Source organism: Pygocentrus nattereri, chromosome 22 (assembly GCF_015220715.1).
Source record: "Pygocentrus nattereri isolate fPygNat1 chromosome 22, fPygNat1.pri, whole genome shotgun sequence".
Lineage (NCBI taxonomy): Eukaryota > Metazoa > Chordata > Actinopteri > Characiformes > Serrasalmidae > Pygocentrus > Pygocentrus nattereri.
The window spans coordinates 13,513,581-13,644,749 of record NC_051232.1 but is presented as its reverse complement, the minus strand read 5'-3'; the positions used below and the strand labels follow the sequence as shown (position 1 = coordinate 13,644,749).

At 38.1% G+C, this 131,169-nt stretch overlaps 4 protein-coding genes and 1 pseudogene across 7 annotated transcripts; 2 read left to right on the top strand and 3 right to left on the bottom strand.

Annotated features, from left to right (window-relative positions):
- The first annotated feature begins 35,940 nt into the window (after positions 1-35,940).
- Positions 35,941-47,178, top strand: si:cabz01076231.1 (calcium-binding protein 2). The gene is made up of 8 exons (XM_017713541.2): positions 35,941-36,086; positions 38,204-38,242; positions 39,084-39,225; positions 43,643-43,673; positions 44,974-45,117; positions 45,823-45,932; positions 46,133-46,280; positions 47,091-47,178. Exons 2-8 carry the CDS (start codon positions 38,205-38,207, stop codon positions 47,117-47,119), a joined length of 642 nt encoding a protein of 213 aa, XP_017569030.1. The 5' UTR covers positions 35,941-36,086; position 38,204; the 3' UTR covers positions 47,120-47,178.
- Positions 47,179-49,543: 2,365 nt separating this feature from the next.
- On the bottom strand, positions 49,544-59,172 carry LOC108436822 (macrophage mannose receptor 1-like). 2 transcript variants are annotated; one of them, XM_017713526.2, is made up of 6 exons: positions 57,706-59,172; positions 57,361-57,442; positions 56,893-57,282; positions 52,483-52,821; positions 52,267-52,352; positions 49,544-49,956 (listed from the first exon to the last, which is right to left on the bottom strand). In XM_017713526.2, exons 2-6 carry the CDS (start codon positions 57,395-57,397, stop codon positions 49,831-49,833), a joined length of 978 nt encoding a protein of 325 aa, XP_017569015.1. In that variant the 5' UTR covers positions 57,398-57,442; positions 57,706-59,172; the 3' UTR covers positions 49,544-49,830. The 2 variants fall into 2 exon arrangements, with proteins under 2 accessions (XP_017569015.1, XP_037388482.1); XM_037532585.1 differs by having other exon boundaries at positions 56,893-57,279.
- Positions 59,173-59,796: 624 nt separating this feature from the next.
- On the top strand, positions 59,797-68,416 carry LOC108436835 (butyrophilin subfamily 1 member A1-like). Of its 3 annotated transcripts, XM_037533065.1 has the most exons (13): positions 59,862-59,877; positions 60,065-60,236; positions 60,344-60,400; positions 60,778-61,143; positions 61,265-61,555; positions 63,330-63,440; positions 63,549-63,569; positions 63,667-63,687; positions 63,793-63,813; positions 63,921-63,941; positions 64,047-64,067; positions 64,223-64,264; positions 64,887-68,416. In XM_037533065.1, exons 3-13 carry the CDS (start codon positions 60,346-60,348, stop codon positions 65,468-65,470), a joined length of 1,554 nt encoding a protein of 517 aa, XP_037388962.1. In that variant the 5' UTR covers positions 59,862-59,877; positions 60,065-60,236; positions 60,344-60,345; the 3' UTR covers positions 65,471-68,416. The 3 variants fall into 3 exon arrangements, with proteins under 3 accessions (XP_017569031.1, XP_017569032.1, XP_037388962.1); XM_017713542.2 differs by having other exon boundaries at positions 59,797-60,236; XM_017713543.2 differs by lacking the exons at positions 63,793-63,813; positions 63,921-63,941 and having other exon boundaries at positions 59,797-60,236.
- A 4,805-nt stretch (positions 68,417-73,221) lies between these two features.
- On the bottom strand, positions 73,222-90,328 carry LOC108436836. Its single transcript, XM_017713544.2, has 9 exons — positions 90,212-90,328; positions 88,695-88,801; positions 85,970-86,054; positions 84,403-84,598; positions 83,462-83,530; positions 80,122-81,176; positions 77,263-78,086; positions 75,774-75,977; positions 73,222-74,950 (listed from the first exon to the last, which is right to left on the bottom strand). Exons 1-9 carry the CDS (start codon positions 90,301-90,303, stop codon positions 74,703-74,705), a joined length of 2,880 nt encoding a protein of 959 aa, XP_017569033.1. The 5' UTR covers positions 90,304-90,328; the 3' UTR covers positions 73,222-74,702.
- A 25,499-nt stretch (positions 90,329-115,827) lies between these two features.
- LOC108436813 lies at positions 115,828-127,697 on the bottom strand (annotated as a pseudogene).
- Positions 127,698-131,169: the final 3,472 nt, after the last annotated feature.

The following is a 131,169-nucleotide window of genomic DNA, read 5'->3' as shown; positions in this document are numbered from 1 at the left end:
GCCTGACTGCCATTAGGTACCGAGATGAAATCCTCAGACCCCTTGTGAGACCATATGCTGGTACGGTTGGCCCTGGGTTCCTCCTAATACAGGACAATGCTAGACCTCATGTGGCTGGAGTGTGTCAGCAGTTCCTGCAAGATGAAGGCATTGAAGCTATGGACTGGCCCGCCCGTTCCCCAGACCTGAATCTGATTGAGCACATCTGGGACATCATGTCTTGCTCCATCCACCAACGCCACGTTGCACCACAGACTGTCCAGGAGTTGGCCTATGCTTTAGTCCAGGTCTGGGAGGAGATCCCTCAGGAGACCACCTCAGGAGACCACGCAGGAGCATGCCCAGGCATTGTAGGGAGGTCATACAGGCACGTGGAGGCCACACACAATACTGAGCATCATTTTAACTTGTTTTCAGGACATTACATCAAAGTTGGATCAGCCTGTCGTGTGTTTTTCCACTTTAATTTTGTGTGTGACTCCAAATCCAGGCCTCCATTGGTTAATAAATTTGATTTCCATTGATGATTTTTGTGTGATTTTTGTTGTCAGCACATTCAACTTTATACAGAACAAAGTATTCAATGAGAATATTTCATTCATTCAGATCTAGGATGTTATTTGAGTGTTCCCTTTATTTTTTTGAGCAGTGTATGTATATATAAATGTATATATATACATTAATGATACAGCTTTTGGACTAGGAGAATCCCTGGATCAATCTTATCCTGAAAATCTGAGAAAAGGTCATTATTTTAAGGGGGATACATGATTCTGACCACTGAAGTGGTGTGCTTATGTTAGCGAGTTTCCCCAAATAAAGTTTAAAATATGGCCAGACAGGGGTCTTACAACATACATTACCCGTTTACATCAATTATTTCTATTTATAGATTGGAACAAGGATCTTAACAGGATACTGTTTTAGTGAATCATTTAGACATGTAAACCCACAAGCTTTAGACATAGGGCCCCTTAAAATCATTCGGTAAACTGTTGAATCAGGTACTTGACCCAAAATTATTTCTAGACTTAGTCTTTATATAGAATTTTTAGGAAATTCACTGCACTTTGAAGAAAAGTGGAGGAAAGAGAGGAAAACATCACTCTCGGAGCACAATTGGAAAAATTGTTCAGGATCCAACTGGTGGAGAATGCGTGGCTCAACCCATGCAAACCATTTTCATTTCTTTTGGGAATGTTCTGTTCTGTCTGGTTATTGGAAGCATATCCATCAGACTTTTGTACTTTATTTCAGATGAATGCACCCTCATTTCCTTTCCTGGGGAGCATCTCCTTTGATTTGAGTCAAAATTATGAAGGCCATGCTAACTGCAAATAAGAAAGCAATCACTAAAAGATGTCTGTCTACAGAGCCCCCAAGTTGCACAATTGGTATGACAATGTACATGAAATGTTTATTACGGAAAAGCCAGCTTATTCATTAAGAATGTAGATTGACAAATTCAGGTTTGGTCTAAATGGCTAAAGACCCCAGTGACAAAATTCTGTTTTGGTTTATTATGACCTCCCTTTTCTTCTTTCTATGTAAGAGCTTCCCCATAAATAAAGGAATATTCATTCAGATTTGTATTTAGTTTATAATGGGATTTCCAACACCTCCAACAACTCATCTCATCATCTAAGCTGCTTATTCTCCTGAGTTGTCGGGAGAGCTGGAGCCTATCCCAGCAGTCATTGGGCAGAAAGTTGGAAACACCCTGGACAGGCCACTAGGTCATCACAGGGCAGACAGACAAACATACACATTTGCAACTAGGGGCAATCTAGCATCTCCATTTGGCAGAAGGCTTTCAATGGGCAAAGGCCAAGGAAGACCCCAGTGCTGAAAGAAAGATATAAGAAGGCACGACTTATCTTTACCAATGTGTACCTAGACAAAGTGGACTGACGAAACAAAAATAGGGCTCTTCGGCAATGCAGACCAGACACCCTACCTACAGTTAAATATGGTGGTGGATCCATAATGTTAAAGGAATAATGAAATTAGAAGACTACCAAGGCATTTTAGAGCAAAATATGTTACTTAGTGTAAGCTAAGAAAGCTAGGTTTGGGCCCATAGCATCACAAAGAGCATGCATCAAAAAGCACAATGGTTTCAAAGGAAGAAATAGACTTTTAGAGTTTTAAACAGGCCAGCAGTGAGTCTTAATCTCAACCCCAGGGAAACTCTGAAATGTCTTATTGGGAACAGACACCCTGCAAACATCTAAGAGCTTTAAGAGTTGCCATGACAGGTGCAAGAAGCTTATACATAGCTACCAAAAATATTTGGAGAGGCTGCTAAAAGGTGTGCAAGAAAATATTAGGAAAGGGTATCATTATATATATTATATATATCATTATAATAATGTTGTTTATTCTTGCTACAAGTTGAAAAGACATGATTTTTTGTTCAATAACTTTAGATATTCATTAAAATATTCCAAGGACAAAAAGTGGGTATGTTTCCTTCAACTTGTGAAGATATTGTAAACTTATTGTAAACGTATAAAAAAGAAATGGGTGCACTGCACATAAAATCACAAGTATCTAAAATGAAGCCACAGCATATAGAGCATAATAGGTTTAGGATTTAATACCAAAGCAGTCATATTGTCATAGTTGGTGTGCTAATTAATGTACTGACACAATCAACTCTGATACAATGGGAATTCTGTAACCCTTTTGTCTTTTCAAAAGACTTCCCAATAAAAAGAAAATCACAAATATTCCCCTAAAATTCTGAATCTTATGTAAAAAATGAATTCTAGCATTTTAAGATTTAGCAGCTAAGAATTATTTTATTGAATAAGCCTGTATATATAGACCTCTGAAGTCATGCGTCTTCTGTAGTCAGCATCATGCCCATATTAGACACCCTGAACAGATTTCTCTATGGGAAAAATGAAACAGAACGGTCGTGTTGTTCTCCATAAATCCTTAAAAGCCTCATAATTCAGAGGATCAGAGGAAACCAGTTTAGACTCAAAGTTCCTAACGTGGGTATTACGACTACAGAATGACGCACAACTTCAGAGGTCTATATCTTTGCTTTGTATGCACATGATACAAATGTATATCACATGACTGCACAGTTTAAAGTCATTGTAGTTTAGCTTTTTTTGTGAATAACATACCAACAGAATAATAGTTCACTGCATTGCGCAGAAGCTTAAACATTACAGGCAGAATAAAACTTTTTGTACAAAATGTAATTTTTTAGGTGTCGCACACTTCTGTGGTTGTGTTGTCCACAGTTTCTATAATTTTTTCCTTTGCCTTGTGAAAGATTTTTCCATCTCGCTGCAGCCTCCAGGTCAGTGTGGTGTTGTCTGCCATCCCATTAATTTTCAGCTCCTGCTGGATCTGAAGAACAAACAGAATTATTACTGAATTCAGCAGATTTTGAAACATGAGATGTATGAGAACAGAATGAGGAAATCTTTGTCTTATAGTCACCTTATTGTATGTATAGTTAAATATCCAGCCCTGCTTTATCTTTTTTCACAATGTGCACAGCACAAATGAAGCCATTTTGTTTCCTATCCAAAATGTTGATGTTGGTAAAAAAGCGGCAAAACCTAGAAATAAGTTTTCTATGGTGCTGTTTTGTTTCATCACTCTGCATGTACCCCTCCACCACAAATATATTTTTAGATCAAAATCTTCTCAAAACTGTTGTAAAACAGTTGAAAAACTAAGTCTTAGCTTTCAGGCAGTTTATTAATAACCATTACATGTAATAACTTTGTGTGAGGGAGCTTTTAGAGGTGGACGTCTTGTTCCTGTCACTACCACTGTGAACAATTATGACTGTTTTTTAATGATTGTTTTCCGATTCCTTGGGTCAAGACAAACTAATTCACCATTTGGATCTTTTTGCTCCACCAACTTAGATTTTTTAAAAATTTGCTTTTGCAAACTAGTCCTAGGGTTTTCGCTCACTCCTCATGTAACTGGGAAAAAAAATTCACAAGAGCCTGAAATGCAATAATTATTGAAAACGTGTTGACTTTTGTAAGCAGTATGACTGCTATATGCTAATCAACCCTTTTGGAATAATTCACAATTATTTAAAATTCGAGGATGCTTCACCAAAAAAAAATAAATGAAAATTAAGATCTGAGACATAATAAACTATGAGGTAACTGGTCAATTTTTAGGCATGTATATTATTAGGAGTCACTATAATTGGTAAATAACTGTTTCTCAGCATCCATACATCTGATCAAGCTGCAATCTTGCAAACAGCATGTTACACAGACTACAAGAGAATTTTTAAGTACAACTTGATTCATTGAAACAATCGAGTAGTTCCCCTTCAAATGTGCTATATTGCTTTTTGTTTGCTTGTAAACCTTGTTATATGGGCATTTCTACTAACCTTGACTGTAAAGGCTATTTGTGTTATTTGGAAGGGTTTATGACAGTATTAATTTGTATATTTAAATGTAAGATGTTAGTGTGACTTTTAACCAGGGACAATAGATGAAAATTAGCCTTTGAAACCAAAACATTTTGTAAGCGTATGCCAAAATAAGCATACAAAAATGTATTACTAGTTTGCTAGTATTCATAGTGTCATGATTGGCTCCTCCCAGTCCTGTCCATGTGCTTGTGTTTACCTTCTAGTCTTGTCTATGTGCTTTTGTTTTGTTTCTTCCTGGTCCTGCCCCCTTGTTTCCAGACCCTGCCCCTGATTGTAACCACCTGTGTTTACCACCTGTGTCTTGTTAACCCTTGTTATACCTGTTTTTAAGCCCTGTGTTATGTGATTATGGATGTGCCCTGCGATGGATTGGTGACCTGTCCAGGGTGTATCCTGCCTTTCTGCCTGAAGACTGCTGGGATAGGCTCCAGCACCCCCCCATCCCCCCCCGCTCCCCCTCCCCCTCGACCCTGACGGAGAAGCGGCTTAGAAAATGGATGGATGGATGGATTTGCCCTTAATAAATCTGTTTTTGTAGCATGCAAAACATTGTCCAGCTCACCAAGTCTAAAATGGATGATTCCACTGCAGGATCAGCCACATTCCGATCAGACTTCACATACAGTTGTACTATCTGTTTTTCCCTCACAGGGGGAACTTTAGAAGGCAAAGCACACATGAGAGGTTACATATTGTCATGAGAAGACAGAAATCCATATTAAAATTGTTGTCACCATGTAGTAAGAACATTTCAGTAAAACCTGATGAAGAAAAAAAGGAAATTATTGATACAAACTCATTATATACATCTGAATTTTGGACAGAGTTCAAAGGGTGACAACATGAAAAGTAATTTGAAAAGCCCAAACTCTTAAAAATAAATGTTCCTAAATGTATACTCTCTTGGCTTGGATTTCTACAGTTCCAAAGCACAACTAAACATGGCACTATGAGTGAAGGGGGGGAGAAATGAGTGAAATGGCTCACAATGGCATACAAAGACATTGTTGTAGACCCTGCTTGTCCACTCATTAAAAACACTATCTAGCTTTTAAATGGATGCGCCTTAAAGAAGGTGGTGGTTATCGTTCGCTCTGAAACACTTTTGTTAACGCTGTGTGGGCAGGACAACCCACATTGCACTCTGCTTTTATTTATGTTTAGATTTTACACAGCATCCTAACTATTTTAGAATTGGGGTTGTACTTTCTGTATGTGCACCGTGTGACCACAAATTATAATGCATTTAGGTTGCCTAGAACTTTAAGTTGAATGCCTTGGATCAGGTTACAAACCACTGCAAACACTACCAAGAGTTTAATATAGATCATGTAAAAGTAATCATGACATGCTAATTTGTTTTTCCCCTTTTTCTTTCAAATCCTCATCCTTTTCACTTGTCAACTAGCCTAGAAAACAATAATATAACAAGTGACCAGCAACAGAGCAATGATTACTGAACACAAAGCAAAATAAAGAGCATTCATTCATTTTTGGGTTACTGAAATTGTTATTTTAGAAAACTGAATTATGAATTTGTAAAAAATACATACTATTAACTACATACCATACTATTTATAAATGACTTGATTTAAATAATGAAAAAATAATGATGAAACAAAATTCGTAGTGTATCAGACTCTGTGTACTGGATATGTTTACTGGATATTTATACATATAATAATAATAATAATAATAATAATAATAATAAAGTTAATACTTTGTTTGTCAGTAAGAAGTTTAATTCAACATTATCAAAGCAATTTAGACCCTAATGCAAACTTTAAAAATCATTACTAAAAGACAAATTGGAAAAGAGCTGTGATAATATTGCATGGCTGCATGAATAAAGTAGTATTTTCATGGAAATTTATGACAGGATCCACCAGGCTCCACATACAAAGTTGGCACGTAAGAGCATCTTTTGGTTATTTAAAAGATGTCTGAGTGTGAAGAACCTTTTTAACATTTGAAAAACCTCCATGTAATGTGAAGGTTTTAAACATGTTACACTCCAGTTCTGGTGGGCCACAGCTCTGCAGAGTTTAGTGAAAGAACATTAGATGAAGGAAACCGCTGGACGCTGCAGAGCTGCAGCCTGGAAAGAAGTCTCCTGTTTAATAGCAATAAAAGATTTTCATGTGATAAACCATTAATGACTCTCTTTGAGAGTACAGTGAAGGAAGAGCTGCTGAACTTACTGGTGTGACAGAAGAAAGGAAGAAGGTTGGAGCAGGGGGCATCATCAATATAGTCACCATTAACCAGCCCACAGTTCTTGTTGCCACCATAATTATTAGGTGATCCAAAAAGCCAGTTGATGGAGGAAGCGTTGCTCTGGTCCGACCATTTCCATGTGTCTCTAAACAGGCCGAACCAGGCACTCCACTGGCCGATAACCATCGACTTCAGTTGTTGGTTATCCGTTTCATTGTCTACAGTGGCCAGGTCTGTGTGATATTGTCGGCAGTAGGCCTGAGCGTCATGCCAGGTCTTCATAGTGCTGTACATGCTGATGAATCTGTTGCTGTAGCTTGCTGTCAAATAAACAATTTGACCAAAAAAGATTATTGCTACTATAAATCCGTTTTGAGAAAGCTTGACTGTAGCATCAAATAAACACCAGCGTTTCAGCTTAAACATCATATAATTATTTTTTTAAATGTGTCCTTCCTTAACACTGAGGTTTAATTAAATATTTTGTCTTGTTGATATCTTCTCAGAGAATAGCTCAAGAAACTATTCTGTGTTCAAAATGTGTTTAAAAACTAATAAAAAATATTTTTCTGCAATGGGTTAGCAGCCACTTGAGATAGCATAGCATTGGCCTAGCTGCAGCTTAGCAACCACCTGGGATTTCATAGCAACAGACTGAAATTATCTTCACAAACTATCCTCTTCTAGTTAAGAGTGCAGGGGAAAAAATTGTAAACAGTGGTAAAATATCAAGCTTCAATCAGGATGTTTGGACAAGACTAAATGTTACTAACCGTTGTAACACAGGAAGGGCTTTATCATGAGGCAGTTTAAATCCCACCAGTAACCATATGTGTCCAGAGCGCCACATGACTCATATCCAATCTGGTTGTTAGGCTCTCCAGAAGACCACTTATTTAACATTAAGGTGGTGTTTTTGAAGGACCAGCGCCAGCTATTATAGTCATTGTACAATCCAACCCAAGCAAGAGCAGAGAAACCATAGGTTTGCTTCTCTTTCTGTAGTTTTGTCCAGTCATCAGTGCTTACGACTGTCGCCAGGTCTTCATATTTATCCCTGCAGTATGTCTGTGCATCTGACCATGTTTTTGTAGTTGTGATCAGATGATACATGTGAGGAACAGACTGCAGGGCAGATAGGGCCACTGGGAGAACACCTGTTGGAAATGTTGAACTGTGTTAACTCTTTATTTGCTAATTCAAGAGCAGGCTTTCTCTTCTTTAATGACATGGTGGCCAAAATAAAACAAATGCTGTAATTCTTATGTAGTCCACATTTTTGTTCTCGTTTGACTTTCAACACACCTGAGGCAGGAAATTAACTTTGGGACAAGAACATGATCTGCCTGGAGGACCATGAGTACTGAAACATCATTAATTAATAACATTAGTTAATACCACCATGAGTTTTTTTTATTTTTTAGAGAAAACCATAGACTTGTTTACCCAACTGTATAGACAGCAAGCAATGTAAAATAGATATATTGCTGCTTTCAGATCAAAATCTTGTATCTCAAAAATCATAACTTTACAGGAGAAAGAAAAACATACTTTACATTTAATGTAATTCAATGGAACCCGACTTTTTTCTGAGTCATTTTGGGTCATTTCTTTTGGTCCATTCATCATGAAATTTACATACAATGTAATGGACAACAGGCATTTTCAAATTACGTCAAAAACTGAAAAATGACAAACATTAATTTCTCAGGAAATAGTTAAACAATCATCTTTACATAAAATCAGAATATATTAGCTGTTTATACTGTTTATATATTAGAGTGTCATTTGGATTTGTAATAATATTAGTGTTTTTCTGAACAAATAAACAGCTGTTTGAATCTAATTTTGTCAGGTGCCATTTGCACCTGTTCATATTGCTGCTTTTGGAACGTTGGATCTCCAAAAAATTCTACTTCATAGGAGGAGGAAGAAACATTCTGAAATAATTTCTTTTGGTCTGTTTGTCAAGAAATTTTATGGATTTTATTTTAAGGACAGCTGGCATTTTCAAATTATAGAAAAATATTATGAAAAGACAACAACTGAGATACATGGATGGTCAGTTGGGTAAGCAAGTTCAAAATAATGAAAAATAAATAAATTAAATAATAATTGTTTGTTGGTTTTATAAGTGAAAACAGTTAACACATCCTTTACAGAGAACACATTTAAATATGATATTTTTCTGTCAATTTTAGTGCACAATCTCTACTTATTTGAGGTTAACTAGAAAAAAGCCATAAAATATTAAATGTGCCATAACTTTTGGACAAGCCACTTCTTATGCTCAGTTTTTTCCAGTCTGCAACATTCAGCAAATAAAAAGTAATTGTGCATTAAAATGTGCAGAAGCATGTTCTCTGTAAGTTTTCACTTAGAAAATAACACAACACATAATTTGATCAGGAGTGCCAGAACTTTTGCATACAAATGCATCAAGTGGCTCTAGAAGACTGGTCAGGTCTTCACCCTTCCCAAATATGCTAGAGAAGATTCAGCATTTCTAAAACAGAGCTTGAAGAAATGTAATTTCTCTAAATTTGAAGCAGTCCCACAATGTGAAGTCCAATTATAGACTGTCTGTCTATATGAACGTCCATAAATGATTGCTGAAATGGCCAGTTTACCAGACAAATGCAATTATTAAGTTTTTTGTATTAATTCCAGTTACAGTTATTTTTTTGGATATAGGTATAGTCAATTAAATAAAATAACATATAAACACAAAAGTGGTTTATAAAAATCCTCACCTGTCAGACAGAGAAGATGAAATAGATTGTGCTCCATAATGAAGAATCAGATGGAGAGTTCAGGCACTTCAGCTCTTCATAAACATCTGGTGTTAAAACAGCAGTTCAAAGCCAGACTGGTTATAAAATCAGCTTTCAGAATTCTGGAGTTACTACTGTCATTTTGCTGCACATTTAGTTAACATTACATCACTGCATAAAACATATTTATGTAATTGCACAAATAATGACCTAATGAGTTCCATTCACATTTCATTTGCATTCTTGAGGCTGCGCTTCTGTCTGTTGGTTTCAATGCCAAAAAACGATGCTTCTCTAACTTCTAAGAGTCTAAGACTAAGACTAAGACTAAGAGTCTGCAAGCCATAAAATAGAAATGAAAATAAATTTTGTACTATTTGCTATTATAGTATATACTATATAATATATAAATACTATTTTTGTTGATAAAAAAAATGCTTTCATGTTATTCTATGTGTGTCACAATTTGTGTAACTTTCCCTTTTGCCATCCCCATAATCTACCTGCTTAAAACCATGGTTCCCTGTGTAGAACAATTTTCATCAGTAAAGAAAATGATTCTACACAGGACCATGAACACTCAAAGAACCCTTGAGCATGATTACACAATTAAAAATGATGCTTCTTCAATGGTTCTTTAGTAAAGAAAATGGTTCTATATAGAGCCATGAACACTCAAAGAACCCGTTGTGTGATTAAAGGGTTCTTTGCATTAAGAAAATGTCTTTGAAAAAAGTTGTATATAGCACCAAAAAGGGTTCTTCTACTGAGACAATGTCAAGGTTGTAACATATGATGCTTAGTAGAACACTTTTATAAAGATTCTATTTAGAAACATTTAAAAGACATTTTCCACCAATCTGAAGAATGCTTTTACAATGCAAAGAACCCTTTAATCATGCAAAGGGTTCTTTGAGAGTTCATGGTTCTAGACAGAACCAAAAAGGGCTCTTTTATTGTTACAAGCTTGATATTGTAAAGACAGAAGAACCCTCTTCTGCTATATAGAACCATTTTCTTTACTAAAGAACCCTGGAAGAACCATCATCATCAAAGAGTGTAGCATTTATTACATTTGGTCGATGTGAATTCGGTTAATTATCATTTGATTGTACTCCCTGATTAAGATGTCACAAAGACAAGACAAGAGTGCTTGTAACTGAAAGATTACAATTAATTCTATGCATTCTAAGCTTGCTAATAGATAGTATATATATATATATATATATATATATATATATATATATATATATATATGTGTATATATAGATAGATAGATATTTACCAGAGTATAATTAATTGCTTTTAGTCATTGTTAAGAAGCCGACCTTAAAACTAAGCATTGCCTCCTTATTTAAAACAATAAAAAGAAACATATACTTAATTTGAAATTAAAATGTGAAAAATTTACTTCACATATGTCGATGATGAGCAACACACAAGTAAAATAACATCTGACCTAAAGATAAAGGGACAAACCATTACAACGCAAGCAGGGCATAGAAAAAGAACAAGCACATACATGTAATCTGAGGGATGTTGAAGATCAGGCTGGTGTTTCCCCAACATCTGTGCACGTCTCACTGCTAGTGTCTCACCTTCTAACAAGCTGTACTGACCACTGAGCTCTTATCATACCAAATCTGTTATGCAAAACATTCAATCTTTCTCGGGAACGAAACGGATGAATGCATGGCAAGGATTTACAACGACATGAATGGTGGAGGCTGATTTCCATTCTGATTCTCCCTAAGACACGTCTCCCTTTATTTAAATAGAACCAAAGAGCATGGAAATGGTCACTGATCATCCTCACTCACGTGGTGGGATATCTAAACAGCATGAAAGAATTCATTCAGTGTAGAATTCAAATGGAAAGGAGAGAAATTAATCAGTCATAATAAGCAGCTTTCTACTAAGGGATCCGAAGGAACACACCTTTGAATTAGTCGTTATTTCATGGCTAGGTTAAAGTATTATCTTCAAATTATTTTTTTTGTAATAAAAATAACAAGCACAAAAATGCCATACAAGTACTACAAGTTCCTAAAAGGTTGTTGGCCTGATTTTCTTATTTTGTGTAGAGACTCTTTTAAGTTTCTTCATACTTGCATGTCTCATTATTTTAACTTTTCTCAGTACCAGTAAAAGGCCATTTCTGTTTAGTTGAATTATGTATTATCCATTTTTGTGGAGAGGAGTGAGCTGATATTCCAGCAGAGCTCCCCTTTCACTCCTCATTTGTCACTAGCAGCTCAACACAGAGACACAAAATTTCACACAGAGAGAGACAACAGTGTCTAGATCATCTGATTACAGATTACAGTTACAGAGAAAATAATGAAAAAATGTGAGTTATTTTCCGTTCTGCTGTTAGAATGTCCACAATGGGGCCTAAAGAAAAAGGCTACAGAACACACCTTGGGCAGTGGTACTCAGTTCTGGTCCTGATGTACCATTGCCCTGCATATTTTAGAGTTCCCCCTGTTCTCAACACACTTTGTCCAACTAATGAACTAATTAACAATCCCTTCCTCAGACACTGGGACCCCTAACAACTGTACAAGATGTGGTAGGCCACCAAAACTATCCCATTTGAATAAACAGAGAGGAGAAAATCAAGCTCCACTCTTGATTCAGGTGTTTCTTTCCATCCTTCCACTGTAATATCCTTCAGCACTAAGAGTCTGAAAGGATGTGAAGCTCTCACTGAGAAAAGGAAGCAGAGAAATCAAACAAATATGCTGCTGGTGTTCTCAGAATGATGAACTGACCACTCCAGAGTCCAGACCTCATCATCAGGTGTGGAGAATGTTGCTGCAAAAATAACCTGAAAAAATAGAAGCTGTAATAGGTTGGACATACTAAACATGAAAAATCCATCCATCCATCCATCCATCCATCTTCTAAGCCGCTTCTCCATCAGGGTCGCGGGGGGGAGCTGGAGCCTATCCCAGCAATCTTCGGGCGGAAGGCAGGATACACCCCGGACAGGTCGCCAGTCCATCGCAGGGCAACATGAAAAATGTGATAGTTAATATATAATGTCATAAATGTATCACATCTCTGCTATAAATAAACTATGTGTTGTGATTAAGTATATATTGTCAATGTATGTTTTACATCCTTTTTTTGGCAAGAAGCGGTCATGCTAAGGATGCCCAACTACAGACATACCCTACAAAAACCAGCAAGTATTCAATAGATGTTTTAGAATCTTGTTAGAGGCATCTCTGCAATGGTAAGTGGTAACCAAACGTGTGAGATGGAATTGCTATTTGAATAAATTTTCTTAACAAATAAAAAGTAGCACTGTTCTCTGATGTTGGTTTAAGGAGTAGGACAAATTTTCACAGTAGCCTCTACAACTTTGCACATACATACACAAATAGTGTTTTACATAGCAAAGGAAACACTGCCTCAGACCAGAGTGCAATGTGAAAAATGTAGATATCACAATGCAGTGCAGTGTGATACGGCAGCCTACAAGACTGTATGATTGGTACCAGGGTAACAAAGCGCATAAGAAGAGACTAAAATGTATTAAAATTCAAAAATGTATAGATAATGCAACAGGAAGTGAATTATGCTGCAGCTATTTCAATAGCTTATCTTACATTAAAACAGCACATTGCTCTTTCTTTATGGTTGCACTTCTATACCATCATGAATACTAGTGTTTCAACTGTATGCTAGTTGCCATGGCTGCTTAGATGGTTAGAAGGCAGTTGCTATGGTATCCAAAGTGGTTTCTAGGGTGTTATGAGGTGGCTGCTGTAGTGTTTCAGGTGGAGGCTAGTAAGCTCTTTTAAAGAAACCTTAAATCAAATGTTGAAACTGAGAGATTTTATTGATTTTTGACAAATATATGTCCTATTTGAATTTGATGCAAACAACATGTTCCAACTTTACCACTGTGTTTTATCAACACTTCCTTTAACAACACTGATGTGCCAAATGGTGGTGACAAGTGTAGGCAGTCCTGGACTCTTTTAATACGGAGCAATGCTGTTGTAATACTTGAAGAATGTCGTTTTTTTACATTGTCTGGCTGAAATGAGCAAGACCTTCCCTGAAAAAGACGCCATCAGGTGTTGCTAAAAAATGTATATATCATTCAGCATTAATGGTGCCTTCACAGATGTGCATGTGCATGCTTTATCCCAGATGACACAGCATCGATGATTTCCAAAAAGAATTTCAAATGTTGATTCATCGACCCACATGACACTCATGACAGCAGTCATTGGGTGGAAGTTAGAAAATATCCTAGACAGGTCACCAGTCAATTAGCAATCAGTCTGTTCTAATTTGGAAAAACACTCATTTAGACTGACTACTTAATTTAAATTGATTACTCTATTTAAAACATAATTGATTAATATTTATGTTTTCAATTAATCAGAGTAATGATGTTTCCAATTTGAATGATGAATGGTATTCACAGGTGTGAGCATCACTGAAAGAGAGGAAACTCACACCAGAAGAATCACTCTATTGTATCTCTACTTTTTACAAATTTCATGTACATGAACGAGAAGTTCACATGAAGTAAAGGGTGTATCCTGCCTTCCGCCCGATGACCGCTGGGATAGGCTCCAGCACCCTCCCGCGACCCTGAGGGAGGAAGCAGCTTAGAAAATGGATGGATGGATGGATAGGTCTAGGCTGAATTTTGTGAATGAAGTTTGTGAAATAACTGGCTAAAGACAGCATTTAAGATTTCTCCATATTTAAGAAATTTTGACATTACAAATGACATAAAACACATTAAACTGAATTTAAGGATACCTGCAGATACTCTTGTAATGCAAATTTTAAATTCTACTTCTGGTTTGTCATAGTGAGAAACAGCCTCATGGACACACAAGATCTACATTGTGCTCCAGGACCAGAACTGGGATCCCTGCATAAGAGTTTTAAGGTTTGTGATCCCACAATGCAGTGAGCAGTACGATAGGCTCCAGCCCCTCCCTGCACCATCTATGTAAAGGGCTTTGAGTGGCATTTTAATGTAGGTAAATACATTCTGAACAACCATCCAAGACTTGGCAGTCCATTAAAACTACCCGCATCACATAAACAGCACTTAAAGAGTCGTCTTCAAGAGAGAGGATAAAATCAAACCCCCACTCCACTCGAGAAACATCCATATCAAGTTATTTACTAAAACCAGGCTTCACCCCTTAGATGGTTAGCGCACAATTTTTTTAATCCAAGAAAAGCTCCGCCAGTTTCTATTGAAATTCATGTAGTTACTGAATAATAAGCCTGTTTAGAATCAACTAAGCTAGCATTTTAAAAATGTAAACATCTCTAGATAATCTGTAGGGGACTGCATTTTAAAGTGAGATCAACCACTGTGGCGGTAAGCAATGACTGGACACAACAGAAATGAAAGAACATTTGAATGAATTTTATTATCAAATAAAACGTAGCACCTTCTCTGGTATTGGATTAAAGCAGAATCACAGTGTTTACAACCAAACAACACATACTCAGTTATTCAACAACACAGTAAAAACACAACTAACTGCACTAGAAATACAAATAAATGCACATATCTAAAATACGGTATAATGAATTATACTGAGTAAATTAACCAACATTCCCATACCACTACATAGCAAATAAATATATAAATAGCATTATTGTATTGGAAACTAATTTATTGTTACAGCTCCTTATTCTTTTTCTTCTGAAAGACATTTCCATCTGGCTGCAGCCTCCAGGTCAGCGTGGTGTTCTCTGCCATCCCATGTTGCTTCAGTTCCTGCAGAATCTGAGGAACAGGGATTATTACAGAACACTGCATGTAGCTTCACCCTAACTGTATTACAGTGTTTCCATTATTAATCTGTTTTTGCAAAGGGTGTAGAGCAGTGATCACCACCGCTGGTCCTGGGCATCTACCTTCCTGCAGACACTAATTCCAATCAGCCATACCTGCTGTAGCTTCTTCAGAAGTCCATGATTGGCTGGATCAGGTGAATAACTGATAGGTAAAGGCAGCGGCAGCCTGTGAAACACTGATTGAAACTAAATCTCCAGGAGCAGGACTGGTGACCACTGATGTCTGTAGGTTTCCAAGCATTAGGCTGTGATTTGTTTGACTGTGGCAGCAAGCAGCGGGGAGTTGGTAACTGTGGAAGCCACTGTTTTATTTTTATTATTAATCCACTTAGTTGTAACGTGGAGCGAGGAGGCGGACGCATGCACTGAGATAAGAAACTTTTAGTATAGGCAAATCCAGGGTCATGGTCAAAACGGTCCAGGTTCAAACAGCCGATACGGAGAGCAGGAGGGACAGACATGACAAAATTAACACAAAACCTCAAACAAGAACCAAACACTGCGAGAATACAATACAATACAGCCAACACATCAAACACGATCAAACAAAGACCAGCACTAGACTAAGGAAAACACAGGGCTTACATGCAAGAGGGCTAACGAGGGTCAGGTGGGAAACAGGTGGTTACAATCAGGGGTGGAGTCAGACAACAAGGGGGCTGGACTGAACCAAAACAAACCCACATGGATGAAAAAGTAAACAAAAAGCACATGGACAGGACTGGGAGGGGCCAATCATGACATTAGTATTACTATAATAGTATTTTTCATTTAAGGGGGAATTCCAACCTCCAGTTCATTTTTCATATAATATTTTGTTATGCAATATTGCATCCTACAGCCTCATCAGTTTGACAGAATTCATATTATTTTGGCATTTTCTTCCATCAGTGCTCTTTGACCCCAAAAGCCAGCATGCATTATGCAAATACGTCATATAACCAACCACCCTTATTTAAAAAGTTCCTCCCACTTATACATCATTCTACTGAACTGGTTCAAAGTCAGTGTTGAAAACATTTCAACTTTAGCCTAAAATCCCTTTGCTTTGAGTAAACCTACACCGTAATTGTGTTGACTTTATTACAACAAATGACTGAACATTGCATTTATTCACTACCAAAACAATCATAACACTACTGAAATCTTACCAAATGTTTCAGTAGTGACTGTTTCAGTAGTGACAAATTTAGCTAATTTTGGGCAAAAAATATAGCAAGTAGATGATTAGTAAACACAGCTTTAAACACTTGCCTGCTAATCAAATCCTAATATTTTTCATTAAAACACAAAAATTTTACTTAATACAGAAAATTAGTTTTGGCTACTCTTAATGTTACAAACTGATTTACAGTCTTTGGGACACAATTACATTAAACAGTAGGATCTGACTGCTCACCATGTGGCCATGAGGGACAGGGATGCAGCCTCACTTTCTGCAGTAAAATGCAGGGGTGTGGCTAACATAAGACTCTGAATCAATCTCTTTGACAAGATTCATAAAACACAGAGATTACAGTGCTACACAATGTCACAGACTGCAAAATGATGACATATCCTCAGCACAGTCTCACCCTTCACTGCGTGCAGAAATAAGGGACTCACCATCTCTAAAATGGACTCCTTCAACTCAGGGTCATTCACGTTGTGATCTGACCGCACCTCTACACTCAGGATCTGTCTCTTACCAGTTATGCTCCCTGCGCAATAGCCAAAGCAAACACATGAGAAAGCAAGTTACTTAGTGCCTTATACTGAATGTTAATCAGTAGAACATGTTAGCTTTTCGCTAATCAACGCTCACAAAACAAATGGTGTTTTTTTGTCTGTTAGCTTTATGTTCAAGTAAACAGTGATAAACTTTGTAAATTATATGATGATAATGTGTCTAAACTCAGAAATATCTTGTAATATCATAAGGCAATCGTATAAAACATTGAAGTTGACTGAATGACAATAAAAGCAAACTTGAGATTTAAACATTTGAATTTTGGAAAACTATTTTCACATTTAACTTAACTGTCTAACTTCACAAAGAATGAATTTAGGATTATATTTTATATTCCACATATATGACTTGTCACTAATATCTTATGTTGTTGTTCTTATAAAAATGAATTAAAAATGAGCTACTTTCACAAACTTTACCAAAACAGTTATTAATGTCAGTGCTATTTGTTGAGCCCACCAGTTGTTTTATCCGCCTACTGCTAATGCTCCTTCCTTATAATTCAGCATAATTGGTTTGATGTCAGTACTATTAGTTGAACCCACCTGCAGTCTGTTCATCATCTGTATAACAGAGGAAGGGCAGTGTCTCACTGCAGCTCTCCTCCACCCATCTGGATTGTAGGTCTGTGTCTATTAGAGCACAGTTCTTGTCCAGCTTCATCGGCTCTCCATTCTGCCAGTTTCTGAAGGTGGATTGGTTCTTGTCTGACCACGTCCAGGTGGTTCTGCTCAGGCCAATCCATGCTGTAATCGCTGCTGGTAGAAAAGCCTGAGCGCCGCTGTTGTCTGCGCTGCTGCTTATGCTGGCCAGGTCTGTAAAGTCTCTTCTGCAGTAACTCTGAGCACCGTACCATGTTAGTTTGTCCCATATGAGTAAAAAAGACTTTAAGGTGTGCCCTGCTTAAACAAAAACAAACAAAAACAAAAAACAAACAAAAAACACTTCTTTAAAACATCAAGAACTCTACACTTTTCCATCTGTTTATTGTTGATGTTTTTCAAACAATTTTTTACTTGTTTTCTTATGATTTTACTGCTGGTTGATTTATTGCCCCCCCCCCCCCTCTATTGTTCTAACAATTTGTCCTACCCATCAAGTGGTCCTACTGAGTATGCAGACATCATTGCTATAGCATAGTGACCTAATATTTCAAATGTTTTATTGTGTTTTCAATGTTAAATCAGTACAGACTCAGAATATATTATTACTTGATAACCTGATAGGTTGATTATCCTAATTATTCTTTTAATGCTGGTAACATTTTCTGATTAGGAGACTTAGACTATCAAATTAACCTAGCCACAGCTTTATGTAGAGTTCTACCTAAAAACACGCAGTACAGTAGGACACTTGGAAAAGGTAACACAATTCATCAAAACAGGGCTATGATGAGGCAGCAACCCTGCAAGTATGTGTGTGTGTGTTTACCTTTCAACCAAATAGAAAAGTTTAAGTTGCAACTTAAAAAGTTCCAGCTAACATGGCTAATTTTGACATACCCATCATTTTATGAGTCTGTAGTTGTTTGCTGACATTATCATACTCTGGTAGCCATGAAGGAAGAATGTACATCATTTATTTAGCTTGGACTCCTACATTGTTGTGTACAATTCCAGACACATCCTCAAATTTCAATCTTGATGACAAAGTAACATATCTTTCCATGGTAAACTGCAGTAATATGAATGTCAGTTTTTCTGAGATGAATAATAGTCCGTAGCAGTATAGGCAATAGTGTAATTTGTTTTACGAGCCATTTGTGTACTTTCTTTTCTTGGGAAAAGGGCCTATTTGCCTTTTTCACCTGGTTAGTTCATGTCTTTGGTCATATTGCGCACAATAAGTTGTATGTTAAGCACCAGAAATGTTAAGTGTCTTAACATTTAAAAGATTTTACAAACATTACTGGGTACGCACTCAGCCAGGGGGCAAAACTCCTTTGGTAGCTTAGTATATTTCACATTGTTTTGAAATTCTTATTGAGTATGAAAGGCCATTGCTGAGTTGAATCTGTTTGTTTGTCATTAATTTGCATATTAATATAACATTGTGTGAAACATAAGCTAATAATAGTTGATTGTCAGTATAGCCAAGTCATCAGGTCTCCATGAACACCCCACTAAGTTAGCTATTTACTAAATGTTTAGCTGATAGGAGCTATCCAAATCACAAAAACCTTCATAGCAAACAGAAACATACTGGTGTCGAATTGTGCTACTTTGTTAAAAATGTCTACTGTAGTGCTTATTTATAAGTGGAGCTTCTTGTTTGAATTTTCCCATTCCACCTTAAATGGTGCATTAGTTACTTTCCAACGCCTCAGGCTGCTGCCTACTCAAACATTATTTAAGGTGGAATGGGAATTCAAACAACAAGTTGGCAAATGGGAAGCTGACTTCAGCCTTGTCTAAGTTAGTGTGTCAGAAAATGCTGCATTCATGTAACATCGAGACCCAAATCCGCCCTTATTATGGCCTCGATCCATAATCTCCTATGGTGCTTGGCTAGGGGATGTGATTCCCTTGGTATATTAAACATTCTCCAGCCACCTTCTCTGTGGTTATTGCAGTTTACAACATAATAACTCTTTGTCACTGTAGCTTTATGCTGCATAGAGAGCTGCTTTGGTTGCTTTCTGCCCCCTAGTTGTGCATGCATTTCTGTGATGACGTTACACATTAACCTGCCTATTTGCCCTGTTTTCTGCCGCACTGAGAGGCTGAGAAGCAGGTCAGATGATGTGATTTGTTAATGGGTGGGCCAATTGTACTGCTGCCACTTGCTTTTGCTCTCAATTTATTAACTACTCAGGCTTTGGAAGCTGTTTGTTTAGCTTTGGGAACATACAAGAGAACATTTGATGCTGAAGAGCTTCATTAATACAATAGTTGTGAGATCCAATGTTATGGAGAAAGCTTACACTGAGCTATGATTTTTGCCCCTGCTGGATCCAACACTATCCTGATTCTTTACACATTAAACCCTGACCTCTCAGCCATGCTTAACTTAAAACCAATGTGCTAACGACAGACTTGCTGTCCAACTGACGAGCACACCCTCGCCCCTTAATCCAAGCTCGGCCTTCACAAGGCTTTGGCTTGGTTTAGAAATTTCACACTCAGTTTGTTTCTACTCTCATAGATCTACATTCTCTATACATTTAGCCCAAAAGTTCTCATGGTTGTCTCCAGATGTTCACTTTTTACGAGATCACATCTGGCTGACCCAGCTTTTAAAGACAATGTGAATGAGAAATCATAATGTATTTTCCTTCATTTCATATGAATAATGAAGGTACACTTACCGAATACACGTGTTACTGAGTAGCAGATAAATGGCTGTATCTGATTGCAGTCGTTGCTGATCCACTTCCCATTTGTTTTCATCGCAGTACACACTTTTGTCGCATTACTACTGTCCGGTTCATTAGAATCCCAGTTTTTGTATATAAGACTATCCTGACCGCTTGAAGATGACCACCCCCAGTTTTTGTACAGCCCGATCCACACTCGCACTTGGCCTGATCCGATAGCTTCAGTGGCGTGCTGAATGTCGTCACTGGTGTAAATGGTGGCCAGGTCAGTGTACTTGTCTCTGCAGTAACTCTGCGCTTCAGCCCAGGATTTCCCCTCAGATACGTAGAGATACTGAACAGCTGACGAAGCTGGCAGGACACATAAACCTGTAAAGTTTCAGCCATTACAAAGGGATGCTATTACAGGAAAGCAATGTTATTTTGAGGGTTTGAATAATATGAGCATTTTCTCAATGGTTAAATCTATTCACCTCAAATAAATTGTAAAAAAACAGTAAAAATTCCAAAAGAGTTGATTCTTTGACTCTTAAGGGTCCAGGAGTTGGGCTCTTGGCCAATGTCTCTGAGTGTTAAAATGCTTGGAGTCAACTCGACTCCATGTTATTTCAAACATAATGTTGTGACTGGCTCAAAGAATTGAAATGGTATTCTCCATGCTTGTTATTTGCCAGCTGCCTGGCCGTTTCGATGCGTAATGCAGTAAACAGCTTGGGTTTGCATGTCATTTCTTTGTTTGATTTTCAGGCTCAGGGCAGGTGTGCCAAAGCACTAACATTACCTTGCTAGCCTAATCATGTCTTTCTATCTATTCCACAGCAACGCTGCTCACCAGCCACTGTAAATGCAAACTGATGAAAAACGTTAGCCTGTCAACCAGCCTCTTTAACTCACATTGATCCTTTTTTTTACTATGATCTGTAACTGCTCTAAAGAGTTAGTGAACTACAGTCAGGGTGGTACATCCTTGGTTCTGGGGCAGTGTTTTTAAAAAGTAAGCCTAGAAATGAGCATAGATTCAGATACAGCATGCACTACTAATTCTGTAAATTTCTATGTATTTACTTAGATTATTATATTAGAAAACTGTGAAACATAAAATGTAACATGTGACATCATTTTTGGCCACATTTTATGTTTTTTTTCAATGTTAATATCAACAAATACAGTAAGACAGTAAGAGCTGAAGTGTGTTCTCTGTAGAGGATGTGTTAACTTATTTTGCATAGAAAAAACATGGGATTTGACCAGGGGCACCCAAACTTTTGCACAGGATTACAATATGCTAACTTTTAAAAAGGCAGAAATAAGTTTGTAACTTTTAATGTAAGCTAATATAAAAATGATGCCTGTCCAAGTTAATGTGATAATAATGCATTAATGCAGTCTCACAATAAAAAACAAACACACCTGAATGTGCACCACTCTAGTCTTCAAGTGAATCAGGCTGCAATATATTCTTTCAGTTAGTGAATGATGCAGAAAGGCCTCGGGCTGTGTGTAGTTACAGTCAGGATGAGTTTAATTACCGCTGGAGTACATCCAGCCTGTCACATGCAGGCCAAGCACGCATCTAACACCACTAGTGTTAGTCCTGATATGTGACAGAGCACATTTGACAGTGGAGGAAAACAATGGACACATCAACCTCCAGCATATTAATAATAGTAGTAACTAAATGGATGGCCACAGCATGCAGGCCAATGTGCATAGTGGATGAAGAATTATGAACATAATTTTGATTGCGTCCATCAACTCAATTTATGAGCTGCCCTTGAGACACACAATTGTCACTGGGATACAAACTGAATTCAACAGTGAGGGCAAAATTTGCCAAGGAGTTGGAGGTAAGAGTGACAACTGTGCTTACTGGTGAGTGAATAACTGAAGTTTTTTCGACTTTCTTTTGCTACAGTCATATTTGCATGAAACATCTTTTATATAACGTTAATGCACTTAAAACCTTTAAATGGGGTCAAATTTTAACAGATGACAAAGTAAATGTATATTAAATAATCATGATTAACTACACAAAGTCATGGGATTAATTGTTCATTGTTCAATAATCAAATTTTTAATCACTTAGTATTAATCGCTTTAGTAAAAACATGGTATTCCAAGTAATTTCTATTGCTGCATTCATCATGATAATTTGTCAAATTGTCCAAAAAAGGTCAAATAATAAAAACAAAAACAAAAAGGGAGATACAAAGACACACACACACACACACACACACACACACACACACACACACACACACACACACACACACACACTCACACACACACTAACCAAAACATAACAGAAGATGAAGTTTTCCTTGCTGCATGATGGCCAGCTGTGCTGAGACACGAAAGAAGCTCCAAAAGATGAAAAGATGTGTACCTAAAGAGAAGGTTCAGTAATTATTTGGTTTTTATATTTTTACCTTCTGTTTATTATGAACATCTGCCAAACGTAAGAAATATTTTACGTCAGGAACATGAGAAATATTTTTTATATTTTTGTAAATGTACAACAACAACAATTATAACAATAACAACAACAACATCAGCACTCATTATAATAATAATGTGAGTGAATTATTATTTTTGATGTTTTTCTGCTCCACCCTTGTTCCTTTCTTGGTCAGCAGAGTATTCTTTCTCTTTCTCTTTCTCTTTATGTCCATACATGATATATGGTTGCATGCAAAGTGAAACTATCATTTTCTTTTTGTCTATTTCCAGCTTCATTATTCAAACAGAGGCAAATGCCATGGAAATGGACAAAGACGGCACTGATTGTAAGACCAAATCCTTGTTGTGAAGTACTATTAAAATGAGTGCTTTAGGTCATGCAGACTGAACTCCTTCAGTTGAGTATTAGATGATTAGACACCACCTCTTTGGCACCCTTTATTGGTGGAGCTGAGTACTGCAGGTATGAGCAATGACCTGCTAAATTGCTGAAGTTTCATTTTTATTATATATACAGTTAAGAAATAAAACCCTAATTCACTGAGCCGAACCTCTTTAGCAGTATAGTTTTCATTAGAAACATATACAGGGGTTGTGCAAGTTTATACATTTTCCAAAGCACTTCATAATCATAAGCACCGAACATGCATGAATGTTTGAAATTTCATCCGAAAACATCATCAACCTGTAGCAGGATGTGCCTGAACCTTGCTATTTACTCTTCCACAGAGGTTAGAATGAGCCCCAATCTAACACATTTGTCTAATACTCACTCCTTAACACCATAATTACATGAATCAGATTCATGTGTTGGGGGTAACGCAATACAAAATAACAAAGTTAGGATGCTGGATTATGAGCAAAAATATCAGCATATATATTTATGTAGTACTTTTTCCTGTAATTATTTATGCATTACAGCTTAAATTATTGTGATCACATTATTACTGGATTATAATAATAATAATAATAATAATAATAATAATAATAATAATAATAATAATGATAATAATAGGGAGAAGAATAAGATTTTCATTACTTGAGTTACTTATCTCAAACATATTGATCACTATCTTTGAGACAGATGAACAATGAAACATTTAAAACATACATTTCCTCTTTATAGATGATTTATGTCTGCTATATGATTGCCAAAACCACGGTGTAAATCGCTGTAAAGCCAGTGAACAATCATTCTAAGCATCGAATCATGCTAATATGAAACTGAGGGATAAAGATCGTTGTAGAAGAACACCTTACCTAACCCACTCCGTTTGCATTGGCTTTGGCTTTTGAGATTCTGTGCAATATCAGATACTGTCTGATCATGCTCTGTGGTCATCGCTGATTGACAATAGTATCTTGGCGGGTTGGTGGCAGGCAAACGTTGCTTTCCTGTGCCACCAGCAGAGTTTAGGTATAAAGAGTCGTAAATATTGAGATTACAGACTGAGGTATTATACTAACACTACAGAGAGGCCTCATTACAGCAACTGTTCAAAAGAAAAGGCTTCTTCTTAAAGCTCACTTAGGCAGTTTTCATGAAGATTCTGCTATTCAACAATGTTTTCTTGTGTGTGATTTGTTCTTAGGTAAGAACAGAAGCTACACACACTCAAGAGCACAAAAGTACAAACAGCTCTGTGGTTTAAGAACACGTCATGAATCTGACATAAACTTTTTCTTAGGTTCTTTCTCAAGAACCAATTTAAGAAAAACTTCAAGAGTGATCTGACTATGGTTTATTCAAAGCAAGGATAGTAAAATACCTAATATGTTTACTGTGATTGCCTATTCCTTTGTAAATAAAGTACTGAAAGGACGACTGGGTTTCCAGCTGATATAGATATGTCTGGAATTTTAGAGCAGGTGTGCACAACTCCGGTCCTAGATGGCCAGCGTCCCACAACAGTTTGGTAGTTTCTCCACTCAAATATACTCACTACACCTGACAATTAACACATGAGTTGAATCAAGTGTGTTTGAGCAGGTAAATCAACAAACTGTGCCCTCCAGAACTGGAGTCATGCACCCCTGATTAAGAGAGTATCGTAGAAGTAAAGCAAAGAGTGGTATAATTACTACTTTCCAATGAGTTAAGATTAAATTACTAAGTGCTCCAAACACAGTTTGAGAAAAGTAATTGGCAATGTGTAATAGGTCACATGTTTGAGAAACTACCCTGACAGTTGCAGGAGATCCCCAGAAAGGCTGGTTTTCATATACAGTGGCACCAAAGCACGGAAACAGTGTTGAATAAGCCCAGTTTTCTTGACTGCCCACATCCCAAAAATGGACTAATGTGACTTTCACAGTGCATAAACATGAAATTCCTACAATCAGATTGCCTAAAAGCTCCTGAATGGTTCTTGAATTTGATGTACAGTTCTCTAAAAAATATAATTGGTATAGAACATTTGGAGGTTTGCAAAAGAGAAATGTTAATACTAGAAAAAATGAATAAATAACAAAGCTATGAATATAAAACTGAGCCTACCTGGAGTCTTGAATAGGCCACGTTAGGCCACACTGTTCACCTTCCACGCTCTGTTTCTTCTCAACTGATTTTTCTGCCTCATCTCAGTGCACCTGGAGATCTTTTACAGCCTGTTAGGTCACATCTGACATGCAAAAGATGTCTATGTTTGATGTCTGTTTCCACAGGCAATTAGCAAGAATGAACCATTAGCAAAGAAACTGCTTTCCATCATGGCTTCTTCATGGAAATTCTCCCTAAACACAACTAAACTAACCCTGCTTATGAAAACAATGCTCATGTCAAGCTCAGCAACTCAATTTTCCATGATTCCCTGGGCTTCTAAAGACCAAAACAACTTGGCCTGCACTGGCTAAGTTCTGTGTACATCTGTATTACCAATTTCTATTCACCTAGCATGAATATGAGCTATAGGCTCTTTGGCATGTTTAGACTTGTGATATTACGACTTCTATATGAGAGAATAAGAAACTTTTTTAACAGATGTGAGTAGTAACTAGTTACGTGTAGTTCAACGTACTTGCGAGGGATTTATACTTCCTTTTTTCCTTTTTTGGTTTAATTTCATTCCATTGTGTTGCATTAGCCCCTGGACTACTTTACCATTGCTCACATCTCTCACTTTGAATCTTTAACATTTTATTTTTAGCCTTCAGTTCCTATGTTGATAGATGCTGGATGGACTAAGATGTTATATTACATTATAAATCTAGAAGTTAAGGAGGTTTTTTGAACTTCTTGTTTTTGGATTTGATCATTATGTCACAGTTTACTTAAGTTTGGGATACTTTACTGATCTCTGCTCTTTGACCAGGCTAGAGCCCAACAGGAGCCTGTCTAGCTTTATCTGACTCATCAGAAAGTGAATCTGCATTGTAGTTTTCTTTCCTCTGCCCACCCATAATAACTGGATAGAGAAGTTGTTAATACGTCTAGCTCTTCATATTTCTCTCCCGAGATCTTTGAGCCACCACATCCAGAAACACAGCAGTTACTTGGCCCCCTATTTCGCACTCAAGCAAGCGTTTCCCAGGCAGTCCATGTTGCAACAACCAAATTTACCACATTTCTGCTCAGTTCAGATCTGTTATCGAAGTAAATGTTTGTTATGTTAATGATATGTTTATGTTGATAATTAACTTTATTGTATTAAACACAGATAACCTGTGTGGACCGTTTAGCCTAAAACTCAGGTGCAGCAACCTCATGGGACAGAGAACATTTATGTCTGCTCTTTGTCTTTTTGACCACCAGGTGTCACAATTGACCAACTATGTTACAAGCTTTCTCAATTATAATTAAAAGGAGAGATTCGCTGCTTATGAAAGCTTTCTTTTCCCATCACTACACTCGTGTATTCCCTTCCCTCTTCTTACAGTGTAAACAGGTTTTACTGTCTGTATTTTTGAGCTTATGCTGATATTTTTATATATTTCATTTAGATATTTGCCACTTAGACTGAGAACATTTGTCCTCATATCACAGTTCTTTGAATCCACATTCACTGTTGAATCATCTAGACAGGCTGGGCCTTGACTGCACATCTAGCCACAACGCCTTTGTTGGATTCGTAATTGTATAAAGCCTGTGCTTCACTTTGCATCAACAGACAACCTCCTGATCTGAAACATCAGGGACAAACCGTTTCTCTCCGGGGGCCGTATGTATTTGCAAATAAATCACATTTCCATCAGTCCAAGAGTTGTCCACATTTACTACAGAGTTCCTGAGATACTTCCATCTAAAACAGAGAAGCCCTTATGCCTAAAATACCTTTAGTTCCATATAATGGTAGATTACATGTCAGTAATGAGTAGTCTTCCTCATAAACATCAGCTGCCTTATTCCAACCTTACAAAGGTGTTGCAATCATAGAAACATCACACATATTGAATTATTTTATGTAACTTTTAAAAAGGTTCACCTCTATGATTAATGTAAAATATCCAAAATGACAAAAATTTCAAGGCCACTTGTTGAAACTTACAGCTTAAAACATTAAGAGGCATCCAAAAAAGGCATTTGTACATTTCACACAGTGTGTTGTTTCTGTGGAATTATGAAACTTAAACCTGTTGATAATTTTTGATGAACTTATGTTACAACAAAATCTGTAAAGTACAGACTTGTCTGAAATAAGAAACTGCACAAAACACATTTAGTTAAAGGTTTAACAGCTTAAATGACCCATGGCCCAAACGTTTTATTACACACTTCTGCAGCCTAAGAATAGTTTAACTTGTGTGCACTGAAGTCCCCATAGTTACTAAATAATAAGCCTTAGCATGTAATAAGCCTGGGAATTAAAGGGGTTAATGTTACAGAGCTTAACTTTTTGTGATGTTGAGCGGTGTAACGTTTCCTTAGGACTCCCCTGCTGGACGTATGTTTAAACACAAATGGCTGAATCTAAATCTTTGGCATGAACTGTGAAAATTCACAGTAATTTTATTCATGATTTCTACTCATTTCTCTTTCAGGCAGAACATCCAGGGCCCCAACCACATACACTATACTGATTGTATCCACAACCCAAGTAATGCAGTCAACATGCACTAGCAGTGAACGTGCCTGCAGAAGAAGTAAAGGTAGTCACAGATAATATGGATGGAATTTATGTTTTAAATGCATTATGTGTGATTAATATTATTTGCCTAGTAACATAAGTTAATAATTTAATAATTTCCTATGAAATTTTAACTAATGTAAAGGAACAGATTCAAATGATTTGGGCTGATTAGCTGTCAGTGTTGCAGTTATTTAAGCTGACTACAATGATTTTCTACAGTCGTTAGATTTTACAGTCATATAATGCTGAATGAATTGGGCACATTGGGTTAATGGAAAAATGTGAACAAAAGAAAGCCATAAACGTATTCAATGAGACACCTGGGACTAACTTGGTGTTCTCACATGTTTAGAGGGCAGCACTGAGTAATGCCTGTTTAACTGTTAGCTAAGTAGCTATTTCTAACATTTTAGCATGTTGTGTATTAGTGTTTTTTTTTTTTTGCTTACATTTTTACTCTAGTGAACATCATGTAACTGTAGATGTTTGTGTGCAAGTTATTACATTTTAAAGACTGATTATGCAGCATATGGTGTTGATGTTTCATATGTCATGGTTATTTGTTATATCCCAAGGTGATGCATTAGAAAAAACTCTTCACAGGACACTGGGTTACTGCCACTAATCTGCTAATCTGATTGTTTCTCTAGTCAAATGACCTGGACAAATGCCAGGAGCAACATGGATGCTGAAGACTGATTTCCATCTTGCCTTTAAAACACATCTTTGTTTTGTTTAAAAAAGAATCTGAGCAGTCTCTTCTTATTACATTCTGAGTTAGTCTTGCAAACAAGACTAAAAGATTGTCTGAGCTTTTCTCAAGCTTTTCTTGCTAAGTATGACCAAGGCCTGAATGCTTTCGCTGGTAATTTGACTGACATGCAAAAACAACCCACCACAAACCATCGCTTTTGAGAAACGTGAAGGGGCATCCCTCGTAGACCCAAGAGATCCACATATAGGGGTTTAGGAGATGCCCAACCAAGACCGAGACTAGTGTTCTTTGTTTTCTGCTTTATCCTTTTCTTCCAGCAAAATTACTTTCTACTTACTGAATAAAATTTAAAAATAACTTTCCAAACATGATTCTGTGAATTCTTTTAATTAAGGGAACTGTATCTTGTTGTGAATGGCTGACTGTTGACCACCAAGCATTTAGCTTAATAAACAAATCTTATTTTCCGTCAAGAACTCACGTGTGTATACATGGAAATGCAAATAGCCGATCAGAGACTCACTGAAAAAGTTCCGAAAGTTGTGGCCATCTTTGCACATAATAAATATTAGGCAGTCCTTCTCTGTTAAATTCAAGGTGATCCATCACAACTGCTTAACTCTGGTAAATATGGAGCTTGCCAGAGTTTACCACTGGTACTTATGACTTGTATGAATGACAGACATTTGAGTGCAACTTCCTTATAGTTTAGTTGAAAAATTGCAAGTTAACCAAAAGCATCCAAATGCACTACAATTCTGAATTGATCAAATGCGGATAGATCTAGGTCTCCACTGATGGAGTAAATGACTATCGACTACATTCGTTTATTCATATTGTTGTAGCATTTTTTTTTCAGAGTTGTCATTAAGGACTTCACTCATAGCTATAGGCCATAGCTGTATTGCACATTGTTAAAACATTTTAAAACACAAATTAAGTCTGTTGTACACAAGGCTGAACGTTTTGATGATTTCATTCACTCAAATGCCATTTTTTAGTTCAATAATCTTACTGCAATTAACTTAGTCTGTCGCCATGACAGCATTGAAACTGCTTTGCTGTTGGCTTTTATTTTTTTTGTATTGCTGATTGGAAACTGTGTAGTTTAAGTGAAATACAGTGACATTTTTGTTCTGTTAACACACACTTGTTAAGTAAAACTTATTTCTTTCCCATTGGCGTCTGGGTGGGTGTTTCTTTCCATTTGTTTTACTCACCATCAGCATGTTTTAATTTAATCTTTTCTCAGGAGTACACTTATAACTCACATAGGGTGAGTTATTGTTTTCTTTGCTGCGGAGTGTGGGTCTGTGTTGGTGGGTGTCCAGGTCCACACTAAGAATTAACCCTTCAAGCTGATCAATATGGTCAACATCACTTAATCAGAAGAAGCTATTCTTAATTATCTGACAAAATGTATAATTAATTTGGGATTCTAGGGTTGACTAGCTCAAAATCAAGTTGCACAAACATACGTTTATGTTAGTCTAACACAAAAAATGTGTTATTCTAACATGCAGTGTTTAGTATCTTAGGTATATTAAAGTTAAACTTGCTGGTTTGTTCCCCAGCGCTTAACTTTATTTTTTAGGACAATGAGTTATCTCAATTTTTTCAAGGTATGTGAATTCATTTGGCCTTACAGTGTATTGGTCTCCCCTGTGCATGTCTCCTACTCCAAATTCTTCATTTCTTCATTTCATTGGCATTTCTTCTACAAGGTACAGCTCCAGGAATACAGAGGAGTCTTAAAAGTGATGTGAAGGTCATTTTTGAATGAACTCTTCTAATAAAGTTTGCATTAGTTGGGCACAAAAGAAAACCTTACTGCCAGCAGCCCATTAAACTGACATGTTGCTTCTTCTACCAGCTCCCACTAGGCTCAGTTGCAAATAATACAATTTGTTCAATTGTAAATCCATTAAAGTTCTAGTTTTGAAGTCTAAGTGATTTATAAAGAAAATAGTGATCTACCTCTACCTCTAGTTATAGACTATCATTGTGCCTGCGTGCTCACGTTCCTGGTAGGAACTGGTGATAAATTAGCATTCTGCTTTGCATGGCAGTAACAATAAGAATCAGACATTCTTAAAGCCGGAGGATCAGAACATTAGGATAGCTGACAGGTAAGTGCACTTTCTGTCATCATTAAAGATTCCTTTCCACCACGTCCTGTGACGATTTAGCTTACTTCTTGAGACACAGAGCGAGCACTGTAGAAAAAGATTTATTTGTCTTAAAAGCAAATAAACTTGAAAAATCTGTGATTTTGTGTTGTTTTATGAGGCACAGAGCCATGGAACACAGGATCCTTCTCTTCATGATTCTTACTGGTACATACTGTGCATGTAATTATTATTATTATTTTGTTTTTGTCCATTTTTATTATTTAAATGAATATAATTCACAAAAAACTTTCTTCTAATAGGTTTGTGTGCTTCGACAAACACCATAAATCAGTATCTCTTCAAACACAAGGCTAAATCTTTTGCCTTTGCCCAACTTTACTGCAGAAACACTTACAGTGAGCTACCATTTATAATATGGAAGTCATGAAGAACCTCCTAGCTACTGTTACAGATGGTTACACTGGTACAGCCTGGATTGGTCTATATCAACAAAGCACTCCTGGCTGGCACGGGTCCTTGTCCATACTGGGCTTCTACAATGAGGGGGAAACAGAGTACATAAATTGGCAGACCAGAGAGCCAGATAACGCTGGAGGCATTGAAGACTGTGGCATGCTGGCCGAAAATGGGGAATTTTTGGACTTTTCCTGCAGCTACATGAAGCGCTTTGTTTGCTATGATGGTGAGCAGTCTAAAGCTGAGGTATAGTAAACTGTCTGTAAAACAACACTGGCACATACATTTCCCATCAGTTTTCAGTGAATGAGCATGTTTTGTCAGACAAAACTGATCTTAACATATTAAATAGGAAGATCTTGCCACTGTTGTTTGCAGAAACTGCACAGCTGAAGGACATCGGAGCCTTGTGAATTCTTCCAAACCTCACAGATATAATACTATTGTTTTGATGTCATGAGTAGAGTATACATGCACTGAGAAATCTAATTACTGAGCTAAAATTCTGCTCTCTTTATCAGATTTCTTAATCAGATTTCTTGATCAGAGTATGGTGTTTACATGACCATTTGAGTAATTGGATAACTGTAGAAATCCAATTATGATCACATTATTAAGTTGGAAAATACATATTAATCAACATCGTTATTTCATAACATAAGTGTTCCATATTTAGCCAAATGGCTAATTTTTATCTTAATTAATTTAATTTTATCTTAATAGTTGAATAGTTACAAATAATTCAGCTGAATCAAGTATTCTCCAATAATTGCACATAAACAAAACAAACAACAAAAATGTTTTTCGTTTTTCTTGCTAGTTATATCAAACGATCTTCTCAGTGTATGCATAATTAATTTTACATTCCTTATTTTACAGCTGCAAGCAGTCAGAAATACATCATAAATTTCTTTAAAAACTGGCGTGAGGCTGAGAGATACTGTAAACTCTATTACACTGGCTTGGTCAGTGTCAGGAACCTGGAAGAGAACCTGCAGGTTCAACGAGTGATAGGCCCTGAGCAGACTGCTTACATTGGTCTGTTTAAAGACAATTTTACATGGTCAGACAGCAGCAGCTCCTCATTCAGATACTGGGCAAGTGATCAGCCCACAGATGGAGATGTGAGCGAGTGCTGTGTTGGTTTGGACGTGTGTCGTGGAGAAAGGACATGTGTGAATTGCGCCTCGACAATACCGTTCTTCTGCTACACTGCTGAGTGTGAATTTGTGTAATTAACTTCAGGTGAACTGTTTCAAATATGAACAAAATACATTATCATGTAAAACAGCAATGTGCTACCAATCTCCTGCTAATGAACACAGCTTTTACATCTGTTTACACCTGCAGAGAAAACGAGACTAATCCTGAATGTGGAGGTCCAATCTACTCACAATGTGAATGATCCTGCGGTGAAGATGGCCATCTTGGAGAAGGTGAGGGTGAAATGACTACTGTCTCATAGAATGAAGAGAAAATCCAAATAACGTTATTTTAAAACACTTCATCCTTAACTCTATCCTCTTGAAGAAGCAGGAGTTGGTGTTACTGATGAGAAACTCCATTACAGCTGTCTGGAGTATTCTATAATAAACCACTGGCCCTGTTCTTCAGATCCAGCAGGAAATGAAGGATCATGGGATGGCAGAGAAGACCAAACTAGCATGGAAGCCGCAGCCAGATGGAAACGTCTTTCATAAGAAGAAACTATCCACCAATGCAAAGTGATCTGATCATTTAAACACTCTATCTACTTATTTTTACAACACTTATTTTATCTTTCTATTCTCTGCCCACTTCATGAGTCCACTAATGTTATAAGTGTAAGGATATAGACAGCCCATCTGCCGCTTCACCATCCTACCGCTACCTCATTCATCATTGGTCAGTTTCTGACCACAGGACCACTGTTGTTATTATTTGAGTGGTGGTCCATCAATGATTAACCATAATGGCCAGGGAAATGTACCTATTTTCCTTTTTCAACGTCTTTTTGCCTGTGTTTAATATTATAAAACTATCAATACATCTACAATTTTGTCTTAATTGCTTTTGAAAACTACTTATCATCCCAATGCAAATTATGGACAGACTATTTTACTGTGTATAATTTCTGTAACAGTTAGTAATTTCACCACTTTCACCAGTGACCTTAGATGTTGTATCAAATGTCATTTCAATGATGTATCATAGTATGTAAAACAGTACATAAACCAATGTTTATGAATGAACACAATTCAAATACTTTCAATGAACACATTTCTTCAGGCAGCTAAATTCAGCTCATCCAAGTGGCATAATCACACTTCTACCAGCTGCACTTCCACCAGGTCTACTGGACTCATATTAACTTCACTATAAACAATACAAGAGATCAGTTTTTGTCTGGTTTTTATCTAATTCCCATGTTCTCATCTTTATTTTTATTACAGTTAACAAGTCCTTTTTTTAAAGTGCTAGTCTTTGTAATCATTTTCATTAATGAGAAAAAATCCCTTAACAGAACTCAGGAAGACAAGATAAACTAATTTAAAGCATTAACGATTCATCATTAAATTCTCAAAATGTACAGAATGCAGATGTACAAGCACTCAACTTTAAGGACCTACACCACAGCATTCCACTCTACACCAGGTCTCACCAAAGTTATTTGCAAATAGTCAATGTGGTGGCAGGTCTTCATCCCAACCAAGCAAGAGCACACCACAAAAAACTAGACGAGTCAGCTAAATAAACAAATGGAATCGGATGTGCTTCAGCTCAATTGGAATGAAAGTTGCAGTCAAATCGGACCTTTGCAGATAAGACTGGTGAGCTCTTTTCTGTTATAGACCATAAAGGTGGTTCTAAAATAAAGAGGATAAACAATGCACGCCAGCCTATCTACACTACTTACTAGTCCTTACTACTGTAAATTTATAGGACGTTAGATTGGAAGAAGGAGGGGTTTCTTGGCAAGCTGGTCAACCAAGCTTGGTCATGCTGGTTGAGAGGTTTGGTTATGCTGGTTCACCATCTTTGTTATGCTGGTCATGCTGGTTAATTAGCTTGATTATACTGGCTGACTACCATGGTTATGCAGATTGACCAGCTCAGTTATGCTGGTCATGCTGGTTTATTAGCTTGATCATGCTGGTTGATCACATTGCTTATGCTGGTCATATTAGTTGACTAGCTTGGTTATTCTGGTTGACCAGCTTTTTTTTTTACTGTGGAAAAGAGCCACAGCAGAAAACTGTCATTTAAGAAAATGACCCAGTGCATTAGACAGAACTGAGACCACCCTAGACCAGAACTTGCTGTTTTCCAGACCACAGGATCTTTTTTTTCACCTTTTCTTCTTTTTTTAAATGGCCTATTCATAATGTGGACCCATTTACAAATGTTATCAAATTTGTACACATAGTAAACTTTAATTATCTAAGGTACACAGTCTAATTTAAACAACCTTGATTTGACCTTGAAGCTATTACTGCTTGCTTCACTAAATTAATCAATTATTTCCATAGACTCGATTTCTCATAGAAATCTGCAGGGATATTTTTCCACACCTCAAAACTTCAGTCTTAGACGTTTGTTGCACTTTCTTCTTCTTACAGTACAACTATAGACTTATCAGTCCATAAAACCTTTCTCCACACCTCGGACGTCCAGCTTCGGTGTTGTGGTCCACACGTGTCAGAATCCAGTCCTCATGGGTCAAAACACTGCAGATTTCAGCACACTGCCTCATTAAACACACCTGATTCCCTGATTCCACTCATCAGCTTATTGGCAAGGCCTTGAACTGAATTCAGTGTTAGATGAGGGTAAATGCTAATCTCCGCAGTATTCTGGCCTGGAAGGTCCCCAGTTTGACGTGCCTGTTCTAGTCCTAAGATCCTCCTTTATGTTCATATCCTTTTTTCAATAAGAGCTTCTTGACAGCTAACCATGTTTTCAGACTCATAGTTTTGAGTTGTCTTCTCACAGTGGAAGGATGGACAGAAACACCTGTGGATTTTTAAAGATCTGAATCAAGAGTGGAGCTTGATTTTCTCCTCTCTCTCAAAGACAAAGGCCAGGCCCGTAGCCAGCATTGTGATGGGGGGGGATCTTTTTCCCCCAAAAGTGGACTTCATTTGGCTCTCTGCTCCAATGCCCCCTAAATACACGAGCACACTTCAAACCTTTTAATTTAGACATATTTTATTCATTATACGTTTGTTGTGAGTCTGTTGTTGCTGTCCTTATTTGTTCGTCTGTTGCTCCCCACTGTTACCATAAATTTGATATAAATGTAAGTGTTACTCAAACTTCCTACATCTGTGATGTGACTTCATTGTCTGTCTCTGTTGCTCACCTCAGTTGTCTGTTGCTTTGTTCCATTGTCTCTGTTGCTGCCCTCCATTGTCTGTCTCTGATGTTGCTGTCCTTTATTGCCTATCTCTCTAGTGTTGACATAAATAGATTTTAGATAAATAGTCCTACGAACCCTTTGATCCCCCCTGGCTACGGGCCTGAAGGCTTTCAGTACTGTTTATCTGATGGGGACAGTTTAGGTAGTCTTGTATTTAATATCCTCAAAAATATCTCCTGAAAAATCAATGCCTCATACTTCATGGCTATTTTGACTGGAAAGGTTGTTCTCTGAATTAGTACACACTGTTTGTCATTGACGTGAATGTCCTGAGCTTTGATCTGGTCACACTGACTCGCACGTTTCTGCATCTAATCTGCTCACATTTAGCCAGATAATCACCTCTTAGTCCTCTGATGGAGGGAGGGAAGACAGAAGAGGAATGGAGGTGGGACAAAAGAAAGGCTGGATGTCAAAAGATCTAGACAAGTTATTTACATTTGGGCAGTGCGTGGTGGAGTGGTGGAGGAAAAAGAGAGTGCATCCACTTATTTCTTCCTCATTCATCTCTTCAGAGGCCTGTTCTATTGACTGAAGGTAGGATGTGGTGGGGCAGCTGGGGGGAGTTAAGAGTTTTGCTTATTATTAGTTTATTGGGGGAATTCCACTGTAACGTATTCACTCTAGTGGTGAGTGGAATTAGGGTTCACAACATCTACAACACAAATATAGCCATTTACTATCCAAAACCACCAGTGTCTTCTGAGTGTCTTCTCCTACATGTCTTCCAAGTTTTTATATGTATAACATTAAACAACTCCGACATCAGGCAGTGTATTCATTACAATTTCATTACATTCTGTGAGGGAGATTTTAGAGTCTTAAAGTCTGCTACTGGGCCTCTACTTGATTGCCTTTCCTTTTTTGGGGTACACAAACAGTAACTGCATGTTTGAATAATTGATGAACATGAATGATTTTGTTGATTTTAGATTGATTTTTAGCAACATTTTACAATGTTAGTGACCAAATCCTCATCATGGCAACACTATTAGATTTGCTAACAAAGCTAATTATTAAAAAATATAATATTAAATATGTAATTTTGCAGTTGCTCAGATTGATACTTTTACTTTTTACCAGGGCTGTTTTGGTGTTTTGGTTCACTTTCTTCAAGTTTAAAATAAACACATTAAAGTTATTCAACAGTTAACAGTAATGCAAACTCTGACAAATGACAAAAAAAACTTTAAAATAGAAAAATTACTTGTTCAGCTTTTTGCTGTACCATCAACTGATCAACTGACCTACAAACCTACGTGAATACTGTATATCCGTGTAATGATTATGATTCTTAGATATATATATATATATAGACATAGATTGAGGCAGTTTCCTATACTCTCAGAATAAAAGGTACAGCGCTGTTACTGGGGCAGTACCCCTCTTATCACTGTGGTGGTACCCTCAAGGGTACATCCCAGTACCTTTAGTCAGGGAACATAACTGTACCTTTGAAATGATATTTTCTAAGTTGTACTGATTCTACACACTAGCCTCCAGGCTTTTATTTTAATGTTCTGATTTAAAACATTTGGTTATGAAAAGGTACAAACATCCACTTTTCCACTAGGAAAACTCATGTAAGGTTTACCACTGGACCTTAAAACAACTGTTGTACCTTTGAGGGTGCACTTACATTGTTTGTGCCTTGATGAATGAATTATGTACCTGCATGGTACCTTTATTTCTAACAGTGTAAGACTCTTTGTATTGCATTATATTTTAATGGAAGATTATGGAGAAACGAGAATGAAGAATCATGCTTAATATGCGTAATATAGCTTTCAGGCTGACTTTCTTGGCTCTGCATTAAATACATAAAGATTAACTATAAGCACATGGACCAAAAAGATGGAAAAAGAATAACAAATCACATGATTTAACAAATCATGCCCACAAAAGCAGAAATCCTTAGTTTTCTTTTCTTGTGGATTGTTCTTTATTTCTGCTGTTGTATGTAGCGAAACAGTTCAAATTACATGCTGTCATACTGCTTGTGTTGTCAGGAAATGAACTATGTAAATAAGGATATCCATGTATGTCCGATACTTCACTTCACTCCACTAACAAGCAACCTTGCAGAAATGTTGCTAATATTGCAACTAATATTGCAGTGCTTTTATTCATAGTCATGTAGCACTGGGCAATATGACAATATTTATAGCTGTTGTGATAAATCAGGCCACAGTCTGTTACAGTATGCTTTTCTGAGCATATTGTGGGTATGGTAAGTATTCAATAACACTTCCCAACTGCTTATTTGATGAAAAGCAGAGCATTATTAATTGCTGTTTAAATGTTTTTTGCAAAGCATAGTATTTAAATGCTATAAACATTCATTAGTTTTTTATTGCATTTTTATATCATTGCATTAATTTATCTATTCCAACAGAGCAGATGTCAGAAAAAAATAAATATTATGACATATTGCGCATCCTGAAAACTTCTTAAAGTATTGTGATACTACATTTTTGCCACATCGCCCACCTCTGTAGTCAAGCAACAAAGTCATCAAAAATGTGTTCGGCTTGGTTCTGCTTAATTGGATTTAGTATGTGGCACTACTTTGTCTCTTCCAACTCTTTGACCTCTGTATCTGCAACTTCAGCACTTTAGCAGCTCTAAAATGATTCTCTGTTTATTTCCTGTAGAATGGCGCAGAAGGCAGAGAGAACGGCCTCTACTGACAGGTAAAGGATCTGCTTTGTTATGCATTCAGAAAGCATTTTTAATTAACCAATCAAAAAACCTGTGCTGTGGTGAACCTGTATGCTAAGCTAGTGTGGTAGCATGTGACCTGCTACTAGGATAGTGCAGGCCCGTGAGAAGCAGCATGAGGCCAGTGCCCGAACTATGGGAAGTGGCATGAATGACTCCCTAGCAAGGCCTTCCGAGCTGAGCCTTGCACCTACCAGTGCAACTACCAGGGTCTTGGCTTCATGCTGCTTCTTGTAATAGGTACAAGCTTATTCATGACATACAAACTGACCTGCCACAAAGCTTATACAAAGCATATACAATAGAAAATGTAAATTTGATTGTGAATAAGAATATAAAAATTACATGTAGCAAAAAAATAAAATGTTCCATTTCCATATTTATGCAAACTTTCATCACTTTAAATTGGGGGTCACCAATCGTATCCACAAAGAGCAAAGCAGGAGCTCTTGTACAACTGATGAAGCTGAGTAAACAGGCAGGATCAGGTGCTTCTACTTGTTTGGTATGGATTGTGGATGAGATTGGTGACCATGCTTAAACCAGTCAGAACAGGTTCTGGGGGATTTGTGCTTTAAATTCTGGACACAAATAGGTTAAACATTAAAATCTGTGTGGTTCTTTTAACAGTGTGTTAGGAGACTGCTTCATTTTTGTCATAAAGAGTTGGAACCGTTTCACTTTCATTTATGTTCACCTCTGGACATTTGTTTATTTACTTACTTACTTACATAATCAATTCATTTTAGGGGTTATTTCTTTTGTCCTGGCCACATCACCCCAATTTCTTTCTTTCCTCTCTCTCCTTCCCAGTGCCAAAACCGCCCAAGCAGCTGACGGAGCTGCTCTTAAGCCCGCCCTCAGGAAAACAGCAGGGGATACACCAAAGAAATCAAAAAACAAGAAGTCCAATGAAGAAGTATACACAAACCTGCTCAACAGTGTTTTTGGACAGGTATACACACACACACACACACACACACACACACACACACACACACACACACACACACACACACACACACAAACATACACTGTGCTGTGCAAAAATCAGAGACCACTTTTCATTTCTTTACTTTTATTTCCAGTAAAAATGGCATTTAAGTACAAGTTGTTACTTTTTTCAGCATCAGAAAAAACACACTTTAACAGAAAATTACAGAAGCTTGAACAACTAAATATAAAATCAGATTTCTTTTGTGCAGGCTTTGCCTTTATTACAGCTTCTATTCTTTTCAGGAGACTCACTTTCAGTCTTTCAAACTTTAAAGCATCTTCTGCTTTTCATGATTCTAAGTACTCCCAATGATAAATTTAGCCTCATCTGTCCATACAACCTTATTCTACCTCTCTTGAGTTCCAGATGTCCAGTTTCAGTGTTCTAGTGCAAATGTTCTTTTTTAAAACCTTTTCAAAACATGTCTCAGTAAGTCAGTATTTTTATATGTAGTTATTGAGGCTTCTTCAATAAAAAATAACCTGTACTTGACCAGGAAGCAAACAAAAGTAAAAAGATGTGGAACATTAAAAAAGAGTTGTATTTTAAAGGTTCAGCCTGTAAATGAGTTATTAATGCACGCATATTCATGCAGGCTGAGTTGTACTTGATCTAAACATCATGCATTTAAGTGCTGTCATTATTTACTTATTTTGCTGTTCCACAATAGTGCCTTCTGTGATATCAGCATTTCAAAGGCCAATATCACAAGAGTGATTAACAAACAAAAACATAGGAGACAGGGCTGTACGATCAATTGTATTTTTATTGTTGTCACAATGAGGCTTTCCATGATAGACACATCTTTAAGGGCTGTGATGACAGATCAGATCAAATTGCCTCACCCATACAGCACTAAAGTAATGTAAATAGAACGGTTTAATGTAGCGTTAAGCCAGAAACGTACTTCACACGCGTACACACATGCAAACATGGAGCTGTGCAAACACAGTTGTCTCAGAGAGGTTGAACACACATGTGATAAATTATCCCCTTTTCATTTCAGTAAAACAACAGTTCTCATTTAGTTCAGTTCCTGTGGCTGTTGAATTCCTGTACATAGACATTATGCAGAGAGGGAACATGTATTTCAATATTTTGGCTGAGCATTGTCATTTGTGTTCGTGTACTTGCATGAAAGATTGTTTCTGGCCTTAGAAGCCCAACAGCTCCTTCCCTGCACGGGACTTGAATGCTGCTCTCGCAAATGGAGAGCAAGTAACTTAATGATTCAACTAAACAATTAATTACAAGACCATTACTTGTAATGGTTTACCTGCTTTAAGCATTGTACCTTTTCTCGCTCTAATAGTTGCGTGCACTGGCCCTATCATCAAAGACATTGCAAGTTCGATCTTCACTAATGCTACGGCTATATGTGGCCGGGAGTGCAAGAGAGCACAATACTGGCTAGCGTAGGCGCCTATTAGCTAATGTAACAGAATTGGTGGTTAGCGTTATACTCCAAGCGTGTTCAGCTCGTCACTGACTTTGCTTGCAGCTCGCAATAGCTGCCTTTACCCTTCTAGCACTGGTGGTATTGTGTGATTGAGGGAGACTTAAAACCGCAGAAAACTGGAAAAAATAATATATATAAACACACACACACACACACACACACACAAGTATGCTGCAGCAAGTCCAGTCAGAGACACTATTTTAATAATAACATATTGCTTCTCATATCATTGGCATCCAACAGCTTTATCAAACATCATTTTTTATGTCCATATCATGCAGTGCTGTTAGGAGGCTTATCAGGAGCTTTGAGAAACAGAAGTGACGCTGATGTGTGGTGTTGCTATGATTTTGTATCTTAACTCTGTGTGAAAGCACGTGTGTGTTTATGTAACATCTTGGACGTGGAGCAGAGAGAGTAATCTGATATAAACCCCTTTCAGACTACAGTAATAGCTTATTAGAGGCTCAGCGTCCTTGTTAATTAGACTCAACAGGGCTTACAGGGGGATTGAGCAAGATGCGTGGAGAACAGTTCAGGTGCTCTTTCACTGCAGTCAGCTGGTTCATGACCTACTGACTTTGAGGGCGGAGAATGAACGCTGTGTGAAGGTAACTATCTGGAGAATATCGTCATTGGCAGAAAAAACTGTTTATGAAGGCAACTTTACAGGAAGACAAAAAAAGGACAAGATTTCTTCACAGTCATCTCAAAGCATTTCTGTTGGTCTGTTCATCATGAAAAACAGCATGATCAAGTTTTCAAACTGTGTCAAAAACTAAAAAATGATAGTAGAGATACAAGATTTTGTCCCGAGAGCCACAATATGTTGATGTGAGTGAGAACTACTTTGTGTGTGTGCATGTGTGTGTGTGTGTGTGTGTGTGTGTGTGTGTTTGTTTCTCATACATATTAATGGATGTTCTGATGTTGTTGACAAAGCGGAGACAAATACTCTTGATGCCAGCCTTACACCAAACGGCTTTTCAAGCTATTTCACAGAGAAATTTCCAGTGCTTGAATAAAATCATAAGTCTTGCTAGAGTTGCAAGCATGTGAGTAAGACAGAGAGAAAGAGAGAGAGAGAGAGAGAGAATGTATGTAAGTACCTGAAATCTCTCCTAAAAGGTCAAATCTGCTCCACTTTAAAACAGAGCGACTTACAATTTTGATCAAGTTACGTTGGTAGGCCAAGGCAGTGTTAGGAGTCTTGCCCAAGGACTCTTATTGGTGTAGTGTAGGGTGTTTGCCTAGGTGGGGATTGAACCTAAGGCTACAGTGTAGAAGGCAAAGGTGTTAACCACTACACTATCCAACCACTACAATAGTTTTAATAGTTTTAATAGTTCAAGCTGACTGAGACTGAAGACGCTGAGAGGAAATGTGCAGAGGACTTTAAGAATGGCATTATTAGAGAAGCATCAAAGTTTTTGTTCTTTCTTTTACTTTCTGTTACAGTGGTTCCTTATTTTATTCATTTGTTATTTATAATTTAGTTTCTAACACCCAATCAACAATGCTGAATTGCTGCATGTTTTGTTTTTGTATTAATCTTTATATTAAATAAAGAAGTAACTGCAAATTTACAGGTTAATTAAAAAAGTGGATGATGACCTGCCAGAACATACAATTCCACAGTGAACTGGGGTGAGCATTCCCAGATCTTTACAGGCCTAAACTGTGTATTTCCACATTAGTACCACTGCAGAGCGGAGAAGGAAAAGGTTTCTCTGCTTGGAAATTTCCACCAGGTGCATGATGGGCAATAATCTCAAAGGTTGCAGTGTTGCTAACAGTTACCCTGTCCCCAGGCTTCAAATTCCTAGTCTGTGACTAAAAACTCTGTGACATTGTCTTTAGATGTGAGAAGGTGCCAGCCTTTAGTCTTTTAAAAGTCTTTTCAAAGTCTTTTAGTGGTTAGTTAGCATTACATATAAGACATTTTAACACTACAGAGATACTGTTTTTTTGGGACATTTTTGGGAGGTCCTTTGTTGGCTGGCTGCTAACTTACTTGCCATAGTGGCTGTAATACTTGATGCATTTGTTTGGTTTAACAGTTTAGTTTAGATAGAGTTTTTATTTTTATTTTTATTTTTAAATGGCCTTTTCTAGACTGGACACTTGCTAAATTGGGCAAGTTTTCAGATGTCCAGCGGTACATTGCAAAGCTATTCAGAGGTATCCTAGGCATAGCTGTTATGAACGACCAAGTTAATGAACCAGTTTGCAGCAGTAAAAGAAAGAAAACCTGAACAAAAAACAACAAAAGTGAAGGAACAATGTTTTCTTCTAACAGCAACATAACACAGAGATACAGTCATATAACTTGAAGGTCATAGTATGTGCATGTCAACCAGGGTGTCACGTGACACCCTGAGGGAGAAAGAGGGAGAAAGAGAGAGAGAATTGATTAACTGTGTGATTAATAGCAAAAGAAAATAGACATTTATCCGATCACCTCTATTAGCAAAGCTGAAACTACACGAGCTTTAACGTCCCATGACGCCACAGAGGAAACCTGGATAGGGTGTAATTGAATCAGGAAGAGTTTCTGTCTGGCCTTAATCCAACTCTTCCTTGGTTTGACCAGCAAATTTAGTTTGACCTACACCTTCTCTAATCTGGAAACTCACAGAGTGAACGTCAGTTGAACTTCTGATCGGTCTTTGCTGACTTTTGACCTATTTTTCTCCAAAACATTGGCCTTTGCTTAATAATAAAAGTAATAAAAGTTTTGTTTATATAACATCTTTCATAATCACAAGGTTGCTCTGCAATACAGCACAATAGTCTTAACAAACAACAACAGACGACAGATGACAGAAGTATGATCATGCGGGGGGGTGGGGGTGAATTAAGCTGAGAAAGGGCATTCATTCTTTCTTTCTGTTCTTCTCTCTGTTTCTTATTTAGGAGAGAGAGCTGTCCCAGCCAGAATTGGATGGTGAGTACCTGTAATTCAGATTATATTAGAGATGACTTATTTACTGAACTAATAACACAATATCCTGTTGTGGTAATAAAACTACAATAATAATAATAATAATAATAATAATACATTAAGTTCTGCACAGATGTATATAATGCTGTTTGTGTGGTTGGAAACTGAAATATCTTCAAGCTTCTTCTGGATGAGCTTGTGTGTCTGTGTGTGTGCATAAGTGCATATGCATATCGCTGCTTTCGGAAGAAAACCTCTTATCTCTGTCTTTGACATTTTTCAGTTTTTGCCATAATGTTAAAATGCCTGTTACTCTTTACATTGTGTGTAAATTTCATGATGAATGGACCAAAAGAAATGACCGAAAGTGACTTGGAAAGACGTCTGGTTCCATTGACTTACATTAAAAGTAAAGTAGGTTTTTTCCTTCTCCTGTAAATTTACCATTTTGGAGATACAAGGTTTTCTTCCGACAGCAGCGATATGCATGTAAGTACAGTCAAGGCAAATCTTTACTGCTTTTTTTTTTAAACCTTCCACTACTCATGTTTACTGTAGTTTGCCAAATCACCAATGGTACTTTTTACAACAGTACACCTAGGGATGCATGCTGATAGAATCATACCAGTATTGTATAATAGCTTTAAAAAAATTGGCATCTGACAGATGTTTCGATTTTACTTATTATATTATATTAAAATATTTTTTTACGATATTTTAAGATATACTTAATGTTAAAAGGTTAGGCACCACACTAAAATATCTGCATTTTATTCATTTTACTGCATTTGTAATCCTACAGAATTAAACTACATTATATTTGTCTGTAATGCTAATCCAGCAAGGTATCTACTTTTTATATTGTGAAAGGTTCAGTGAATGAATCACTCGGTGTGATTGTGACATATATATATATATATATATATATATATATATATATATATATATATATATGTATATATGTATAATGTATGTCACATTTGTGATATATTTTGTTATTTTATTTTATTATCCATTGGTATATTATAAAGTTTTGCTGAAACGCCTTAAGTTTTCTAGCTGCTGTTACATGGAGTAGCCAGTAGGCGTGCTGTGGCATTGGGCTTCAGTTAGTTACTGCAGCCTTTGGCTCTGCCTCTCAGATTCAAGAAACATCTGCAAACTTTGTTTCTCATTTCTTTCACCCTGTTTATAGGTTAAATAATGTAGTTACACTGGGGTCAAGGAGTGTAACATGATGTTATTAGAAACTCAGAATAAATGTTGAAATTGTCGGCTGAGACATCTTTGTGTGCTTTTTCAGAGTTGGCGGAGGCCTTTAAGGAGTTTGACTATGATCAGGATGGCTACCTGAACTATAAGGACCTGGCTGAGTGCATGAGGACTATGGGCTACATGCCCACTGAGATGGAGCTGCTGGAGATCATTCAGCAGATTAAAATGAGGTGTGAGTGTCTAGTATGTGTGTGAGACAAACCTTATTCTGTCATAACCGCCATTATTCTGTCTTAACAAGCTTCAGTCTGTCATAGCAAAACTCAATTCTGCTGTAACCAGCCTTATTCCGTGGTAACAAGCATCATGTTGTCATAACAAACTTTATTCTGTTGTAACAAGGCATAGTCTGTGGTAACAAGTAACATTCTGTCATAAAAAACCTTCAATCTGTCATAACAAAACTTACTCTGTCGCAACAAACTAACAAATCTCATTCTATCGTGGCAAAACCTTTTGTTTTGTAACAATCTTTATTCTGTCGTAACAAGGCTTTTCCTAGCTTAACAAACCCCATTCTATTGTAACAGGTCTCATACTGTCATTACAAACCTTAATTCTGTTGCAACAAACTTCATTCTGTCATAACAGACATTATTCTATCTTAGCAAAGTTTATTCTGCTGTAACAAGCCTCATTCGAGCTTAATTCTCTCTTAACCAACTTCATTCCGTCTTAACAAAACTTACGCTGTTGCATTAAAACTTCCCTCTGTCGTAACAAGCCTTATTCTATCTTAACAAGCTTTATGGCTTATTCTGTCATAGCAAGCATTATGTCATAACAAACCATATTCTGTTGCTACAATACTTATTCTGTTGTAACCAGCCTTGTTCCTTATTTTATTGACTGTCTGTTTGTATGTGTGTGTATGCAGTGGGTGGTCTGATGGATTTTGATGATTTCTGTGAGCTGATGGGGCCGAGGATGATGGTGGAAACAGCTCATATGCTTGGACTGAAAGAACTAAAGTCCTCCTTTAAACAGGTAATCTACTCCACACACATTAGGGCTGCACGACATGGGCAATGCAATGCTCAGTAAGATCTTTTCATATCATACTAATGAAATGACAAGTAATGAATTATGAATGAAACACATCTGACTGGGTGTGCAGCAAGAACAGACCCAGATTTTTCTGCTACAGTCTTTGGTACACCAAAACGTTTTCTCTGTGTATCTGTTAGTTTGATACGGATGGTGATGGGAAGATCACTCTGGATGAGATGAAAGAGGCAGCAAAGACTTTACTGGGAGAGAAACTGAAGAAAGGAGAGCTAGAGGAGATTCTGAAGGAAATGGACCTCAACGGAGATGGCACTGTGGATTTTGATGGTAGTTACCACACCTACATACAAAGCGAACAAGCTTTCAATCAACTAATCAATTGCTTCATTTATTTTTTACTTATATTTCATGGACAATGCACAGAACTTATATAAAATATCATTGCGTGAGTGTTGAAAACTGGCTGGTTTTCAGCTGTGGTCCTTGAAGCTAAGGGTCTCTGGCATTAGCATTATCAAAGGTTAAAAATTGACCATTACAATTTGTCTGTTTATCTTAAAGGAATAGTTCGCTGAAAAAAAAAATTACTGTACTTCTTTACTTACAAGCTATGAGGCTGATGTGGCAAACACTGAAAGTCAATAGTCACCCAAACTGTTTCAGTAAAATGCATCCCCAGAACTCTCAACCCACTCAAACTGCATCCAGGTCTTAATACAGTCAAACATAAACACTGCTTGCCCCGGTTTCACGTCTTTTAGGTATCATCCATTAGAAGGTACTTGGTACAGCAGTAGATTTTATTATATCCCACTAGACACCTTATTTGTAAACGCCAAATGAAAAATGATCACCATATACACAGAAAAAAGGTCATTTTACTGAATGCCTTCCATGCTAGTTTGAGGTTCTCCAGGCAACTAAAAGTGGCATTGCTTAAAGAACGCCTCACAAGCATCTTTTACAAATAAAGCAGAGACATGTAATACACTGTAAAAAAGGTATCTTAAACTGATTTAAACAGTTAAACCTGAATAAATGTATTACAACAAGACAATTCTTGCCAAAAAACAGCAATATTGAAAGCAGTGATAATTTAACATGTATGTTTCATGTATAATGTCTTTTTCTTTGCAGAATTTGTTATGATGCTGTCAGTGCAGTAGCCATCACTATAGTGTTATTTAGGGACTTTCTAAATTCCTGCTACAACGACTCCAGCTACAGCTACATCTGCTACAACCACAACTGCTACAACTACTCCAGCTACAGCTAAACCTGCTACAACTACTCCAGCTACAGCTACATCTGCTGCAACTACTCCAGCTACAGCTACACCTGATATCGCTACTCCTGCTACAGCTACTCCTGCTACAACTACTCAAGTGATAATCACACCACCTACAACTACACTTCTCACAGCCACATCTGCTGCAACTACACCTGCCAGAGATACACCTTCTTGTACAACTATACCTGTCACAACCACACCTGCTACAAGTACACCTGCAGAGATACACCTCTTTGTACAACTATACCTGTCACAACTACACCTGCTACAACTACACCTGCAGAGATACACCTCCTTGTACAACTACACCCATCACAGACACACTTGCTACAGCCACATCTGTGATAGGAACTCGAATACACCTGCAATGAGTACACCTGCAGCAACTACAGCTGGTACACCTAAATCATTGGAGTTTCTTCCCATTGTGTTTGTGTTTTCTGATTCCACTGATTCCACTACATTTTAATAAAGGCAACACAGGGTTAGTTCTCACAACACTATTATATGGCTCACACATCCTTACTTTCTCTCTAACTGCAGTAGATTTAATGATTAGTGAGTTTTCATGTTTTTCATACCACCTTCAAACCAACTTAGTCACTAAAAAAATGAGCGTAGTATCAGTGTATTCTTTGTGCCCTTTACTCAAGTGTGATGGTCTAGTAAAGCAGCCATTGCAGGGTTGCATGTCACATTCACATCACACTCACGTCACCCAATCATATTTTTTTACATAAATGTGCATTTTTATGAATTTTCAGATATTTTATGAATTTAGCCTCTATTTTTTGACAAAAAAATGAATAAGCTATAGGGATTGTGACATTCCGCTGGTTGGTTGTCACAAATGTACAAAGTTGAAAATGTCCTTTCTTACAATACTAATAAAATAACTCTCATTTTGTGCAAGGCACCCTGGAGTTTGGTACATTGAGGTCTGGATGATATCAGTTATTTGGTTTGAGAGATAACAGAGCGAGAATGTTGAGTGTGACAATCAACCTTGTCTTCCTCCTTCTTTGTTATTTTAAACATTTGCATTCTGATCTGGGGGCTACTGTTAACTGGAAATCTCTCTTCACTGAAGGCTCCTCAAAAAATTCACAGACACCCACTGTCAACATTTTTTGTTTTTCCCAGGTTACATACATAAACACTTGTACAGATTAGAGGACAGATGGCCCAGTGTAAACTATGTGTACTTATGTAAGGACTTTGGAATAATTGTATTTTTAAATGTATAGTCTGTCATGTACATGCTGTAATTTTGTAATTTTGCAAATAATGAAATAAATCATGAAACAAAACGTTCTCAACTGCCTTTTTAAAATAAATATTCCATTTTAAACACAACATAAGAATAAAAAAAAGGCAATTGGTAGTGATGAACCACGACTATTAGCTCAGGCCTTAAATGTCAAAATTCAACCATAGACGAGGTAAAAAAAAACAAAAAAACAAAACACACCCCATGACAATGCTAATGCTAACTTGGTTAGAGACTATGGCTCTTATTCACAGTCAGTGACATATCTAGAACTTCCAGAAAGACTAGACTGGTGTTTTATGTCATGGGCCCTCCTACTGTACATCAGAACATGGTTGATTGATTCTCTCACTTCCTAATTTTGATGGTAGTTAATCTAATGTATGAGGCCTGCGGTCCAGCTCCTGAAGTCCTGTATCTACCTAAATGCCATGGAAAAACAATCCTGATTGGATCATTTTGTTTAGGGCATTTTAAGAATTGAACCCTGTTGTTTCCAGATATTTAATTACTACAGTATTTGAAAATAAATACAACAAGCATGGTTATTCTATTTAAAAAATTAAGTAAAAATTGAAGACATGTATTTTTTTTATTTCTATCACAAGGCCTAAAAGTCCCTGTCCCTGAGATAATCAACCATGAGTAGATTATCTCAGAGGCTGTACTTTGCTTGGAACCCCAAGTTCATAACAAGTCATCCAGATGACGTCTTTTTCAGGAACGAACTTGCTTATGTCAGCAAGACAACACCAAACCACATTCATGCATATATTACAGCATTGCTCTGTGGTTAAAGAGTTCAGGTGCAAAACTGGCCTGCCTGCATTCCAGACCTGTCACCCACAAAAGAGTTCCAACACATTATGAAACAAAGAACATGACAAAGGAGACCCAGAACTGCTGAGCAGGTGAAGTCCTATATCAAGCAGGAATGGAAAAACATTTTACTTTCAAACTTATAGCAATTGGTCTCCTCAAATATTTACTGAGTGTTGTTAAAACAGGAGGTGATGCAGCACAGTGGTAATATGCTCCTGTCCCAACTTTTTTGAATTGTGTTGTTGGCATCAAATTCAAAACGGGCATATATTTACCAAAAAAAAACCCCAAAACAAATAAATACGCAAAATGTCAGCATTTCATATGTTATTGTACAACACATCAAATAAATGTAGAGTTTTCATGATTTATATGACATTGCACAGCGTTCTTACTTTCTTGGAACCTGGATTGGAGCTCGAAAAGTGGCCCATGAACATCAGGATAAAGTGTTTCTAATAAAATGGACATTGGGTGTATAAATAAGTTATATTTCAGCCACAGTTATTACTGGTATATATGGAGAGTTTCTTCTTGTGAAAGATGTTTCCATCTGGCTTCAGTCTCCAGGTCAGTGTGGTTCTCTCTGCCATCCAATGATCCTTCACTTTCTGCTGGATCTAAAAAACAGCCAGTGGTTTATTAGAGAATACAGTACAGCAGGCTCTTTTATGTGTCAAGAAACAAACCAAGTTTCTGTTAATTGAATTAATCCTTTTCTGAAACGTACTTAAAGTATCAGTGTTGAAAGGATCGCAGCTGCTCAGCAGTTCAGGGTCTCCTATTTGTCATATTTTTCATTTCATAATGGACCAAATGTTTTCATTAGGTGACAGAGCAGGACTGCAGTTTAGTGTCCAGACTCTTTTACTACAGATCCATGCTATTGTAATACATGCAGAATGTGATTTGGTGTTGTCTTGCTGAAATAAGTAAGGCCTTGCCTGAAAAAGTCATTGTCTGGATGGCAGCATATTTTGTACCAAAACCTGTATATGCAATTCAACATTCGGGCATTCATGGGCTGGAGGTTAGGGCGCTGGCCCTGTGACCGGAAGGTTGCCGGTTCGATCCCCAGCACCGACAGTCCATGACTGAGGCGTCCTTGAGCAAGACACCTAACCCCCAATTGCTCCCTGGGTGCTGTGGATAGGGCTGCCCACTGCTCCGGGCATGGACGGGTTAAAAGCAGAGGTGGAATTTCCCCAGTTGTGGGATTAAAAAGGTATCACTTAACTTATTGCCTCAGCCTCTCTGGGATGCTCTCTTAAAATCATGTTAGTAATCTGTTACCAATTAACCCAATTAGTTGTGAGATGTTCCACCAATGTGTTGCTGGCATCAAATTCAAAATGTACAGATAGATATATAGATAAAAAATAAATTTCTTTTCTTTCTTTTCTTCTTTCTTACTTTCAACATTTGATATATTGCCTTTGTACTGTTCTCAATTAAATATAGATTTCAAATGATTTACAAGTCAATACATTCTTTTTATTTATTTGTTTATTTATTTATTATTGCATTTTGCAAACTGCCCCAACTTTGGAGTTGTACACGTGGTTCAAACTGCATAGAGCTGCACTGAATTAATTATGTTTGGATGTATTTACCAGACATTTTGGTGACTATTGAAACTAGACTTATTTAAATAGTACTGTTGGCTACAACAAGACCAGGACTGAGACACATTGAGTCTGATTCAAGACTAAGATTTTGTAGTAGTCAATCAAGACCAAGAGTGGTTGAAACTGAATTAAGATTTTTAGAATATAAAATAAAAAGAAGGGGGAAAACTAATTGGTTCGTTGTTTATTGTCAATTCATTACATGTGTATTAAGAAATAATTTTTATCCTATGTATTGTACAGTATAACATTAACTATAACACCTAAAGATATGTTTAATAATTATGTATAATTATTATCTTAGTCTTAGTAGATAAAATGGTCTTAGCAACTTTGTACTGCACATGATGGTGAAGTTAATCTCACCTCACTTATCACCACCTAAAGTCAGCTGACCATAAACCAAAAAACATAATATTAGTACCAATTCTTATCTGCCCTGTTTGAATTTTCTTTGAATAAACATGCAGAGCAGTAGTTTTCAGCCTGTGGGCCTCCCCCAGTGGACTGTGGTGGTACTGCTAAGACCAACAGTTTTGTCATCATTTTAACCACGAAAAAATGTTACAGTACAGACATTTAACCAAAGTTTTTAATATGACAAATAGTGCTTATTATTTGCAAAAATACAATATATTTATATAAATCTCATTGTTCTGCCCAAATGCTAGCTAGCTATTTTCAGTGCAAGTCAATTTAAAACATTTCACTTTTCAATCGTATGGAACTCCATCATGGATAAATGTTTAAAGAGTCTTTCAAAAGGAAATATTCTGAGGCTGGGACGTCTACAAATGAAGCTTTGAAACCCAACAATTAGCACCATCATTCAAAGCTATATACCTAAACTTTTAATTTAGCCAGATCTCTGTTTGCAGCTTTCCTCCCCTGATGTCCAGCACATGTAATTGGCCAAAAGCTGCCAAACAAGCTCAGGTATCTCATTAAGTGAATCAGAAAAAAATATATGATGGGTTAAATCTTCTTTTGGGCAATGGAAGCTTTTGTGGGTATTTGTGTGGACTGTGAAGGATTGTGAACCCTTGATGTAGATAAAAATGATTTTATTGTGTTTGAAGTTTTTAATATTCCAAAATGATGGAAAAGGTTTCGTTAACTCAGACTGAGGCATCACACTCAGCTGGTCTAGAAAAACTCCACTTTACCCTGAGCTCAAAACAAGATTAAGGCCGAATGATGCAGAGACTGAGACAAGACCAAACTATTAATTTATGGTATCGAGATCAAGACTGGACTTGAGGATTAAAACGCTATCATACAGAGCATAGCGCATAGACTCACCTTCTCCAGGATAGCCGCCTTCACAGCAGGGTCATTGACATTCTGACCTGACTGCACCTCCAGTTGCAGTATCTGCTTCTTTTTCTCTAAAAATACAAATAGATTGGAAAACTATGTGTTTTTTATCTGTTTGTTAGCAGATTTGAAGCAAATCATAAGACCATCCCTTACCAAAGGAACAACTGTTTACATAAACCATTAAAAGTTTTCACTTACTTGTATAGCAGAAGAACGGTAACGCCAGAGTGCACTTCCCACACACCCATTTCCCTTGTGTCACGTACAAACCAACGCAGCAGTCACTTGCATTGACTTTCATTGGATGACCACTTGCCCAGTATCTGAATGAGAGACTGCTGTTGTCTGACCATGCAAAATTATCCTTAAACAGACCTATGAAAGCTCTTTCATTTGCCATCAAGAGTTTTTGAATCTGCAAGTTCTCCTCCATGTTCCTGACGCTGACCAGGTCAGTGTGATTGAGTCTGCAGTAGCTTTGAGCCCCAAGCCAGGTCTTTGCACTTCTTATCATGATGTACTTCTGAGCGCTTTGAGCTGTAAAACAGAAATGAAAACTTACACATAATGTACACTTACTTAATATGCAAGGTCTGGATATGGGGTCATACATAAAGAGGGGTGACAAATTGAAGGAAGAACCAGAACAAAGTCAATTAGAAAGTTGCTGGGAAACTACTAGAGGGAACTGTGGATGGGGGCACTGTCACCCTGGAAGAGAGCAGTTCCCTCAGGAATTCTTAACAGGATAAAAGGTAGTCACAAAATGTTTGTACTAATTTGTTTGGACAAGGGGACCCAAACCATGCCAAAGCAAAGCAAAAATGAGTAATAGCTAAGTTAATCAGTTAATCAGTGTTGGTATGATGTCAATACTGCTAACGGCCTGCCATTAACTGCATTCATGAGATCTAGACATAAATCATTAGATCGCACATGTCAATCTTCAGTCAATGTCAACAATTTTCAACACTTGAATATAATCAAAACTACAGAATTCATCTTTCACCAACTGTCTACCTGTGATAGATTGGCTGAAAGTTTTTCATGTTCTTGCTATCCAAAGATTTCTCCACGTCAGCTTTTTGGTACTAAACGATTTCAGTCACTAACATTACATACCGTACAAACAGGTGTGCTAAATACTTACAGACAAACTAGTGCATTATGGGTACACCCTGTCAGCTAGAGTACATAGGTTGTACACAACCTATTGTGGTGCACTGTGGCATTACCTGAGTGCACTGGACGTTCTGCACTGTGGAAAAATACCTATAAATAGTACACTATAGAGCAAATATGGCACAGTTTCTGACACAGTTTTGTTTTTCTTCTGCTGGTGTTACTACAACTGTGAACCACGCAACACAGTATTTACAATACACAGTATAACCACACAACAGCTGTATTTTATCTGTCAGGATGCTTTGTTAACTAATGGTGTACAAACAGAGGCTCTTTGAGTGTGAGGTCAACAATTGGTGATGTTTAGAATTAATTGAATACCTGTATTTATTGACTTGCACAGTTTAACACAGTTTAAAGGGTGTTAAATAGACATCAAATAAATTTAGAGCAGCGTGGGAAAAATGTCTTTCTGAAGATTGTCTCAAAGAAATAAAGCAGATCTAAATAGTGTTTTAATGAAGGATCACTGGTTTCTGTATTCTTCTAAAAACAGAGAAAATAATTAATTGTAAGGAATTCTAGTTATGAATGAGAAAAGCATGAATTTTCCTTCTACATTAATAGACTGTTGAACGGAAAATGTTACTTTGTTGGTTGCAACCTGTGCTATATCTGTTTGTAAGCATCTCAAAAGACTCAAAAGACAGGGAAAGGAATTGATCCCAAGTTTCAATTAAAAAAATCATTCAGAAAATGCTGTGCAACATTTTCATGTCACTACTGAAACACACAGTTTTGGTCCATAGGTGGAGCCTTATTTCACACACCCTTGCATTTTAGAGCAGGAAGCAACACTATCCCTCATAGCCACATGGTGAGCAGTTAGATCCCCCAGTTTTTAAGAAAATGCCTCCTAAAGTCTGAAAATCCATGTGCAAGAATTCTCACTACAGAAACACAAATTTTCTGTAATTACAACCCCAATTCCAGTGAAGTTGGGACGTTTTGTAAAACATAAATAAAAACAGAATACGATGATTTGCAAATCCTTTTCAACCTATATTCAACTGAATACACTACAAAGATATTTAATGTTCAAATGCATAAACTTTATTGCACTTTGCAAATATTCTGATTTTGAATTTGATGCGTGCAACACGTTCCAAAGAAGTTGGGACAGGGGCATGTTTACCACTGTGTCACATCACCTTTCCTTTTAACAACACTCAATAAGCGTTTGGGAACTAAAGACACTAATTGTTGAAGCTTTGCAGGTGGAATTCTTTCCCATTCTTGCTTGATGTACAACTTCAGTTGCTCAACAGTCCGGGGTCTCTGTTGTCATATTTTGCGCTTCATAATGCGCCACACATTTTCAATGGGAGACACGTCTGGACTGCAGGCAGGCCAGTCTAGTACCCGCACTCTTTTACTACGAAGCCACGCTGTTGTAACACGTGCAGAATGTGGCTTGGCTTTGTCTTGCTGAAATAAGCAGGACGTCCCTGAAAAAGACGTTGCTTGGATGGCAACATATGTCGCTCCAAAACCTGTATGTACCTTCCAGCATTAATGATGCCTTCACAGATGTGCATGGGCCATGAGCACTGACACACCCCCATACCATCAGAGATGCTGGCTTTTGAACTTTGTGCTCATAACAATCCAGACAGTCCTTTTCCTCTTTGGCCTGGAGGACACGATGTCCATGATTTCCAAAAACAATTTGAAATGTGGACTCGTCAGACCACAGGACACTTTTCCACATTGCATCAGTCCATCTCAGATGAGCTCAGGCCCAGAGAAGCCGGCGGCGTTTCTGGGTGTTGTTGATATATGGCTTTCACTTGCATGGCAGAGTTTTAACTTGCACTTATAGATGGAGCGACGAACTGTGTTCACTGACAGTGGTTTTCTGAAGTGTTCCTGAGCCCATGTGCTAATATCCGTTACAGAATGATGTCGGTTTTTAATGCAGTGCCGCCTGAGGGATCAAAGGTCACGGGCATTCAATGTTGCTTTTCTGCCTTGCCGCTTACTTGTAGAGATTTGTCCAGATTCTCTGAATCTTTTGAACATATTATGGATGGTAGATGATGAAACCCCTAAATTCCTTGCAACTGCTCGTTGAGAAACACTGTTTTTAAAATGTTGGACAATTTGCTCACGCAGTTGTTCACAAAGTGGACAATCCTTGCTTGTGAATGACTGAGCCTTTCAGAGATGCTCCCTTTATACCCAATCATGACACTCACCTGTTTCCAATTAACCTGCTCACCTGTGGAATGTTCCAAACAGGTGTTTTTTGAGCATTCCTCAACTTTCCCAGTCTTTTGTTGCCCCTGTCCAAACTTCTTTGGAATTGGAACGTGTTGCAGGCATCAAATTCAAAATGAGTGAATATTTGCAAAAAACAATAAAGTTTATCCGTTTGAACATTAAATATCTTGTCTTTGTAGTGTATTCAATTGAATATAGATTGAAAAGGATTTGCAAATCATTGTATTCTGTTTTTATTTATGTTTTAAACAACGTCCCAACTTCATTGGAATTGGGGTTGTAAGTAAACTTTTGTGTTATAATAAAAATATTATCATTTTATGCGTGCAGCTCAAAGCTGCATGCTAGCATTTTTAAGGTAGCTAATACTGTCATTACTGAAACATTTAGTTCATGTTATGATTGTTTTAATAGTGACTAAATAGGGCATCTAAAGTCTAAAGTTTTTTTTTTTTTAAACTTCAGCATGTACAGTAAATCTAACATATATTAATATGGGGCCTGGGTGTTTTGTTAGAGTTTTTAGTAAAAGCATTAGTTCTTTGTAGAACCATGATCTCTTAAAGAAACATTTAAAGCACAAATGGTTCTTTGTATGGTCAACTGGTTCTTTCCTATGATGTAAAACCATTTGTATATCGCTGCTGTTGGAAGAAAACCTTATATCTCCATTTTTGTTGATTTGTAGTTTGTGACGTAATTTGAAAATGCCTGTCACACTTTACATCGTATGTAAATTTCATGACAGATGGACTAAAAGAAATGACCCAGAATGACTTGGAAAAAATCTGGTTCCATTGACTTACATTAAAAGTAAAGTGTTTTTTTTCTTCTCCTGTAAAGTTGCCATTTTGGAGATACAAGGCTTTCTTCTGACAACAGCGATATGGTTATTCACAGAACTTTAAATATCTTTAAAGAACCCTTTTCAGGACTATACAGAACCTGATTTTTTAAAAGTAGATCTTCAAGGCAAAGGTATATATAAATATATATATATATATATATATATATAAAACTAGGAAAATTGAAAAACATTGTAAAATGTTGTAGAAAATAATTCAGAAAAAACTTAGCAGTGATTTGCTTCAAATTCAAAGATGATATTGTTTAAATGGCAGTATACAAAAGGGCTGGAACAGGGGAATGCTTCATAGGTCTCTGAATGATATTTCTTCATTGTATTCATTTTCAACTTACCATCATAGCAGATGAAAGGCCTTAACAATGTGCAGGGAATATCCATAAATTGGCTATTAGCATCCATCACACCACAGTCTTCAATCCCTCCAGCGTTATTTGGCTCTCCAGGCCACCAGTTTCTGTATTCTATCTCCCCCTTATCATAGAAGTCTGGCATGGACAGGGACCAGTGCCAGCCCGGAGTGCTTTGTTGATATAGACCAATCCAGGCTGCACCAAGGTAACCATCTGTAACAGTAGCTAGGAGGTTCTTCATGTCTTCCATGTTATTAATTGTAGCCAAATCACTGTAAGTGTTTCTGCAGTAAAGCTGAGCGTCAGCAAAAGACTTAGCCTTGTGTATGAAGTGGTACTGATTAGTGCCACATGTTGAGTCACATGAACCTGCTGAAGGAAAGTCTTTTTGGTCATTTGAATTTGATTTAATAATAATAAGAAGAAAAAGAACACGCATAAAGTACTTACCAATCAGAACCATGATAAGAAGAATGCTGTGGTCCATAGCTTTACTCTAACGCAACACTGCTGACTTTTAATCTGATTTCTCCTAAAGACAAAGAAATTTGCTGCAGTGTCCAATTTTTATCCCAAAACTTGAACAAAATTGCACAGATTTAGTCGAAACTACACAGAATTATTTTAAATCATCAGAGTAGCTCATCACTTTCTCTATACACAATGAATTTTGTTAAAACAATGTGAAAGACATCATGAATTTCACCAAAACTAGTATCATTTCCATCTATAATACAATCATAAGACTATTAATAAAATGAAAATCAGAAAGACATCATGAATTAGTGCCCTTACCTGCAGAATCAGGTGTTCTTATTTTTACTGATATGAAAAGCAGAATCCTTGGGTAGGAGTGCGATTATGCCAACTTTTTTAAGGTTTTAAGTGTGTCTTGTCCTGGAATGCAAACTTCATGAAAAATAGCTTATGCAAAATGATGAGCTTGATATCTGAAGGTGACCTGTAGTACCCAAATACACTGCATGTGTGAATGAAGAAAGCTGGCAAGGTTAGTCACCTGCCACCCCCCACAACAACCCCCAACACCCACACCCCAAATGGCCAATGGGTGGCCATTGAGACTCTGGATCACTTTATTTAGATAAAAACACTGTACACACATATATTACATGTTTAAACTCGAAGACATTGCAGATATTTGGATCTTGAACTGATACAGACACTATAAGCTGTGCTGACATGAAACACCAGGTATTCACTAAGAAACAAGACACTTGTTCCTGTAAACCTACCAAACCTGTTCCCAGTATCGCAGCATGAAAAAGTAGTACAAACCCTAATAGCACATCAAATTCACTTGTATTTAGAGACTAAATCTGGCACAGCTTTCTTATTTGTTTTGTTATAATAATAATAATAATATTCTCAGGCAGGCACGGACTGCTCTCAGTAGCTTTTATTTCTTTAATAACCGATCGTGATTGGCCGCCCACCCAGGAGGATAAGCGGTTTAGTTTCTCTGTGTGTGTGTGTGTGTGTGTGTGTGTGTGTGTGTGTGTGTGTGTGTGTGTGAGATTGACCAGCAGAGGAGTATTCAGTCTGCACCTGATGTTAAAGAGTGAAGCGCGTGCTCCGAATAGAAACACGGTCTCCAACACATCAGCAAATCCATCAATGTGCGAATCCCGTCTAATCTTAGTCAACAAAACCAATGAAATAACCCCAAAACACAGAAAGAAGGACGAAACTAAACCACTCCTCCTATTCGCCAGCCTCTTGTTCAAATTCTCCTGTTCCACTTAAAACGTGAACATAATGCTGGCAAATAAGATGATGCCAACGTTTATCTATGAATAGATTAACAAATATCTTCACAGATTAAGGAACAACAACCAACATGGTAAATAAATAACAACTACATCAAGTTAAGATCCCCTGAATGACATTAGCTAAACATAAAACCGGAGGAAAACAATCACATCTACAGATTCTGCGCCTCGCCAACCACGCGGCACAACTACACACACAAACATGTGGATCGCTGCGTTCCCTCCGTCATATAATAATATCTATCTTATCCTAATTATAATCCCACTTTCTGGGTGCAATCCTCTTGAATCAGTACAGTTTTGGACAGTAAACTGCCGCTCTGTAACGGTACTGAACGCTGCCCAGCAGCCACGTTTACCGCCCCAACATGGCGACAACGTTGACGTACCTGGCTGGACCCAACGCGGCACCTAGGCATGTGTGTCTATGGCCAGAGCATATATACAGCTTCTCTGGTGGTACTTCTGGGAATTCTGGGAATATGCTCGCTGTCGGGTTGACCCGCAAGCATTACATTATGGAGTCACATCAGTGGCAGCAGAAACGCTGATTTACATTAAGAAACGGGATTCGTGACTGGACGAAAATCTGAGCAGGAATAAAAAACACCAGCCGCTCTTTTCCCTCCAGCGCTGCACCAGACCGCCCCGTATGCCCTATTCTTGCAGCTCGCTAAAATAAGCCCCGCTTCCACAACAACGGCTCCAGTCTCACTTTATTAGCCTGTTATTCCTCACAGTTTCCAGGCCCTACGACGGCATTTTAGCGCCACGGTTAATAAGAATAAAAACAGGAGACTTCGAGAATAAAGTCGTAAAGTTTCGAGAAAGAAGTCGCGGTACTTCAAGGAGAAGTCGTATTTCGAGGACAGAGTGGGCTAACTGTAGGGGCGGGGTCTCGGTTGCTGAACTCATTTTGATTATCATTCTCCCTGTCTGTGAAACTTCATGCCTTCTTTGAATGACACAGAGACGTAGCCCCCGACAGCCGTGTAGACCACCCTGCCTGCGATTCTCCTTCAACAACACAGACGGACAGTTTCCCCGAGTCCGTCTGGCTCTTTATTCCAGATAAACAGTTTCCTGCTCAGCCGTTTCTTATACTAATAATAGGCTGGTGCTGATGTGCAGGAGAGGCAGGGAGTCTGAGTGTTTAAGGGTGAATCGATATGAAAGTGTAAGTCCACCAACTCATCGCCCCTCATTTAACACGAGGAGGTGCTGCCTTCCCTTCGCAAAGCCTTTGGCCACAGTATTGCCGCCTTTCATGGCATTAACGCCGCTTTAATGTCGTTATTCTGCTACTTTTTTCTCGAAATATTACGACTTTATTCTTGAAGTCTATTTCTTGTTTTTATTAACAGGCCCTAAAACGCCAGCTCACGAAACCTTGAGACCCTTTTTTGAACGCAGGCACGCCCACCTACCCTACACTGCGTCACGACTGAAAGTGAAAGTACATAAGAAATTTTGGCTCAAGACTCGAGGGGCTGTGGCCACTGAACACAGATCACAGATAAATAGGATTACAGGACGGTAAGCACGCGCTTTCCAGTGTTTTATGGTTAAATCAGAGCTGTGGAAAGCCTCAGCAGACAGCTGAGTTCCTACAGGCTCACTGTGTGGCTCCTTTTGGTTTGCAGAAATGCTAACGTTGGCGGTCATCGTGTTGCTCTGGCCTCAGCTCACTCAGGGCTCAGGTAAGAGAGAATTTATACTTTCCCGCGAATGGGGTTCCATTTTAGTGCCCCTCTGAAATTACATTTGTGTCAAGTAAAGGTAAACATGAGTAAAGTGTCCTTCACAGTAACTGTTACCTGTGTGGTAAGTGAAGCTGATGAAATAGATAAAGAGTGTAAATGCACAAGGAGGTGTATTTAATAAAGTGGCCAGTAAGAGTACACACGTGGGGGGGGGGGGGGGGGGGGGGGATCAGAGCGGTCTGCTGTTTCAGTGTAGGACTGTGTACAGGTTTATACATCATCACTTAGCTTTACACCAGTACAGGCCTTTTCCCCCTATAATGAACTGGTTCCTTCTCCTTCTACACCCTTTTCTCTCTTCATCTGTTTCTCAGATTCTCTCCCTGTAAAAGTTGCTAACGCTGCAGTCATAGGGAAGCTTGGTTCCTCTGTGGTTCTCCCCTGTTGGCTCGATCCTTCACTGGACATTAGTAACATGGAGATCCGTTGGTACCGTCCACACAAGTTCGGCAAACCTGTCTTGTTCTACCGTGACCACAAGGTCACAACGGACCTCCAGGAGGAGAGCTATATTAACCGGAGCGCTCTGGCCCTGCGTGAACCGCAGTCAGCTGGGCTGAAAGTAGGAGACTTGTCCCTGAGGCTGGATAACCTGAACACAGATGATGGAGGTATTTTTCACTGCTTCGTGAGTGGGGTCAGTGGATATGGCTCTGCTGCTACAACTCTCAATATACTTGGTGAGTAGAAGTGACCCTTACTGTCTCTGTCCTGCATAGTGACTGAAAATGGTTATTAAATGGTAAAACTTGAAATGCTATTTTATGATTTGCTTGTTCACATAATATTACTTTCTCTCAGTTCAAGGCTCTTCACCTGTCCTGTCGGTGCAGTTCAAGGATGACTTCCTGAATGTTAGCTGTAGCTCCTGTGGGTGGCAGCCACAACCCCGTATTGAGTGGAAGTCTAACAGGAATACTCCCTTTCGTCCTGGAGGTCTCGTCTACAGTCAAGCAGAAAATAAACTGACCTGTGTCCAGAGCTGGGCCCTCCTCTCCCCTTCCTTTCACGAGGTCTCTTGCTCTCTCTTTATTACTAAAGGAGATGAGAGGGAAAGCACTGTGGACATTCAGACCATTTCTCGCTTAATGGGTAAGCTATAAAAATGTCATTAATTCAACATGTTCTGTATTTTTAGTGCTTAATGAAGTAGTTGAAGACTAAGAGAAGACCGACCTTTGTTTCAACATGCCAGCGTGAGCTCACTCTGCTGTCTCTTTCACTGGCATGAAGATGACTGATCAGCAACTAGAGCTTTCAATAAATGTCAAAATGATTAGTATGTCTTCTGCTTCATCACAGTTGGTACGCTGATTTATCAGTCTGGCTCTATTTGTGAGGATATCCTTTTCAAACTAAAGACATTTTGTCTATTTATTTATGCTGAAAAACGAGCGTAGCAATTCTCCAGACTGAAAAAAGGAAAAGGTCAGTAATAAATAATGTATATGTAATAAAAAATGTAATAAATAATGTAGTCCTTGGAATTCCCACTTGTTCAAATGGTGTGGCTGCTACTCGCACCAACAAAGCATTAATTCCTTTATTATATATTTGGAATAAGATTGTTTCACAGAAACTGAAGCAGTAAGTGCTTGCTTGTACCTTGTCCTCTGTCAGTCCTTACTGGCCTTATGCTTTACCGTATCAAGCACTGACCCTTAAGACTACTACTTGTATCAACAGGTAGTCATGACACTGTAGTCAACTGCACCCTGCACCCTCCCCGTCCTCACTTCTACACTTGGAGAGTCTAATGTCAGTTAAGTCTTTTGTATTGTGGGACTTCTTACGTGGGTGTCCATGAGTCAGACTGCTGAAGGAAAGCCGTAGCTTTTTGCTTCCGAACATGAAATAAACAACATGTCTTGGTTTTTTGAAGACAGTAGGATGTTTGTGTAGTGTGGTTATTAACATTTTTAAATGCTGCATTATGTATTGTAGTTTATGAGGTGTTTCTGCACTATCTGTGTTTTGTAGTGTTCACTCTTTGGGTGTCAGTAGTATATAGCAAAAGCCCAGTGTAATATGTCTTTAAACAAAACTTGGAGGTTGCTCAAATTGAAATGTACTCCTACCAGACTTGAGTTTTGCTTATTAGATGTGCAAAAGATGTACCTGACAAAGAACAAACTGTTGGGGAAACCCTGATGCACTCATTTTATACTCAGATTTGATGATACACATCTTCACTTATTAATTGCCTGGTTAACCTCAGTCATGTAGCTGTATTCTCTTTCGAGACTGTGATATATATGGCAAATTTTCTTTAAAACCCTTTTAAGACATACAGACATCAGTGGACTTTAGGGAGCTCTTGTGATCTTGGAATAATGTGGCCACAGAGTTTAGTTGCTAAAATCGAGCTATACTACAGCTTTCTAATGCTAACATACAGCAATGACATCCTTCTGGTTACTCTAATTTTCTGCACCTGTTTCGGTGCACATTGTTCTAATTTTAGGCATTTGGTGCTATAAATGTTCATTTTAAATAATGACTCACTCACAGAGTATGACGTATTAAAATGTACTGATGGTGTAAGTGTACTCACACTCAAGTTATGGGGGTCACATCTTGAATGAACACGATTTCTGTTAAGAGCCAGACGACGGCTTCCCTTCATCTGATATTTTAAGACTGATGAAGTGGTGAAAGAGCCCATTTTTGCAGTTGCATGTTCTGGTGCAAACCAAATCTGGGGACAGTAACATTCATGTCTATATTCCTATGTACCATAATTCCCCAGTAAAACCTTTTTCCAGTAAAAATTGAAACAATTAGTGTGTTTAAAGCACTAGTTGGTGTACTAAATAAATCACAGTAATTTTATAAAAGTGTTTTTAAAATCTATTCTATCTGCCAGTTCCTGCGGAAGATGGTTCTGGATTCTGGAAGGCCCTGTTTGCTGTGGCACTGTTAGCGGCTTTGGCCATGATTGGTGTCGGTGTCTTCCTCTACGGAAAATATAAAACAGGTAAGATGTCCTTTCAAAGGTTGTTTCAAAATGTTTGAACATTTACATTTACACCACATGATGTAATTTTGTTCTGTTTTTGCTATTATTTATGTTTCTGTGTTGCAGGATACATGCAGGCTAAAGCAGGTAGGGGGCGACAGCACCTGGACTTCTTGGTTTGTGCTCATATTTTCAACACCTGTGGAATTATTAACTGTAATTTTCATTTGCTTTATACTTTCAGATGAAGAAGATCAACGTAAAGGTTTGATGTCCTTTATTTTTTTACTGGTCTTTGGTACAGTTCAAGATATTTACACCACATGATGTAATTTTTTGCTATTATTTTTCATTTGCTTTATACTTTCAGATGAAGAAGATCAGCGTAAAGGTTTGATGTCCTTTATTTTTTTTTACTGGTCTTTGGTACAGTTCAAGATATTTACACCACATGATGTAATTTTTTGCTATTATTTTTCATTTGCTTTATACTTTCAGATGAAGAAGATCAACGTAAAGGTTTGATGTCCTTTATTTTTTTACTGGTCTTTGGTACAGTTCAAGATATTTACACCACATGATGTAATTTTTTGCTATTATTTTTCATTTGCTTTATACTTTCAGATGAAGAAGATCAACTTACAGGTTTGATGTCCTTTATTTTTTTACTGGTATTTGGTACAGTTCAAGATATTTAAACCTAGAAATAAAACTTAACTGAAGTTATTCAGAAAATATGTCAAATATGTGTATGATGGCCACTCTAATTTAGTAATTTACACCATTTAATTCATTTTTAGTTTGCAGTAAGCCCAGCATAACAGACTTGAGAAAACATGCAGGTATGATTTTGTGTTTCCTAATGTTTTTAGTAAATGTTGTTATAAATCTTTTACAGGGAATTCCACCTATTTTTCAACATGTTTTCATAATTCAGTGGTATGGTAGTGAATGTAAACAGTCTTTGTAGAAACTCGGATATGGTGGTGATAGGAACAAGGGGTCACAATGTTTACAACACAAATACAGCTTCTTATTTACAACTTCTTTGCTGTCCAAAACCCCCAGTGAACCTACTCATGTCTGCTGAGTTTTTATATGGAATGTTGACTGTGGTAAAATAGTGATAAACCTGAAAATAATAAGCGCTTTGCGGATGTTCTTCATGTACCTCTTCACCCGGAATATATTGTAGAAAAATGTTTAATGCCAAAACCTTCTCAAAACTATCATGAACCAAGGTATCAGACATCAGTGTATCCGTAATTATTTTTAGAGGTGGACGTCTGGTTCCTGTCACCACCACTTTAAACAATTCTGACTTACTAGGTTTCTTTAGAATGGAGCATCACAATATGGCTTTACATCTTAACCATTTAATTATGCACAAATGTTGAGAAATGGGTGGAGTTTCCCTTTAATTATTAAATTGGTTTTAATATTTTCATTATTTTGGCCCTACAGTGAACATCACTTTAAATTCTTCGAACGTCTACCCAGATGTATTTATTAATTCTAATCGCAATGTGGTAAGAGATCGTGCCAGTGCTGCAGAGAACAACAAAGGACCTGGTTTTCCATACTATTTATCTGTATGTGGAATCAACAGTTTCACCTCAGGTTGTGCATACTGGGAAGTGAAACTGACAGCACCTTCCACAAAGCCCAAAAAGTCATGGCTTATTGGAGTTACTAAAGCTTCACATTACTTAAACAATGATAAGAATGATCTTACCCCTTCAAAAGGTTTTTGGTTTCTTTGCTCAGATGAAGAGACTGGTATCCATATCAATACAGAACCTGAAATTTCACTCCCAGTAAATCCAAGTCTTGAGGTTGTTGGAGTTTTTTTAGACTATGAGAAAGGTGAGCTTTCATTTTACAACGCTAAAAAGGATGTACATCTCTTCACTATGAAAACCAAATTCCAAGGAGAGATTGTGCCTTTCTTTAACCCAGGAATAGGTGATAAGGCTCCACTTACAATTAACCTCATTGAATCCATCACTGAATCCAGAGGTGAGTCTGCAGAGAACGCTAGCGCATAAGCTAGTGACGTGTAGGCCGAAATTAAATTTTGGGTATCCCTGTGAAAAAGAGGGTAGGCCACCAAGGTAGATTTTAAACACATATTCCCACCACATCACATCTTTCTATAGACTATTACTAACAGCACTGTAATAACCATCTGGCCCAATCCATATGGTGCCACAAACAACTGTGTACACACCAACAAGACTACATTCATATAAGCCCAACCAAAACTGCAGTGCCCTTCCTGGAAGGTACGTGTCTGCTTACCACAGGCATTTTTGCTAAGTGAAGACAACCTAACTGAGTACACATAAGACAACTGAGCAAAGAAACATATACTGTAAATCTGTTAACATTCGGTATTCAACTCTTAACAGTTCAACTCTACACAGTCTCTCAAAACGTTCTAGCAATGAAGCAATGCACTTGAGAATAGATTTTGGCATGTCAAGTAACCTGTTAGAAGTGGATGTAAACTTCGGTGTTTTATCACCCTGATAAAAATGCTTGATTTGCGGTTAACTAAGCAAAACTATTATGAATATCATCTATAATAACAATAATAAGATTAAAGATAGAAAATAAAAACTATGCTATTAATTTCAGCACATGCCAGTCCAGTACAAAATTGGAAGTACTTATTTAACAAGCACACTGGTATAAACCTGTGGTCACCAACCTTGGTCTTGGAGCCTGGTTCCAACTCTAATCTGTCACACCAGCTCCAGCTAATGACATGCTTGATATTCGTTGTTGGCTTTGTAGCAGAATAATAACCAATAGTTTTTGTGTTTATATATCTCTGTATTTCATCAGCTAATTTGACCATATTATCCATAGCTCAACTGAGATTAACTATAAAGTTTCAGCCGTGATCACGTTCACATTCTGGCCACTTTAAGCCATCTTACCTTGGCTCTGTCTGGTCATAGATTGTCACCAAATATTTGAGCAAAAACTTAAATTTCCCTGCTTTAGAAATGAATGACATGCTAAATCAAGAACAAGATTTGTACTTTTGTTCTAAAACATCCTCCAGGACAGTAGATTCACACGTTTAAGACTCCCCTGCAAAAAAAAAAGACTCCCCTGCAGAAAATAGACCACTTTGCTCTTTTTAGCCTGTTTCTGAATGGTGAGTAAAAAGTGCCAAATGGAGAACAAACGGTCTTAATGCCATTTTAGAGCTCTAATTACATTTGGCAGCTAAGTTAATGTTGAGGACCTTGTGGAGAGTAGAGCATGGACATATTTTGTCTGATATTTGAATATTCAGCACTAACATTATAGCAAACTGCTGGACTGTAGGGAATGTGACATTAAGCTAACATATAATTTTATTCCTATAGTTTAAGTGGACTGCTAGCTATCAAGCGCTTGTAAATGAAGTGCTGTTAACAAGTTTAGAAAAGCTTAAATAACCTGAGTTTCGATTGGGACTTGAGTAGCTGACCTATACATATTGCTATCAACAGAGAAAACCAACAGCATTCTTTCTCTGCCAGTTCATTGTAAAAATGAGTAAAACTGCTGGTACTTTGTGCTGTGAAGAAAGCTTCACTGCTTTTGAAAGCTCTGGTTTTGCCATCACTAGCAGTTAATGTGGATTGAAAGTTGTGTACAAGAGGCATAGGTGGCTAGGTGGACAGTCAAACAAAGGAGCCTAACAGGTATCTAATTGAAGACTGAAGGTATTACACAAACTGACAAACTGGTGCGCCCTGCTGGTTCAGCTTAAAGCTACTATTTTTTGCCTTGTGGCTTAATTGCTTTCCCTACCATGTGTACTCAAGAAATGCAACAGCCAGGCTTACATAAACAAATATTCACTAGCTAAAGTATTCCTACAGCAAAGGTTTATCTGTTGTTACAAGCTTGACACCGTAACAAAAGAAGAACCCATGCTTTGGGTGCTATGTAGAACCAGCACATTTTCCATCAGTCTGAAGAAAGCTTTCAGGATGCAAAGAACCCTTTAATCATGCAAAGGGTTCTTTGAATGTTAATCGCTCTATAGAACAATTTTCTAAAAAGAACCATCTTTTTAACAGTGTAGCAGAGGCAGTTTTGGACATCTGTATACCTGTATTTTTAAAATTAATAGGAAATATATGCTTGACTGCATGTCTGGTGGGATATTCCAGGCCCCCCTGCACTTGCTGTTTTGCTCTTGCAGACTGGGAAAATGCAGCCAATGACAGCAGGCTTGGACAACAGACAACTGTACAGTTTGTAGAAACAATAGCTTGGTCAATACTGACCAATACGTCTACTAAGAAACATTTGGTTGTGCAAGAGCATATCTGTCAGCAAGTATAAACTACACAGACATTTGTTGTTGGTTCCAAAATGTAAACAGACTGCATTCAAGCCTTAAGGTCTGGGTTTAATATGTATTATTATTATATAACTTTTTTTAAAACACCATTTTTAAGACATCTGCTAGTGTTCATTGTTACAAAGCTGTATAATGCTGCCATTTGTGTGTTAACCTTGATTCAGTTTACGTGAATAACTTAAAAGGTGTTTTATGTTTTTTATTTCTATATTTCATCAACTAATTTTACCACATTATCCAAAGCTCATTTGAGTTCAGCTATGAAGATTCTGTCAAGATCACGATCACATGGTGGCCAGTTAAAGAGAACTTACCTAGGCCCTGATCATGTCATTGATTTTCACAGAAATATTTGAGCAAAAACTTCAATTTAGTTCAAGCAACAATGCAGAATTTAAAAGCTCTGATTCAAGTAATTTTAAAGTTATGAAATTTGAAAGTTTACCCTATGAGACTCTAAATTGCATTTTTGTTAGAATTTACCAGAAAAGAGCTTAGTTAAGATTAAGAGACCCTTATTAGTTCCACAACAAGGAAATTTCACCTCCGCATTTAACCCCTCCGTGAAGTGAAACACCACATGCACTCTAAGGAGCATACACACACTAGGGGACAGTGAGCACACTTGCCTGGAGCGGTGGGCAGCCCAATCTGCAGTGCCCGGGGAGCAGTTGGTTGTTAGGTGTCTTGCTCAAGGACACCTCAGTCATGTGCTGTCGGCTCTGGGGATCGAACCAGCGACCTTCCGGTCACAAGGCTGGTTCAATAACCTCCAGCCCACAACTGCCCCCAAACTTGGTATAAGTACAACATATACTTTAACCATATACTTTAAATCAAATATTTTCATGCTGTAATTGCCCTCAACAGGTTATTAACATTATTATAAACATTATAAATTCATTTATGTATTTTTTTTTACTTTTAAAGCTAAAATATTGGGCCAAAAAAGTGTATCGAATAAATTATCCTGTTGAAGCCACACAACCAGCTAAAAAAATGAAATATTATATTATTCTTATGATTGTATTTATACCTGGTTAATATTTCGGCTCAGTACGGTAATTCTGCAGGCAGCTAAACTTAATATTTAGGATGCAATTTAGACCCTGATTTGGCAAAATAAAAAAATCGTACCCAAAAAAAAAAAAACTCTTTGGAGCAGAGATTTTGCATTAAAGTTTGCTTGAATTAAACTGAAATTTTCATGCACTCGACTGTTTATCTCATCATTTAAATGTGATTTTTGTTGAAACCTCAATTCGTTCTTTTCTCTCTTGCTGATATGTATTCAATTCTAATTTAGTTTTTGTATCACGTTTCTATAGTGTGGTTAGTAATCTGTAATTACATCTATGATAAGCTATAATGCATTATTTTAGATTTTGTTTTTTTGGCTTCCTTTTATTTCACTGAAGTCAGCTCAACAAGTTTAAAAGCACTGTATGATATATGTTAAAAGCTTGTACTGAATTTTGTAAACATTTTGCTGCAGTTGTAATGTTTTTGTGTATGCACTACTTTTGTAAACTTTTGCCTACACTAGTCTCTTACAGAATAAACTCACATTTGTTGAATATAGCATGAAATGTTGCCTTTTAATAAATCGACTATACCAATAATAATTGTGGAATAAAATGTTGAAATGCTAAATGGTCATTCACTGTGTCATGTAATAGTATTTCTTCCAACACTAGACAAATTATAAAACAAATGTGTAAAACCTCTTTGATTTGACTGTAGAGCAAAAGAGATTGAGACAGATGTTGAGATGTCAGTCAGAGTGGTTTGGTGGGAAACGGTTCATTGTACCGACAGATTTCTTTACAGTGGTGTTGATGGGAACCAGGTTTCACAATGTTTACAACATAAATATAGCCATTTTATTTACTACCCAAAACCACCAGTGAATCTACATGCGATGATGGTAAAATAGCGAAAAATCCGATAAAACAAGTTTTCATTTTGCCTCACTTTATTTAAAAAAATACATTCAAACCAAAAGCGTCTGAAAAACAAACATAAAACAACGTCTCTTAGACACATTAAAGTCGTCAGGTTCCTATGACCACCACTGTGAACAGCTCTGACTCCGACACATCAAACCACTCTGAGTGACTGCGTTTATGTCTTAAGCACAAACTTTGAAAATCTGTTATTTTATCTTTGAAACTATTAGTTATGTAAGGGCTCCCCCTATTGGCATAAAACACAATTCCAGACCACAAATGCAGTTGCCAGGTAAAATACAAAATGACCATATTGTGGTGATTTAAGTAACAGTGTGGAATAAAGAGTGTGACACAAACTAAAAATGCAAATAAAAGTGTGTTATTTCTTGCAGTGTGACATACATTAATCTCTGTGTTTCTCTAAACAGCGTTCTTCTAAAATTCGATAGATCTTTACAATGCCATTTAAGAAAACAAAACAAAATGTAGCACTTTTTATATAAGTAGGTATTTACAAAATGTACAACTTCACGCAATGGAAAGACACGATACCCACTTCTGCTAGCATGAGCTCACTGGTTTCTGCTATAGGATATCAGTAAACACACAGGAAGGCTGCAAAACAGACAAACATCCAACATGAAACAAAACTCAGGTGAACATGAGAAGGGCTTTACAAAAATAAAAAAAACACAGTCAGACTGGAAGCCAGTGGCTTTAGCTTATCTAAAATACTGTGAATGTGTAAAAAAAAAAAAAAAAAAAAATTTTGTAACTGGTTAGGGAGCTTGTGGTAAGCCAATCACAGGCCAAGTTGAACAGAAGTGAGTAGGAATGAAGTGAAATTCATAAATTAAAGGCTTCTCTCAGTATAAAATGAATCAACAGTGGGATAAGAATAGGCTTAATCTAGGTACGTATTTAAACCCCCCCCCCAAAAAAAAGGTCCTTGGCTATGGTAATTTAACATTATCCACTGAAATGTTTACTGTTCTCTGCAGCAATTAAACAATCAAGACAGTCAATCAAGTCTAAATACAAAGGACGACATATAGCTTATTTTCAGATATAAAAACTTTCAGATGTAAAAATGTTCAAACTTTCTGCCTAATTCAGTGGTTGAGGTGTCAACAGAGTCATTCAGAGTGGATTGGTGTGAAATGGTTCGTTGTGGAGACTTGGACGTCTTTACAGTAGTGGTGATAGGAAGGGGTCACAATGCCTACAACACAAGTACAGCCATTTTATTTATTTCTCAAACCATCAGTGAACCTACACATGTTCTGAGGTTGTAACGTTGATGACGAGCGGTCTATAGCTTTAAAACACCCTCAACATGATTTAAACATCACAACCTTTTCAAACTATCATAAAACAGTGTCTCGGATATTAGACAGCAAATTCATAACCGTTTCATGCAACAACTTCCTATGGGAGCTTTTATAGGTGGACATCCGGTTCCTATCACCACCACTGTGAGCAGTTCTGACTCCTGAAAAGTTTTTTGTATTTTGAGCGCAGAATTATAATAATCGAACAACAGTAAATTTCAAACATAAATGTCAGTGTCTGAATGCAGTTCGAGTCAGTTTGGCTCGAGACTGTGTAGACTGTGTGGCTCTGATTGCTTTTGAAGGCAGATGTCTGGTTCCTATCACCACCACTATGAACAATTCAGAGTTCCAGAGCATTTTACATCAAACTTGGAATGACTGTTTTCATCTTAACCATTTAATTACACAAAGTTTTTGAAATTCCTTTTACCTCCGTTAATGGGTTTTAATACTGTAGGTCTCAGTCTCAGTCCTTGGACACCATGGCTTGTTCTCGTTTCTAATGCTTTAAAACAACGGACTCGGCTCTGAAGGGCTCAATAATTACCGAATGAGTGAAAATAGGTACAGTACCAGTCAAAAGTTTGCAGTTCTCATACACTCGCACATTTAAATCTAAAGACTTAAGCATAAATGCTTTGAAATGTCTCTTTATTTCCAAGTGTAATTTTTGAATGTAAAATACATACATATAGTACCAAAAGGTTCTTTCGCCATCAATAGCAGAACCCTTTTTGCTGTTTTAATGAGGTTCTTCAAGGAATCTTATAGAACAGCTTACCTATCGTGCTGAAGAACCTTTTATGCATTGAATTTTCACAGTTCTACATACAATCTTTACTGAAGAACCCCTTTTAAAAAGTCTAACTAAAAAAATTCAGATGGTCATTCTCCACCCGTGCTGCTTTTAATTTAGTCCAAGATGGAGCTTCATCAAAATCTGGGAAACGGGCCCTACATGAAGGTTGCTTAAACGTCTTTAGGGAACCAATTGTGGTTCTTCTATAGCTTTGCTAAAATAACCCTTTATGGCCCCTTATTTTTAAGGCTGCAGTTTGTATCTGAATCAGTGTGGTATGTACACATGTGCATCTCCAGAGGTTCTCCATCCAAGTTTTGGGGAGTTTACACATTTCTCTGCTTTTTCCTGATGTAGCACACAGGATCACACTTAACTAATTAACAAGCTCCTGGAGGGCTGGGTTGGTATAGCTGGGAAAACATAAATGGGCTTTGACACTTTGAGAACCTCTGGTGCAGAACCCAAAATGGAAGATGGTTTGGATTGAACACTAAACAGGATTGTTATTTCAGAAAGAAATATGAAGAAATAAAGAAAATAAAAGTGTGTCCAAACATTTGACTGGAACTGTACCGGAGCATAAAGTTAGTCTTGCGTGATGTGATCTCCTAATGAAGAAGTCTGAGGGACAACCATGAGAAAATCAACCCAACTAGTGAACAACTCTAGACATTAGAGGAGTCTTTGGGCAGAATTTAGAGGGGCGTACCAGAGAAGATCTAGTGAGTGGAACTGCAACTTCATAATGGCTTCCAGGTGGAGCTTTTGTGCAAAACTAATTTATAAAGGCTTACATGTCAACCAATCAGCTCTCAGTAGCAGTAAAGTTGGCTTCCTACTCCCCAAAACCTGGTTACTGTAGAAAGATGGAAAGATACAGGTAAGTTCATTTTTTTTAACAAGACTACATCTTTGTAATTTACAAAATTAACGGAACGGCTTGCATAAATGTCTAGAAACGTTAAACTTTTTGTGTTTAGCTCCATTCACTCCCTTTCTTTTCAGATTAATTTGTAGGGGCCCTCTAGTTTTTTGCGTTCAATGTCAGGCTCCGCTTAAACCGCCTCAAAAACCCTGGCACAAACCCTTCCAGCACCAATAGTTTATAATCTGTCCCCAGGTGAGATCACATCTGAGACTGAGAAAAAGCAACACCGAATTGCATACGTTCACCAGGAATTAAGACTGAAAACCACCGGCTGTAGAAACGTTTAACAAGCCAACACAGCAAAACGTGCTTAATTATCTTCCCAGCAGAACTCCGGGATGATGTGGTCTTACAAAACAAAACACTAATTTATACACCATCCCTCCCCACCCCCACCACCACCACCACCACTGATGAGCATAAAAATCTCAGGTCTTTATATATAAATTTATCACAATCAGTCCAACAGCAAGACTCCACTGGACAAATAATGTTATTAGCATAGAAAAAGAAAAACAAACGTTCATAGAGAAATAGGTGGGTCATCTGAATCAAATCTACATTGTTTGCTTCGGTTCGTCGAGCTGCATTGTTGGGTTTGGGTGATATCTCCCTCAACCACCCATGTTACACTCCACTCACACGCTCACAAAAACTCACTCCAGTCTGCTTGAATATCAGTGATCAGAAATTAGAGGTATTCAGTTTAGAGGGCTATGTGAAGTTGTCCGTAAAAGGGCAATTCCACCCATTTTTGTAATTAAATAGTTGAGATGTAAACAAAGTCAGAGTGGTTTGGTGCAAATGCTTCATTTTAGAGAAACTTTGAGTCAGAATGGTTCACAGTGTTGGTGATAGGAACCAGACATCCGAAGGTTTAATAGAGAATCTTCTATTAGTCGCTTGAAGAGGAAAAAAAAAAGTCAATATTTTCCCTTACAACCTTGAAATAATCACTTATTTTTCTCTAAGGCTGGCAAAATAATGACATAGTATTTTGAAATAATGGCTTACTGTGAAAAATTAAAATGAAAAATTTATTTCAAACAGGAAGTAATTATTTCAGAATAATAAGTCACAATTTCAAGAAAAGTTGTTTTGATATAGTAAGAAATTATTTTGAGGTGCTTGGTCAACATTTTGAGAAAATAAATAATTTTGAAATACTACATGAAAATGTCTCAAAAACAAAATTCAGAAACAGTGAGGGAGGTGGGGGAAAACCTTATTTCTCTTCTCTTGTAGCTGAAGGTATTTAAATACCTCTAAAAGATCTCACTGAAATGTATTACATGAAATGGTTATGAAAATGTTGCCTGATGGCTTTAAATGTTTTTTTTTGTAAAATCCTCTCATGGTGAAGAGGTATTTCAAAGCGAGGCAACAGTCCCCAGAGACTTATTTTATCGGATTATTCACTATTTTACCATCATCATTACATATAAACTCAAAAAACCTGTGTAGGTTCACTGGTGGTATTGGATAGTATATAAAATGTCTATATTGGTGTTGCAGACCTCATGACCCCTGGTTCCTTTCAAGACCATGGTAAAGAAATCGGTCTCTCTATAATGGACCATTTCACATTAAAGCGCTCTGAATAACTTTGATTGCATCTCAACCACTGAATTAGATAGAAATTTTGTAAACACTGGTGCAATTCCCCTTTAGCATGAACATTCTGTATAGAAGCATGTGTCTGTAGATATCTGATGATCCTGACGCACGGTGTCTGTATTTGTGTGGGTGTAGTTAACGGATACACTGATAAACGGCTACCCTCAATGTACATGGATGCATAAGTAAGTGTGCAGTCTCTCACTTATTCAATCCAACATTCTAATAGTGAGAGTCTCTGTGTATGTATGTGTAAAGAGTCCCCTCCGCTGTAGTTAACAGACGGCTGCTCCATTGCTCTCCCTCCGTCCCTGTTTCTTGAGTAGCTGAATGCGGTTGTGGCAGTAAAACTTAATGGCCCTCCAGTCGCGCTGGTTGGTAACCAGCAGGGGGCAGTGCTGCAGGCATCGCTCACAGTCTGCCTTTGCTGGCACACGCAGCTCCACAATGTTGCGTTTCAGGTGCGTCTCCACAGCGACACGTTCGGCTTCAGACCACGGCCGCTTCAACACCCCACGTTTGCCTGAAAGATGTCAGGTGTTAGTTAAAGGGGAATATTGTGCAAAATATCTGCCTAATGAAACTCTTCCGATGCAAACAAAATAATACTGCTGGTTAGATGTGAAATGCTTCATTGTAGAGACACTTAACTAATCAGATATCTACCTCTAAAGGCTACCTCTAAAGGGTCCCTTACTATTACATGCAACAGTTATAAATACACAGCCAGATGCTTGAGAGGTTTGTTTGCACATTGTGAGGCCTGGTTCTTATCACCTCCATTGTAAAGAAATCTGAGTCTCTTCAATGACCAAAATATTCTCAGTCACTTTGTTTACATCTCAACCACTGAATTATGCTGAAATTTAGAAACATCAGTAAAATTTCTCTTTAAACTGAGTTAATAAAAGTTTTCCTTCTTACCCAAAATATAGGTGAACACCCAAGATATGTTTAGTGCATGCTTCTTTATTTACAGAACTGAATCTGGTAATGTTGCTGAAAAGCTACAGCTGTCTGCAATCCTGAATTTTATGGCATACTTTAGTACACTAGTGTATGGGTAACAGCATTTCAAAAACCACACAAGAAAGTCTGAAAGGGACTGCTTAATCAACTCACACGGTTTGAGGCAAGTGACAAAGTGATTTAATCTGAAGTGATGATTTAGACATGCGGTCAGCACCATGCTAATCGCCGGGGTGTAATTTGCATCACAGCTGATAAGTTGGTAAACTTAAGAAACAAACTTCGGACTTTGTGCATGTAAAAATATGTACATTTCAGCCAGATAAGTTCACTGCACTGGTGTAAACTCAGCAACTGAGAGTGAAGTCCAGCGTTACCTGACTTGATCTGTGAGCTCCTCCTCTTATGGCCAACTGATGGGGAGGGCGTAGTGGGTGAGGGCTGAGGGCTGAAGCTCTTCTTAGATCGAGGCCCTCGGCCGTTCACTCCCGTCTTCTTCCCCCCATCTAACCTCTCCTTACCCTTCTCTCCATCTCCATCCGACTCTTCTGAGAAAGAGTCCGCAGAGTTTCCTGACATTACTGAGAGAGACAGAAAGGGCAAAATAAATAAATGAATTAAATGCTATTTCCATTAGAATCTCTAGCACCAAGCTAACTGGGGTTCATCCAAACAATTTATGGCAGCTGTAGCTAAAACACAGTCAACAGATGGCTCCAAAGACATCCAGTGAACATTTCAGTAATGTTAACTCTGATCCTTCCGGTAAAAATTAAAACTCTGTGACTGAATTTTTCTGTAGGGTCCTAGTTAGCCTCTTAGCTATTGACTTGTTAGCAGGTCGGCCTACTATATTGTCCAATTTTGTTCATAAAATAAATAGTGCCTATACTACTATTTTATCATGTTATATTATTTTGTATGTAATACAGGTGGTTACAGTAGCAAACATTCTAGCTAGACCAGCCCTTTTTGTTCATGTCTCTCTTTTTTTTTTTTTTTAAGTCACATGTATGAAAAAATAAACATTTTTAAAAATAAAACAAACATTTTTTCAGGTGAAGAGGCAAGTGAGATCACATGGAGCTTTTGTCCTCAACCTGGATATATGATGCAATTTCCAGTCAGGGAATAAGTGAACAAGTGATGCCTACTGGTTTTAAATGGTGCATAGAGGAACTTTCAGAGAACAATTCTGACAAAGACAAACCACAGAAAATGGATGATTCCTTTGGCAGTATCCATAACTACTGAACTAGGGAGCTGTTTGAGACACCCAAAATAAAATCAGTAGCCAGCAAAGTCTGAGCTTTAATAGTATAAATTAATGTAGGCTCACTATTTGGCAAGCAACAGGCTTCTCTTTTATTTAAAACTGCTTATTAAATGTCTTTGAGGGGTTTACAACAATAACCATAAACAAAACTGATTTTCAACACTTTGATAGTCTTACTGTTGTACCTAATTTTTACTACTAAAATAAAACTTAAAAACAAAAATAATAATGTAAAAAGTTATACAAAGCAATAATATGTCTGTTGGGTAAGGGGATGGGGTTAGGGTAACCTTCTGACGACATCCTTGTGGGCAACTTTGGGTGGCCCTACACCACACTAAATGTTTATAACAACTCCATCCCTCTCAACAGCACCATCTTGTGGACGAAGTCAGAATATTTTGGTAATCTTTTAGCATGTTAAAAACATTAATAATTACATTAGAGCTTGTCTGTTTTTGGCCCTTTGTGTATTATTACTATAGTTAAACCCTAAATATTATAACTCTCTTAACAGTAACATGTTCTCTTAACAGCTAATGCATTTTTAACTCCTTTATTTTGGCTTTTTTCACACACATTCCACCCACCGTCCAGCTCGAGGCAGATGTGCTGGAGACTCATCCCTCTGAACAGCACCCCGTCTCTTTCTCCATACAGCACCACCCGGCCCACTCGTCCCATCAGAGCTGGGTCCTGGCTGATCCGGCCACAGCTCTGCGTCACGTGGTACTCCTTCTGGAGGAAGTCCTCCAGGCGTTTGGCAGCGGCGCCCTGGGGCCTTTCCCCTTCCTCCAGCAGGAGAAGCTGTGTAAGGATGGCCACCTGTCTACGGGCACGCGGCGCTGTCAGTGCTGCTGGGTTTTTAGCTCCACTGGAGCGAGCCAGACCCCGCAAAAGGTCTGTGCCGCGTAGGGGGGTGGCAGGGGAGTGGTATGGCCGGGAAAAAACGTATGGGCTTTGGGGGTCCACTCCTACGTCAGATGAAGTTTTCAGGAGCAAGTCAAGGCAGGCTTCGGAATGTGGCGGGAGAATTAGCGGTTGGATACGCCCGCGCTTTCCTAAAACGCCCACACGGGGGCGATGACACAGCACGTGGCGCTCAAAAGGGGAAAGGGAGGCCTCCAAAGGAGCAAGGGGGGGATTAGCAGGGACTCCAGTGCTGGAGGACGAGGAAGATGAAGGTGTAACACGGTTGCGATAGTCGTGCGCAGTCAGTTTGGCCACTTCGCACTCACGGTGCCGGTTGTAGAGTATCAACAGCGCCAGGCTGGAGTGGCACAGTAGCCGCCATGCCTCAGCCGAGCTGCTGGAGCGAGAAAGGGAGAGGAAGGAGGAGTGCTGCTGCCGCCGGAGGTACAGAACCAGCGTGGAGAGAGAGGAGAGGAGGGGGGGCATGTGAGAGCGGTGAGAACTTGGAGGAGAAAGAGAGAGAAGGTATGGAAAGAGGAGGGATAGAGAGAGAAGAAATAGACAAGACAGTTAATAATGGGACTGTATTTGCAGTTAAAGAAATAAAGATGTATTGACATGGGAATTATGGGCCAATTTTAAAAAACTTAAAATCTATGTTTTCTATTTTCAGCCTGTGTGTTTTTTCTGTTCTGAAAACCTGAAAATTTTCAATCTCCTGTTCTGGCAGTTTTGGCAAACACAGACATCAGTAACCATGCTAGTGTGGGTTTATGACGACTTGCACACTCTGCTGGAGACGCTCTAGACTAAATGTGCCCCCGCTCTATTAAATGGAATTTCAAAGCTACTTACACACACACAAAAAAAACCCCAAAAGGTCTCGTTATAGCTCTGTCGCTCTGGAATTCAGCTAAAGATTTCTGTGAAAAACCAACAAGTATTATATTTTAATAATTTTACAGCTCACCTAAACCACTGGTGCATGTAAGCTGTACATTGAGAATTTTCCTCAAATGGTATAACGGCGCTCTGAACATCCAGCAGTGGAAATCAAGAATTTATTCTTTTACAGTTTACAAATGCGTCATAATAAATCCACTGTTTTAACAGTAAAAGGGAAAAAACATTACATGCACATATAATTTAATATTATTTACACTGTTTAAAGTTCTGTCAGGTCTCTTTCCAGCACAGGGATCATCACCTTTCATCACATTATTACTCAGGCCTAGTAGGAACCACCACCAGACATAAACCACAAAAGTTATGTTTGTCTAGGTGTTACTGTAACAAGGTGCATGCCAAAGGTTTAATAAATGAGAGGAAATGTTTTAAACAGAGAGAGGAATCTCCCAAGAATCACCGCAGTGGCATGACTTTCCCATTCAGTCACTCATTCACTTGCTCAACCCCTTTTAAGCTCATTCAATATAAACAGTGCATCCACAACCTTAGACTAACAGACCTCCTTCAAACCCAGCACAGAACCAGCAGTCTTACCAACAGCCACAATACAGAACCAGCCACAGTAGTAGTTACGAGTTTAAAACTGCAGAGTCTATGCATTTACACTTTCCAGAGTTTGCTTTGAACTGACCAGAATATGATTCATTTTTTAATTAAAGTTCACCCTGGATGTGATATGAGAGAAAATGGTGCATGGCAGTATTTCTTTTTGCACTATAGGTGCCATCATCTCTCATATCACTTCCACTGTCGGTGAGTCTGTGAGGTTAGGTTCTGAATGAAAAACTAATTTACCTCAGAGTATTTCAGACTTAGTAATGGTGCCAAGTAAGCTCCCTTTCCAGCAGCTCAACAGTGACAGACAGCCTATCACAGCTCAGGTTTGTGTTTCTGCCTTGTGTCCACTAAAATACTTTTACATTCTGGATTTGATGCTGATCAAAAGTCTGAACATTTAACCCTTAATCCTCTGGCTTTAATCATTTAATCTCCAATGTTTCTCACAAAAGCAGCCGTTACCACATTCACAGTCTTTTTTCAGACAATTTTTATGGACATCAATCAACACAACTCTGCATATTGACGGACTCAAAATTTGTTCATTTCACAGAAATTGTAGATCTTTACGAAGTTGCAAAACTAAACAACCTGCAACAGACTCAAGAACCTTTAAACCTCGATTCCTACATTCCCCAGAGTTCACTTGTACTGTTACAGCTGGTGGGGATGTGACTGTATCAGCACTGCACAACCAACAATCCAAATAAACCCCAGGGAATGTAGAAATCAAGCTCTCAAATAAAAAGGCTCAATATCTTTACAAAATTGTCACAAAATTGGATGATTTTTGTAATAATATTTGAAAAACTGATCAAAGCTATTTGATAGCGTGCCTGGTCTGCTTCAAGTACATCCTAAAAATATAATAATGAATTTTGACTGAGGTATTAATTGGTAGGCTAGCATATCTTACCTAAATTGTCGCTGTGTTGTCTAAAGCAAAGATAATAGTTTAATCAGTAAAAATACTGGATCCCTAGTAACCAACTAAATGTATAAACACATACCTTTCCAAATCGCCATTCTTCTCTTCTCCACTGTCATTTTCTCTCAATTCATTCATCTCCAGCTCCTCATCATCGTCTACCTCCTCCTCTTCTTCCATGTCCTCCTCCTCGTCTCGTCCTGGAGTGGGCGGAGCCTCCTCCTTAGCTCTTTCCATCTCCTCCTGTTTCCTTTGCTGCTCTTCCTTCTCTTTCTTGGGCCGTCGCCCCCTCCTGGACGGAGGGGTGACGCTGGGCGTTACAGGGGAGGTTTTGACTACTGCTGCTGCGACGGGCGCTGCTGTCTTCTTAGGAGGGGTGGACTGGGAGGCGGGGGTTTTTTTGGAGGCATTTGAGGCTGCAGATGTTGGAGGTGGAGAAAGTGAAAGAGAAAAGGACATGGCTCCGGAATTGGATGTGGACTGCGAGTCACGTTCGCTGCGAGAAAATAGCGACTGACTGGCGGCGGCAGAGGAGGAAGAGGAGGAAGAGGGCTGCAAGGGTGAGGAGAATGAGTGTGCACTGGAGCTTGTGGTGTGTGTGTTGGAGGCTGTGTGTGAGGAGTGAGTGTGGAGGTGCGCAAGTTCCATAGCAGCCCGGATTTCCGGCTGCTGGTCGTGATGCTTTTCCAAATGTCTGGCCAAAGAGCGGAAATTCCGTCCGCAGTACGGACAGTGCTGCCGCCTGCTGACCGTGCTGCTGGCACCACGGCCGATGTTTATGTTTATGTTGTTGTTTATGTTTGTGGTGGGAGGAGCCAGAGGCGCCTGGAAGGGGGATGATGAGGAAGGGGCAGGGTGAGCAAAGGAAAGTGGGCGGGGCTGAGCCCTCTGGGCCTTTTTCTTGGAGTTGGGCGCCGTTTTTCGCTTCTTTCGTCGTCGCATCATTCGGCCCCTCAGGTCCTCCAGGTCTTCTTCATCCTCGTCATCATCATCATCTTCCTCCTCTTCGTCTTCCTCACGGTCTGAGTCGCTGGGCTCGGAGTGTGAGAGCGGAGAGGAGGAGGGGGAGAGGGACCATGAGGGAGTGAGGTAGTCTGAAACGGTGAGAGAGAGAGGGAGGGGCCCTGCCTCCTCCTCCTACAGAGATGGAAGGAGAAATAAGGACAATTACATTTAAAAGGTGTTGCATTTTATGGTTTCACACCACAAATAAGGCAAACAAATGGAAAAATATCCAAAAATGGAGACAAGAACCCATAAATACAGAACAAATTTACTACAAAAATAGACCTGTTACGTTCATGATGTTTTAGCTAACAATTTATTACCATATCAATAACCATGGTTAACAATATAAATGGGGAAATTCACATTTTTTCAAAATGTTCTGGATAATTAAATCTTTAAGATGTAAACCAAATAATTCAGAGTCTGATGTAAAACGCTTCTTTGTGGACACAGTGATGGTGATGGGAATCAGGCGTCCACCTCTAAAAGCCCCTTACAGAAAGTTATTACATGAAATGGTTATGAATACAATGCCTGATGTTGTAAGACATTGTTGTACAATAGTTTTGAGAAGATTTTGGTTTAAAACATACTTTAAAAACCTGTGGTGGAGAGATACAGGTGAGACAAATTAATACAAAAAAAAATGTTCACTATTTCACCACAGCAGTAAATAAAATGGCTATATTTTTGTTGTCGATACTGCAACTACTACTTTAGCACTACTTTATCTGTCATGCAAAAAAAAACCCAAAAAAACAAAAACAAACAAAACATTTTTTTGGCTAAATTAGAGCGAAGTGCTTCACCTGACTTTGGAAGATTTTGGTCGTGAAGGTGATGTTCACTTCGCGCATAAACAGCAATGCTAACATGTCAGTGCATTCTGAGTCAGCATGATAAACACGTGATGTCACCAACTCATCGACAGTAAAATTTGTTGGCAACTAATTTGGACATGGATTTTAGTCGACTTTTTATTACTCCTTGCACCCCTACTGTAAAGAGTCAGAGAAGTTCAGCTATCTTTCTTCTAGCTGTTGATACTCTGTAGCACCCAAATGACAGTTGTGAGAGAGAAAATCCAGGAATGCATCAAACTAAGATTAAAATCAGCTGGCCAAGATGTTTTGTTTAGGAACAGGAATCTAATTAATAAATTAAATGTTTCATTGTGAGCTGTACACATCCTGACCAATCAACGCTGAGTTTCTGTCTGGATGAATCAGCGTATTCAAATTATCCAATAAAAGTAAATAACTTGGGTGAAAAATAATGCAGGCCAGTCTTTAAATCACGACAAAGACTAATTATTGTGTTTTAATATAGCAAAGGGTACAATCACAGTCACAATAAGAAACAATGTGTTATTTTGCCCATGCAGCCCTACTGTACAGTTCTGAATATGAAAAACCTTCATTTCAATTGTTATATTACAACCTCATATCCTTGCATCATAAATTTGCATGTAAAAACTTCACAGGAGAAGGAAATGTCATGTTTAACTTCAAATGTAATGTAATAAGGTTTTATTTTTTGGAATTTGTAACCAATTTTTTGTTTGGTTTGTTCAACAAGAAACCTTCACATAGTTTTACATTAAGTCAAAAAAAAGACAAAAATGGACATACAAGGTTTTCTTTTGGCAGTAATGATATGTTGTTTCACAAAAGGAGGTAAACAAATTCATACTGGAGCCATCTAAAAAAAACTGAATTAAGAACGTAAACAGAATTATAATTAAATTCAGTTATGATTAAAGGGCAGTTGTGGGCTGGAGGTTAGGGAACCAGCCCTGTGACCGGAAGGTTGCCGGTTCGATCCCCTCGGCTGACAGTCCATGACTGAAGTGCCCTTGAGCAAGGCACCTAACCCCCAATTGCTCCCTGGGCGCCGTGGATAGGGCTGCCCACTGCTTCGGGCAGTATATCACCTGAATATATTAGAACTGCGTGGATGTAAAATTGACTTTTCAATGTTTAACTTATAAGTTGTCTGACCAGTGGTAGGATGGTCCCCCCTTTAGATGTGAGTCTTGGTCCTCCCGAGGTTTCTTCCTCCTCCAGCTCTGAAGGAGTTTTTCCTTGCCTCAGCGCTCACGGGGGTTCTGTATATTCTGTATATTCTGTATATTATGTTCAGTGTTTTGTCTGATTCTCTGTGCTGTGATTCCCATTTTTGTAAAGCTGCTTTGTGACAACATCAGTTGTAAAAAGCGCTATATAAATAAATTTGATTTGATTTGATTTGAAGTGTGCTCACTGCCCCCTAGTGTGCAGAGTTCTAATTTCACAGTGTGCAAACACAGTGACATATGTTTCTCAATTCAATTCAAATGATGTATAATGTATATGTTAATGAGTTTAAATGTGTGTGCATTTCTGTCACGGAAAATCTAAAAAAGTTTAGTTTACCTTCTTGATATTGTTGTCAGGATTGAAGCCGCATTCAAAGCCACGTGGCGATACGGATTGATGGAAACTCTGGATTAACAACAACAAAGACAATGAAACTGTGTCTACAAGTTGGTACAATTCAAATAAATACTGCAGAGATTTGTCTTTTACAGGTATGTTGCTAGAAACATTTCCTATTCATTTTATTGATTTTTGTAAATATATGCTAAATCTAAATTTGATGCCTGCAACACATTACAAAATGTTGACACAGGAACAATGTAAGACTGGGAAATCTGTGGAATGATAAATATGGGTTTTGGAACTTTTTCACATGTAAGCAGGTGAACTACCTAACAGGTGATGCTATAACGACGATATAAAAGAAGTATTCACACAAGCCTCACTCATCACTTTGCAAAAACTGGGTGAACAGTCCAACAGTTTGAGAACATTTCTCAATGCGACAGCTAGTAATTTAGGGAATTTCACCCTTACAGTCCACAGCACCATTAAAAGATTCAGAGAATCCAGGAAAAAAAAACAGCAAGGCCAAAACCCAATACTGAATGCCTGTCACTTTCAATCACTCAGATGGCACTGCATTAAAATGTGCTTCTGCGATGAATGTAACCATATGGGTTTGGGAATACTTTGGACAACTCTGGTCAGTAACCCAACAGTTTGTCGCTGTATCCTCAAATGCAATTAAGACTCTACCACACAAAGTGGTTGACATGTCCCTGTGCCACCTTTTTTGGAACATGATTAAAAATATATAAATAGATGAAACATGAAATATACTGTTTTCAATATTATACAGGTAAAAAAAATTGCTGTGTTTTTATTTACATTTTACCTACTATCCCAATTTTTCTGTAATTTTGTTTGCAATATTCTAATAATAAACAATAATTTATTTGTATTATTTTTATATTACATGTGACGGCTTTGATTACCATAGCGTTTTCTCCCCAGTCGGTCAGGCTGTAGTCGACTGTTATTTCCTCTCCTTTGGCAATGTCTCTAATTGCTATTACGACCAGCCGCACCTGGCTCCCACAGTGCACCTCTCTGATCCTGCAGTTGGGAGGGGGATGGAAGAGCACAGGGCCACGGACCCCGCTGGCGCCCTCCTCACCGAGCTCTGATACACTGCAGCATTTTCAAACACATTAATCCCAGAAACATCTGTATCTGTCATAAACATATACAGTGCTGTGCAAAGTCTTAGACAACTTATGGCCCAAATAAACTGTTTTAAATATAGTAATTAATTCATTGCATTTATACGTTGATTGAGCCCAATGACATTTACAGCCTGGCTATGTAAAGATTTCTGTCTCAATATAAGTAAGGTGAGTGAAAAGTTACAAATCTAATTTTGTCTAGAAAGAGGAGCAATTAGCACAATATGGACTTTACTTACAGGGCACCTATGGCATGTTTCTGATGAATTTGTGAATACAAATTGAAATGTTTTGAGTGTATATGGGGGTATAATTCTCTGTTTACATTTGGGAGTGTTAGTAGTAACAGTGTGCTCACCATGTGGAGCATGGCTAAAGCATCTGCTTCTAAACATTGCTGTATTACAGCCACTACGAACGAGATTAAAATAATACAGGAGTGAAATGTGATAATCAAATCACTTATCATGGAAAAAAAAAAACAACAAATACTTTTATGGTACAAAAATAGTTTTAAGGTTGAATCTGGATAAATATCTGTTTGATGGCTGTCAAAATTCACGGATAATGTAGCTATGGGAACATGAGACAATGAATAAAAGGGCATTCTACTGCAACCTGTGTAACTACATAAAATATCGATTTCATAAACATTTTCACTCATGTTAGATTGTGCCCTGCTCTCTCCGATTATCTTTAACACACTACTTTGTTCTTTAATTTACAGTTTTGGATGCAGCCACTGTATCATTCTTATTACTAGTGCCGTTAAAAAAGTTAATTAGTGAAACGCATGTCCGTTAAAGAGTTTAAGCCAATCAGGGGCAAAGCTGGTCTAAACAGCCCTTTTTCAGAAAAACAATTGGCCTTCATCATCAAAGTTTCACAGAAAAGAGTGCAGATTTGACCGCCTTGAATGGTGTACGAACTTATATATATATAATTTCTATATTATATATGAGATTTGGCCTGAAGGAGGAAAACGAGTTGTCATCAACATGTTGGCTTTTGCAATGACAATATCACAGGAATATACAAAATGCAAATGAGCTCTCAAATCAATCAGTGTCATTTACTGGGGGTGTGATCATCCTGACCAATCACAGTTCCATATGAGTTTCTGTGGGTGATCTGATGAATCAAGGTTTTATGTACTCCAAAAAAAGGTAATTATTTTGATCAAAATAAAGCAGACCAGTCTTGAACGTATTCATTCACTGATGTGTAACTGCAAGGAATATTGCAATCGCAATACGTGGTAATATAATTGCAAAAGTAGTATTTGGCTCACATGGTACTCTCCTATTGTTTTGTATAGTGCAAAACCAATGCTCACCAAAGCTGAGTGGGGTCAGTGAGGTAGTAGGGGCTGCCAGGTGGAGGGAGGCGGTCCTCCACCACGTCTGGATACTGCCCATCACCTGAAATGTAGCAATACATTATAAAGACTTAACAATCAGCTATCTGAAAAACTACATTTATGGTAAATGGGGTCTTCAGCTACATCAGGACATTGACTTTTACAGAAAATGCTACATTAATAAAATTTAACCAAACGAAACAAGAAATCTGCCATGCCGTTTTGGCTATGTTCACATTATCAGGTTGAAGTAGCACAAATCCAATTTTTTGCCCTAATGTGACTCAGATCTGATGTTGACATGCAAATCTGATCTTTTCAAATCCGACCTGAGTCAGTTTCATATGTGGTCCTAGATAGAATACATATCCGATTCATGGCCATGCGACCTTAACGTGAACGCTCAGATTGGAATTCATGCTTTTTTTCCAATGCACATTCAGCGTTACCATGGCAGAAGCGCCAAATAGAAGTCAAAGACTTTAAACGGTTTAGACGGTTCGCCTTCGTCTTGCTCTAATAATGAACAGCTGAGAGCTGATCAGAGTTAATTATCCTCTCAGCAAAGGCTTGTCAGTTTGTTTGCTGATGATGCACACATGTGATTCATTCATGTGACATTATTGAGTAGGATGTGTGCACTTGGGTCATTTCAGGACGCCGGTTCCTTCACATTAATAACAGATATAAATTGCTTACCTAAATTAGTGTGAACCATCGTGTACGAGAGGTCGGATTTGAGCAATGAGATTTGTAATGTGAATGAAGCCTATGATGCAAAAATTATGAACATCACACTTGTAGAGCCTCTAGAAGGTTATTGTTTAAAATAGTTGTTGGTTTTTGTGCCCTGCATATACTGATGAACATGTATAATGTCTATGTCCAAATGATCCCTGTATCGTCATGCTGTGTCCTAACAGCAAGCGAGCGCTCAAATGTAGTATTACATCACATCGCAAAGCCTTCAGGATGTCCACACAGGAAACAAGTCAAAATCTAAACAAAGCCATCAGAAAACAACTTCATAGTTCAAAACAGGTTTCTTCGCATCCATTTTGAGACGGAACAGCAGTGCAACACAAAAACAGAGATGGGGCTTCTATCAAAAACGGCATGTCGCATCACACTGCATTACGCTCTGCTGCTTGGAGCTTGTGTAGACAGCTTCATTGATTATAATGGAACAGTTCTGATTTTGCCCTTGTTGCTCTCACAGCTTGCTGTTAGGACAAAGTGTGACCCCTTAAACTCTAATGGTCTGTATCAGGGTCCACTTGAGTTCCTCACTCTCATAACTACAGACCTTACATAATTTCATAGCAGATACTGCACTATTTATAGTAGACACTTAATAACTTATAGTATTTAGCGAATAATTTAGAGCAGTTATTGACTAATTCATAGTAGGTGTTGAACAATTTAAAGTAGTGACCAAATCATTTATAGTAGATATTTAAACATTTAAGAGATACTAAATCATTTACAGGGGTAAAATTCTGAAAAGTTCTTAAAAGTTACAGAATAAGGTATTGGAGTAACTTCAAAGTAGTTAAAGATCAATTCTTTGGCTTAACAAATAATTCAGAGTAGATATCCAAATATTCAGGAGACTGAACAATTCATAGCACATACTTAACAATTCGCAACAGCTACTGCATAGTTTATAATAGTTAGCAAATAAAGCAAAGCAAATTAAGTGATACTTTTTTTGATCCCACAACCAGGGAAATTCCACCTCCACATTTAACCCATCCGTGAAGTGAAACACCACATACACACTAGTGAACACACACTAGGGGGCAGTGAGCACACTTGCCCGGAGCGGTGGGCAGCCCTATCCACGGCGCCCAGGGAGCAGTTGGGGGTTAGGTGTCTTGCTCAAGGACACCTCAGGTCATGGACTGTCGGCCCTGGGGATCGAACCGGCAACCTTCCGGTCACAGGGCCAGATCCCAAACCTCCACGCCCACGACTGCCCCTGTATATGCTGTATATTTTTTAATATTAAAAACTTCATAATAATTACTGAGTAACAGGTATTGAAAAAGTGACAGAAATTCATAACAGATACTGAATTGTGCATAGGAGTAACGGGATAATTTATAGGGTAATACAGAATAATTCAAAGTTGATACTGATTAATTTATTGTAGTTACTGAACAATGTACAGTAGACATACATACAGTATTGACTGTGCTTAATGTAATAAGCTGGTCATGTTAATCATAAAATTAATACCTAAAAAACTGGTCTGCGGTTCAAGGAATTAACATGCAAAATGTTATATTTTTACGTTCCTGTCTGATTATTATGTGTGCATGCATGTTTGCTATGTAGACCTGGTGAATATAAACTGCAGTAAAAAAAAAGAGACTGTTGCAGTTTTCATCACTGATAAATAGAGGAAATTATGTCAGGATGTGGTTTCATAGCCCATCTTCTCAACGCAAGCAGGTACTAAATACTTTTTAGTCAAGGTTTTGAATCTTTTTTGTTGATTTCAAAGCAGCATCAAAAACATAAGGTTGTGCAAAACTGTCACTCGGATTAAATGAACACACAGCTGAATAAAAAGAGATGCAAATAGAAACAGATTGCAACAGCCTGTTGTTGCTATTTGCGTCTGAGTCAAACATTAAAACAGATTCCCTCTAGTTCAAACAGAGCAGTATATCCTGTGCTCAGCGAGTGTGTGTACCTGGGCTGTAGCTGTGCTCAGACAGACTTTCCTCTTCATCTTCAGTCACATATGCTCGGTCACATACTTTCACCGGAGTACCCTTCCTTTTTCTCCCACATACACGCCTGCAAGACAAATGAATCAATGTATACATCACATCTAATAATGTCGCTGTATAAATGCATTTACAGGGGACAGAATGAAAAATGTAACTAGAACAGCGATGTGCAAACATTTTGTCTTGGAGGGCCAAAGTACAATGTGGGCTGAGAGCCACAAAGACAAAAGAGTACAAATGAAAAAGGTAGAAGGCTTTAAAATCAAGTTTGTATGAGCATTTCTTTGGAAAATACTTAGAAATACAATTTAAACGGGAATTAGAAGGTCGCAGGTAACACATAGCATTAAAATGTGGAACGCTTTGGGTAGGCCTGATGCAGAATGAGGTTTTCCAGTTGAAAGACCACTTCTGATGATGCATCTTGAAGGTGGGCGGAGCTTTGGGGCAAATACTGGCTAGCTGACTAATGGCGAAAGAAACCAGGTAGCTAACGTTACTGCTAGGAATCCAAATATCACATCTCTATATGCTAGCCTCCACATGGGCTGCTTTCTTTACTGCTGCCAGGGGGGATTCCCTAACATTTTTGCATAGTGCATGATGGGTACTGTACAACACTGATGGAGAAAAACACAGAAAGGACACAAAATCGTGAATCCTATCCAGACAGTGAGGCTGAGGGCTGCAATACGGCTCTACAGAATATTACATAACATGGCAAAAAACATACCAAATGCTAGTTTTAGGTCTGAATTCCCCTTTAAATTTTGCATCATGCATGGACCACCAAAACAGAGCATCTATGGTGAAGGTTCTCGCTTAACCAACAGCATTGCACATCAAAACAATAAACTATATCATGGAAAACGCCATGCAGATAAATAAACACATCATTATCATTAACATCATCCAAAGATGGCTAAATAAAGCAGTCCTATGAATTTAACCCCAGCAACATCACCACTACCACCATCATCATCATCATCATCATCATCTGACTGAATGAACCTGATCTTTCACCTAACGTTTAAGATGGAATACAAAAAAGTGAGCCTTTCAATACTGTGACATGTCTCTCTCCACACCTAGAAGCCTGCATAATTTCCCCAGGCCAGCTTTAGCTTAGCTAGTTAACTCCCTAACAGCCCATTCAAAGCTTTCCTCTCTCTACATTTCCCTCCACCTTTTCTGCTAATGACACCTGGAGGGCCCAAATCTCGGCGTGACCCTGAAGCACATGTTGTTACTGCTTATACAAGTAACTAGGAGCACGGCTAGCTCCTGCCCTCATCATGCTGCAGGCAAGCAGGGACAACAAGAGAGAAACTAAGGCAGGGAGACCCTCCTGCTGCAGCTCGCCGCCGCCGCCGCTGTGCTGCCCAGCTCAGACTCGTAAACAGAGCAGCTGGACGAGCCTGCAGGCCTCCAGGTTCACGTTCCGGCTCGGTTCTGGCTGGGACGGCTCGGTACTGACCCGCGGGATGTCGCAGGCTTGCTGCCGTCTCCATCGCTGTCGAGGGTCGGGGGCTCTCGGTAGTCGAATGGCGACCGCACGTTCTCCGCCATTACGGCTCTGCTAAGAACTAGCGATGCCCGACTCATTAATGAATTGTTTGTTTGTGTCGACTCATTTGAATCACTTGCTCTCTACAAGCTGCTCGAACCGATTCGCAAGTTCAAATTGAGTCGAAGTGAAATTTTTACCAAGCGAACTTAACAAGGTGCAACAGCGTAGATCGTCTGTAATATAGCCAATATTATCAACATACAACAATAATACATTTTATTTTACAGCTATTTACAAACAGGTGATAAATTACAGTTAGTTAGTGATTTTCTTTTGTTACTGGTTGGTCACAGCAGTTTAAAAATCAATAAATGAGTATAAATTGTATAGGATCAGTGCAAAATATGCCCGTTAAAGACTTCTCATAAAATGTATTTAACGGCTACATATTACAATAATAAAACTTGAATCCACTTTGCACTTTGCATTACCCATGACGAGGGCTCCACCAGACGAGCGCGGATTTTCAGGTGGATAACATCTGGGTTAAAAAAAGAAGTTTTTTTTGCCTTTTTTATGCTAATTGAACTGTATTACTCTCCTGTATGTCTGCTCTATATAAACGTTTTGTGGAGCTCTTTCAGCTGCATTTCTGTGTGTTACAGAAAGTAAATAAAGTGTCTGTGTTTGAGCTTCAGGCTGGTGAGAAAGGCGCTTTATGACAGGAAACATTTATTTATTAATTTATTATTCATAGCCGTTGTGCGGTCTTGTCTGCTACTGTAAGGCGTCTGACCGCCTGAATGAAAGTGACTCGGTGAGTCGGATGTCGAGATACAGTCCAAACGAAGTGGTTCGATCAAGTGATTCGAACTTCACACCGCTGCTTCAGGGGGAATCCGGGGCGCGTGCGCATGATGCGTGTACCACTGCGCACGCGCAGCGTTTGATGTCGGTAAGATGGGGTGTAAAACATGAATAAATAAAACTGAGAACAATAAAAGAAACATAGACAAACGCTGCTGTACTGAAGACCCCCAGACCTGAACACTCAGTGCAGTGCTTGGGTGTAGAAGTCATTATTTCATATTATTGAAATATTTATTTATTCATATTCATTTCATTTTTAGTAAAAACAGAGCTGTTAAGAAATAAATACAACCAGTTGCATGTAACAGTTTGTTATGATACTGCAGGTTTTCACAGCATCTCTTTTTCATACTTAGGTGTTCGTACCTATTTGGTACCAATACACATATATTTATTTAAAGAATGTAAAAATTGCAACAGAGAAAAAACCAAAGGCAACATTTTGCTATAATACACTGCAACAATTATGATTAAATAATATGTAATTAAGAAATACATAAGAAAGAAAACAGTATAATATTTCCCTCCCCTCCCATGGCATTAAAGGGAAATTCCACAGAATTTTCAAAATTTCTGTAACATTAAGGCATTGGTTTGGTGTGAAATGCTCCGTTCTAGAGAAACGTACTGAGTCAGAATTGTTCACAGTGCTGGTGAGAGGAACCAGACAGCCATCTCTAAAAGCTCCCTCACAGGACGTTAGTACAAGAAATGGATTATGAATACACTGCCTGATGTTGGACACACTTAGTTTTGAGATTTGGGGCTAAAACTTTGGTTTTGAATCCTGGATATCATCACTGTAAAAAGTCTCTACAATGAACCATTTCACTCCAACCCCCTCCAAATGATTTTATTTACATCTCAACCACATTTAAAAATCAGCGGAATCCCCCTTTAATATTCAAACGGCTTCACTATTCAATAACATTGTATGTTTCATAGTCACAGTAATGAACGGATGCTATGCAGAGTTAGTGCAATGCAGCCTGTTAGCACCTATAAGCTCCAAAGCTTCAGTGTTTAATGGCTAGGCTCCTGTGTACAGCACTAAATAGGTAATCTGGAGCCATTCGAGATCCAAAGGCAGGCAGCGTGAAGGCAATCTGCATGTTTTGAATAAACTGAAATAAATGATTCACTTGTTTTCTTCTTCATCATTTATTCATCGGCGGTCATCAACATATCATACTCTCATAAATAAACATACAAAAAAAAAAAAAATTAAAAAAAACAAGCAAACATTCCAAAAATAACAGTCTTGCCTACATTCTCAAGTCCTCACATTTCTCCAACAAAGCGTAGTTAGTAGAAAAACGATTGCGTGTGATTCACGGTCACGAGCAAAATAGTTTTTGGCGACAGACATGCAACAGTTTGCCATGATGCATTGCAGGAAACCGTGCAACAGTTACGATTAGATTTTTCACAGCATCTATTTTCATATTTAGCTGTTAGTACCTATGAGGTACTAATAAGTCACATATTCTTTTAAAAGATTTTAGTATAAACCAAGTATTTAAGAAATAAATAAATAGGAAAAAAGAAAGATACATTTTTTTTAACTGTCACTAGCTTCTCTTCCATGGCATTAATGCTAATGTCAACACTATTCACTAAAATACGTATTACAGTCACAGTAATGGAGTAACAGAGAAACACTACACACAAGCTGTTAGTGCAGTGCCGAGTGTTAGCAGCTATATTTTCTAAAGCTTTAGTGTTTAATGGCTAGGCTCTTCTGCACAGAGGGCCTTGTATATTGTTTAAGATTTGTATGTTCATTTCTTTAAATAGATTTTGAACACCGTACCATTCAAAAGTTTGGAATCACTCAGCATCTTCATTTTCCTTACTTTATAAACAGTAACTTGGACAATGTGAATTTAATAATTCACAACTACTGGCTATTTTAATCTTGTTCAAAAGGTACGCATGATGGTTATCAGGGTGTAGCCTAAAATAATGATGTTATTCTAGATGGTTGCTAGGGTGTTGCTATGGAGTTCCAGGTATTCCAGGTGGTTGCTGGGGTGTTGGTATGTGGTTACATTAACATTTTATTTTCATTTACACCTTCATAGTGTCCTTATATGAAACCTGTAACCTGTGAAATTGTACAGGAGTAGATTAGACTTATTTTATACATTGATCTGCAATTACTATCTCACATTTTTTTTTTAGTTCAGTCCAAACTTTTGAATGGTAGGGTATGATAACAACATTAGCTGGTGTGAAGCTTCAACTTGAGATAGACATTGACAGCCCAAACCTCACTGAAGTACATAAAGTTTGAGCTTGACTAACAAGTTTGTGGTCGAGGCTATAAGACATGGCAAATTTCTCATGAAGCAGGAGGCAGTTTAACTTCAAACAGCACAATAAAACTCTAATGAGTTTCTCTCCTTCAAGTGTTTGAGATTCAAATGTGTAACTGAAGCGCCTGTGCAAACCTATTGACACTGCTGGTCGAATTACACTGGAGAGAGATTTGCGAATGCGATGAGGTTCAGGGCTCATCTCTGACCCTGGAGCCTGGCCAGAATTACTATGATGATACATTTCACAAAAGAAACCTAGCCATTACAGTCCAGTGAAGCGCTACCAATGAACCCTCTGTAATAGGAACATTGTTGTTAGAGGTTGCATTGTTAAGAGTTTTGTTTCAACTTGACACATGAGACCTTGGAATTGCTGAGATCTGCCTTTGGTCAAAAAAAGGGCACTGCACATAATGATCTACCTGATCCAGCAGCTAATACTCTTCAGGATAGCAAGTAAAGATTTCATGTCAAAATTGTGTCACTGATTAAAGAACAAAAAATTTTGCACAGCCCTCAATAAATAAAAACAATGCTAATTGCTCCAGAAAAGATCCAGCTTTTGAAAACCTAGGACAAACATGAATAGGCCCAAAACATTATAAGATACAGATATTTGATACATTTTGAGAGGGTTGTTGATATCAGCAAATCATAGATCTTGTTTTCAAAAATGATGAAAATCTCTTTACTTATCCAGGTCCTGGCCCAAACCTAGCTGTGTGTGTGTGTGTGTGTGTGTATGTGTGTGTATATATATATATATATATATATATATATATATATATATATATATATATATATACACACACACACACACATACATATAAACATATATACACACACACATATATATATATGGCTCATTTCACACAAACTGGTCTAGGCCCTGTCTAAGTCATGGATTTCCATAAAAAATAAACTAGGCAAAATCTTCAATATTTGCAAGATTTTAAAGCTATGCTCCAAGTAGTTGTTTCAGCTATAATTTTTTTCAACTTTGCCCCATTGCAATCAGACATAACTGTCCTTAGGACATAAGATCAGTGCCTTGTGGAAAACATTTTTTTTCTTTTTTTTATGTTATGTTGAACTCATGGTGCATTCAGAACTTAGTAATTCATAGATTTACTATAAATGTAAGAATGTAAAACGTACGCTTTGATGAAATATTGCACAATTTGACCCATAAATCAGCTGTTAGCTGGGGGAAGCTGTGAAGCTGGGGCTGCAGCTGTTAGCTGATTTAAAGTAAAATATTAGTCTTAGTGGTGCATTTATACACAGGTAATATTTCAATATTTTAACATTCATAGCTAAAAATCTACTTGAAGCACAGCTTTGAAATTCAGCATGAATCTATGCAAGTTTTGCTTGATTTTTTTTTCAAGGAAATCCATGACATGACCAGACAGGGACTAGCTGAAATGCCATATCATATTCAATTAATTCAATACAAGAAATTTGAATTTACTGCTGTTTTATGTTTTAAGAACTGCAGATTAGATGTTTTAGTCAGACAGAGCTCTGTAATTCCAGGGACTTTCTGCATGTGTCTGTATGTAGTGATCTATCTCAGCACTCAGTGTTTGTATATACAGGGCGTTTATAGTTCCTGTTCCCGTTGCTCAGCCTTCTCTCTCCGAGTGCAGCAAGTGAAGGGCCTGAGTAGCCGAATCTGTCCAGTGGATCAGCTCCAGCAGAACCCTGTAGGTCCACTGCTTGTTGGCAAAGCTGCCTGAACCTTCCACCTCATCCAGACCCTGGAAGGAAAGACAGAGACAAAAAAGAAGCGTTTTAAGCAATAGTTTGGTGAAAAAAAGAAAAAAAAAAAAAGATTTATGCTTTACCTCAAATATAGTCAATCAGCCAAGACTTATCTGGTGTCCTAAATTTGCTTTTAAACCACAAGGCTAATGTAAATAACAAATAATGTAAGTTTATACCCACCATTTAGTATCTGCTTAGAGCCTAAAAATGTATGGAGTTGTTAACCTATGACAAACTTGATTATGTGGTTTCTTTACTTTACAGCATATTGCGGCCTTATTAAAATACATGTTAAAGTAAATGGTGTTGATTTTTTTCCCCAAGACAGCCAAAAATTTCAGCATTACTGCATCAGCAAGGATTTGAACCCTCTCCAGCCTTATCCTCTATGGAATCTAATTACTATGAGCTAGTGAGTTATACCTCGGATTTAGAGCTCCACAGAGCCCGGCTTAAATTACTCATATTACAATAACAGAAACTTGGCCTGGCAAGCTACAGCACCCATTAATGCCGACATTATGTTTGGTTGCTCAAAATATTATGTAATATGACACTTTCTTAAAAAGACAATCACCGTTTATCCAGCACACTGATGATGCACAACAAAGAACGAACACAAGTTATTATTACACATCAACATTTAATTCTGTGGCCAATAGGGAAGAAAGTCAGCTGGACTCTGGTTTGGTCAGTCCATCGTTCTGAGGACACCAGCATTTTCTTTTTTTGTCCGTTTCCTTTTCTCAGTAAGAACTCCTTGCCAGCTACACATCCTTTCAGACTCAGTGTTGATTTGTCTTCTCACAGAGGAAAGATGGACAGAAACACCTGTGGATTTTTTTAGATCTGACTTGATTTTCTGCTCTCGCTCAAAGATGAAAGCTACTATTTATCTGACGGGGGCAGCTTTGATGGACTAACAGGTCTTGCAGGTAGTTGTTAGTGAGTCGCATTTTCTCTGTAGCTTTTAAACTTTTTTTTTTAAGTCCACATTATTTTCATTTGACTTTTCTTATACATCCCTGTACTGAATAGCTGTTTTGTCTCGAACATTTGAAGCGTACATTTTGCCAGTATTTTTTAAAATCATTTTTTAAAGAAGCATATTTCAGACACCAAAAATGCCCTGGCTGATTGACTACACAGTAAGAATTGAACAGTGGGTCTCAGTTGTTTGCCAAGAGCACACATCACTTTTTTAGGGATTGTTTGTGAGCATGTGAGTGGACAGTTAGGTTAAATAAGGCCAGGGAATGTAGGAGTATACAGAATGCGTAGGAGAGGAAGGATGTCCGGCAGATAAAATGCAGAGTTCCACACATCTACTTTGTGGTCAACACATAGGCGTTGAGGAGCATGAAAATAGAGTAAACAACACATCCAACACCAACACAGGAGGAAATGGCATTCTTATCATGAGTCAGACTTGCTCTTAGACAGCAGCATCACGCTCACCTTCACGGCCTCCCCTGTGTTTACCTCCACATCACTTGCCACTGTGTCACCATTTTAACAGCGTCTGGCCGCCACGTGGTGGGGGAGATGTGTTGGCAGCGGATGTATGGGATTTGGGGGAGTGCGTGACGGGGGAGCTGCTTTACCGTAAAGAGGGAATTACTGACAGGGCTTGGCAAAGTGCCAACCCAGCGTTCAAATGCTCAGTGAAGTCACTCCTGTGCAACACACAGACACCCATAACTCAAACAATACTTCACAGCTGCTGAAAAAAAGGGTTTTCTGGTGCACACAGCAGAAAAGTAGAAAAGCAAAAACAAAAAATTGAAACTTTGGACAGAGTCAACATTTCACACATAAAGACAACAGATAACAGATCATATTAGTTAAAACATATGCACAGCAACTTCCCCTGGCAAAATGGGCAGAAAGAAGCTACAGGCTCTCTAATTGATCTTTTTTTTTAGTGAAGTATTCGAAAATTAAGATCATTCATCATTCTGCCTTTTTCAAAAACTAATCAATCAACAAAATAATTGGTAGATTATTAATATAACTGATAGTGACAGCCTCAAAACCAGTATCCTCCCTCGTGGAATAGCAGCAAAACCTCATAGGCTGGCTTTACACAATGAAACCTACATGAAACTTGCTTGAAAAATACCTTAAACTATATTTCACTAGAAAAGAATAATGCATATTTTGCTGCAACTCCCTTGAAATGAAACAAGCTTCATGAAACAATCACGTTGAACATAATTTCAAATTATTTTTGCTGGATCAATGAACAATTGCTATTTAAATCATTACATATACATATATACATTTAATTTCAATGGCTTAACATATACAGAAACAGATTAAAACTCAAATATTTAATTAATACCAGAAGCTTCAAAATATTTAAATGTAAATAACACGTTGCAAATGACTACATAGCCAGAATAAACACAAGCTGCTGATACAGGAGTAGGAATAAACTGTATTGCATCTTTATTTTTGAATTGCTTCATATAACAGTAACTGTTGTGCAGGCAGCTCAACATATGCAAGTAGCTGCACGAAAATTTCACCATATACAGCCAGCCTTATTCCATCCAGTATCTATCAGCATGGTACCAAAAATTTGTACAGCTCTATTCTTTTCTTTCTGGTGTAAAATAAAATGCTCCAAAGTGAGCGGTGTGGGTGTAAGAAATTATTAAATTAACGTCGCTAAAATGGAACCAAATAAAAAGCTGATTTGTTTTAATCACTCCTATACTTCAACAAAAGCAGAAATATTACTCATTTCAAGTCTTAATATTACATTTTTGCTTAACCACATGCAACTGAGTAAATGTAAGTGCCTTCTCTTCAGGAACAATAAATAGGGCTGAAAACATTTCCCTCAGTACAATGCCCTGCTGGCTCAAGCTCCTGATTCAATTTGAGGGGGTTAGACTAGTTAAGATGGATTTCGGAAGCAAAACAATGCTGCTCACAAGGGTACTTCCGATCTGCTGTTGCCACAGTGCTTTAGGGAAAAGCCAGACTGGATCTGGATGCGATATTGGATCCTGTTTACACACCTACACTAGATCATAACTCATTCTTCTTCTGTAGTGTGACGTATTTGTGGGTGTGACACGGTATTGGTCCACTCAAGTAGAGGCCTAAAACAATACATGTGATATTTGCCTGCCTAGTAGAGCCAGCTACATTTCAAACCAGCCTGCCCTTAAGGTTTCTGACACCTTCAAGATACATCATCAGAAGGTGGTTTTCCTGCTCTTAACTGGTACTAGAGGCTACAGGTGGGTAATATATCAAAAATGTAAAATCACAATAATTCAATTAAGTTTTATGAGGTGCAAGATGTCATGTTTTTTTTCCCTGAGCAGTGCCAAGTTTAACAATACAGCGTGAATCAAAACAATTCATGTATGAGGTGCCAAGGAGCCAATCACATACCAACTGAAAGAGAAGGTCACCGAATTTCTGACTGTCAGCATGGGAATGAACATCCAACAGCTCAAAGCATTCGGCATCGGGACAAGGAGTTCCAAGATAAAGGTCACCAGCACCACCAGATCTCACGCCTGTGACATTTTTGTGGGGGTGCGTTAAGGATTAAGGAAGTGCCACCACTCCCAACAACACTGGATGATCTCCAAAAATCACTTTGAAAGAGCTGTGAGTACAGACACACCTGACATGCTCAGTTGAGTGTGGGATAAATTGGACTACTGCATTGTTGTCATATTGAGCACTTGTAAAATTACATAATAAACTTTCTGCTTACTCAAACCATTTACCATTTACTGCACTGTCCTGTAAGGATTTACAAGAGAAATAAATCATTTGGAAATCGAATTAATCTTTTTGAATCACTTGCACGATCAAAAACTACAGCGCTTTGTATTCAAAATGTCACATTTTGAGCGGCATTAAATCTAATTAGTAAGACATTGCTTTTCAAGTATGGACAACATCCTTACTCTGCTCAGAAACACATATTGTGAAGTAATTTATCACAATAATGAAATATTGTCATGCTGCCCAGCCCTTGTAGAAGATGTTCACATTAGTTGCCTAATTGGCCTAAATTGTTTTTTTCTTTGCCTAAAATGTGGACAGATGTGACTGAACACTTTTCCTTTGTAATTAGATTCACCTATATGGACTACATAGCCCAAACATGGCCATGGTGACCACAGTGAGAATGCTTCATATGAGAACATCTCTAGCTTTTGAGCTTCACTGCACATTTCAAATCACTCTGGTCATCATCCAGTGTGGTCAGCAGGTCAGCAGCGGCAGTGACTTGATAAAATGGGCTCGTGTTTCAGGCTGCAGGTGTGTTCACACCAATAACCGGTCACTTGCACCGAGGAATGTGAAAATCGGATCCGCGCAAAAAGTAAATGAAGTTTGGAATGTGAGGAGTTCAATTCTACTTTCTTTTTCTGACTGCCTTAGGAGAGAAAGGGTCACAAACTAACTCAGGGTAAAATGTAACATGGACATTTTAAGCAGTTAAACATTTTCAAGTAGAATGTGTGTTTAGTCAGGTTTTCGTGTTCCCATAGAAATTTCATCTGTTAATGTTTACAGCAATCTGACAGATGTTTCTGAAGCTTCACCCTAAAGACTTTTTACACCACAAAAGTAAAATCTTCATCATAAGTACTTTTGATTACTGAGTTACGGAATTCACTCCTGTATTATTTTAATCTCCTTCCTAGTGGCTGTATAACTGCAACGTTTAGAAGCAGATAAAACAACCCACAGTAAGAGCTAGCCAGGCTAAAGTACAGCCTCCAAGTGGGTTAGTTTAACACACGGTTACAACTAAGACCCTGAAGTAAACAATCAGAGAACTCTATATTCCCCATACACAGAGTTTATTAAAAGATGTTTTTATGTACGGGTTAATCAAAAACAAACTATAAATGCCATGTAAACAAAATATAATTTAGCTTTATTCTGCCAACATTTGATATTAACACACCTGCTTTTTTCAAATCTTCATTTTAGTTCCTATTGATCTTATTAATTTTGTAAAGACTGCATAATAATCTTGCTGAAACTTTCATTTTATTATATATATATATATATATATATATATATATATATATATATATATATATATATATATATATATATATATAAAATTTTATGTACCTGAACACACTGAAATTCCGGTGAAGGTGGGCAGACGCCCTCCCCGTTCTCCAGCAGTGCCCCCGTGCTGTGCAGCAGGTGTCCCAGGCGATCCTTCACCGTCTTCCTTACCGTCTCATACTCTCCCTCCAGCTCCCCACCCATTTCCTCCACCTCTCGCACAATCAGGCACTCCAGCAGCTCCAGGCAGCGTTGCAGGGCTGAGCGCACATGGCCCACCTGATCCACCGTGGTGGGGGTGTCTGTACACAAGTCAGGCGTTACCAAGCGGCCTCCTTCGGGGACGTGCTGAGAGAGAAAACTCTCTCGCTCTTGCTGCAATAGAGGACAATAGAGTAGATGCTGAAGTTTGCTTGGATATCCTTTTATGTTGTACTTTTGTCATTTTTTGGGAAAAAATATTGTTCCATTAACGCCCGGTCAATGTTAAGAACCATTGTTCCCTTATCCTGTATGTGTGTACACACACACACACACACACACACACACACACACACACACACACACACACACACACACACACAATTCAAGCCTTGTAAACACATTTTAAAACCACTTATTTTTGCAATAAGTGTATTTTCCTTCAGAAACAGTACATTAGAATACATGCAAATAAACACAAATACAGTAAAAAAAAACAAAAAACATCCATTTCTTATTTTAAAAAAAATTTTGTGAACTGGTTAGACGTTTGGTTCCGGTTTTCTTTTGGATGCGTCCAGCAATCGCACGGATATATTAAATTCCAACAGCAGAACGTGATTCAATTTAATGAAGTACTGATTTGACAAACTGCCCTGCGATGGACTGGTGACCTGTCCAGGGTGTATCCTACCTTGCGCCCAATGACTGGTGGGATAGGCTCCAGCACCCCTCGCAACCCAGAAGGAGAAGCGGCTTAGAAGGTGTGTGTGAAGAGGTTTGTAAATGATTAATGAATTAATTAATGAATAAAACACACTCACATACATAATAGCAATACAGGTATAGGTACATATTTTTAGTACTTACCAAGTACTGAGAAACCTACTAAGAATAAAGTAGTTTTTGGTGTAAATAAGTGCAATGTACCTTAAGAATGAAAGCATGAAAATCTAGGTATTGTATACAGTCCAACAGAGTGAATTAGGTGAAATCTGGTCTGAAATGTTACACATACAAGAGACTTTAATATTACATTAATGATTATTTCTATTACAATTAAAAGGCCAACAAAAACATTTTTCACTGCTATTTTTGCATTACACTATGTTAGTGTGCATTGTTTCAGTATGAGTTATTTAGTGAAAGGTTCTAATTATGTAATATTTTCAGTTTAAGATTAAGGTGATACAAATTTTATTGCCTTCTTCCTTTTTTCACCCCTACTGAAGATAGCATTTATTAAAATAATACATAAAGGTAGCACATATTCTTTTAATATATACTAACTTCATCCATCCATCCATCCATTTTCTAAGCCGCTTCTCCGTCAGGGTCGCTGGGGGTGCTGGAGCCTATCCCAGCAGTCTTCGGGCGGAAGGCAGGATACACCCTGGACAGGTTGCCAGTCCATCGCAGGGCAGACAGACAGACACAGACAGTCACTCACACACTCACACCTAGGGGCAATTTAGCATGTCCAATTGGCCTGACTGCATGTCTTTGGACTGTGGGAGGAAACCGGAGGAAACCCACACAGACACGGGGAGAACATGCAAACACACAGACAGGACCCTGGTCGCCCGGCTGGGGAATCGAACCCAGGCCCTCCTTGCCGTGAGGTGACAGCACTACCCGCCACGCTACTGTGCCGCCCTCATGCTAACTTCAGTATAAGCTTAATGATAATATAACTTCAGTGCAAGTTTTCATAAATGAACACCCTTCATTTGCTCAATTTCCTATCAAAACAGCCATTAATTACAAGTCACTTACTTTGACTTTGACTTACTTGTCAACAGAAACGTACACACAAGCCTCAATAATAACAAGACTCTCTTTTAGTTTCTTAAAGAAATCTGCAGGGATATTTTTCCACACCAACTGCTTCAGTCTTTGTTTGATATTTTCTGCGTCTCACACTCATTTCAGACTTTTGTGTTGTTGTCTTCTCACAGTGGAAGAATGGACAGAAACACCTGTGTTTTATCTTTGACTTTCTCCTTCCTTATGCAAGTGGATTATCTTACAAACATAATCTCCTCCGAAATATCGCCTGAAAAATGAATAAGCCACACTCAGAGGCTTAGTACTGCACAACAGGGTGCTTAAGGTCCATTAATGTACCTTAGAAATGAAGGGTACACACCATTCTTTTTCCTCCAGAGGAGAGTACTAGATTTGTACCTTCTGCCAACTTTTTAAATAGAAAAATAAAATAGAAAATAGCCAAGAGTCAAGACAGGGTGTACAGCGTCTATAGGTAGTTAAATTAAAACGTCTTAAAATATACAATTGTATATTTAAATGTACAATTAAAAGATTAAGTTGTCAACCAAGTCACTCAGAGTGGTTTGGTGTGAAATGCCCCGGTCTAGTCAGAACTGTTCACAGTGGTGGTGATAAAGAGACATTTACCTCTGAAAGCTGCCTTGCAGAAAAGGTAGTACACGAAATGGTGAATGTGCTGCCTGACATCAGAAGATTTTGTCCAACAACATGTATTATTTTAATCCATTGAAGGTGGAGGCACACATGCAGGACATTGTGAGGCACAACAGTCCCCAAAGAAAACACATTTTTCCGTATTTGTCACAATTTTACCATAATCACCATTACATGTAAAACACATACACTTAGTAGACTCACTGGTGGTTTTGGATAGTAACTAAAACAGCTACTTTTGTGTCGTAGGCATTGTGACTCCTGATTCCCATCACCACCACCGTAAAGACATCCGAGTCTCTACAATGAACCATTTCAGATCGATGACTGTTTACATCTGACCCACTGAGTTATGCAGAAATTGTAAAAAATGGGTGGAATTCCCCTTCAAGGTGTATTTTTTAGAGTTCTGTACCCTGAAATATACACTTTAGTGCCTTTTTCTCTTCACTTGTGACTAATACTGGAAACATTAGACACCCAACACTCAATCCACTTCAGCTTGAGTGCCCCCTGGAAGGCAGGAAGATGAATGCTGCTCTCTGTTAATTCAATAAGGACACAGTGCGCTATGGCAAGCAAAGAGCATCAGTATTACCGCCTAAGTAATGCCTAGCATAGAAGCTACTGCTAAAAAACGAGTCCACAGCTCGCGCTGCTGTTACTAGCGTCATTTTCACAATTATTACTGTTATTAACAGGTGCAGGAACATGGCCGGCACGTGATTTATCACAGGAATGTGGCGAGCTGACATACCACGATAACGGTACACGCGGGGAAACCGTCCCGAAGCCTCTAAAACGCGGGTTTTTTTGTGGTTGGAAAAATAAACACGACATACTTACATATAACTGCAGTAACTGTTTGCACTCCTGGTGCAGTAAATCAGCCAGAGCGACCGCGCGACTGGTAGCTGAGCGGCCCGGGGCAGGCGCGTCTGAGCCAGGCTGTCCCTCCATACGCGCTGGGGCTGGATTTATAGAAACGGGTCTGAAGAGTCGATATGTAGAGACTGTGCTCACGAAGAAGCGCCGACCGAGACGATTTCGTACTACCGTGTGCCGCGCTGGACTGCCGCGCCGCCGCGTTTCATTCCAGGAGTGAGCGGGCGCTCAGCGCTCTTGTTGATCACAGACAGCAGGCTCCGTCTGTGGGGGCGTGGCCAATTCAATGGCTTCACTGTACGTCATCAGAGCAGACCCAGATCCCGCGGGCTTGATCCTGATGTTTAGTCTGGTTTAAAGGGGAATTCCGCAAATTTTCAAAGTTTCTGCATCATTAAACGCGCTCGTTAAGGACTTGTAAACAGTCATTCGGAGCTGTTTGAAGTGAAAACGTTCGTTGTAGAGACTCAGCGGTTGTGATGGGAACCAGCGGTCACAATGTCTACAACATAAATTTAGTTATTTTATTTACTATAGAAAAGCTCCAGTGAGCCTACACGTATCTTGTTGATTCTTTGGGGACTATTTTGCTTTGCAATGTCCTGCGTGCGTTCCTTCACCACTGATGGATTCAAATAAATGAGTGACGAATGAAAGATGTTTTAGGCCAACGCTTTATCTCGAAACTATCATAAAACACTATCATAAAAAACCAGGCAGTGTATTCATAATCATTTCATGTAGTAACTTTCTATGAGGCAGCTTTTAGAGGTGGATGTCTGGTTCCTATCACCACTACTGGATGTACTGCAGGGCAAGTTCCTCTAGAATAGAACATTTCACACCAACCCACTATGAATGACTTTGTTTACATCTGAACTATTTAATTATGTAGAAGTTTTGAAGCATTGGTGGAGCTTCCTTCAAGCCTTGTACTAATATTCAAACAACAACAACAACAACAACAACAATAATAATAATAATAACGATGAAGACCTAATGACCTTGTGTTTTATAGGGGAATTCAGCATTTCTAAATCTGCAGTTTAATGACTTAAAAGTAAATAGAGGCTGTCAAAGTTGTTTGGTGTGATGCATTCTACAGGCCAAGTTGAATAGAAGTAAGTAGGAATGAAATGAAATTCATAAATTAAAGGCAAGGTACATATTTATCTGGGTACATATTTTAAAAAAGTTATGGTCTTTGGCTAGGGTAATTTAGCATTTCCCACTGAATGTCTACTGTTCTTTGCAGCAATTAAACTATCAAGACAATCACTCAATCAAGTCTGAATACAAAGGACAACATATAGCCATATAAAAGCTTTATCTGTGGTTCAGATGTAAACAAAATCATTCAGAGTGGTTTAGTGTGAAATGCTTCATTGTAGAGACTCAGATATCTTTACAGCGGTGGTGATAGGAACCAGTGGTTGTGATGTGTACTGTATTTACTATCCCAAACCACCAGTGAACCTACTTGTGTCTTCTGAGTTTGTACATGCAGTGTTGTTCGTGATAAAATAGTGTTAAAGTTTTCTTTGGCTAAAAGCTTCTCAAAACTCTTGTAAAATAAGATAACTATCTATGAGGGAGCTTTTATAGGCAGATGTCTGGTCCCAATCACCACCGCTGTGAACATATCTGACTGTTTTCTCTAGAACAGAAATATTTAGCATGAATTCACCTTCCAGCCTCCCACCATTTAAATGTAATTGGATATTGGAAGTATCATTGAATGTATGGGAGGACATTGCTGCATGGTCTTGGTTTCGATGTTTGACCAACATGACCTCATGTGACCATCTTGGAACAATACAGCCTGACAGGAATAGGTAAATTTTAATAGTAATCCCTTTGCATGCTTCATGACATCCATCTGAGTGGGTTCAAAAGGAGGTATTGTGTCACTTCTAGAGACTGCAGCAAGATATTTACATTTGGTCATTCAATTAATGTAATTGTCCATGGAAACGTGCATTAGCCTTTTACAGGGCAGTCCCTGAGGAGCCATTCAGACTTGAGTGTCTTGCTAAAGGGTACATTAGCAGCAGATATCATCTGGGAGTGAAGGGCAAAAGCTTCAAACTGTTGATCATACGGACAGTCAGCTGTCCGGGAATATCATCTTCAACGTGATAGTACACTGTGCATGTGAACACATCGAGCATGGTCATGATGACACAACAGTAAAATGACTCATTTACACTTTGTTTTGCTTACATTTAAATATAATACATATTTTTAATATAACAGGTCATTTGAATAACTTAGAATGCGTAAAGAGCACATTTTTCTTGGTACTGTTAGTATGGTGCACTATGTAATAGCCAAATTGGGGGTCAGTGGGGAACCCTTAAGGTCGTCACTGAAGACCTAATGATTTCTGTGTAATAATAATAATAATAATAATAATAATAATAATAATAATATTAACAAACATGCCAGGCTTTATTTAGTACAATTATCCTGCTTTGGAACCATCCCAAATAGATGTCATACTTGTTGTATTTAAGCTCTGCATTGTACTCTAATTTCATTGTTATATTTTGGTTGGAAACAAAAGGGTTTACTGGAACAGGAAAATTGTACAATCAGGATTGCTTTCTCTGTGATATCTAGGTTCATACAACCAAGCAAGCTCTCCTATTGATTAGTAGTACAGAAACTGAACTGAAGGCCTTATTTGTCAGTTCAACTACCAACACAATCACCATTATAATTAGGCCTGCAATTACAGTGGGTGGAAACAATTTCCTGAAAACAATGTCACGCATCCAGCAAAGGAGACGGACTTCATCTCCCAGAGTACGAGGGAAGACCACGTGACAGATCACGTGCTCTCTGGCTGCATCATAGGAGAAGACTTCAACTCCCAGGATTGATGATCACGTGGTTTCCCCTCGCACCTATCAGCGAGCTCCGTCGCCTGATTATTGAAGCCTTGCACCTGAGGCTCATCTACTACTGGGATATGTAAGAGGGGACTCAGGGTCAGAACTTTGCGAGGTATTGTTTTGGTGATCGCTCAGCGGTCCACTTCTACCGATTGGTCAGTGTATTCTGTGTTTCGACCGTTGGTTTAGCCCCTTTGGTACTGTTGCCTTCTTGGATTGCTTTGTGTTTTGGATATCTGGATTGGACTTTAACTACGAACTGTGTTTTTCCCTTTGACTGTGTGGATTATTAAAACCTTCGCATCTTACCCGCGAGCGTCTGCGATTCTGTCTGCAAGCTACACATAACTCTAGGTCAGGAGTATTTAATTGAAATTCAGTAAGGTCCAGTTAGAGAAAAGTTCCCCAAGTAAAGTTCATGGAACATCATAATGTCTAACTTGCATCATGATTCAGTGCCATATACTGTTTACTGAAGTAGCCCAGTAGTTATATCAACATCTTATATAGGCAACAAATGAATGTCAAATCAAATGAAGTACAATTGAGTCAGATTTCATCAACATTTAGTGTTAGTTTTCTCTTTTTAGATCACGCCATGTGAGATAACTTCCCTCTGGCTCATTTTCTTCTCCGACTGCCATGTCTCGCATCATCCCTCCTCTGTGTGCACGTCACTCACTCCAGTCTCAGCGCTCATCGTAATGCACAGATCTGACCGGCTGAGTAGGGTCATGTGTGATATTTACAAAGCATGTCATTGGTCTGTGAGTCTCCCAGGCCGCTACAGCAGTAATGTAAAGGCTAGAAAAGTTATGCTGATTAAAATAGCACCACACCATCAAAATTAAATAATTTTCAATAGTTTATTAGTTATAGGTCTAGGTCCACATAACACAGCGTCTGGGTCTGTACTCTGACCGTGGTCCGTCTATTAGTGACCTCTGCTAGGTCTTCTGAATACCAGGTTTAAGTCAGTTGTTAGAAATGGAAAACAGCAGCAGCAGCGCTATGCCAAGACTTGGTAAAACGGATATATGCAGGCTCAAACATATGTAAATTGCAACCTTCAAATAAAACACTGTGGAATTTGCATTATCACAGATGTGGGTTGCCCAGAGCAGAGGGCAGCCTTATCCACAGCACCCAGGGAGCAATTGGGGGTTAGGTGCCTTGCTCAAAGTCCCATACTGTAGGCTCAGGGGATTGAATCGGCAACCTTCTGGTCACAGGGCTGGTTCCCTAACCTCGAGCCCAAGACTGTCCCCAATTGAAGGCCTATCTCTAATAGTACCAGTTCACCACTGAGAAAAATCCATTTATGCATGATCTAAGTAAAGTAAAAAAAAAACATTTTGCTGCACTAATTAATACGGTTGGTTCTTCAGACCTGAAAGAGACCTAAGGTCACCATGAATGTGTCTTGGTGAAATACCCCCAAACTCCTCCCTTCTGGCAGGATCCTGCAAAAACATTTAAATTTTACACTTTGATTTCTGCATTTCAGGAACTTCAGAATTTATAAAAATCCATAATTAATAAACTATTAGCAATGTAACTTTGGTCAGCCCCAAAGGCTCTAAAATGTCATTGTGGTGGGTGGGGGGTGGGGATGTTGGTGGGTGGGGTGCTACCTTTTCCAAACAAGTCTAACGTTTAGATATAACAGAGTGCCATCTAGTGGATTGGTTTGACAAAGACCACAGCATGATTTTTCTCTACATAGCAAGTCTATTAGATGGCTTCATGCAGCAAAGACATTCTTGTATGGATAAACCGCAATTCAAAGCTAGCAATCCATGTAATCCTGCTTTGTAGTACACGTCTGGAAAGAAGAAACAACAATAAAATATATATTTAATATAAATGAGAGGAAATGACAGGAAACAGACAGTATATCACATTTATTTAATAAATATTGCTCCACATATATTGTTTTGAAGTATAAGAGTATTTAAAGTATATGAGTTTAGGAGCACTCATTTTGTAATACATTGAACAGGCACAGTTTGAAGCTTGTCATGGTAGACAGCTCACCTTCTTGGTTCATGCAAAAGTATTCGCATGCCTAGGACCCTAGTCAGCTAGCCAGCCTGGCTTTGTTTGCCAGTTAAACTCTTTTCTTTGCTATGTAGTATGTAGCTTTTTTTTGGCTGATTGTTAGAAAACTACCATAAACACTACAGTGTGGTAGCAGTGCTAGCTAACTTCTCTGACTATATTTTCTGAGAGGTTTGATTAGTAGAACCTATGAATCTGACATGAACATAATATCAACATATGCAAACATAAATGTGTAACACATATAATTAACAATATATGCTGAAAAAAATAGCATTTCTTTATGGATGACATTTATTATTACTCATATGCTGGTTTCATATATGTTTTTATAATACATACTTCCTAATTAAGCGATGCAGTATAACAGCTACGTAGCTAAACTCTAAAAACATGTAATAAAACTATTAACATATAAAATAAATGAAAACATAGTTCACCAACATGGGCAGCACTGTGTGGAGTTTCTCCCCGTGTCCGCGTGGGTTTCCTCCAGGTACTAGTTTGATCCCACAGTCCAACACGCAGTCAGGCCAATTGGAAATGCTATATTGCAATGTGTGTGTGTGTGTGTGTGTGAATGTGTATGTCTGTCTGTCTGCCCTGCGATGGACTGGCAACCTGTCCAGGGTGTATCCTGCCTTCTGCCCAATGAGTGCTGGGATAGGCTCCAGCCTCCCCCGCAACCCAGACGGAGAAACAGCTTAGAAAGTGTGTGTGTGTGTGTGTATGTGTGTGTGAATGTGTATGTTTGTCTGCCCTGCGATGGACTGGCGACCTGTCCAGGGTGTATCCTGCCTTCCACCCAATGACCACTGGGATAGGCTCCAGCAGCCCCCGGGGACCCTGAGGGAGAAGCGGCTTAGAAAATGTGTGTGTGTGTTCACCAACACCTAATTATATGGTTAAAAACAAAGAGTTAACATGGTAGCAATTAGAAACGTACTGCCATGCATTCAATCATGTATCAGACCGATATGATCGATATGTTTTGCGTATATGTCCAATATTTCATACTCACATTTATGTATATGACACATTACATATATTTAGAAATATGTGCATGACACTTTGATGTGCATATATGGACATTTATCAGGCTTATGGGTATCCATGAGAATTTTCATGTCTCAGTGCTAAAGTACTGACCTTTCATTAATTTTTGTTCTATTTTTAAAAACATTGAAAAAACACTCCAAAAGTGCAGAGGAATGTTTAGAACAATTGGGTCTATTTTCAGTCTGCTGATGTGTGACAGCACTCAGCTTGGTGAACTTGGTCAACTTTAGCATGGAATGGGGAAAAATGGCATCAGTCAGTTGAATCCTAAAAGTGCAAGCTGCAGTGTCAAGCACAATGGTTTCCTATTGCATTCAACCATAAAAACATACATACATTTCCAAAAAAGTTGGGATGCTTTGTAGTAAACAAAAACGCAATGATGTGCAAATGATTTGAACCCTATATTAAATTGAAAATAGTACAAAGGCGACATGTCAGATACTGAAACTTCATTTCTTCAGATGCAGAAATTTCATTTTTTTTTTAATTTATTTGAATTCTTTATTCATTGTATTTATGTTTTTTAATAACAAAAACCCATAAAATAAAAGAAAAAATAGGGGGGTACTGTATACAAAAATAAATAAATAAACAAAACAATACATATCCTGTAACTACCCAATCGCAACAGACAGTGCTGGCTACATGAAGTAGTCAGAGGTCCATAAGTGGTTCCCATATTTTTAAAAAATGTCTCCTTTATCTTTTAGACAGAAAGTTGTTCCAGTTGCAATGTTTCATTCATAGTTTTTTTGAACAGACTGAGTGTTGGAGGCCTTTGTTGATTCCAGTTGAGCAGGATGCACTTCTTTGCTATATGTGATATTAAGCCAATCCTCTTGACAGACATGGAATCCAGTGTCCTGTCCAGATCAGTACCAGCATAGGTGTCAAATGTATCAGGATTTCCAGAATCTTAACAGTTAAATCATGTATCTCTTTCCAAAAATTTAAATGCCCCACAAAACCAAAAAACATGAATAAATGACCCTAAGCACGTTTTACAATGATGACATCTGGAGGATGAGTTAGGGTATATGTTGTTTAAACGAACTGGGGTGATGTACATCCTGTGTAAGAATTTGTAGTTCTGATAAATTATTTTATTGCTAGACAATGAGATAAAGACATTCTGACAAATAGTGTCCCATTATTCATCACTGAGAACACATCCCAAATCTTTCTGCCACACACTCTTCAGTGACGTCAAAGAGGAACTATGGGTGTCCAATAAGGCACTATAAAGTAAGGAAAGTTTTGCTTTCAATGGCGTAGAACTTTCCAAAATCTCCTCCAAACCTGACAGCCCCAAAGACAGTCGTCCAATCCTCTCCGGTATGGTAATTAAGTGCTGAACTTGTAAGTATTTATAAAAATCCTGTTTCGGAATTTTAAACTCCAATTTTAGATGTGAAAAAGATTTAAGAGAACCATCACTAAACAGGTTCTGAAACTTGTATATACCATATTCTTTCCAGATAGTGAATAAGGATTTACCTATTGAGGGCGGCAAGTCCGGATTGGAGGATAATGGAGCTAACAAAGATATTCTGCCAAAAGAACCACAGAACTTCTTTACATCCTGCCAAGCCTGCAAAGTATTGTAAATTACAAATGTTCTTGGCACTGAGTGTAAAGCAGGGATGGATTTTCTGATGTGCATAGTTGTGTGTAGAAATCAAGGAATGAGGACTTTAGTGGTTGTATATCATATTTCAATTGACCTGTTTTGTTGCTTATACATTTTATGGTGTGATCGGAACGCTCTTTTTTAAGATGATATGCTAGGAGCCTACTAGGTTTATTACCATATTCATAGTAATGTTGTTTAGTGAAAGATAAAAGTTTTTTAACATGTTCAGTTTGAATAGAATTAAGGCTACTTCTAACAAAATTTAGTTTCCTGAAACTTTCATCTGTTTGTGACTGTTTATGAGATAGTTCCAAATGAAAAAGCTCCTTTTTAAGTTGCTCTTTTTTAATTGCCAGCTTTTTCTTAGCAGAATATATGAAATCAGCTGTCCTCTAATCACAGCTTTAGCTGCGTCCCAGATTACAGCAGGGGTGACAGGGGAGGTCACATCCTGTCCAGCCAAAGTCTAATATTATTGAAAGCTTCCGTGTTTGTAAGAAGTGAAGAGTTAAACTTCCATACTTAGTTTGGTATGTCTGCTGAGCAAGAGAGAGTTAAAGGTAAACCGGTGAATGATCCGATATAAACATGGAAAAAAGTGGCCACACTTAAGGTCCTTGATGCATTAGAGTTAGATGTTAACGTCAAAGACTTATCTAGATTATTATCCACGCAACAATTAAAATCCCCAGCAATTATTCCAAAGTCTGAAGTATACTGAGTAAACAGTTCGCCAATTCACCCAGACAGTTATCTATTCTGTCGAACTTGGAACCAAATTCAGAACAGAGAGCTTTTAGCTTGGTTAGCACCTCAGCCACATGCCATGCTGTTAACCTCAGTATCCCCAGCTGACGTTGTCGTCTTTGCAAGTCGCGAGCTTGTCTTGCATGCTTTAGTAAAAATGTTGCATTCCTTGACTGACAAAGGTTTTGACATAATCAAATCTGGGCTGTGGGTTAGCTTTGTAAATGTTTGGGGTAGTTTTTGTGTGAAGTTGAGAGGAGCTCCCGCACTATGCAACCATTCTCGCCAGGGTCACGTCCAATCTATTAAGACATTGTCTTTGTCGAAACATTTTGCTTAGGTTTACATTTCCCAGGCCCTGCCATGATTTTTGCCCCGGTTGACCCAGGCAGACTGCAGTAGCCAGAGCAAATAAACAACTACAAACCAGAGAATATGGAAAACACCAGAGACTAGACAACAGGAGCACAAAGAACAAGGAAAACTAGGAGCATAGAACAGCTTAGTCAACAGCAACAACACCCAACAAAGAGGTACTGCCACCATTGGGGCCATACAAACACAAAGACACTGATGACACTGAACAAGACAAAGGGCAGGCAGTAATATGAGAGCAGAGTCAGAATGTTCTATTCTCTTTGGTCATTAATGGGTGTTTCTGCAACTATAGACCCAGATGTGAATTTTTGCAGATTTGTTAATATTTTTTATGAAGCACAGGAAACATGCTCATGCAAATTTATGCAGTTGAGCATTTAACAATGTGTTTAATCTTCAGATGCATAATGAAGTGACAAAATGTAATTGTTCCCATTGATGGTATTTGGCACAAATGTTAAACAGGAACTAAATATTTCAATAAATATTGCTGTTGAGAAATCATGTTTTTTTTCCTACAGTTATGTTTGTCCCACATTTTTTTTGACCCAAAAAGTTTTTTTTCAAAACCAAATGACCTTACTTTTGATGGACAAATAAGTTAGCCAATAAGCACATGGACAAAGTGTGGGAAACCTAAACTGGGAGTGACTGAATTCACAGAAAAGCAAAGTATTTTCTGTAAAAAAATGTACAGTAATAAGATAAACATAATTATTATGACTTATGCAGCTATTAGATAACTGCTCAAGTCTATTATAATGTGTTTAATTTGCAAATAGGGTTTATCTAGGGAATGTTTGAGGGTATGACACTGTAAGTTTTCCGTTGCATTCCAGTGATGGTCCTCAGAATAAGACATTTTTTGCTTTATTCATTATTGTCCACTGTTTCATTCTGAATTGATGAAAGGTTGTGTACCCATCAACCACACGTGACATTCACTGTCAAAGGGCTTCTGGCAAATAAGATGAGTGGAAGTGTCTTCTTATGGGATGTCCTTACATAGAAGAACCTCTTTAAAACACAGACACCAATACAAGAACAGAGAACAGATGGCTAAGAGTGTTGCATGAGTACATGTTCATACATACTGTAACAATTTAAGAATGCAGGCATTCCTGGGCTGTTTTGTCTTCCAGATACAAATCAAACCCTTAAACTCATAAAACACACGTTCCATTTTGTTATTTTGGAGCTCCCACATTTGAGCTATGCAAATTTTTTCTTCAGTATCACTGATGGAATATGTTTTTATGGAAATGATTAACAAAAAAATTAAAGTGGGAAACAAACCAACATTTCTACAAGATTTTGTATTGTGCCATTTGTACAGAATTGGATGTTAAGAAATCTGCAGTTGTCCATTTTATCTCAGCACAGCTGTCTTTGTGGAGAAATGTGAATTGTTTTCGCAGCAGGGAATTCTCACCCCTCCCTTTTCACCCCTCATTGCTTGCAGGCAGCTCAAGGCAGAGTCATTTCAACATTACAACATTTCAAACATAGAGAAAGATCAGTGTCCTAGATAATCTGATAACCTCTTAAACTCCAAGCCTATTTTTGCCAATTTTCGCCTGAAATGACATACCCAAATATTAATGCTTTTTACTCAAATATTATATAATCCAGAGGCAATTTTAAGAAGTTTTATTACTCAAAAGCCTTTACAAAATTAATTGAAAACACTTGAAATTATTGAAATTAAACTATAATGGCCAAAATATGGTAAAAATAGGAAAAAAAACAAGGCGCTTTTCAAAATTTCTTTTTTTGTTTTAGATTTTAGGGACCATAAACTGAAGGTCATGTCCAAGAAATGTTTTTGCAGTTCCATATTTTGCCCCTTGGGGTCAAATTTTTACCATGTAAAATTTTAAACTGATTACCCTCACTGATCAGAAGTTATTCACTCTAAAGTAGATAGTGTACAATACATTTCTGTGTACATTTCTCCAAGTGTCCCTTTGAAGTCTCCAAAGGACCACAACCTCTCCAAAATGAAAAAACAATTTTTGCAGGAAAAAAAGTGTTTATGTATTACCTACTCTTGATGGCAACATCCTATGGTGTATTTCTTTACATTATTTGACAAAAGTTTGTTATAACAACAATTTCAACTGTATTATAAAAGCCAAATAATTATGTTCAGCTGTGTTTACCGTGCCTGCTGCGCTCTTGGCGTGCCATCCCCAGCTAATCTTCCTGTTTATATCCCGCCTCCCCTGTTGCGCGTCTGCCTAACGTGACACCTGGTTGGTCGACAGGTTTGATTGACGTGTCGTTGGAAAGGGGAGAATCTCAGCTTTACGAGCATGTGTGTGTGAAAGCGATAGCCCAAGGAGAACATATTTTAATTTGGGTTTAAATTAGACATAAAATATTTTTGCCTTCTGTTTTTTTCAAGCACTCTTTGCACAAAAAAGAGGATTACTACCGAATGCATTACCGGAAATACACAGGTGTGGTGTCATTTTGAAGCCAACAAGGAGAGGTAAGCGAAGCTGTGAGCTGTTTGCGTGTGACATGTTTCGGCGAGCGCCAGGGGTCATTACGCACCAAGGTTCAGTTTTCGGAAAAAAAAAAATCTGTTTGAAATGCCACACTCTTTTGGCTCTAATTCGGAAACCCTACGTCGTACTGTAAAACGGATCATCGCGTCGTAATCCGGAGAGCCAGACGGTATGATGTATAACATGCCCACATTGGATCAAATATGGATTTATAAAAACCGCAAATATAAAAAATATTAAGCTTATTTTTTAATAAAACTTTTGCTAACAAGGTATATTTCGCCCAAAATGGTTATTTTCTGAAAGGAAATACAGCTAAACTGGCTAGATAGCTGGCAAGCAGAGGTTCTAAGCTTTCATATGACATATTGGATGTCTATATTGACCCTATAATTATTCATAAACACGGGCAAACATTAATTATGACACATTTCTAGCCCGCCCGGCGGGCCAAGGCACGTAACAGGAAAAGTATATTTATTTGATAAATATTGATTAAAAAATTAGTTGACTTTCATTTCGACAGTGAAATGGACACTAGTGTGTCTGCAAAAAGAGGTTAGCTAAGTGTACTAGAGATCAATGTGTTTCTACTGTATAAATTCATCTGCTGATGTATGTTGACACAGTGATGCTCCTGGAATCACTGGGTGTTTCAGGTCTTTCAACATCATACACCCTCATCCAGGTGACCCAGCCAGGGTTGATCAGACCACAGGTTCTATGGTTCTCCTCTCTAGAACCACAGCCATCTTGAGGCCCTCTCTGCCGCTTTGGTGGTATTACAGATGGCTCTCCTCTAACGCTCTCCCGCAATGCCTACACTGCTTAATGCTCTGGCCAAGGAAGGGGCCGCGAAACCTCTGCATCCAATCTCCACTTGGAGGCACCTTGCTCTCCATCCAGCCTGCTGACAGTCACTGACCAGTCCCGCACACTTGGAGAGCTTCCTCTCAAATGCTTCTTCCAAGCGGTCTTCCCGTTGGACTGTCAGCTCCAGCAGCATGGCTTGCTTGGTCGACTCAGACACGAGGACATGTTTGGTCGAAGGGTGGTGACAGCAATGTGGCTGAGGAACTTCAGCTGCCATTTGAGGTCCACCAACAGCTGCCACTCTCTCTCTAGCAGAGGTCCGGATGCCTGACGGTGATCTTTTGACCAGGGCTGCCTGCTCCCCAGCTCTGACGAAGGCGATGGTTTTCTTGGAGGGACGAAACTGCTTTGCCCACACAAGTCCAGTGCTGATGGCTTCAGCGATGGTCTTAAGAACTTAGTCATGCCTCCACTGGTATCGTCCTTCTCCAAGTGCCGTAGTGCAGCAGCTGAGGATGTGCTCAAGGGTACCTCTCTTGGAACACAATGGACATGTTGTTTCTGCTATGCCCCATATGTGTACATTAGATGGGTTTGGAAGCACATCAAACACCGCCCAGATGAGGAACTTAATGCGGTGAGGCTCGGCTTTCCAGATCTCAGCCCAGGTCACTTTCCTCTCAACTGCATTCTCCCAACTTGTCCAAGCCCCCTGATGCTTCATTCCCACTGCCTTGCATGATCTTGTCTCCTCCACAGTTGCTCTCACCTCCTCTTGAACAAGGCGCCGCCTCTCCTTCCCTCTGGTGTTCCTTTGGGGAGTTGGAAAGGATCCTAAACTGGCTCTGCCTCTTGTGACAATGCTCACCAGGCTCCTGTGACGCAGCCTTGCCTCAGCCTCTTGGACAGCCTCCATTGCCTTCCACTTTCTGCCCGACCTCACTAGGATTCCAGCTTTGGCCACCTTCAGATCACTAGAGTCCTTGTACTGTACCACTTCTATAGCTCTTGTAACCTTGAATTCCTCTTCCAAGGATCTGAAGGGCAGCTGCAGTTTGTTGTTGCGCCTATGGAGTGCGATGCTGCTCACGCTCTTTGGTAACCCAAGCCATCTCCGGAGGTGGTTACTGACTTTCCTCTCTAAGGTCTCAACTGCAGAGATTGGGTCGGCATAGATAAGAACGGGGATCCTGGGAAGGACGATATGCTGGTAGACCCAGGCTTTGAACTTCAGCTAGACTGGACTTGTCCAAGGATTTCAGCCAGCCATCCAACTCAGCGCAGGTTGACTGAATAGATGTTGACTCTCTCAGAGAGCTGTCAAACACCTTGCCCAAACTCTTGACTGGCTTCTCTGTGATCGTTGGAATGGTTGTACCTGCGATGCTAAAGCAGAACTTGTCCAACACCTTTCCTTTCCTCAGCACCATGGATCTTGATTTGACAGGTTTGAAATGTATCTGGGCCCACTTTATCAGCTTCTCGAATCCCTTCAGAATCCACCGGCAGCCTGGGACTGATTAAATCAACTGATTAAACTGATTAAAGGTTTATGCATCATCTTTATTTTAAAACCTTGGTATTTTTAAAAAACCTTCAACAACAACAGCAGTCAGAAATCAAATATGTTACATAGTTTATTTCTAATAGTGTCATTATTTGTGATTATTTGTGAACAAATGTGATGTGTGTAAACATCACCAACCTTGCCTTCTTCTTCACCTTTTATTATCCAACTTATAATAAGTTGGCCTAACACTATGTACTTAAACATAAAATTTAGTTTTATTTTTAAAAAAGTAAGTTACATAGCAGACTTTGAATTTAATTGAACAAATTGTAAGTCAACTAAGCAAAAATCTATGTCTAACATTTTGTTAACTTTCTAGTTTTTATGTTCAATGTTGTCACAGCCACTTGTGGCCAAGAGTCCAAGAAGAGAAAGCACTGCAAGCCCCCCCATTCCCAAAACCTGGCAGTCTGGAATAATAGCTGGAGAGCCAGTTAGTGGGAAAAATCAGTTTGAGTTTGGGAGCTCTAGTGCCTTGAACAAGGGAGAACTCAGCCAAGTGCAGAGTTGGCTTATGGTCTTAAATTGACAAGATGGATCATTTTTCACTGTGTAAATCTATCCAGCAGGGGTCACTGTAGGACACTAGCTTAAACTGCCCAATTAAGTCTTCAGGTGCAGGGTGTGTTAGATTAGACCAGCGTTGATTAAGATTAGATTTTTTGCTGACTGAAAAAGCATTATAGGGCTCAGTTACATACATGGAATACACCACAGGCAAGTTTAGCTAAATCTGACTGAAGTTCAAAAGCAATTATATCATATTATGTTGTATTATATTGTATTGTATTATGGGTTCTTGATCAAAATCAATACATTTCTGCCAGTTAATCATTTAGATTCTGGTCAATGTGTGCAATATGATGGCATTTTATCATTATTTTTATAAATTATGTCACAATACACTTTTCTGAGCATATCATGGATATTGTTAGTACTTGAGAATGCTGACAAACGAATGCTGACAAACGACGTGTTTCATTACAAAGTGGGAATAATTAGGCTTGTTTAACTGGATTTAGTGTGTTTTTTGTTGTTATTGTTAGTATAGTCTTTTTATATGTGGCACCACTGATTCTTTTTTTTCTGTTCCAGCTTATTAAACCTAGGAAAACCTAAGAAAAAGTAAATATTGTAATGCATAGTGTGTATCATGAAATTGACCTGAAGTATTGTGATATAATATTGTATTCAGGAAATACTTTTATATGTTGTTTTAGGTTATTTGCTGTCTAGCATTCATTCACTGGGTTTGTTTTGCTAGGGACAAGGCTTATTAGGCTGAGAGAGCAAATGAGCTGTCAGTAAAGGGAAAACTCTGCTCCCACCCCTAGCACATGTTCATTTAACCCACATAGTGTGAGCTTTGTTAGAAAAATCTAGCTGAATAGAAAAACTAAATCTAAATCTACCATGAAATTTATATTATATTATTCTCTGTGCTGTTAATGTAAATCTCTAATTATGGCTTTTTCTTTTTTCCTGCAATGACAAACCTAATTCTTCATTCAGTTACTACCTTAAAACAGGCATCTTAAAGCATGGAAAACATGGACTTGAAGAACTCTGCTCAATCTGAATTAACCGTACAGCCTTTATTTCACAGTGCAGGAGAACTACATCATCAATAGAGGGCAGCACCATGATACAGTATAAACAGAAGCAAGGGCTGCATTTGTAAAGTGTACTTGAATTTGATAGTAAATTTGTTCTTACGGTTATTTACAAATGCTAACAGGCATTTTCAGGACCCTTCACACAACACACTTTTTAGACCAAACCAAATATTTGTCCTTATTTATATACAGAATATATTTAGTGAACACAATAATTTCATTGCTTTTCCAGAGAGCTCAAAGTGAAAATGATGTGACAAAACTGACACACTGTACTCCAAAGCCTCAAAATAAACTACATAGCAGTTTGCTAAGTCACAAACACTATGTTCAACAATCAAAGCCCAGGAAATAAAGGCCTTAGAGATGAATTGCTGATTGTATGTGTCTAAACAAAGTCAATTATATGTATTAATATGTATGTGTAATTTGATTTACAAGGAAAACATTAAAGTAGATTCAAAAGTTAAATGTAGTTTGATGCTTTCTTTCTAATAAAGTGAAAAAATGATGAATATCGATAATGAGAAACACACAGGGATGCGTGTGATAATGATAATTGGTGTAAAAATGACAGAAAACTTAGTTATTAGTGACCACTGCCCCATTGGATGCATTGGAAATAGTTACAAGAACAAAACAGGCTCTCGGGTGGTAATTAGAAGAAATTTTAAACATTTTAGTGAACAAGCTTTTCTCTCTGACTTAGCAATGAGTGCAATCCACCTTACACTATAAATTCCAGATGTTGACTCGGCACTAAACCACTGTAGCAAATCATTTCTAACGGTGATAAACAAATATGCCCCACACAAAAAGAAAAGAATAAGAGACAGATACAAGTCCCTGGTTCTCTAGCGAGATTTCTTCATTTGTTTAAAGCCACAAATAAAGCTTTGTCCACTGCTAGATGCATGGGAGGGAGAGGCCACTGGCTCACGTTCAGACAACTGAGAAACAGGTCTACCCCCGCAGTTAGAAAGGCCAAATCAGATTATTATCTCAGCCTGATTACCAGCTCTACAAACACTCAGATCTTTTGGAAAACTGTAAAATCCCTTAAAACCAATTCCTCAACCCTTCCAACTAGTGTTATAGTTGACGATCAACTGATATCTGATCAGAAGGAAATCTGTAGAGCTTTTAACACACATTTTGCTGCAGCTGGCCACATTTTTGAAAATACAGACTCGAATCTGCAGTTAGATAAAACTAACAACAACTCTACTGCTACACAGAGCCGTGGTCTCTTCTCACTCCAGCCCTTCTCTCTAGTCATAGTAGCTAAATTTCTTACTACTATTAATCCATGAAAACCCCTTACTTCCTGTGTCTAGCAGCCCCAGTTATTTTACAATACATAACATATATTTTTAATCGCTCTCTTTTGTCATGCAGAATTCCCAGGATCTGGAAAAAAAGCTCATGTATAAAGGAGGCGAGGCAGCAGCTGTAAATAACTACAGGCCAATCTCAAAATTGTCCTATTTAGCTAAAATTTTAGAACTTAAATAATTGTTACACGAAAATCTGTCTGGCTTTAGAGAAAGACACAGCACCATCTCTTCTACCACACTGGTTTTAAATGATCTCTACATGGCCATAGACAGGAAGAAGCATCGTGCTGCCATTTTTATTGATTTATCAAAAGTGTTTGATACAGTTGATCACACTCTTCTTTTAAGGAACTTACAAAAGATTGGCTTTGATACAAATATCACTACCCTGATGGGATCCAACATTAAGAGAGTCACAGAGTATAAATACCTTGGCATATGGCTGGATGATAAACTCACATTTAAACCCCATTTTAATAAATTGGTTAGCAAATGTAGGCAGAAGCTCGGTTACCTATATAGAAATAAATCCTGTTTCTCCGTGTATGTTAGAAAAAGAATTGTTGAGGCATCCTTACTATCTGTCATGGACTACAGAGATGTAATTTACAAACACACATCTGCCAGCTCCCTCAAACCAGGAGGGGGTGGGGGTGCCGGAGCCTGTCCCAGCGGGCATTGGGCGGAAGGCAGGATATACCCTGGACAGGTCGCCAGTCCATCACAGGGCAGACAGAGAAACAGACACAGACAGTCACTCACACACTCACATCCAGGGGCAATTCAGCATGTCCAGTCGGCCTGACTGCATGTCTTTGGACTGTGGGAGGAAACTGGAGGACCTGGAGGAAGACTCTTCATATAGATTTACATAAATGAATGAAGTTACCTTAATGCCAACAGTTATTAATGTTTCTGTGGTGATTCTGTTGTGGTTGATAAAGTACTTCTTATTGTACAAACACTAGTGTTGTTTTGATGGATTGTGTAGCTGTTTTTTCAAAGTTGCAGTATGTTGCCATAGTAAACGCCCAGGAATGCAAGGCGAATTCTGCTGTATGTAGACAAAATGACGCCAAGAGAGAATTAAAGTACGCAGCTACCACAGTGTTCATGAACCTTGAGTTGATCTTCAGCTGCCAGTGATGTTTAGCAGATCATTATCTGGAGCTCATTATCAGTGCCACTGGTGTACTGAGATCTATCTGTAGGAATGTTCAAGCCTTACTACCAAAGCTGTTTCTGGACACTTGAGGGTGCTAAATGACAACCTGCTTGGGGCCCCTACCCTTCAATACTACATTCATTTTAATGCATGGAAAAACATGTGAATTAGTTAATAATAAACAATAGACCTCACAATGAGTCAAAGTGAACTAATATTCTTATTAATACCTTTTTTACATGGGATGTTTTGCAAAAAAATGTCATTTTGATATGCAGAAACATGACCTACTATAATTCATATAAAATTCATAAAACATAAAAACATGCAAGAAAATCCAATTATCTACCTTTGAATGATTTTATTGTGAAGGCAAACTCTAGAGAAAGGATTTTACAGACTGTTGGAATCTCATTGTTTGTCATTGTTTTCTCATTGCGTCTTGGCAAGTCTCTGGAACTGAACTGGAGTATTGGAACATTGCTATTTCAGAAGATATTGTTGTTTAGTTAATTAAGACTTAACTTTTCTGTCTATTCGAAGCAGTCAATGAGGTTAGAGGGGAATTCAAAGAAGAAAATATATTTAAATATATTTTCACTGAATGTGCTCAGCAAATGATTGCTTGAACGTTATGCAAGCCCACTAGCTAACTACTTTGTTTCAAGTCCTCAGCTGGGTCAGAAAAGACAGATACTACTCTCTTTCCCTCTGTGGCTGCTTCTGGACAGAGCACTGTGTGTTTTACATATTAGCTGCTGGGCTGAAGCTAACTTTGTTGCACTGAGAATGTATCCCCACTTGTTTTCTGAAAGAAATAGGTTAGAAGTTATCTGATGTCTTTCTGCATTTTCTCCCCATATGGAAAAAATATATGGACATGTATCTTGATATATGTAAAATATATTCAAAATACATAGTAATTTATGGCAAAATACGTTCCAAAACCTAAAATGTGAACCAGAAATGTTCAGAACTGTACCATACGAAAATAAACGTACATAAATGTACTGATTTAGCACATACATACAAAGTTAATGCAAAGTGCAATGCAAAACACTATTTAGTTATATTTAGTCAGTACAAACACTATTTAGTCAGCACTATTTCTACCGTAAAACCTGATGAGTTAAGTCAACTCAAATGATTTGAGGAAACTGATTTCCACAAATGCTTTAAGGTCAATAACTCATTTTCATGTAAGTAAATTGAGTAAATTGCACTAACAGCATTCGTTGATATTAATATGATGTATTTATTTATTTAATTATGGACTTATGTTTAAGCTGTTCTCAATATATTTAAGTAATGTTACATTAAATTTACCATTAGAATATCATTTTGACAAATTCATATTCAAATTCGGTTATTATCATAGGGATTTGTAATAATGCTTTGTCCACCTTAATGTCACTACAGACCACCTCAACAGCAGAGAAGAGCTCAGTAACTCAGCTCTCTCAACACTTATTTTTGATCAGTACTGATCAGCATGAATCATAAAAGTTTAGAAATCTAAGGGAAGCTAGGCTGGGTAGAATGACAACACACAGATGGTGAAAAGACATGGCCAATATGGAAATATGTGCTAATAAGAGCCAACAGGAATGATGTGAGTTTTACTCGAGAAAGCTGCGATAACCAAATATTTATCAAGTAAAGCTGAAAAGTCTAAACTACACTGCAATAAGTTTATTCAACTCGAATATTAAGTTACTCCAACTTTCTGTAGCATTTAAGTTGAGTTAATGTCTTTCATTAAGATGTGCAGTCTCATTTTTTTAGGTTGAACGAAGGAGCCAGTTTTTACAGTGTATTTTTTCTATATGGGTCTGCTTCTTTCATTTCTGAAATCTTTATTTTGGTTTCATTTTAACAGAATCAGTTTTGGCAGACAGCCACTAACTGCTCTCCTTTGCCAACAATGTACAAGTTACATGAATGAAGAAAATAACTGCCAGAGACCAGAAGATGCATATAGTCTCATATTGTTTATTTATAATATAAATATATATATAAAACAGAAATGTATATTTTTCATTATCTAGTGTGTCCTCACTTTGTCTTTGTCTTGGCTTCTCACTTTTAGTTTCTCTAAGAAATCTGCAGGGATTTTTTCCCACACTTCCAAAGTTCAGTTTTAGAAGTTGGTTTAACATTTTCTGCATCTCACAATCCAAGTCATCTCAAACACATTCAGTGATGTTGAGGTCTGGACTCTGGGGTGGTCAGTCCATTGTTCTGAGAGCAGCAGCAGCCGCTTTGTTTGATTTGTCTGTTTCTCTTCTCAGTAAGAGCTTTTGTCAGCTACTCAACCTTGCAGATTCATAGTGTTGAGTTGTCTTCTCACAGTGGAAGGATGGACAGAAACACCTGTGGATGTTTTCAGATCTGAATGAAGAGTGGAGCTTGATTTTCTCCTCTCTCTCAAAGATGAGAGCTTTAACTCTATCTATGTGATGGGGACAGTTTTGGTGGTCTATCAGGTCTTTTTAAGTCCTATTATTTTACATTTATTTTCTTTTGACTTTCTCTTTCCTTGTGTAAATATTTTGACCTCAGTTCATGCAAAATTATGTGAATACAAAGGATTATATTTTCACAGATCTCGCTGGTCCACCAGAACAAAAGCGTCACTATAATTCACTACATTAATTAAACAACGCTCCTAAACTGGTTGCACTGACTGAAGAGATATGAACTGAGGAGTCATTGTTTTGTAATCAGATGTCCTTTATGAGAAAAGGGCAAGGAGGTTTTTAGGGTGAGGCCTTGAAAAACAAAGAGATTATCAGCTTATCACAGTTATCTTGTGACGTGCATGTTTCTTGCAGTGCTGGTAAAACAAGGAAATACTTGCAAGTGTTTGACACAAGGGCCAAAATGAATGTACGTCTGCATCTCATAAATTTATTTGACACTTTTTAAGCCAATATAAATGAGCAGAACTCAATAACTATGAGCAATAACTATGTCAATAACTCAATGACTGTCAGTATTAAGTTTTGATAAAATCAAGAGTCAGACAAAACGATAAAAAATTATGTAATTCTGTTAATCTGAGGTGTTTAAACAGCAGGTAAAACACAAATATGACAACAAAAAGAAATAACATTAATGCCAGTGTGCTCGTTGAACAACTGTTTCTAATGTCTCTACAAGGAAGTCCAGTACAGTTGTCATCCCAAACCTGGTTTATCTTATCAATCCTTCATTGAATTTAAACAGGACGTATAATTGAAGAAATCAGTATGATGGCTGGAACGAGCAAATATCAGGAACCGAACCTGTGCTCTTCTATCTGTATTCTTCTGACCTATATCTTCATCACTTTACTAAAGACATTCTTATGTTTTATAATTTTATATGCAAATGTGCACTTATTGACAGAATAAGCAGTTTTGAAAGGTTATACTGCCTAGTATTACTACAACTGCATAGTAGTAGTAGTAGTATTAAACTAAGAAATACAGGAAGAATTTGAAATAGCCTCTATCCTTTTTATGGGCAGTTCAACTGTTGAGCCTTCATTCTGTTCAACTATTACATAAACATTAATATAAGTCATCATGTAATACTCTTTGCATTTTTATGTCTATAAACATGCCCAGTGCAGTAACTGGACAGTGACATGATTTCTGTTGTTTTGGTTGGGATTTCTATATGATTCATTCTATATCACCTGGAATTAGATGGGAACTCGATTGACTGCTCAAAATATCTGCATAATTAAATGGTTGAGATGTAAACAAAGTCATTCAGAGTGGTTTGATGCTGTGTGAAACTTTCTGAGTCAGAATTGTTCACAGATGTCCACTTCTAAAAGCTCCCTTATAGAAAGCTATTATACAAATTGGTAATGAATACACTGCTTGATGTCTGACATTGTTTTTCAGTTGGTTTTGGCCTAAAGCATATTTTTAATACATTCATAGTGTAAAGAGTCCCTAAAGTAAACATATTTTTTTCAGTTGTTCCACTCTCATCAGGATTACATGTAAAACGTACAAGACTCGTGTAGGTTCACTGATGGTTTTTGGACAATAAATAAAATGTCTATATTTGTGTTGTAGACGTTGTGACCCCTGCTTCCTATCACCACCACTGTAAAGAAATCTGAGTCTAAATGAACTATTTCACACCAAACCACTCTGAATTACTTCTTACATCTTACTCAGTTATAAATTATGAAGAAATGCTGGAGGGATTCCTGTAAAGCAGACACTCCACATTGCATTTTGTTTCGTTTCCAATGCAGTGTCGCTATCAGACTATGTCCAGACCACATGGTAACAATCTGCATGACGATGAGAATGTGCAAGTATGTGCATGTGTAGGTGGGCAGGTGTCTATGTCGCATGCAAACAGGCAAACAAAACAATCACTCGGAGGATCACCAGAAGCATGAGCCACGGACAGACACATGCAGCAGAGACCCACCCTGTAGAAGAATGAAGAACACGTCGGTTCAGAGGAGGAAAAAAGAATCTTCGAGGTGGTGTCCATGTGGGGCAAGTGCTAGATATGCATCCACAAGTGTAACAGAAACAGCAGGAAGCATATTTCTCTTATCTAATCCAACGAAAACAAAAGAGTCTTGTTCCCCAGCGATGACGAATGAAACTTTCAAAAGAAGACAAAAACGAAAAATGAAAGACATGCTTTAAACTATGTGAGGAGTTCAGCTGGTGTCATGTAGGTTGACGTTGGTCTTTTCTCATCAGTCACTATTTTCCTCTTATGCTTGTGGAGGTTATAATTAGACTATAATTAGATTTCACTTGAGGTGTTCATGATTAAACAGAAACATAACCTCACAGTGCAAACATTAAGACACACCCTGGATTACAAGAAAGCGAACAAAGTGTGCACCAAAAAATGAACATGGAGCAGACAGACAAGAACGTTACATAAATGAAACAATGGAAAACATTGCTGTAAATGTACAGTTTATGAAAATGTACTTCCCCCAGATTTCAGGTTGCTCAAAAAATAAAAATTCAAACATCCTAAGATGCCAATGAAAATAATACATAATAATAAGTAATTGTAGACGTATGAGTTGGGTTTACTGCTACTTCCATTATATCAGTGTTAATTCTATATTTAATCTAACATCCTTGTGTTTTCTCACATAGTTGATTTTTTTTTTTTTTTGACGTATGAAGGGAAGCGCACGCCTGGAACTCTTCCCTCTTATCTATGAATTCCATCTCAACCATCTCAACCTTCTGTTTAAACCATTTCATTTTAAACAAGTCATTTTGGTCCGTTTCTATTGGTCCATTCATCATGAAATTTTCGACACAGTCATGCCTATGCTTTGTTGGCTTCACATTCTCTGGCATCGTTGTGTGACTTTTCTTCCACAGTTTCTATGTATTTCTCCCACTTCACATACTGGAAAAATATAAAGTGAAAATGTTCCATAACCTTTGCACATGCCACATTTTATGTTCTTTTGTTCCTATTATATTACATTTAGCAATAGACAGTATTAAAATGAGCAGAAGTGTGTTCTCTGTAGAGGATGTGTTTACTTATTTTCAGTTAGAAAATCAACAAATACATGGAATTTGACCAGTTAACTCAAACCACTGCATGGGAAAAATAAAAACCAAGGTTTTGGCACTATGACAACGACAATGACAGTAATGATATGCTGAATTTGTGGCCTGAAGTAGTGGCAACAGGATGTCCTATTATTAGGTGTTTTATTGCATCCATACGTCTCAGCATTGATTTGAGTACTGAGCTCAGCGAGCTCTTCTTACTAACAGAAACAAGCGGCACTTTGTGTGTGATAGGCAAAGAAATTGCAAAGCAGTTTTGCTCAGCGCCATTTCTTGTTCAGCAGGTTCTACCTCATGACTGAAAGGCTTCACTGCCTTATGGCATCTGCGCATGAAGATTGAAGACGACGATTACAAATACATCTCTTAACAAAACAGTATAAGGATATTTTAGAATTGATCCAATATAGATAGACTTTGTTATAAATTTACAGGAATACTGAACTACTCCAGCTTGGGTTATTGAGAGATGGCCTAGAGGAGTAGGACTTAAGATTCTCTCACCCTTAGCAGTAGCATCTGTGGGAAGCATGGTAAAGTCACGCTTGGAAGGTGAGTGAACTTTGCTCTCATGTTCTCTTACATGGATCAAGAGATTGAACGTTTTTAAAATTGTTATTTCATGTAATTCTACCATCTCACATTTATGGATGCATATCTATATCTGAGGTTTATTTTTGATACAGGTTTATTTTTGGTCAGGGATCAGCATGTGCATATTTTGGTTGTGGTGATGAGTCAGTGTAGGAATGTGTTTGCAGAAACAGGTTTGTTTGCATTGTGCAGATGTTGATTATACATGATATAAGTCTTTGTGTTTGGTATCATACATTTCTACACAAAACAGTACAAGTGTGTTTTTCTTGGATTGGTCCCTTTAAAAACTAATATCTAAACCAAGAATTAATCCATTCATAGTAGTTCCTGCTGTGTTGGCTCTTTTTTATGTTCTAAAAGATGAGCAACGGAAGTTACAGCTAATAAAAGATGACAGATAAAACAAGAAACCCAATAACGATTGCAGTCAACTTCTAACATGCAGCTACATTTTTCCACAGGGCTCTGACTACAATTCCTTTATCACGTCACGCTTTGTCTTGTGCAGACAGCTAAGAAGCACTGACGCAGCTATGAAATATAACATTTTATTCCTGATGTTGAGTGGTGAGTTGTGACATGCACATGCCACCTGGAAGTCTTAAAATCTAAATACCATAAACAAAATTTAGATTATTAACAGTTATGTTAGTTAGTTACATTATTCACAGTAAAAGGATTTTAGCCTAAAATCCAACTTATTTAAAAGTCCGAAAGGGCCTTTGATTTTGAACCAGTAGGGTAGAATCATTCATATAAACATCAGTACCAGGAAACAGATCAGGAAACAAAATCTAAATAACATAAACAAAATTTAGATTATTGTTTCCTGATCTGTTTCCTGGTACTGATGTTTATATGAATGATTCTACCCTACTGGTTCAAAATCAAAGGCCCTTTCGGACTTTTAAATAAGTTGGATTTTAGGCTAAAATCCTTTTACTGTGAATGGTCCCACATCTTAATTTTATTTAATTTATTCAAATAAATTACTGAATATTCCATTGAGTCACTATTAATACAATCATAACATCACTGAACACTATCCAAATATTTCAATAGTAACAATTTCAGCAAATTTTGAGCTCACAGCAGACCCCCCCTCCCAATTGAACATACCCTATAAATGATGATTTTGTATATTTAGCATATTTGACTTTTAAAGTTTTAACTTATAAATATTTTATTAATGGCAAAATTGTAAACAAATCATAACATAATCCTTGGACTGAAAACTTGTTTTTTTAATCATTTTTATTTATTTTTTTTTACTGTGGGCTACAGTTTGAACTTACTTTAATTTAGTAGAATGGTCCATATACTGTAGCTTTGGGACACCTCTATCATCATTTATTTTGTAGAATTATTATATTTGTCAATGTATTATTGGATCAGACACAGCAGTGCTGCTGGAGTTTTTAAACACTGTGTCCACTCACTGTCCACTCTATTAGACACTCCTACTTTGTTGGCCCACACTGTAGATGCAGTCAGGGGCAGCAGTTTCTCTGTTTCAGCACAAGCTGTGTTAGTCATTCTCTAGCCCTTCATCAGTGGTCACTTTCTGACCTCAAGATACTACTGGCTGGACGTTTTTGGTTGGTGGGGTATTCACATTCCATCAGTGATACTGAGTTAAAACAATTATACTGTGGGGGTCCTGATAAATGATGAACAGGGTAAAGAGGGACTAACAAATAATACAGGCAAACATACAGACAATCAGTGTAAAAACAAAATAAGTGGCCAGTTAGTGTATATATATTTAGTGATGTTTTCTCACAGTCAAGAATGGCCAACAAGGTTCCAGTATATAACATTTATATTGTGTGGATGTTCTTTACACTGTACACATTTTTTGTTCTTAAAAATGATCCTGTAAAGCAGTGGTACTCAAACCAGTTGTCAAGAACTCCTAGATAGACATTTGTGCTCTATTTTTTAATGTGTTGCTAGCTAGGTTGGAACAAAAATGTGGACCCTCTGGGGGTCTGTGAGGACCTGTTTTAGAACCATTGCTTTAAGGGTTCAGTAAATGCCTTACTGAAGTTGTGTGCAACAATACATATCGGTCTTTCCTTAATCTCAATTAACCTGTAACTTATTTTTTCAGCTATGTGGCAATCATCTTGCTTACTTGCTGACACCACTACAATAAATGGAACAGCATCCATGTCTAGCACTAACCAAACAACCCCAGTTGTTTCCATGGACAATGTAACTGTGAGTACAGACATAGCTAGCTCTTCTCAGACAGAAGCTATGTCTGAAACGTCAAGAATCACTGACACATCCCAGATGTCAACCAGCACTACAGATCCAAAAACACACACTGCCATAACCACCTCCAATATCATGACAGATATATCAACATCATCTCGGATATTTAATCTTATGGATACATCAGCAGGCCAGGACACACAAATAAACAACTCCCTGATGACAGCTGCCCTCAGTACAGAAGAAAGAACTTTAAAGACAGAAAATCCTTCATCTCCTACTATGTTAACCTCACTTTCTTCTTCCACAAACATTGCTGTAACCAGAGATCATGGCACTTTATCAAAAAACACAATAGACATCCAGACCCTGGTTCCAGTAAATGTAACCACAAGCTTAGACTCTACCACCTCAAATCCTCTTTCATCTTTAGGTGACAACATTGACAATGCTACAACTGAAATGGAACACAACTATTCAACAACCAATATAGCCATAGTTATTTCTTCAATTTCTATGAGACTAGGTGAACCCAGTGCAAACACTCCAAACATTCCAACACTAAAGCCAGTTACAGCCAACAACATCACTAGACAACATCCGACATCTTCCCAAAAGCTAGACACAACAAAAACTAGAAACCCAAACTTAACAGATACTCCTTATGTTGTGGCTTCTACTGTCCAGACAGATTTCCAGACACCAATAGTCAGTTCAACAAGCATGATGACAGATTCTTCCTCAGCAGCATCAGGAGAACTCCAAACATTGAATCAAGAGACTTCATCTGTAAATGTTGAATTAGCATCTTTCTTAACCTCTGGAATTTCAGAATCCATGGTATCCACACAAAGCAGTGATGCAATATCACCAAACTCAAACCTGGCTAGACCATACAACCCAAACACCATCAAAACAACAGCCCCAGAAAACACAACAGAGAACAACTCAGCATCTTCTATCTTATCCACAATTTCACCTTCATCCACGACTGTCAAATCTTTGGAGTCAACTCCCCGAGATCACACAAGTCATGGAGTAACTGCACCCTCCACTACATCAGTAACCACTGATATGCTTGGGTCTGCAACCATGACTTCAGTCTTTCCAACAGTAACACAATTTCAACAGGTCAACAGGCAATCTACAAATCAGACACTGGAATCAGACCGCTCCCCTGTGCCCAC

Coding starts and splice junctions, on each gene's coding strand:
- LOC108436822 (XM_017713526.2), bottom strand. CDS start 57,397: ATGGACCACAGCATTCTTCTTATCATGGTTCTGATTG. Junction 52,822..56,892: donor GCCTTTCATCTGCTATGATG/GTAAGTTGAAAA, acceptor TCTGTTTTACAG/CTCAAAGCGCTCAGAAGTAC. Junction 49,957..52,266: donor AGGCGGCTATCCTGGAGAAG/GTGAGTCTATGC, acceptor GCTGTTTTTTAG/ATCCAGCAGAAAGTGAAGGA.
- LOC108436836 (XM_017713544.2), bottom strand. CDS start 90,303: ATGGCGGAGAACGTGCGGTCGCCATTCGACTACCGAGAGCCCCCGACC. Junction 86,055..88,694: donor TGAGCACAGCTACAGCCCAG/GTACACACACTC, acceptor GCTACATTTCAG/GTGATGGGCAGTATCCAGAC. Junction 83,531..84,402: donor ACTGGGGAGAAAACGCTATG/GTAATCAAAGCC, acceptor TTGTTAATCCAG/AGTTTCCATCAATCCGTATC.
- LOC108436835 (XM_017713542.2), top strand. CDS start 60,346: ATGCTAACGTTGGCGGTCATCGTGTTGCTCTGGCCTCAGCTCACTCAG. Junction 61,144..61,264: donor TACAACTCTCAATATACTTG/GTGAGTAGAAGT, acceptor ACTTTCTCTCAG/TTCAAGGCTCTTCACCTGTC. Junction 61,556..63,329: donor GACCATTTCTCGCTTAATGG/GTAAGCTATAAA, acceptor TCTATCTGCCAG/TTCCTGCGGAAGATGGTTCT.
- si:cabz01076231.1 (XM_017713541.2), top strand. CDS start 38,205: ATGGCGCAGAAGGCAGAGAGAACGGCCTCTACTGACAG. Junction 45,118..45,822: donor TCAGCAGATTAAAATGAGGT/GTGAGTGTCTAG, acceptor GTGTGTATGCAG/TGGGTGGTCTGATGGATTTT. Junction 45,933..46,132: donor TAAAGTCCTCCTTTAAACAG/GTAATCTACTCC, acceptor TGTATCTGTTAG/TTTGATACGGATGGTGATGG.